At 38.8% G+C, this 144,179-nt stretch overlaps 1 pseudogene; it reads right to left on the bottom strand.

The window, feature by feature from the left end:
• Window positions 1-52,193: 52,193 nt before the first annotated feature.
• LOC118723007 lies at window positions 52,194-119,013 on the bottom strand (annotated as a pseudogene).
• Between the last annotated feature and the right edge of the window lie 25,166 nt (window positions 119,014-144,179).

Below are 144,179 nucleotides of genomic sequence, written 5' to 3'. Positions count from 1 at the left end.
TATGTGTTAATCTACAAATTCTCTTAACATGTTTTTTTGTTTTGTTTGTTGTTGTTTGTGTTTGTGTGTGTGTGTGTGTGTGTGTGTGTGAAATTACTAAAAGTGATGTATTATTTAGTATCTGGCTAATAGGTTGTTGATGGTAGCTTCATCTTTTTTTGAACAACACCACCATATTTAAATTTCTGTAATATTGCCATGGTTTAAATTTCAAGCAGCTAAAAGATGACATGTCTTCTTTAACACGTATTTTCTCTAGAAAAATCAAGTTAGTAACTTTTCTGACTTTGTCAGAGGGCTTTTAAACCATTTCTGGTAGTTGATTAGAGACAGATTAACAAAATTATAAAAATGTGTTCTGTCACCTCCCACACAGTGTGATTTTCGCAGTTACTTTGTCTGCATCTAATAAATAATGGAGTTAAACCAGATTATTCTGCTAGTTACTTCCACATTGGAGTCATATTAGACACTGTAGTGGTCAGGAAACTCAAGGCCTTACCTCTGATAGTTTGACTGGAGCACCATGACTAAAATTGAAGGGAAGGATGGGCTTGAGAGTGAAGTGTTTTACCCAACATACATGGCTTTGCATAAAGAGCACTAGATATAAAATAAGTCTGTAAACCACACAGTTTGTCCATTTTGTAAACTGAAGACTATAGACTTAAGCACTCCAATTCAAGACCTCATGAAAAGTGACCATAAAATGAATTAAATAAACATACTTCTGGAATTATTTTTAAGAATTAGGTAACATAAAGTAAATCATTGCCATTGTTAGACCCTCATAGCAAGGCTGATGGGCTAGGTACAGAAACTCACCAGTGTAGAAAGCCACAGATGCCTAGCAAGGGGCAAAACTAGGAAAACATGAAACCACCCCCATGGTAACCTATCCTCCCCTAGCATATCACTAGTCACGTGGTTTGAATCCCTGATCTTTTCCTCCATAAAGATAGGTTCTAGGCCTCAATTGTATTCCAGCTTTAGGCCCAGAAAAGCAGCAAAACCAGACAAGTAACTCCATGGCTGCCTCAGGACCAGCTGCATTGAATAATGACCCTCTACCCTGGCACCAACCAATCACTGGAGACCATGACCCAGAAAGAGCACACCTGAAAAGCTTATGAATATTCTATTAAGAACCTCCCCCTAGAACTCCCCTCAGATTTCCACCTGCAAGAAAGAGATAAATACAATCAGAACAATGCCTGGGCTATTCCCCTATAGGCACATAGCCCCTAACCTCTAAGAGACCCCATGAAACTTGCAATCATGGAAGCAATGGGAAATGGCAGTTCATCCCAGGCTAACTACCCAAAATTGTCTCCAAGGCCCCCTTTTCTCTGTGTAGCCCTTCCCGTTGGATATCCCATATCCCATCCCTTTACCCTTAAATAAATTCAGTTCTCTTTAATCACCATCTGAAATAGTTAGTCTGCCCACACACTGCAGATTTTAACCTTTCAGTCATGTCCTATGCTTTCACTGAAATAAAATTTTATTTATTTATTTATTTATTGCTTGTTGATATGGTCACATTCTGAAGGTATTTTTTTGGTTGTAAATTGCTAAGAAAACCACTGATATTCCAGAAGTTTAATTTTTTCCCCCTAAATATATCAACTATTGCCCTCAGTTAACCATTCTATGAATTAACTCACTACTCACTCTCACAATAAGACTGGCAAAAAAAATTTCCTAATTTAATTTAACCAAGCCACACTAATATAATTGTCTGATTCTCAAGTCTTTCAGTTAGCAGCAGAAGTTCTTGGTTAAGTCAAAGCTATTATATACATAAGTTGTCATAAATAACAATTCATTGAGAAGAACGTGGGTCATAAAATAAAGAATATAATATAAAAGACAGTTTCAAATATATGTTACTTCATTTCTGTTCAAATAGTCTAGATAGCCTGTTAAGATGCTTCAATTTCCTGTAATAGAGAGTGAAATGAACATTTTTCTACAAAATGTGTCCCTCTTGGTTATTTAATGTAGCAGAACAACAGCAAAATAAAATACCAGCAGAATGTCTGATAATTTTTTATTGAAGACACAGGGAAGTTAGGATGAAATGTAGGAATCTTCCAGGTAACAGTAAAACATATTTACAGCTTTCCAGGCACACCTCAAGATTCACTATTATTTATCAAAAAAACTCTTAAATTTTCAAAAGCCCTAGAAAGACTACTTGGGACTATAAACAAAGGCCATATTGTATTTTGGCTGAAGCTTGTTAAGTGGCTCATGAATAATATGAAATGCATCCTCCCCATAAATCTCCTTGATGCAGGACTACTGTTACCCACCACAAACTTCATTGACATTCATCATAAACTTCGAAGATGGAAAATTTGCAACATGTATCCAAATAACAGCTTTCATGTACCATAGATATGATTTCTTAAAAAGAAAAATACTGCCCCCCCCTCCCTTTTGTCTTCAGTGCAATGAGTTGGGCAGTCTTCTAATATTCTTTGGACTGATCTTTTAGAACAGTAATTTAAGGTAATGAGTTATTGTGAAATATAAATTTTTAGAGGTGAAATAGGCAGATTTAGGACATTTCAAAAATTAAGGGTCCATGGAAAAAACGGTTACAGAGCAGAGGTTACATTTCCATAACACAAGGGAGCCAGGCTCAGTTACATATCCATTGGACAAGGGAGAGGCAATAATTATATTTACATAAGACAAAGAAATGAAGAGTAACAAAAGGTTTATATTCACAAAATAAAGAAGGAGGAAGAAAGCCCAGAGGGAATAGGAGGACAATGAGGGAGAAGGGCCTCATATGTCCCATGTGATATTTAACCTTTGAGCTCAGAAGTTACTATAGTAACCAAATCAGAGGAAATATTGACCAATCAGAGGGAATATCAGGACACAGGAACTGCAGCCTTTATAAATCAGGGAAAAAAGGAACTCAGTGGGACTCTTCTCCCTCCTCACGTGGAGACTGGTGCTGTAAGATTTCTTCCCCTTCCCCACTTGGGAGTCTACTTGTTCTTCAATAAATTTCCACCTTTGCTATACTATCCACCTTTGAATTCATTGTTTGACTCGAATGGACAAAGAACCCGGGAAACCATCTGCCCAGGGGAACACTATGTGTTCCAGCCCAAAAATCCCACATCAATTGGAACTTGCATTTGCAATATCATTTCATTTAAGAGTACCTGAAAAGAACTGAGTTCTGTGAAAACTATTTCAAAGCTTTTAGGCTTTTTATTCTTTCTCTTTTTTTAAAAAGAGAAAACCACAAATAATACCTTTACATGTCTATACAAGTTGGCAACAACTTGTAGGTGTTCTTCCTAAGGAACAACCTATTTTTTACAATCTACTTGTGGCAAAAATAAAAAGAAATGATTGGCAAGTAGCATCTGGTGCATTTCAGAGATGTCTCCTGTGGAGAGAAAGTGGAGGTATAAGGGTAAATCACATATTTAGGGTCCCTCGTGATTAGCAGGATTTAGTGTTATGTTCAGTGTCTGAGTATTGAAGGAATATTCCTTGCCTTTTTTCATTACAGTGTATTTACTATGTAAAACAGTATCATTTTAATAGGAAATGGATTTATTTAATATCTCACAAAGGATACTTGACCCTCACAGTAAGCATAAGCAACTTGGACACTTTCAGTAGGTCAAAGAAGAGAAGAGCCTTTAAAATGTGTCTCATTTACTGTCCTATGATTTAGATTACAGGGAAACACTTTTTTAAAATATATATATATATTTTTCTTGTTGATAATATTGCCAATATCTCCCATCCTCCCTTTATTTCCTTCCTTCCAGTCCCTACATCCCTACCCTAGGCCTTCAACACCCTATTCCCCTTGTCCATGGGCTATGTACCGTATTTTTCGGACCATAAGACACACTTTTTTCCCCCCAGAAGTGGGGGGGAAAAGTCCCTGCGTCTTATGGTCCAAATATAGCCTACACATATACTTTTTAAAAAAAAGTTTTTTTACTTGCCCGGCTCTGTTTGGTCTCTGTGTGCTTGCCCGGCTCTAAAATGGTTCTAAATGCTGCTGTTTACTTTACAGGGTTGATTACATGTGCTTATGACTGTGATGTTGGGTTTTAATGCACATAAAATATTTTAGGACACTATTTGTTTCAGAATCTTTTTTTCTTCATTTCCCTTCTCTAAAAACTGGTGCGTCTTATGGTCCGGTGCATCTTATGATCCGAAAAATATGGTATATCTTATATAATAAAAGCCTAATATGCTAAGTGTCTGGTCATCCATTCAACCAATCAAAGTATAATATGCTAATGATATCCTAAGGGAACTCAACTGCCTGCTATGATGTGCACTGACCACAAGGGGGCAGATGCTACTACTGGTAGGTTAGCTTGCTGATGGGGTCTCACCAATTGGGACCGAGCAAGATATGCCCTGGAGCCCTCCCGTGGTCCCTCCCTGGCTGGCCAACCTCTCACATCCCTCCCAGACTCAATCACAAACCAGTGGGGTCCCTCAGACTGGCCTGTGCCCTCTCACAATCCAAGACCTCTTAGGGGATGTTGGAGAGCTGGTTTCACCCACAGACCAGTCTAAGAGACTTTACTGATGCATGAATTTGTGCATCAGTCCTCTACTCCTATATCCTAAAAGGCTAATATGCAAATTGTCCCCACAGGTGGGAGTTCGACCAAACTGGGAGTTAGATGTGTGCTGACCACCAAGGGATTGCACAGAAAATGGCAGGTGTCACTGACATGGTGCTGGCAGCAGGTGGCAATGGAGGTGCTGCCAGCCCTGATGAACCATACGAGAGCAAAACTGAGGTGGGGTGGTAGAGCAGTAAGCCATTGGTGCCAGGCTAATGTGGGTGCGATTGCCCTACCAGTCACCCCACAGGTTGGCCCTGATTGCTGGCCATGCCTAGTGACCCTGTGTACAATTTTATGCACTGGGCCTCTAATAAGTATATAAGTTTTTTTGCTTATCTCTTCTCATCACCCCACTCCCACATCAAGGTATGACAGTATATGGGTTAGGAAAAACATTTTAATACCTACATAATAATTGTTATGTTGTGTTCTTTCCAGGAACTATAGATAAATGTGCTCTTCAGGTTGTGAATATTAGCATAGGAATGTGACCTTCTGAGTACCTCTTCACAATGAATGTAAATTGAGCTTTGGCTTTTTATTTAGACAGGTACATATTAGCTTCCAGTTGTATATGCAAATAACTTTGTTTAATCCTTCTAGAAGTCAGACAATTTCACTGTTAATGTTCTGTAAACTAACTATAATATTTCAGAGTAAAAAGAAGGCTTCAAAATTTAATATGTTTTTACTGTAATAACTTAAAACAACAATTAAAATATATGCTAAGACCAAGAGCATTAAATTAACCAACAGAAAGTTATTTTATTGTTGGTAAGTATTTCCAGATCTGGGGGATAAGGAGGTTTAAATAGAATTATTTAGGAATATATTTGAATCATGTCAATATTCTCCTTATTGTTACGATTATTGTTATTTATTGTTCACTAAGAGAATTTATGGATGCTAAAATATTATACATTATTTATTGGAATTAGTGGTTGAAAAGAGGACTATATTTAGTTCAACAGGAAATAATTCTCAGTCATTTGCCCTCACACTGACCATAGGTGGTGTTAGTACTTAATTTAAATTACAAATCAATAGTGTTTACATAATTCCATAAGAGAAAAATATATTTTAGAAAATTGAGCATTTTTACTTAATCAAATAATTTATAGAATTATAAATTAAATAGACAAGTAAATTACATAATCATAAATGAAAGAACAGTAATTATACCTTCCAGCTCCCTTCTTCAAAAAAGAAAACTGGTTCAGGGGAAGTCTTCCAAACTTATGCTTTTGGAAATGGAGATCATATTTTACATCATTGGAAAAGTATGTCAAACTTGACATGAAATGTCAGCTGCATTCCAAAATAAAAGACTATTTTGTTGATACAGCTATAGCAGGATATGTTTTTCTTCCTACAGAGCAATTGTTTCTTTATTAAACATAATACAACTGTGGAAGATAATTTTCCCAGGAAACTTAAGGTATATTCAGTGCATATTTGAATATTAACACAACAAAAGGAAACACTTTGCTTATTGCATTTGTCTTCTTAATATTTTTGTGAATGCATGTACAATATATGCATAAATGTAGGTGTGTTCATATACATTGTAACCTTTGTTAAGTTATTTGCCTGGAAGTTGTGAGAATGTCATTAAGAGCACTATAACTGGATAGTGTCTATGTAACATAAATAATAGCTAATAAATTAACACTAAAAAGTTTTTTTGGCCTGACCAACATGGCTCAGTGGTTAAGCGTTGACTTATGAACCAAAAGTTCATGGTTCAATTCCTAGTCAGGGTACATGCCGGCCTTATAAGCTCCATCCCCAGTGTGAGGTGTGCAGGAGGTACAATCAATGATTCTCACTCATCATTAATGTTTCTATCTTTCTCCCTTTCTCCCTTCCTCTCTCTGATGTCAATAAAAAACACATTATTTTTTTTAATGATTTCTTAAAGTAGGGGGTGCCTTTTTTCCCCCTGCAAAGATAAGATAATCAATATTTGGTTTAGTAATAATTAATATCGTTTTTAACATTCGTTTAAAATCTTGCTTGGCGTTGACTTGTATTGACATAACCTTCAAACACGTGGTATCTACAGAACGTGTGAAGTGCAATTAACAAGTTTTGCTTGAAAAAGTTTGTGTTTAGTTTGGTTTTTGTTGCAAAACTAGGGCTAAGAAGTTGGCAGATAAAGAGCATATTCGGCACTGCATGCTTTACGAGTTCCAATTAGGAAGAAAAGCAAGTGAGGCTGCAAAAAACATCTGTAGTGCTCTTGGTCAAGATGCAGTTAGCGCCAGAAAATGCCAGCGTTGGTTTGAGAAATTTCGTGAGGGAAATTTTTCGTTAGATGACAAGAGTGGTCGAGGCCGTGTGTCCAATTTTGATCAAGAAGCTCTTCAAACTCTTTTGGTGCAAAATCCTCAAATTACCCAACAAGAGCTTGCGACAACTTTAAATTGTTCACAAAAAACAATTTCCAATCAATTGCGTGCACTTGGCAAAGTCCAAAAGTTTGGAAAATGGGTTCCTCATGAGTTGACCGACAACAACCATAATCAGAGAGTCACAATTTGCAGTTCTCTCCTCTCTCCTCAAAACAGCAATACAATCATAAAAGCGGACTTTAATACCCCACTGACACCATTGGAATCATATAAGGGGACTTTAATACCCAACTGACATCTTCTAGACAAAAAATCAACAAGACAACAGCAATCGTAAATGACATACTAGATCAGATGGAATTAATTGACATCTTCAGAACATTTTACCGCAAAGCTACATAATATACATTCTTCTCAAGTACACATGGGACACTTTCAAAGACAGAACATATGTTAGGACAAGCTAAATCTCTACAAATTCAAAAATATTGAAATTACTGTATTATCAAGCATCTTCTCAGACCACAATGCCATAAAATTAGAATTTAGCTACAATAGAAATGGTCAAAAACAATCAAACACATGGAGGCTAAGTAACATGCTATTAAACAAAGAATGGGTTACCAATGAGATTAAAGAACTAATAAAAACTTTCTGGAAACAAATGAAAACATAAGAACCACAAATCTATGGGACACAACAAAAGCAGTCCTGAGAGGGAAGTTCCTAGTACTTCAAGAAACAAGAAAAACTGGTAATAAAGTGTCTAATCTTATAACTTAAATAACTAGAAAGAGAGCAACAAGAAAAGCTTAGAGTAAGTATAAGGAAGGAAATAATAAAGATCAGAGTGGAAATAAATGACATTGGGACCAAAATAATAATGATAATAATAATGAGAACAATAATAATAATACAAATGTTCAAAAAAACAAAAAAACAAAAAACAAAACAAAAGATGGTTCTTTGAAAAGATAAACAAAATTGATGAACCTCTAGCTAGACTTACCAGGAAACAAAAAAGAGGATGATTCAAATAAACAAAATCAGAAATGAAATAGATGAAGTAACACTGACCCCCAGAAACAGAGAAACACAAATGTTCATAAAATAATACCATGAGCAACTTTATTCCAACAAATGTCCCAACCTGGATGAAATAGACATATTCCTAGAAAAATACAACCTTCAAAAACTTAATCAGAAAGTCTCAGAAAAACTGAATAAGCAAATGAATACTGATGGAGAAAACAAAACAAAACAAAAAACAAAACTAAAAAAAACTTCCAACAAACAAAAGCCCTGGTCCAGATAGTTTCACATAGGGTTTTACCAAATATTCAAAGAAGAACTAACACCTATCCTCCTCAAACTATTTAAAAAAATTTTAGGAGGAAGGAACACTTCCAAACTCTTTTAACAAAGCCAGCATTATCCTAATTCCAAAACCAGATAAAGACACTACAAAGAAAGAGAACTAAAGGCAAATAACCCTGATGAACATAGATGCTAAAATTTCCATCAAAACTTTAGCAAGTCAGATCCAGCAATATATTAAAAAGATCATACACTATGACAAAATGAGATTTATTCCAGGGATGCAAGGCTGGTATAATATTTGCTAATCAATAAATGTGTTTCAGCACATTAACAGATTGCAAGACAAAAATCACATGATCATATCAATTGATGCAGAAAAAAACATTAGACAAAATCTGAAACCCGGTTTTAGTAAAGACTCTCAGCAAAGTAGGAACAGGGGATTATATCTCAACATCATAAAAGCCTTTTATGACAAACTTACAGTCAACATCATACTTAATAAACAAAAACTAAAAGCATTTCCTCTAAAACAGGAACAAGACAGGTATGCCCTCTTTCACCATCCTTGTTCAACATAATACTAGAAGCTCTAGCCATAGTGTTCAGACAAGAAGAAGAAATAAAATGCATCCAAATTGGAAAGGAGGATGTAAAACTTTCATTATTCACAGAAGCCATGATATTGTACATTAAAAACTTAAAGACTCCATCAAAACAATATCAGATTTAATAAGTGAATTAAAAAATGCAGCAGTATACAAAATTAACACCCTAAAATCCATCAATAATAAACTCTCAGAAAGAAAAACTAAAAAAGGTTCCTATTTAGCATTGCAAAAAAATAAATTTAAGATACTTAAGAATAAAATTAATTAAGGTGGTAAAAGACCTGTACTTGGAAAACTATAAGATGCTGAAAAAAAGAGATAGAGAAAGATATAAACAACTGGAAGTAAATAATATGTTATTGGATTGGTAGAATCAATATCATTAAAGTATCCATACTATTCAAGTAATCCCTATTAAAATACCAAGGGCATATTTCACAGAACTAGAAAAAATACTCCCAAAATTTATGTTACCAAAAACAATCCTGGATAGCCACAGCAAACTTGAGAAAGAAGAACAAAGTTGGAGGAATCATAATACCAGATTTCAAATTACTAGAGACACGGTGCACAAAATTTGTGCACTTAGGAGGGGATTCCTTTAGCTGGGCATGAGCCCTCTCACAATCTGGGAGCAGGCCTAAGTCAACAGTCAGACATCCTTAGTGCACTAGCAGAGGTGGGAAAGTCTCCCACCAGCACTCGCCTGCCATGAGTTCAGCTTCTGGCTGAGTGGTGGTCCCCTGTGGGAATGCACTGACCACCAGGGGCAGCTCCAGCATTGAGCATCTGCCCCCTGGTAGTCAGTGTGCATCATAGTGACCTGTCATTCTGCTATATTAGCTTTTTATTATATAGGATACTACAAAGCCACTGTACTCAAAACAGCCTTATACTGGCACAAAATTAGGCACTTAGATCAATAGAACAGAACAGAGAACCCAGAAATCAATCGAAGCCTTTATACTCAATTAATATTTGACAAAAGTGGCAAAAGCATACAATGGAGCAGAGACAGTCTCTTCAATAAATGCTATTGGGAAAATTAGGCAGATAAATGCAAAAAAAAATGAAAGAAAAAGAAAGAAAAAAAGAAATATAAGTATCACATGATCTCACTCATATGTGGAATCTAATGAACAAAACAAATTTATGAATAAAATAGATTCAGAGACATAGAAGCATGGAACAGATTGTCAAACCTCAGAGATAAAGCAAAGGAGTGTGGGTGGAAAGATATCAACCAATGATCTTGTGTGCATATATGCATAACCCGTGGACACAGACAATGGGCTAAGGGCCTGGGTGGAGGGCACAGGAATAGGCTGAAAGAGGTCAATGGGGGAAAAAGAGGAAACTATGTAATAATTTTGACAATAAAGATTAAAAAAAATAGAAATTAGAAAAAAAGTTTGGATCTACCTGATGCACACTGATGATGGCAGACTTGGAATAAAAATACTAAAGACTATCTGTTAAGGAAAATAATAATCACTAAACCATTTTCCAGATTTAAACACAGTTCTTACCATATCATAGAATAACAAACAATAGTTTTCCCAGTTCAGACTTCAGAGTCAGTTTCTGCTTATACCGTGTTTCCCGAAAATAAAACATCCTCCGAAAAAAAGACCTAGCGCATGGAAAGATAAAACATGCCCTGAAAATAAGACCTAGCGCAACTTTGGGAGAAAAAATTAATATAAAACACTGTCTTATTTTCAGGGAAACAGGTTAACAGAGGAAGATAGGAAAGTCCTCCAAGAAGCCTGGGGACTGGTAGCCCACAATGTGTGGCTGGTTTTGATGAAATTTGGGTTCTATGATGCATAGATGAAAGAGCAAATGTATTTTCTTTTCTTGCAGTGAATTCTAAAATTATGTTCAGCAGGTACAGAAAGAAGATACAAAGACCCCGAATAGCCACAACAATCCTGAGAAAGAAGAATAAAGTAGGAGGGATCTCAATACCAGATTTCAAGCTATATTACAGAGTCACTGTTCTTAAAACAGCCTGGTACTGGCACAAAAACAGACATATAGATCAATGGAATAGAATCAAGAACTCAGATATTAACCCAAATCACTATGCTCAATAAATAATTGGAAAGGAGGCAAGAGCATACACTGGGGTCAAGACAGTCTCTTCAGTAAATGGTGTTGAGAAAATTGGACAGATACATGCAAAAGAATGAAACTAGATCCCCAACTTACACCATATACAAAAATAAACTCAAAATGGATAAAGGACTTAAACATAAGACGGGAAACCATAAAAATACTAGAGGCATCCACAGGCAGCAAAATCTCAGACATATGCCAAAAGAACTTCTTCACTGATACTGCCCCTAGGCAATGGAAGCTAAAGAGAAAATAAACAATTGGGACTACATCAAAATAAAAAGCTTTTTTACAGCAAAAGAAATCATCAACAAACAATAAGAAAGCCCACTATATGGGAGAACAAATTTGCAAATGTTATCACTAGTAAAGGTTTAATCTCCAACATCTAGAGACAGCTTATACAACTTAATAAAAGGAAGATAAATGATCCAATTAAAAAATGGGCAATGGGCCTAAATAGAATCTTTTCAAAAGAAGACATAAGGAAGGCCAAGAGGCACATGAAAACATGCTCAAAGTCACTAATTATCCGAGAGATTCAAATCAAAATGACAATGCGGTACCATCTCATACCTGTCAGAATGGCTATCAACAACAAAACAACAAAGGACAAGTGCTGGTGAGGATGCGGAGAAAAAGGAACCCTCGTGCACTGATGGTGGGAATGCAGACAGGTGCAGCCACTGTGGAGAACAGTATGGAGTTTCCTCAAAAAACTAAAAATGGAACTCCCATTTGACCTAGTAATCCCACTGCTAGGAATATATCCTAAGAAACTGGAAATACCAATCAAAAAAGATATATGTATCCCTATGTTAATAGCAGCACAATTTACAATAGCTAGGATTTGGAAGCAGCCTAGTTGCCTGTCAGCAGATGATTGGATCAAATAACTATGGTACATATACACAATGGAATACTATGATGACATAAAAAGGAATTCTTATCATTTGCAGCAACCTGGATAGAATTGGAGAACATTATACTGAGTGAAATAAGCCAGTCAATGAAAGAAAAACACCACATGATCTCACTCATTTATGGATAATAAGAAACATTATAAACTAATGAACAAAAAGATAGATTGATAGACAGTAAAGCAACAAACAGACTGTCAAATTACAGTGAGGAGGGTAGGGAAATATGGGGGAGATAAGAGATCAACCAAATGACTTGTATGCATGCATATAAGCATAACCAATTGAATCAATACTCTGGGGAGTTTTGAGAATGACGGGCTGGATTGGTAAGATATGTACACATATAATACCTTAAAAAAAATGAAAAGAAAAAAAAAGAAAGAAGATACAACACAGATTTCAAAAGAGTTCTCACGAGGGGAGGACCCAAGATGGCTGCACAGGTAAACACCTGACCACAGCCGCACACAACAATTTCAATGGAATGCAGCTAAAATATAAAATGGACATTGCCCAGAGTTACAGGTAGTCAACTGACTGAAAATTCTACAACAAGAAGGAAAGAGAAAACCAGAAGGAAAATCAGAGGAGTTGAAAAAGCCAAAGGTAGGGAGACATGCTGCGCGTGCACGCGGACTTGGAAAGGACGGAGCCAGAGAGGAGAAGTTTGGGTGCCTGCCTGGCGTTCCAGAGCAGGAAGGAAATAAAAGCCCTGGACTGGGCTGAACCTCAGAACCGGCAGCATTGAGCCCCAGTTCTGGGCCAGACCCTGGGGATCCAGGCTCAAACAGAAGGAGCCTGGGCAATGAGGCGGAATCCCAGGGGAGCTGCGAAAAGCGGAGCCCCCAGAGTCGCACACATTGCACGCAGAGGACAGTCTTCTGACTCCGAGGCTAGACTGGCCTGGTGGGAAGGAGACAAAAGCTCCAGTCTGGGAAGAACGCAATGAGGAGCGGAAGCCGCTGCTGGACACCAGCCAGCTGGGTGTCGGCAAGGAGCAGAGCGACGGGGCCCCCGGGCGGGGGGGGGTACTGCTGGGCCCTCGACCACTGATCGCGGGCCACAGAGCTGAGGCCAGGGGCTGTTTCCTGGGCTGCGCTGACCCTGGCAGCAGGCTGAAGCAGCACAAGAGGCCATGGAGAACAAAGGGGCACCAAAGGCCACCCTGCTGAGCTTCTAGGATGAGGAGGAAGAAATCGAAGAAGTTTTCAATGTGAAGAAATCAAGTTATAGGAAAAGATGGTAAAATTACTTAAGAAAGAATACAAAGAAGATCTTGAGAAATCGAAGACTAAGACAGAACTCAACTCAGCAGCCAACATTGCAACATAAATGTGTTTAAAAAAAAAAAAAAAGGGACAGAATGTTGGAACAGCAGCGGCCAGGCCCAGAGTGGCCAGGCACAAGGCAGTGGCAGTTGGGCCCAGAGCAGCAGCAACCAGGCCCCAGAGCAGCAGCAGCCAGAACCAGAGCAGCAGCAGCCAGGCCCAGAGCAGCCAGACCTGGGGCAGTAGCAGCCAGGCCTGGGGTGGAGGCGGCCAAGCTCAGGGTGGCCAGGGCTGGAGCACCCAGGCCTGGAGTGGCCGAGCCCGGAGCAGCCATGCCCAGAGCAGCTGGGTCGGGAGCAGCCAGGCTCAGAGCAGCAGCAGCCAGGCCGGGAACTGCCGGGCCCAAAGCAGCTGGGCCCAGAGCAGCAGCAACCAAGCCCGGAGCAGCCAGGTGGGGAGTGGCCGGGCCCAGAGCAACCGGGCTCAGAGCAGCCAGGTCAGGAGCAGCCAGGCTCGGAGCAGCATCAACCAAGCCAGGAGCAGCCAGGTCGGGAGCGACAGTGGCCAGACCAGGAGCAGCTGGTTGTGGAGCGGCCCAGAGCAACAGAGGCCAGGCCCAGAGCAGCCAGGCCCGAAACAGCTCGCTCCTCACCTGCCCATGCCCCATGGCTGCCTCTCAGACATGGCTGGAAACTTTTGGGGGAACTTGAGGGTCTGCCAAATCAAGTGATGAAGGCTTAGATCTGGATGTATTGAGTTAGTATAGCGCTGGGGTGTTGATCTGTGAGTGCCTTGTGTGGGGTCTGGATGAGGTTGGTTGACCTATTTGGAAATGTCTTTTGTGTGAAGTGTATCCTTGGGCATGTGGAGGTATTATTGATTTGAGAAAATGCTAAGTAACCGATTTACTACCTGAAAAATTTAAAGTTCTGAAAGTTTAAGGTCTCTTGCCAAAAAGAGGTTTTAAAGCTAACACCTTAATTTTAATGGAGAAAGGGGAGGACAAGCCCTTCCCACCCAGAACAGGTAATCCAATTCCAACCAGCAGCTATCTTTAAACAATGTGTCCATTTACATTTGAAGGCTAAGGGCAAGTTTACATGTAAACAAGTTTGCTTCTCAATTCCCAGGGCAGAAAAAACAAGGTTTAAAATTATTAGATTTTAAAATTTATTCTTAGAAGTGTAAAAGTTTATTAATTAAACAACAACAACAACAACAACAACAACAAAAGGAGATTGAAAAACCTGATGAACAATATTAGCTGTTGATTGTAGTAGAGTCAGAGATACGGGAGGGGAGTGGACTGACAGTTCTTGGGGAAAGGGGGAGTGGTGGATGCTGGAAGAGACTGAACATAAACTTTGCACCTATGGATGAGGACAAAGGGGGATGGGGAGGGAATGGAGGGTGGGGTGGGAACCTGGTGGAGGGGGGAAGAAATGAGGAACCTTTGTAATAATATGAACAATAAAGATTGATTTAAAAAAATATTAAGTAATGAAAAAAAATAAAAATAAATAAAGATTGGATTCCAATAAAGGTCTCATTTCAAAAAAAAAAAGAGTTCTCACAATTTTATGCTAAAACAATTATTTTATCCATTTACCTCACAGCTTTATTTGTAGGAAAGCAAAGAGTATTAAATAAGCATATTAATCTTTATTTTATAGGAAAATATAAACAATTAAAAGACAATCATAAATCATGCTACTTACTCTTCATTAATATATTCATTAAACAAATATTTATTGAATCACTACTATGTGCTAGACACTAGGCCACAGCATATTTTTTACTTTTCTCACTTTACTGATATAGAATTGTAGAATCAGGGTCATTTCTAAGCAATTTGTGAAACAAGCAAATTTTCTATAGACCTTCCTCTTTTCTCTGCCAAGACTCTGCTTCTTCCATTCCTGGACTCATCATTTATTTATTCCACCTTCTAATACTTTACTTTCTCCTATCAATTATAATTTATTTTAAACATTTATTTATGAAGGCCCAAGTCATTGAAATCCAATGCTAATATAAAGCGATAAGAAAATACTAAGAAAATGTATGTATTTGTGTGTGAAGAGATATCACATTTTCCCATTTATAAGATGCTATTTTTTTTTTCTAAAATAGACTGAAAATTGAGGGGTGTAGCTGAATACCTTGTAAAACAGGCTTCCTCAAATCATGAGTCTTATTGTTACTGACATCAGCTGATGGTGTAGTTGGATTTGGATAGTGCTCAGATGCAACAGATACCTGAACATTCTTAGCCCATAAAGATGTCAAAAAATAAAAAAAAAGATAAATATCAGTAAGCGATTGTCTTACTTTGCAAAATTAAAATTGAATGTAATCAGCTATGCAAAAGAGCATGGGACTAGAGCTTCAGAGAGACAATTTGGACCTCCTCCCACTGAGTATATGATCAGACAGTGGAAAAAAAACAGGAAGAAAAACTCCTTATAATGCCCCCAAATGAAGAAGACCTTAAGAGAAAAAACAGCAAAATGTTTAAAATACTGATTTCTTAATTTGGGGTTGGGCAAGTGGGGGGCATCTTATACATGGAGGCATCTTATACATGGCAAAGTATGGTAGTTTGAAGTGAGAATTCTACTTGGAGGTCTGAAAATCAAACAACATTGGCACTATCTTCTTTAACTATAAAATCAAATTTTTACTTTTTTTTTTTAAATAGTTGAGAACAGAAAACATTTATATTATTTGGTCTTTCCATAGGAGATACTCAATGAAACTTGCCTAAATGAGTTAGTAATTTTAATTTATTTATTCTTTAATATTTGAATATTTACTAAGTGTTTATTCCAGAGCTTTGGAATACAAGAATGAACAAATTAGACAATAAAAATTGTTACCCCTGAGAGAAACCAAAATGGCAACATAGGTAAACATCTAAGTTGTTGCCTCACACAACAATTTCAAAACTACAACTAAAAGGCAAAACATCTATAACCCAGAACCATAGAAAAGCTGGCTAAGTGGAAGTTCTACAACTAGAAGGAAAGAGAAATGAGCATTGAAATGTGTACAAGCGCTGAATAGCTGAGGTATGGAGGCACATGGATCAGGCTGGTGGGGGCAATTGGATGTGCTGCTTTTTTTTTCAAACTGAAGGGAGACAAACTCCCAATTACTCTGAAATTCAGTTTCTTGGGAGATGCAGGGGACCCAAACCCCTACAGGAAGAAGCTGGACTGTCGACCATTGAGACGGAAATTGAGGATGACTTTCTTGCAGAGGTGTGCCCAGCAATCATCGTTTACTGTGCTGGGGCTTGGGATGCGGAGACTTGGAAATGCGAAAATGCAGAGAAGGCTGACTAGCAGACATCGCTGATTGCCACGCCTTAGCCTAGTGATGCCCTGAGACTCCACCCCGAACAATATAAAAAGCCACTCAAGTTCCTTGCAGTAGCTTTTACATATAAATGTCCTGCCCTATTGGAGCTTAACAAAACAAACTGCAGCTCCAAGCAGATAACTCCAAAACCTCCAAACCCCAAGAAAAGAGGAAGAAGCTGTAGTTCTGACTGTAGCTCCTGCTGAGTGGCCTCAGACAGTAGCTGACCTGCACCCCATTGGATATCCAGAAGCTAGTGTATCTAGTGGTCTGTGTGAGATGACACCAGATTTCAACTACTCTCATAGGGACACATTCAAGAGGTAGACTCAGTGAGCACCAAAGCCCCACTGAAACAAGTTCTGCCCCATAAATGTATCTCCTGCACAGCAATTCTTCCATTATAGATACAGTGGATCCTCACAGATAATTGGCCTGGAGGTCAATTCCTCCAAGTGACACCAACAACAATCAAGACTTAACTACAACAGGCTGTAAACGCAGTCCAAAAAGGGGTGCACCAAGAGTATTCACCTCACATAACTGGGAGGCCAACCCATTGGACCATATAGGACACCTAGCACAAAAAGCCACCTTACCAACTCAGGGAAGCAGCAAAAATGAGGAGACAAGGAAACAGATCACAAATAAAAGAAATGGAGGAAAACAAATGACTGGATATAGAGTTCAAAACCACGGTTATAAGGTTTTTAAGAATTTCTTAGAAAAGGCCGATAAATTTAGTGAGACTCTTGAGGATATGAAAAAGGACCAACTAGAAATTAAACATACACTGATTGAAATAAATAATATTATACAGAGACCCAACAGCAGACTAGAGGAATGCATGAATCAAGTCAAAGATTTGAAATATATAGAAGCAAAAAACACTCAACTGGAAAAGCAAAAAGAAAAAAAAAAAGAATAAAAAAAGTTGAAAATAGTGTAAGAATCCTCTGGGACTCCTTCAAGGGTACCAACATCAGAATTATAGGGATGCCAGAAGAAGAGAGAAAAAGATATTGAAAACCTATTCAAAGAAATTATGAGAGAAAACTTACCCCACCTGGTGAAATAGACTTACAAGTTCAGGAAGCACACAGAACCACAAACAAAAGGAATCCAAAGAGGACTACACCATGGCACATCATAATTAAAATTCCAGGAGCAAAAGACAAAGAGAGAATATTAAAAGCAGCAAGAAAAAAAGAGTCAGCTGATTTCTCAACAGAAACCATGCAGGCCAGAATGGAGTGACAATAAATATTCAAAGTGATGAATAGCAAGAACCTACAACCAAGATTAATCTGTCCAGCAAAGTAATACCATTCAGAATTGAAGGACAGATAAAGAGCTTCACAGATAAGAAAAAGCTAATGGAGTTCATCACCACCAAACAAGTATTATATGAAATGCTGAAATATAATAAGGTATTCTTTAAGAAGAGGAAGAAGAAGAAGAAAGAAAAGATAAAAATTATGAACAACAAATAGATATATCTATCAACAAGTGAATCTAAAAATCAAGTGAATTAAAAATCTGAGGATCTGAATAAACTGGTGAATATAATAGAATCAGGTGCATAGAATGGGAGGGGATTGATAATTCTCAGGGGTAAGAGATGTGGAGGTGCAGGAAGAGACTAGACAAAATCGTACACCTATGGATGAGGACAGTGGGTGTGGGTATAAAGGTAGAGGGTGGAGTGGGAACCAGGTGGAGGGGAGCTTTGGAAGAAAAAAGGAGAAACAATTTTAATAATCTGAATAATAAAGATTTATTAAATTAAAAAAAATTGTTACCCAAGCTTGGCCATTTTTTCTCAGTGGTTGAGCATCAAATTATGAACCAGGAGATCATGGTTAAATTCCCAATCAGGGCATATGCTGAATTGAGGGCTCTATCCCCAGGGTGGGGCATACAGGAGGCAGCCGATCAATTATTCTTTCTCATCACTGATGTTTCTACCTCTCTCTTCCACTCCCTTCCTCTCTGAAATAAATAAAAATATACTTTAAAAAATATTGCTATCCCCATGGAGGCTATATTCTAGTGGATGTAAGATGACAATAAAAGTAAACCTCATGCAAGCAGTCTACCCTCAACATGCAGCCCTCCCCATCCCAAGAACAGCAGCTGCATGAGCTGCCCTCCCCTGCCCAAGGAGCAGCAGTCCTGTAAGGAACCTGACCCCATCCAAGGAGCAGCAGCCGCATGATCTGCACACATCTGTCCAAGGAGCTGCTGCAAGCATCCCAACCCCAACTGAAAAGCAGCAGCTATGCAAGTATCCCACCCCTGTCTGAGGAACAGCAGCCATGCTAGTAGCCCACCACAAACAGCCAGAGGAGCCATTACTGCTGCAAGCAGCCCCCTCAAGGAGACTCCACCAAAACTGAGGAGCAGCTGTTGTTGCTGTGACTGTCTGAGGATCAGCCACCACTTGAGTAGCCGCTTCTGCCCACCGATCAGCCCCTGCATGACTTGACACCTAGATCCTTTGGTGGGAGCAAAAACGGGGAGAGAAAGAAACCCCCTAAAGGAAATAAAAGGAGGAACCACCAGAAAAAGAGCTAAGTAAAACAGAGGCATGCAATATGTCAGAAAAAGAATTCAAAATAAGGGTCATGCAGTTCATAAACAAGTTAGATGAAAAAATCAACAATTTATGTAAGAATTAAGAGAAAATAAAGAATGATATAGCTATTAAAACAAAAATAACACACTATAGTAAGTTTCAACAGTGGACTAGGAGAAGTGGAAGACTGAATTAGTGAATAAGAAGACAGGGAAGCAAAACACACCCAAACAAAACTTCAATTGGAGATAAAAATTAAAAGACATGGGGAGAGCCTAAGGTAGTTGGGACAACATGAATGAAATAACATATGAATAATATGAGTTCCAGAATGACAGGAAGAGTAACAAGGGTTAGAAAACAAATTTGAAGAAATTATCTCGGGAAACTTCCCTAAATTTGGGAAGAAAAAAACACACAAGCACAAATAGTCCCCAAGGAAATGAACCCAAAATGACCCACAACAAGGCATGTAATAAGTACAATGGCAAACATTTAGGAAAAAGAGATAATCTTAAAAGCTGCAAGATAGGCAGAAAGCTATGTAAAAGGGATCTCCCATTAGATTATCAAATGATTTTCAACAGAAACACATCAGACCAGAAAAAAATGGAAGGAAATATACAAAGTGATGCAAAGCAAGGGACTGAATTCAATAATACTCTATCCAGCAAGGCTATCAAACAATATTGAAGGGGAAACAAAGAACTTCACAGAAAAAAAAAAAAAAAAGCTAAAGGAGTTTACCACTACCAAGAAAGGAATACAAGAAATGCTAAAAGGACTGGTGTAAAAAGAATAAATAAAAAGGGAAGAAGAAACACAGGAACAAAAAATAAAATGGCTACAAACAAATACCTATAAATAATAACTTTAAATATAAAAGGACTAAATGCTCCAATCAAAATACATTAAGGTGCTAAATGGTTAAGTAAACACGACCCATATATATGTTGTCTACAAGAAACCCACCCCCAAAACAAGGGATTCACACAGACTGAAAGTGAAGTGATGGAAAAATATCTTCTAGGCAAACAGAAATGAAAAGAAAAAAAAAAAAAAAAAAAAAGAGCTGGGGTAACAATACTTATATGTGACAAAATACACCCCCCCCAAAAAAAAAGGCCATAATAAGAGATAAAGAAAGGTAATTCAAAATACTAAAGGGATCATTAAAACCAGAGGATATATGCACACAAATACATAAGAAAACTCCTAGAAGATATCAAGGGAGATGTGGACAACAATACAATCATAGTATGGGACTCTAATACCCCAATGACATCACTGGATAAATCCTCTAGACCAGTGGTTCTCAATCTTTTTAATGTCACAACCCTTTAAAACAGTTCCTCATGTTGTGGTGACCCCCAACCATAAAATTATTTGTGCTGCTACTTCATAACTATAATTTTGCTACTGTTCATGAATAGTAATGTAAATATCTGTGTTTTCCAATGGTCTTAGGCTCTATAGCATGGTCTTAGGTTGTGGCATTAGAAAGGTTGAGAACTACTGCTCTAGACAAAAAAAAAAAAAAATCAATAAGTAAACAGCAATCCTAAATGACTCACTAGATCAGATGGACTTAATTGACAGCTTCAGAACATTTCACCCTAGAGCCACAGAATATACATATAGTTCAAGTACACATGGGACATTTGCAAAGATAGACCACATATTGGGTCATAGACAAAGTCTCTTCAAATTGATGAATATTGAAATAATATCAAACATCTTCTCAGACCACTATGGCATAATATTAGCAATAAACTACAATAAAAACAATAAAAAATTCAAACACTTGGAGTCTGAATAACATGCTATTAAACAATGATTGGGTATCCAAAAAGATCAAAGAAAAAATTAAAACATCCTGGAAACAAATGGCAATGAAAAAAATTCCAAATCTTGGGACACAGTAAAAGCTGTGCTGAGAGGGAAGTTTATACTTCCATTGGCCTACCTCAAAAACAAGAAAAATTAGTAATAAATTATCTAACTCTACAACTTAAAGAATTAGAAAGAGAGCAACAATAAAATCCCAGAGTGAGCAGAAAAAAGGAGATAATAAAGATCAGGGCAGAAATAACATAGAGACCAAAATATATAATAATAATAATAATAATAATAATAATACAAAATATCCATGAAGTTAGGAGTTGGTTCTTTTTTTATTTTTTTATTTTATTTTTTATTTATTTATTTTTAGATATTTTATTGATTTTTCCCCCCTCCCTCCCTCCCACACATCCCCTCCCTCCCTAGAGCTTTATGTCCATTGGTTGTACTTATATGCATGTATACAAGTCCTTCAGTTGATCTATTATCTAGGAGTTGGTTCTTTGAAGGATAAAAAGATTGATAATCCTGTAGTCAGGCTCACCAAGAAGCAAAGAGGATCAAAATAAACAAAATCAGAAATTAAAGAGGAGAAATAACAACAGACCCCACAGAAAGACAAAGGATTGTAAAAAAATAAATACTATGAACAACTCTATTTTAACAAACTACACAATTTAGAGGAAATTGAAAAATCATAGAAAAACACAACCTTCCAAAATTCAATGAGAGTCTAAAAATTTTAATAGGCCGATAACTAAGGAGGAAATTTAAGCAGTCATCATAAAGCCTCCAGCAAATAAAAGCCCAGTCCCTTAAGGCTTCACTGGGGAGTTTTATCAAACATTCAAGAAGTATTAAAACCAGTCCTCCTAAAACTATTCAAAAAATCTCAAGAGGAAGGGACACTTCTAAGCTCATTTTATGAATCCACCATTACCTTAATACCAAAACCAGATAAAGAAAATACAAAGAAAGAGAATTACAAGCCAATCTAACTTCATGGACATAGATGCCAAAATCTGCAACAAAATACTAGCAAACTGGATTCAGCATTATCAGAAAGATCATATTCCATGACCAAGTAAGATTTACTCTGGGGATGCAAGGATGGTACAATATCTGCAAATCAATAAACATGATACATCACATAAACAAACTGAGAGATAAAAATCACATAGTCATATCAATTGATGCAGAAAATGCATTTGACAAAAATTCAAAACCCTTTTGATAAAACTCTCAGCAGAGTGAACATAGAAGTATCATACCTCAACGTAATAAAAGCCTTATATGACAAACCTACAGCCAACATTATACTCAATGGGAAAATGCTACTACCATTTACCCTAACAACAGGAACAAAACAGGGATGTCCTCTTTCACCTCCCTTGTTCAATATAGTATTGAAAGTGCTATCCATAGCAATTAGACAAGAAGAAGAAATAAAAGGTATACAAATTGGAAAAGAAAACATAAAACTATCCTTATTTGCATATGACATGATACTGTACATAGAAAACCTTAAAGACCACATGAAAATTATTAGACTTAATAGATGAATTAATCAAAGTAGGAGGATACAAAATTAATGCCGATATATCTATGAGATTTTTATACATCAATAATGAATTTCAGAGAGATTAAAAACACAATCCCATTTACCACTGAACCAAAAAAAAAAAAAAAAAAATTAAGATGCTTTGGAATAAACTTAACTAAGGAGGTAAAATACCTGTACACAGAAAACTACAGTATGCTATAAAAAGTGATAGAAGAAGACATAAAAAGATGCAAGAAAATACCATATTCATGGATTGATAGAATCAATATCATTAAAATGTCCTACTATCCAAGAAATCTATAAATTCAATACAATCCTCATTAAAATACCAAGGACATATTTCAATAAATACAACAAAATCTCCAAACATTCATCTGGAATAAAAAAAAGACCTTGAATAGCTGCAGCAATCCCGAGAGAGAAGAACAAAGTAGGAGGATCTCAATACCATACATCAAGCTATATTACAAAGCCATTGTTCAAACGGCCTGGTACTAGCACAAGAACAGAGATATAGATCAGTGGAATAGAATAGAGAGCCCAGAAGTCAACCCAAACCTCTATGCTCAATTAATGTTTGACAAAGGAAACAAGAGCATACAACAGAGTGAAGACAGTCTTTTCAACAAATGGTGTTGGGAGAATTGGACAGATACATGCAAAAAAAATGAGAGTAGACCACCTACTTACATCATACACAAAAATAAACTCAAAATGGATAAAGAACTTAAATATAAGAGGGGAAACCACAAAAATCTTAGAGGAATCCACAGGCGGTAAAATCTCAGGCATATGCTGAATCAATATCTTCAATGATACAGCTCCTAGGGCAATGAAAATTAAATTGAAAATAAACAAATGTCACTACATCAAAATAAAAAGCTTCTGCACAGAAAAATAAATCATAAACAAAACAAGAATGCCCACTGTATGGGAGAACATATTTGCCAATGTTATCACCAATAAGGGTTTAATCTTCAACATTTATAAATAACTCCTACAATTTAACAAAAGGAAGATAAACAACTCAATCAAAAAATGGGCAACAGATCTAAATAGGTACTTTTTTGAATGAGGACATAAGGAAGGCCAAGAGGCTTATGAAAACATGCTCAAAGTCATTAACCATATGAGAGTTGCAATCAAAATGACCCTGAGATACCATCTCACACCTGCCAGAATGGCTATTATCAATAAAATAAACAAATGACAAGTGCTGGAGAGGATGAGGAGAAAAATGAACCCTTGTCGAAACAGGTTTGGCTCAGTGGATAGAGAGTTGGTCTGCGGACTGAAAGGTCCCAGGTTCGATTCTGGTCAAGGACATGTACATTGGTTGCGCGCACATACCTGGTAGGGGGTGTGCAGGAGGTAGCTAATCGATGACTCTCTCTTATCAATGTTTCTAGCTCTCTATCCCTCTCCCTTCCTCTCTGTAAAAAATCAATAAAATATATATTTTAAAAAAAGAAAAAGAAAAAAAAAGAAAAATGAACCCTCATGCACTGTTGGTGGGCATACAAATGGGTGCAGAAACTGTGAAGAACAATATAGATTTCTCAAAAAAATAAAAATGGAACTCCCATTTGACCCAGTGATCCCAGTTCTAGGAATGTATCCCAAGAAACTAATAAAACCAATGAGAAAGGATATATACATCCCTATGTTCATAACAGCAGAATTTACCATCGCTAAGATTTGGAAACAGCCTAAGTGCTGATCGGCAGAAGAGTGGATAATAAAATGTGGTACATCTACAAATAGAATACTCTGCTGCTGTAAAAAGAAAAGAAGGAACTCCTACCATTTGCTACAGCAAGAATGAAACTGGAGAGCATTATGTAAGTGAAATATGTCAGTAGGAGAAAAATATCACATGCTTTCACTTATTTGTGGAATATAATGAACAGATCCAGAGACACAGAAGCAATAATCTACCATCAAACCTCAGTTTAGAGGGCCCTCTGGGAAGACACATGGACATTCTTTAGATTGTTATTGGCAGGCCAGGGACATTGACGGAGTCATGTCAGTTGCACCCCCACCCTGGTTGTGCGAAGGTGTTGTCAGTTCCTGGCTTGCCTTTGTCTGGGATCCGGAAGAGGGCTTTGAGATGTGGAACCCATCTGGCACCAGAGAGGAAGGAGTGGGTGGGACCTGGGCCCTCCCAGGCTCCTTTGGTCCTGGGTTTTCCGGTGAAACCCCTTTGTGTATTGGAAAATAAATAGATGTACTGCGTGGCTCAGGTGAGTCATCTGTTTCTCCAGCAGAGAGGTCAGCAACCCACCCGGAACCCAGCTTGAACCTATTTCTGCATCAACTCTCTTCATTTCATTATTTCTCAATCCTCGGATGCCTGTACAAAGAACCAATTTCATCTCTCTTTCTGTGCTGGCCATGGAAAAGAGAGATCCCCGCTGCATCAGGCCCCATACCTCAGTGGGAAGGCAGGGGAGAGTGTGGGTATGCAAGAGAGATCAACCAAAGGACTGTGTGGGAACCCCTTTCAAGTCCTTTTTCATGGTGAGAAAGGAAATTTTAATTTAGCATACTGGGAGAGTGGGCATCCATATTGGATGGCCAAGTATCTCTTCCTTCCCCCACATCCTGCTGACTTCAGGGGAAGCATCAGCAATAGATTTGGCCACATATTTTTTTCATGCTTTGTGGATAAAGACAGATCTCAATTTTTTTTTGCTTTCTGAAGTAATAACTAGCACCCAATTTGGCCAAGAATTGCATTTCCCTGGGAGTTCTTTTATAATGTTTAAACAAGGCCTTAAGTAATCTCATTGCGAGAGAGCAGATAGCCTTGCCCTCTCCTGCCACCTTTGGATTTCTCCACATCAGAGGCAGTTTCAGCAGTGGAGTTTCATTTCTTATAGGTTTTAAATTACAAATACAAACTAAGATTTTAATTTGAAAAACAAACCACATTCTTTAAGCATGCAAACCAAAAGTCTATCATAAAATTTACTTTATATTATATTTATAACCCAATTCTTTCCCATTAGCATGGCTGAAAAAGATGTTCCCACCTTACTTATAGATCGAGGCTCTGCAGCTTGATCATGGGTTTTGCTTGCGGTGAATTCCCCTCAACTTTTTCTCAGTGAATTTTTCCACACCTTTTCTCAGTGTATTTTTCCTCTGCCCTAGGCAAAAAATATCATCTCCTCCAGACATCCCATGTTCAAGCGCCAGATTTGGGAACTCCTTTCACATCCTGCGTGGTTCAGGATTCAGGTTCAGGGTCAGGTTCTTGGGGAGGCTGCACACAAATTAAAGAGACTTAGAAAAGAATTAATTTGGGAATACTGGAGGCCAGGCAGGAGCCCAAGAGAGGACTACACCCCACTCTGGCCTTGCTATCCCTTTTTATTAAGACTTTGGGATACACCCATAGCTTTTAGGCAGGAAATTTCAATAACATAAGTTTACATAAGACAAACAAGCGAAGGCTGCTTCAGCTAACAATGTTTCAACTAAACAATGAGTGATTAGCTCTGACCTTTCAGAGCAATTAAGGTTGATGACCAGCCATCTGGGTTTCCTGTCCACATCTTTCTGTTAATGAGACAATGATCAGTTTTGGGCAGGACTATATGCATGCATATAAGCATAATCAATGGACTTAGTCAGACACTAGAGGAATGAGGGCATGAATGGTGGGTGGGGGATGGCAACAATGGACACATATATAATGTCTTAACCAATAAAGGAAAAATAAACCCCATAAATAAGTAAGTTATATGGTTTGTAATCATGTAATTATTCTCAAATGAAATAGTTTAGCAAAAGCAATTTGAGGGTGCTAAGGGATGAAAAACATTACAATTTTAAGTACGATGGCCTGAATAGACTTGATTGAAAATGTGACAGGGAAATACTCAAAAGAAATGAGGAAATTTATCAGTTAGCTATTTGGAAAAGAGTAATATAGACAGAATATATGTAATGGCCTCCATCCGAGAGTATGCAACATGTTCCACGAAGAGCAGAGGCCCATAGACAAGAAACTGAGTGAGCAAAGGAAAGAGAAATAGGTGTTGAGCTCAGAGGGACCATAATATATGGTACCTTGTAAGACATGTAAAAACTTTAGCTTTTACTCTGATTAAAATGGAAATAATTGAAGATCTTTGAGTGACATGATCTGATTTATCATTTTAAGGGATTCCTCTAGCTGCTTGGACAAAAGTGAGAGCAAGAGATCTAGGAGAGGCAAATTTAACAACTGAAGGAATTGTTCTTTCTTTGTTCTGTTTGTTTGAAATGATTTCCTTCAATAGAATCTCCCCATATCAAGTAGCCACCATAGGTAGAAAATTGTTACTTCTTGGTTGGCAAAATTTTGATAAGTGATTCTCATGTACAACCAACTATATATGATAGTCCCTGGACTACACATTTGAAACTCTAAAACTCATCTTCTAGATATGATTTCCAAGTTCATCCCAGCCATTTTCATTTATCCCCAGGTAAATGGAAGGAAAAAGAAATAGTGTATCCAGGGCTAGTACCTTGTGAGCAGTAGTTTCACAGCATACTTCACTTCTTTTCACATTTCACCTGTGGAAAAATACATCTTTTGTTGATATCTAGTCACAGAGGAGGCAGGGAATATAGTTGACTTGGGCATCTATGGAGATATTGTATGTTATGGGGAAAAGCAAATAAAAGTGTATGTCGTATTATTTCACTGTAGCAGAGGGGGAAAGACTTGATACAGGTCCATTCTTTTTTGGCACCTCTCATACAGCCAGTTATAGATAAAACTGAAGTCTAAAAAAGCTAAGAAACTGAAGCACTGGAGTTATAAAAGTTCTGAATCAATTTCTTATCCACTCAGTGTCAAAGCAATATTTGAAGGGAAATCCACTGAGTATGAACATAAGAATTCCCTCAATGGATTGACCCCATCGTTTCTGAAATATAGTGGCAACCATACTTTGGTAAAAAAAAAAAAAAAAAAAAAAAAAAAAGCTATTTACCTTAGCTTTCAGGTGGAGACCTGGAGGCTAAGGCAATTTTCCCTTGCCTGGGACCAGGACCACAGGAGATTGATTCCCACTGACTCAGTAACCTTAAGAGATAGAAACTGTAGATAACCTCTGAGCTTGCTTCTATGTTATTGGCTATCGCAAGATAGGGCCACATTCCAATGTCCAGCAGGATGTGACTAGCAAAGACCCTGCGGGCTGACCCCAGTCTTTAGAATGTAATCTTTAGGATTTAGAATTTAGAACAAAGGAAAATTCCTGTGGTTTGAACCTTTAAAAGGGGTTGTCTTGAAGTGGTGCAGTCCTGTGGAGACCACCTGCGAGTGGTGCTCTGGTGGTTGTCCTAGCCAGATATTTCAATAAATTCTTGCCTGCTTTTTTAATTAATCATCAGCCTCTGGTGGTCTTATTTTGAGGATTTGACCCCACAACAGTTTCAATACTGACATAATTACAAGAAACCTGGGTATGAGAAGGAAATGGAAGAGGCCAACAAGAGAGTGACCTGCTCTAGTGATAACCTTGGCTTACATAATCTCCCCCTTACCTGGATTTCCATCATTGTGAGGTTTTTTTTTTAATGTAGTGGGTTGAAAATAGAGCACAAGGTTCTGTATCTGTTGTTTGGATTGTCTGTTACAAAGAAGGCTAAAGAGTTCATGCACAATCATTAGGTATCATGATAGTAGTAGCAAGGAAATTGGATGCTGGCACAGAGAATGCCACATCAGATAAATAATAGAACTCCCTGCATTTGTTCTGCACACAACAAGCATAACGCGGAAGCAAGTGAATGAGAAAAGAAAGCATAAAAAAGGAAAAATTATTTTTTATTTTGGAATAGCTAGTGTGAGGTACAATTAAGAGAAAACAAATATCACAATCCCAAACTCATAACTGTTTTGTTTAAATCTATGATTGTAACACTTATTTCCTTAACCAGGAAGATTAATTAACTTTCCCAAGGTCACACAGTTTCAGATCAAGAGTGGCAACTTCATCAGACTTTGTTATTTAATTTTGCTTAATTAGATGTTTAATCTAACTTTACTTTGATCTATAAATTATTTACTCAACTAGACATTATTTATGTTGACTGCAAAGAACTCCAAGCATTACTGTTCATAACAATTATTTTTATATAATGTGCTTAAAGAATGTTCTTTAAATAAATGTATAAAATAAATAATGTATAAAGAAGTTCCATTCATCTTCTTACCAACTAGCATCTATCATTTTATTACTCACACTATTTTGAAGAATAGTATATTGAATTGTGGGAACATTTAGAAATGTTTCCCTCAGGTCACTAAGGTTATTTTTGGGGGGATTTAGTTCTCAGTACATATTTTCTCATTGATTCAGAACACTTTAAAAATAACTTCTCTCATCTTCAGTTGGGTGAAAAATGTCTTGATTAGAACTAAAAGCGTTAAATTCTCCTAACATTACTGTGTATAACACCTGCTTGTCATTAATTTTTCTTATTAAATTGTAACAGGTGAGCCAGGCTGGGAGCTTAGTGATTAGCATTACTGAAAAGTGGCAGGCCAATTCCCAGTCTAAATGCCAAAGTACATAGGGTGAAGAAAAGCTAAGTTAAGCTTTAGCATCACAAATGAATATTATGTTATGGTCTATGACACTGGTCATCTCATGTGACGCACAGTGGTGGTGTTTCAGAATACAGTATTTTCTGGTATTTAAGATATAGATTTTTATGGAGAGCTGTTCCAGTCTCAAATGGATTGAGATGGGGGTGGGAAAGGGAGGTTTTTGTCTATTTTTTTCAGGTCATTTAATTATGATGTTCAATATTGCTTTATTATGAAACTGATAAAATGCTGTGGAAACTTCATGTTTATATCAATTAGTACACTAAAATTAAATAACATATTAAATAAAATAAAATTAAATAACAGAACCTATTAACATTAAGTGGGGACTTACTGTACTCCTAATACACAGAAGAGTGCTAGGAACATAGTAAGTGACCAATAAAATCTGTTGGCTTAATGTCCAAATCACATGTGATCACTTCTGTCCATAGAAGAGTCTTGGAAGGTAGGAATGGAGAGGGGCAACATGGTTATTTGCAATATAGTCTAGGACTGAAATTTAAACATGGCCAGGACTTAAAATCTTCCTGAAATCAACACCCCCATTTTGATATCCAGCCTCCTCTAAACCCTTTTGACACCATTTTATCAATCTAGGCCCAGATAATATTCCACATTTATATTGATGCTATTCCAATTTATTCATCAGAATGTGATACTTTTTTGTCTTTTTTTAGTGTGTTCAGAAGTTATGTTGATTGTGGAATGTAGCATTTAACACATTTTATTCTTGGCTTAAGGTTTTGTAGTTTAGCCTTATTTCTCTAGTTTGACCCAGTGCCTATTCTCACCTCTTTACATACCAATAAATCAAGGAAGAAGTCATTAATTAATATCCCTTTATTCTAATAATTGATAAAACTATATTATTCATTGTAGAAATTTATATTTTTTAAATTTTTTTCTTCATTTTGAGGCAGAGAAATATATGTAATAGAATAATAAAAATGTCAGTGCTTTTAAAGCTTAAGACTATCACTTTATTTATTTATTTATTTTTAATTTTTATTTCTTTATTGATTATGGTATCACATAATTGTCCTCATCCCCCCATTCCCAACCCAAACCACTCCCCACGTATGTCCACCCCCTGTTGTCCATGATCACTAGTTAGGCTTAGATACATGCATACAAGTTCTTCAGTTGATCTCTCCCCTTTACTCCCACCCTCCCCAACCTTCCCTCTAAAGTTTGACAGTCTGATTGCTGCTTCTCTGTCTCCAGGTCTGTTTCTGTTCATCACTTTATGTTGTTAATTATTTTCCCTAGATGCATTAGGTCATGTGATATAAGGAATAAAGACCGAAACTGAGACAAGCCATAATGGTTATGCTGAGAGGAAAATGAATCAATCTGTAGTGAGCTCCTTTCTGGGCCAACGGTTCTTTTGAGTCCCAATTTCAAGACTATCACTTTAAACAAAAAGGCAAACAAAATATCTATTATCCTATGTAATAAAAGATTAATATGCAAATTGTCCCCTCTACTGGGAGTTCAACAAGGAGCTCAACTGGGAGTTCAACCAGAGCGTGGGGCTGACTGGCCAACTGCCCATGGCCTCTCCCCTCAGGCAGCCCTGTCCCTGGTCAATCCCCCTGACCCTGATCAGAGGCAGGGCCGGCCGGACTCCACCTGTGCATGAATTTGTACACCATGCCTCTAGTTTTAAAATATTATAAGAGAAAAGAGACAATAGTTTCAAGAAGAAAAAGGGAAATAAAACATTGTCTTGTTTTCTACACTGAGTGGCCAGATTGTTATGACCATCTGACATAGATAGGCAAATTAGCTATAATTTGAAGTTGATAGAGGGTCAGACCTTTATAAATAGGGAAGCAGGTTGTTTACTATGACTGTAGAACTAATTTTTTTCCTGAAAATATGGGTAAACAACACAATTTAACAGCCTTTGAATGTGGGATGATTGTTGGCACTGAGAGCTATGGAGCGAGCATCAGCAAAACAGCTGAATTCATATTCGTTAAATGTTCAAGAGCAGCTGTTGTTAAAGTGTTTAAAGACTGGACTGTCAGCCAAAACTCTGGGTCTGAACATGAACATTGTGGCTTTCAGAGACTAGTCAATGTTAGGACAGAACAGAGAATGGCAAGACTGGTACAAGACAACAGAAGGGCAACAGTGCATCAAATTACTGAAAATCTAAATCAGGAATCCTCTCAAATGATCTCTGAATGCACTACTCACCATACACTGCATCATATGGGATATGAAAGCCGAAGGCCTGTTCAAACACCTTTGCTGATTGATGTTACCGAGATAAAATGTCTCCAACTCACACAGGGACACAAGCATTGGACAGTCGAGCATTGGAAAAAAGTCATATGGTCTGATGAATCACGTTTCCAGTTGCATCATGCAGATGGTGGGGGCAGTGTTATGGTTTGAGGCATGTTTTCCTGGCATGATTTGTGCCCTTTAATTCATGTGGAACAACATCTGAATAGCACAACATATCTAAGTATCATTGCTGATCAAGTTCATCCTATCATGTTGATGGCGTATCCCAATAAAGATGGCTTCTTTCAACAAGACAATGCATCATGCCACACTGCTTGAATTGTGCAGTAGTGGTTTCAAGAACATGAGGGAGACTTTATCTTGCTTAGGTGTCCCTCACAATCACCAGATCTCAATCCAATTGAGTATCTGTAGGACGAAGTTAAAAGAGCCATCAGGCAGCTGGTTCCACAACCATCAAATCTCAGAGAACTGGACAGACCTATTCATCAGGCATGGTGTCAGATTCCTCCCATCACCTTTCAACATCTCGTGGAGTCAATGTCAAGAAGAATTGACACAGTATTGAAGGCAAAAGGTGGCCCATTGAAGTATTGATGGAGTGGTCATAATAATCTGGCCACTCAGTGTATATCCTGTGTTCTTTTTAAGGAAGCCAATCATAGAAAGAGAAAAAGAAAGATAGGGAAACAGGAAGGAAAGCAGGTGGGGAGGGAGAAAGGGAAAGGAAGGGGAGAAGGCAAGAAGAGGTTTAGGGTAAAGCTATTGTGATATTATCAGACTGCTTTGATAATAGGGAAATTTTTAATTTTAATTTAAAATTTTTTTAATTTTTATTTTAAGTATTGATAGAAGAGGTCTGTGAATTTTATTAAGGTAGTTGATACTTTTTTTTTAAAGGAGAAACAAACAATGCTATGCCTATAACAGCAAATCAGCCATTTTAGTAATTGTATCCCTTAGTCTCTTTAAAGGTATAAATTAGAAATCCACACCTGAATGCATATCATCATATTAACCAACGTTATCCCAATAAATTTAACAAAATAGGAAAAAGTAAAGGTGCAAAAAACATACCCTTTTACTCACAACCTAGATGGATGGAATGTCAATTTTTTGTTTTGTTTTTTTCTGTCTCAGTTTCATTTGTACAAATAGCATAGCAGGACACCAGCCCAACACCAACAACTGTCCAGGGGTCACACCAGTTCTGTTATTTCATCAAAGGCCTCTACTCTGGAGCCTCACTGGGGCCTGGGAACCTTTGGATGCCTGAGCCTGTAGAACATTAACTGTAAGATATTTCTTAGCATTCTATTTCCATCAAAATTAACTTAAGAACCTGTAGTAATGCTGGGGATGGAGGGGTGCAATAGGAGCCCAGGCATGGAGGTGCAGGGAGCTGGTGTGCAAGCATAGGCCTGTGCCGATTAATCCTCATCAAGATGACAACTTCCCAGCAACACCAAAACTTTGTGGCAGAGCCCATGGAGGAAAAGCCATTGGAGAGTCTAGTTGGGATTGGTGAAGTCCTGGGCAAGAAGCTGGAGGAAAAGGGCTTTGACAAGGCTTACTTACTATGTGGTCCTTGGTCAGTTTCTGGTGCTAAAGAAAGATGAAGACCTCTTCTAGGAATGGCTAAAGGACACATGTGGCACCAATGCCAAGCAGTCCTGGGATTGCTTTGAGTGACTTTGAGAGATGTGACACCTTCTTGTGATGCTCTCTGGGAGCCCCCAATCCCTAACACCAGCCTTGAGTCGTCAGAGTTTGCAGCTGAGTGGGGGCTGTTCCTCGTCCTCTACAAAGGAAATGATTGCTGTCTACTCACCACTAATGCCCTCCTGGTCTTTGGGGGAAGAGGGTCTCTCCCCTCACCATTTCAACATTTTTGGAATTCTCACTCTTGCCTACATCTCCCTTCTCTTTCCCCTGCCAGTTTCAGGTAAATAATCACCTTTTCTGAGTGGATTTCTGCCCCCTACCCTCACCCCTACTCTCACCTCTGGTCTGTTTAATGACATTTGGTTTCTCTTTTGGAGAAATAGTCACTGTCCTATAAAGTTTTTTAAATCAATAAAGTCAGTGGCCTTCCAAAAAAATTGTAGTAATGCTATATGAAATCTTTTAGATTCAAAGATAAAATATTAAATAGTACTTACCAAATCCCCATGTTTCTGGATAATGGACACCCTTTACATTGACACAATTTCTCTATACTCACCATCTTTGTAGATACCAGGAGTAGAGGGTATAAGTTCTTCAGTAAGAAAGTTATTAGCCATATTTAGAAACATTTGACTTTTAAATTATTAGTCAACAATTTTATATACAAGAACAATTTCTTATATTGAAGTTTTAAACTAGTTACATAGATCAAGTACTTTGCATTATGAAATAAAACATTATATTAAACAAAATTTAGTGTAACTGAAAAGTATTGGTTCTATTCGTTAATATACTTCCTAAGTGACACCATCCTGAATCCCTAACAAAAGTATTAGTATTTGATCCCATAATTTTTCCATTGACAATCCAACCTGTGTTAATCTGAAACTATATCTGGTAATTGGTGATTTAATTTGAACTGGTGATCTAGAATTTTTTTTTAGTTGTACATTCTTTTACTTATAAATGTTGAAGTGTAAACTCCCAAAATATCTATTTTAAAAAATAAAATATATGTACTTTTAAATGTAATAGAATATATACTTCATAAGCCTAAAAAAAAAACCCAAAATCTAAATATAGTGAAATAGAACTTTTGTTTGTCTATTTTCACCTAAAAGAGTTGACTTCCAGAATTTCTGTTACATGTATCCTACTTTAAAAACTGATCTAAATACTATGATATTCATAATATTAATAGTAACTATATATATAGGAAAAAGACACAGGTTAGTAACTTGTGTAAAGAAAATACCACTTACTTCAATGAGGAATGGTGGCAATAGTGACTGGAAAAATAAAGACATAACAGTGGTGTAATGATTAACAATACATAAGCCTAAGATGTCCTAGCATCAAGATTTTTTATCCTGCTTTGATAAAATGATCACAAGCTTCTGTGGGGTGATGTGTGTGTTTTCATATAATGAATTTCCGAAGCTCTCTCAATGTAAAAGTTTAGTTAAAAAAAAAAAAAAAAAAAAGACCGATTCTCTTCTAATGACACTGTGAGAAACACACTGAGTTCCAGCTTCATTTGTCTTCTGTGCCTCTTTAGTGCTTCATGTTGTATCTTAACAACATAATATAAGTATAGCCTTGGCTGAGAATTTCCTCATTTATTCCTCAGAAGTAAGGCTTTAAAAAATGCTTCCATCACATATTTATATACTGAAATACTTAACTAAATCCAGAGACATTCTTTCTTTTTAAGGAAATATGAATTTTGTCCTATTTAAACATGTACCCAGAATTAGTACCATAAATAATCTTGCCTTTTGTCACTAATACACAGATATAAACACACACACACACACACACACACACACACACATTTCAATAGGGATATGATTTTAGAAATTGACTGTAACAATACTTAGGCACTTTAAAATGTTGAATGAATGAATCATATGGATTTCTTTGAAGCCATTAAGTCCACATTATGAATACAGAGCTAGTAGGGAACAATATTTGTACATACATTAGAAAGGCAAAATAAATGTGTTTTTAAAATAAAACTGAAGACTTTTTGTTATCTAAGATTAATAACAAGTAAATATCCCATTACTGACAATTAGGTATACAATTTCCATTTAGAAAAAGAGGCCTGATAGCACATACCAGTGTAAGTGACTATTTAGATACCTCACACTTAATTATCTTCAGAGATAGTACATTACTGATCCAGAGAAGAGAGTTCTGAAACAGGTCAGTCCCCAGCAGGCACCTGGGCATTATGAGGGTACCAGAGTGTCACTCCATCACTAAAAAATGTTCTAGGAATATTTGAACACCAGGGGAGAGAGTTTTCTTAATGTGACAAAAAATGCTTCTTCCTGATCCTCCTCTATCATCATCCCAATAACATGACCACTTGCTATTTTACTTTCTATCTATGTAACCTCATGCACAGCTAGGAAATAATGATTTAGGACTTGAAATTCAAAACATAATGGTGTTCCTTTTTTCATTCCTCATTTTACTCAACACCCCTGCAGAGCTGATGCAAGGACTGAGTTCCCTTTGAAGTCAGCTTGCATCATCTTTGATGGGTTATAAAGCAATAGGAGATACTGACTGCAGTTTCCAGTATCTTGATTCCCATCTCAGATGATGCCGACACATTTGTCATTAAATGCATTCCATGAATAAATCCTTGGAAAAATTGCCAAGCAGTTAAAATTGGCAGGTATAGTCTACACATTTCTACTATTAAAATTATAGAAAAGAAAAAAATATCAACCTGTTTGAAGCATTTTATTTCATATTCTACTTAGGTTATTCTTATTGTGTGTGATTTTATAGAGATTCTTGTTACTTTGTTTACTTTTCCTAAGACTTTTAATACTTTGTTAAAAGTTATGTTAATACTTTGTAAAAAGTTATTTAGATGCCAAAACATATTTGAGAACTTGAATATGGTGTTTTTTGTTTAAATAAAAGTAAAATAGATCAATATCTGTGGATGAACACTGGTAATATTGGCTTTGCAATACACTTTGCTCTCAGCAATAATTGTTTGTCACAGACAAAAGAGGAGAGTAATTTGGAGATAAAAGAAGAGCTAGGCCTTTGTGAAATTCTGTCTGCACTTGTAGGCATCACTACAGATCAGTTAGCTTTGTTTCTCATCTTCTGTGCAGCACATGGAAAAATTGCACTTCTCTGTTCTGTTGATGGTGGTTTTTATTCATGTGACAAGTTCTGGCCAATGAACTATGAACAGAGGGAGTGGGTGAAGCATTGGATTACTTGAACACTCTTCTTGATCCTCTATAGAGATGACCATGGATGTATGTATGCCACAGAACAAAGTGCACTAACTCCACGTTAACAGAGGAACTACAGGTGCCATGGAAAGTGACCAAAGAGACTGCAGTGAATTTGTCTGATCAAAATTTAATTTTTGTTATGTTAAATAATTGAGATTTTAGTGTTACTCATTACAATAGCACACCCTGACCTATCCAGATTGATACACACACACATACACACACACACACACACACACACACACACAAGCTTATATATGTGAACTTTTAAATATATATATTTGATCACATATATATATATATATCTTTAAATTATATAACATTGAATTATATATATGTGTGTATGTATATATATATATATATATATATATATATATATATATATACACACAAACATTTTAAAAAAAACTTAGTGATTATAAAAGACATCAAAAATGTGTTTGTGAAATACAATTGATCCTTTAACAATGTTGCTGTTAAGGACACCAACACCCTCATCACCACCCCCACAGTCAAATATCCACATATAACTTTTGACTACCCAGAAACTTGGTTTTCCCCCAGTATTAGTGGAAAATTGATTCCAGAAACTTAAACAGATACCAAAATCCATGAATGCTCAAGTACCCTATATACAATGACATAGATCAATGCATATAGTTGGTCCTTCACATCCACAAACTCTAAACCACAGATCAAAAAGCAAACAGGCATTTATTGATAACAAACTGTGTATAAGAGAATCTGTTCAAGGGTCAACAGTCCTCCACAATTTTGTCATTCCCATTGAAAATTCTATATAATAAAGAGGTAATATGCAAATTTACCATCACTCCAACACACAAGATGGCTGCCCCCATTTGGTCAAAGATGGCCTCCCCCAGCCAAAACCAGTTTGGCTCAGTGAATAGAGTGTCGGCCTGCGGACTGAAGGGTCCCAGGTTTGATTCTGGTCAGGGGCATGTGCCCTGGTTGTGGGCACATCCTCAGTTAGGGGTGTGCAGGAGGCAGCTGATTGATGTTTCTCTCTCATCGATGTTTCTAACTCTCTATCCCTCTCTCTTCCGCTCTGTAAAAAATCAATAAAATATATAAAAATAAAAAATAAAAGATGGCCACCCCCATGTGGACACAAGATGGCTGCCACAAGATGGCCTGCAGGGGAGGAAAATTGGGGGCAACCAGGCCTGCAGGGAAGCAGTTAGGTGTTAATCAGGCTGGCAGGGGAGTGGTTAGGGGGTGATCAGGCTTTCAGGCAGAAGCCATTAGGGGCAATCAGGCAGGCAGGCAGGTGAGCAGTTAGGAGCCAGTAGTCCTGGATTGTGAGAGAGAGTCCCACTGTGATCAGGCCTAAATGGGCGGTCCCAGATTGGAGAGGGTGCAGGCTGGGCTGAGGGACACCCCCCTGTCATGCACAAATTTTGTGCACCGGGCTTCTAGTACTATCTATAACTCTGCAGCAAAAGCCTCTAAGAGTTCTCTAAACATGTTATACTCTTATTAGGATAACAACATTAATTTATGTTGCCCTTTTATAGTTTGAATTTTCAAAGTCATTATAGTTTTAATTGTTAGGGAAAATTTCTAAGGAGACTAGTTGGTAACAACTTTATAAGAATTTTAAAGAGCATAGTTTATTTTAGAGAATGTCTAGTTACTCTGGGAGCTGGATCATAGGTTATAAGAAGACAGGGGCCTTGACCGGTTTGGTTCAGTGAATAGAGCATTGGCCTGTGGACTGAGGGGGTCCCAGGTTTGATTCCGGTCAAGGACATGTACCTTGGTTGTGGGCACATCCCCAGTGGGGGGTGTTCAGGAAACAACTGATTGATGTTTCTTTTTCGTCGACCATTCTAACTCTCTATCCCTCTCCTTTCCTCTCTGTAAAAAATAAAATAAAATAAAAATCAATAAAATATATATTTTAAAAAAAGAAGCCTGGGAGTAAAGAGAGGGATTGTGGCAGAAAAAAAGTATAGCTATTTTTTTTTCCTGTGTTGTCTTACAACTGTATGTCACAACAAGATATTACATTCCATTAAGTTCTACATCATTTCCACATTTCCATTAAAAACACAATCTAAAGCCTAAGAGGAAAATACTGACTACCAGAAACCTAAGATTCTCAGAGGGATTAGTGAACTGCTGAATTGCAGACAGACATGTTAGTTTTCTTTGAGTCAGTAATTTAAATCTCTCGCTTTATTTTTCCATCTGATTTCCAGTAGGTCACTCTTCAGTCAAATTTAATTTTATGTGGTTGAAGTGGGAGAACCAAAATGAAACTGCATACTATAGTGGGAAAAATTAACCTACTTTTAATAACTCCTTTGAAAGACACTTGGAAGACTTAACTTACTTTTATAGTTGAGTATCTGAAGAATGAATTTTTATAGCCTTGACAAATACTAAATAGCATGCTGTTAAAAATATTAGTCACACGGAGGGTTGTTTGACAGTAATGTCACAGAAAAGCTCTGGTCTATATGATTAGGCAGACTCTGCAACTTAATATCATGGGTCCAAGAATCCACAGAGGCGTGGGAGTGGAAAGCTGCTTCAGGTTTCCTCAGAACATTGGTAGGACTCTGCCAACTGATGCATTCCACCTGCTGTTCCAACCAGCTGAGGGGCCTGTGTCTGTCTTCCTGCTGTCACCTCCCAGCAGAACTAGAGGAGAGTCTGAAAAAAATAAAAAGTCATATTTTCAAGTGAGGAAGACTTTTAAAAAATACATCCAGGAAATGTGAGTTGAGATCTAGACTAGAGGTTGTAAAGAAAATGATCGAAAGAATTTATTTTAAAAGGCAGAGTTGTTTTTCATTTCATTTTGTATTGTTTTTGTTTGTTTGTTTGTTTGTTTTGTTTTGTTTTTAGCCTAACAAATAAGATTAGAAACTGGCTTGATTGAGCCCAACTGTGATTTAAAAAAATAAATATTTTATAGTTAAGTCAAGAATTTTTTCCCTTTTTATTCTTTGACTTTTCTTGCTGGGAAAGGGGCAATCTATACCTAATCAGAGCGAAGCAAGAATCACTGAGCCAGCAGAAGCATCATGCAGGTGAAGGTCAGGCAAACTTTTCCCCCAAGTAATGTTGCTCATCCAACAAATATTGGAGTTTTTCTTTCCTAGATTCTTTTGTGCTTTCCCCTATTACTTGAACAGATCTGAACAAACCAGACATTCTCCATCCAAAAATTCCGTTTAGTTACATTTATTTCAAATCCTTCAAATTTCATGTTTTGATGTTACAGGAACTTGGGATAATACAAAATACATGTGTTAGGCAGGAAGGCAAAGTTATCTAAAAACAAAACACAGAACATCATGATTGTGTTCATTGGTCCTTTGCCATTTAGCATTGGGCTTCATGTCAGTCATATTAATTCAGCCACCTTTTAGTTTCAAGGTTTCTGTCTTCTATATGTCTATAAAACATGATTGCTGTTGATGAAACATTGAGTTACAAATGGCATAATGTTACACTTGGCGACTTGAATAAGGGTCAGGTTAATAAGCGAACTATAAAATAAATACTCAAGGAATGCGTGGCATCCTCAATATATGGATCTTGTAGTTGCCTCTCAGTAAATACCACAGACTGTGACTTCTAGGTCACATGCTATGCCCATTTACTCTCCTAAGTAGATCTGTTGTTTCCCCAAGAGAATCAATCAATATGAAGAAATGGGGAAAATGTCATTTTGCACAAATGAATTTAAGAATTAGTTCATGAGCCCTAGCCGGTTTGGCTCAGTGGATAGAAAGATCTCAGGTTTGATTCTGGTCATGGGTAAATGCCAAGGATGCTTGCTTGATCTCCAGCCAATCAATGATTATTATCATTGATTTTTTTCTTTCTTAAATAAATAAAATAAAATGAAAATTTTTAAAAGTGAATTAGTTAATGATTTAAAAAGTTGTCTTATTTTAAATGTACACATTTTGATTTCCCCTCTCCTCCTTCCCTAAGAATTTAGGTGAGGAAAATGCCACTTTCTGATTGAGGGACACCATTCCTCTCTCAAAGTGGCTTAAAGAATGTTTGTTTATTTATTTATTTATTTATGTATGTATGTATGTATGTATGTATGTATGTATGTATTCATTCATTCATTTATTTATTTATTATGTCTAAAGTTTCACATATGTCTCCTTTTAACCCGATTGATAGCCCTCTCCTGCCATTCTCACCCTGGGCAAGCCCCCACTATCCCAGTGTCTGTGTCTATTGGTTATGTTAACATGCATGCATAAAAGTCCTTTGGTTGCTCTCTAAACCCCCTTCCCTGCCATTTGTCTCTGTATCTATTGTTGTTCATCAAATTATGTTGATCATTATATCCCACATATGAGTGAGATCATGTAATACTTATCTTTGTAATATTTATCTTTCTCCAACTTGCTTATTTTGCTTAACATAATGCTCTCCAGTTCCATTCATGCTGTTGCAAATAGTAAAAGTTCCTTCTTTTTTATATAGCATAGTATTCCATTGTGTAGATGTATCACAGTTTTTAATCCACTCATCTGCTGATGGGCACTTAGGTTGTTTCCAAATCTTAGCTATTGTAAATTGTGCTACTATAAATATAGGGGTGCATATATCCTTTCTGATTGGCATTTCTGGTTTCTTGGGATATAGTCCCAGAAGTGGGATTACTGGGTCAAATGGAACTTCCATTTTTAACTTTTTGAGGAAACTCCATACTGTTCTCCATAGTGGCTGCACCAGTTTGTATTCCCACCAGAAGTGCACAAGGTTTCTTTTTCCCCACATCCTTGCCAGCACTTGTCATTTGTTGATCATAGCCATTCTGACAGATATGAGATGGTTATCTCTCAGATGATTAATGACTTTGAGCATGTTTTCATATGTATGTGAAATATTTCATATTTCAACCTTCTGTGTGTCCTCTTTCAAAAAGTGTCCATTTTTTGTTGGATCTCAAGTAGGTTTTTAAAGCTAAAAATTTCATGACTTTGTGGACATAATGAATATATTATTTGAGAATACAATAATTAATCTCTAAATTCTAGTGTTCCCAGTTCTCCAGAGATGAGTAAACTAGGGTCTCTGCTTTATTCCTGAAAACATTATTTTTTAAATCTTTCTCTATTATTATAGTATGAAATGAAAAACACTGTATAACCCAATGGTTTTTATATCTGAATTAATGTAAAAATAAAGAAGACCACTTTTTTATCCATTTTTATTCATCTCTAATAATAGATCCATAGTATTCTAACATACTGATGGAGTGAATTGAAGGGTAGCACATGGGCACAACTATGGTCAGTAGAAAGACTATACTGCCTCTGCTGAGGAGGTTGATTTAATCTGCCATCTACTTCTGCAAATCCTTCCCATCTGGGGCCTCTTAGTACCACCTTCCTATGTTTGTTGGACCAGCCAGCACTCTCCCAGACTCTAATCACTTAGTACTCTGATATTCACTAAAACATTCTTACTGGCCTCTCTGCCTCATTCTCTCCCCTTGCCACTTCTTATATCTGAAATAGGAGTAAACCATAACTACTATCCTTAAAGTCAATTTTGTTTGCAATTAGCAATAATCACACCTTGGATAAACCTCATTGGCTATGATACAAATCTCTTAAATTCAGCTTTGATTTAAGACCAGAAAAAATGTAAGTTTAATTATCTAAGAAACAGGATAAAAAGAATTAGGAGATTTATCTGATGGATTATTTAACCCTCCATAACCAAGGCAATATCTTCTTTTTGTTGTCCACAGCTGGTAAAAGGTTTACCCATTACTTATTTTCATTCTCACACTGCATTTTTATCCCCCTGAAATAAAACAATGGATTGCAGTGGGAATGGGGAAGGAGGTCAAAGAATACTTCAAATGAGAATAAAGAAGGAGAAAGTGTGGTTTACCTCGCAAGAGAACAAGGTGTTATAAGCTCTGAGAGGATTAACTTTCATATTTAATCATAAGCACTTTATATTCATTATAAAACATCAAAAAATGGTGGTATTTTATAAACAAGTTGGTTCATACTGTCTATCTTGAAAGAAAAATAATTTTAAATATCACCAGTATTTCCTTTATATTGATATATGCTGCCCATTTCAAATCAGTGAACTTTCACAATACATTTGCTGCCCATTCTCCATAGTTCTATTTATCCTCTAATGGAACAATTTCAAACCACATTTAAATTTTTTTTTAATTATTATTTTAAAAATGTGGTGGTAGCCAGTTCTGTCCCAAATACAGCTAAAATAAAAAGTCTTACTTGGTAGTTTTTTATTTGATTCACAAAGCAGTTTTCAGAAGCAAGTAATATATGATTCCCTGTCTGGCACAATAGGCAACAGAACATTGTTTATCTGCTCTGCTGATGTTTGCATGTTCTGTTACATAGCCCTTGTATGCACTGTCTCTTTTAAGGTTTGTAGAAACTTACACATGATGAACACTCTGATAATGCTGCTGTGTGGACCCAACCGGTTTCCATGCGTGGAGGATCAGCTCACAATTACTCAGGCAGTCCATACAAATTTCATGCACTGGCCCTTTAGTAAAACATAACAGGCAATCTATTTCTGGACCATTTAATGTATTTCTTGAGGGTTTTTTTAAGCAAGAGGCAAAAGGACAAGTGATTTTAACCACTTGAGAAGTTCACTGCCAGAAATTTTCTATTACTACAAAGAAATTTTAATATGAATTATTAAAAATTAAGGCAAATGGGGATTTTTTTAGTTGTATAGTTAGGAAATTAAGCCAAACTATATTTAAAAAAAAACAAATTTGTGGAGTGCTGTATATTTTATACTATAATTTACCAGATAGCATATAATTTTTCCAACAATCTTGTGAAGTGCCTATTATCTCCTTTACACAGTTGAGATATGTGAGGCTCAGAAAAGTTTTATGGCCAAAATGCTTTGCACAATGATTTGAAATACTCAGATTAAATATTATAGGATTACAAGATCTGGATTTAGCTAGACTTAATGTGTTGTTCACCCTGTCCCAAACTCAAATTTATTTTGATGAAAACAAAGATTATTTTTAAATACATGGCTATCCTAAGGGCTACTGGAAGACCACTTCTCCAGAAGCTGATCCTTTTAATGAGTATAAAAAATATTAATAACAGAGTTTATTACATAAATAATTAATCCCACAAATAAAAGAAATATAATAGTAGACATGCTAGATAAAACATCTGAAAGATACATTGGGCTTCACGGGACAATGTTTAAGATTTGTCTATAAAATGCCCCACCACACTGAAATTCTTTTTTGATGACATTGCCTTATTTATGCACATTATTCTATGCACCTTATCTCAGACACTCTTTGCTACATCTATCTCCTAGTTTCCATGCTCAACCTCACTCTCGCCATATGTATAGACACACTCTACTAATTTCCTAGTGTGAAAAGAAAATGGTTAGCTCTCTTTTTGAGCCATTTGGTTAATTTCCTAAGTTATTCCTGACCACACATACACTACTTGGTATGATTCAGCTTAATCTCTCAATTCTCCCCACCTGTCTTGAGTTTATTCTATTCTACTTATTTCTGCTTTCCCTTGCTTGTTGTTTTCAATAGAAATATGATAAACAGATACCTAATTTCATATATTAAAATTAATTATCATCATATCAGATATATAGTGTATACTCAATATATAATTATTTATTAAATTGTTGTATGAATAATTTTATGGATCTCAAATTTCAAATATTTCAAACTATAACTAAGTGGTCATTAATATTGAATTTTACCTTTTATCCGTTTTTTTCTGAGCTTCCAAAACTCACTGTCACTTTTAATACACTCAGAATATTAACTATATTTTATTTCTTTGTCTTTATTGAAACAATTTCTTCTGTCAGCTTCCATGACATACTACCTTGTTTTTATTCTAATTACTTTATTTATTCAATATTTATTGAGAATTGACTATGTTTCTCCTATCTTTTCTTATGTTACAAAGATTACATTTTTTTAGCAGGATTCAATAGCTTTATATTCACTTAAAATTGTTCCATATTCTGACAATATATTATTCAGTCTTAGTATCAGTATTAGTTTCCAAAACTATACAATTTTGATGTGTGTGTGTGTGTGTGTGTGTGTGTTCATATGTGTACCACTGGATATACTGTTTTCATGTCAGAATTTATTGAGTCAATAGCTTTTAGGCAGATGATATTTTAAACCAACAGTTATTCTTTTGTTTGTTTAAACTCATAGGAAATATACATGTATGTTTTTCTGTTGTATCACCTGGCTAAAATCCAAGGAAATCCCTACTATTTACATATAGATCAATTCAATGAAATAATAATTGAGTTTTCTTGAGTTTCTGAGGGAAGATTTTAATTTAAAACATTGTAGGAAATAGCTGTTTCTACAGGATATGTATTTATGAAAATGTGTATAATCCTAGAGGTGCCAGCAGCCTTGTTGTGGGTCTGAGAGAGGTACCCGTCTGAGAGAGGAGCTAACCTAAAGAGAAGACCTGAGCGGCAGAGAGAATAGACTGACCTCTGATGTCATATATTGAATTTCTGAACCTAGTTGTGTTTTCAAGCTAATTATTATTAATTATTAATTATTAATCATGTAAACTATCTACTTCTTTTTTAAAAATCAGTTTGAGCTTTTAAATTTCATTTCTTTTGTTTTCACTTGAAGCTAATATAATACAGATAGAATGTTTATTATAAAATTCTAGATATCATAGGAGTGAACTTTAGGCCTTAAATAAATTATCTTCTCTACCTGAAATATTGATCCAGTACTCATATTTATTCTGTAAGAAATACATTTTACTTCTGAAAGGAATACTGATATTTGGATCACCCATATTTTGGAATCTTGGCCCATATTTACAATTCTTTAGACTCTAGTAGTACCAGAGAATTCTATATCATAAAGCTGGGTGAAGAAGAGGTATTTTTAAAAGTTAGTGTTCAAGCCTCAATGATGTTCTCAGGGACATTAATATAAACTATCACAAAAATGTTGAACCTAGATCAAGGATTGCTCTGTACATATAAGTTTATGTAGAAATAGACTTCTATCAATTTCCTCAAGAGTTCCCCTTTAAGGTGGATCAGATAGAATGTTTACCACATGTATTTTATAGTTTCACTGCTAAGTATAATTTTCAGCAAATCATGGTGTCATGTGAAAATTTACACAACAATGTCTTTGTGTGGGAATCTCAAGCAAAATATTGTCTTTATGATGAACTGTTTGAGTATTACTTCCTGTTTAAATGAAGTTCCATGGAGACCATGCATTTTGAGTTTCAGCATTGAGGCCAATGTATAGTATTTTGCTCAGTACTTTTTTTTCTATGCATCTGAGGTCTGCACAAATATTAAGCTTTTATCTTGAAGAATGCTTTTTCAGATCACTGGCAGGAGGACCAGGTCTGCTGTGTTACTGCAGGTGGCTCTATCTAATTCACCAATAGTTATTAAAGGCTCAAATCATGGGATCTTCAATCCTTGCCCCATTTTCCCCTTTCTTTATTTTAAAAGGATTTTCCAAGAATTACTGTACATTTACAAAAAGACCCCATTTATGAAATAATTTGTGAATTCCCATTCTGTACAGTAATGGTCCACATAACTGTATTAAGTCAGTTTCTTTAATAGGGAGAGTGCCTTTTTCGTTTTTGAGAAATCTACCCCTGCTGAGATTTGAACCATGTACCCTTGGATCTAAAAGCATTTGCTTTACTCTTTAGATAAAGTAAAACCTTCTTAAAGGGGAATGGGGAGATCTCTTTGACTTTTTTTGTAATTTTTTTTGTCTCTTCCCTCCATCTTTTATTTTATCTGTCATAGAATCCTTTTTTATCTGATCATATTGGCTTTTAAAAATATGAATATGAATCTCTGCATCTACAGCTTTAATAATGGCAAAGTTGCTTAAGTAAATCATCTGGAAATGTCAGGTCCCACAGTTGAGCTGCAAAATGTTTAATATTCTCCCACCTCTAAGATGCATGAGTCTGTTATTTGTGTCAAGTTAAATATGAAAATATTTTTTCTATGAAAGAAAAATGATAACATAGTAGTCTGAATTTGATATATTTCTTGAAGGTGGCCATTTTTCCAACAATGCTTCTAGAATCTTGTTTCTAAAAACATACTGTGATAATGAAATACAAGTTTAATTTTCTAAACCCTCTCAGAATTTCACTATATATGCACTAGCCAAAGTCTAAAGTCCTGCAATTTGAGATGTAACATTCCAGAAAAACTAGATTGTATTCCAAATGTTTTCCTAAACAAAATAGAATGTAAATATCTCCAATAAGTAATACAGGAGGTGTGATAGGCTTTAATATTGCAGTAACTGAAGTGATTTGTCCTCCTTTGTCATAGCAGAACTTCACTCTAGATTAGAATACATACAGGAAACCAGGGTGTAGTTCCTTAGTTGCCCTTGTTTAATCATTAAACATATCTTAAATGCTCACAATATATCAGTGAATTTGTAGAACATATAATGATTAGTTCATGCATAGAAAAAAATGTTGGTTCAAAGATGACATTGAACATGGCAATTATTCCCACTAGAACCATATATATAACAAAAAGAGTTTGGAGGCAAAATAGATAATTTAACAAGGCATATTTTCTTTTTGTTGCAATGTCAGTCCTAATTTTTTACTCATTAACTCTCTGAGGCCAAACTGGTAACAATCTAGATCTTGATTTGGAAATTTATTGAAGGTCTGAATATGAAAAAATCTTGTTATTTGATAGGATCTATGAAAGACAAGAAAACTTGTATGAATTTTTTCAACAGCAACCCAGACCAAAATCTGTGGAATCACCTTGTATTTGTCTTTGACTGAAGTCATGAGCAACTGCTAGGACTTCAAAGTTAAAAGCTAACCTGAAATCAAGCTAGAAAGTCTTTATATCAGAAAATAATACCAGTTCTATATTAGATTGGAAGACAAATATCTAAAAATACACACTGTTTAATTATCCATAGTTTCTTAGCGTCAGACACAGTTAAATATAACACAAGCATTATTAAATAAACAGAGGGCTAGTGCATGAAACTCATGCATGGGGGGTTGTCCCTCAGCCCAGCCTGCAGCCTCTCCAATCTGGGACCCCAAGAGCGATGTCCAACTGCTTGTTTAGGCCTGATCCCTCTCACAATCCAGGACTAGTAGCTCCCAACTGCTCAACTACCCCTAACCACTTCTGCCTGCCAGACTGATCACCCCCTAACCATTCCCCTTCCAGCCTGATTGATGCCTAACTACAGTCCTGCCAGCCTGATTGCCCCTAACTGCCCTCCCCTGCAGGCCTGGTCACCCTAATTGCCCTCCCCTGCAGGCTTGATTGCCCTCAACTGCTCTCCCTTGCTGGCCTGGTCCCTCACAACTGCCCCCTCCCCTGATGGCCTGATTGCCCCCAACTGCCCTCCCTTACAGACTGGTCCCTTCCAACTGCCCTCCAGTGCTGGCCATCTTGTCATGGCCATCCTCTGTCCACATAGGTCAGTCATCTTGGATGTTGGAGTGGAGGTAAATTTGCATATTACTCTTTTATTAGATAAGATGGAGGCCTGCTGCACGAGTAGGGGCCAGCTGATTTGCCCTGAAGGGTGTCCTGGATCAGGGTGGAGGGTTCCCTTGGGGTGTGGGGTGGCCTAGGCAAGGGCCTGTGGTGGTTTGCAGGCTGGCCATGCCCTCCCAGTGACCCAAGTAGAGGCCCTTGTATCTGGGATTTATTTATCTTCTATAATTGAAACTTTGTAGCTTTGAGCAGAGGTCTGGGCTGGCCAGGGTGTGCAGGAAACTTGGCTTCCTCCATTGCAGGGGAAATCCAAGCCTCCTGCTTGCTCCATGGCTGCAGCCTTTCTTATCTCTTATTATGGCCTTCACTTTGAGGTCTATTTTGTCAGATATAAGTATTGCTACCCCATCTTTTTTATTTTTTCCATTTGCCTGAAAGATATTTTTTTCCATCCATTCACTTTCAGTCAGTGTGAGTCCCTTGTTCTGATTCTGAGTTGGGTAATGTTTTTATATCCATTCAGCAACCTGATGTCTTTTGATTGGAGCATTTAGTCCATTGTATTTGTTTTATTATTCAAAGGTACTTTTTTTAAAGTCATTTTTATTTTTGTGCTTGTGTTCTTTATTATCTTTTTATTTCTTCTTTTTATAGCATTCCCTTTAGCATTTCTTGCATTGCTGGCTTGGTAGTGATAAACTCCCTTAATGTTTTTTTGTCTGCATAGCTCCTGATTTCCCCTTCAATTTTGATTGATAATCCTGCTGGATAGAGTTTTGGATTCAGTCCTTCACTTTGCAATACTTTGTATACCTCTTTCCATTCCCTTATAGCTTGATGTATTTCTGTTGAGAAATCATTTGATAATATGAGGGAGATTCTTTGTAGGTGATTCTCTGTCCGCTCTTGCAGTCTTTAAGATTCTCTATTGTCATGAACATTTGCCATTTTAATTATGACATGTCTTGGTGTGTATCTTTTTGGATTCATCTTACTTAGGACTCTCTTACTTGTGTAACTTTTTTCTTCCCCATATCTGGGAAGTTTTCTGTCATTATTTCTTTAAATGGATTTTCTAATCCTTGCTGCTCTTCTTGTTTTTCTGGCAGCCATATTATATGTATGTTACTTCATTTTGTGTTGTCTTAAAGCTCCCTTAAGCTCTCCCCCTACATTTTAATGTTTTTCTCCTGTTGCTGTTTAGATTGAGCTTGTTTCTCCATCTTATCTTCTAACTCACTAACTCGGTCCTCTGCTTCTTCTAGTCTTGTTGAAACCTTCCATGGTGTTTTTACTGTAGCTATATTTTACTGAAGCTTTTCATTTCTTCCTGATTCTTGTATAGGTTGTTGATTTTTTCATCCATCCGGTGAATGAATTGTACAACCATTACTCTGAATTCTTTTCCTGTCATGTTGCATGCTCCAGTTTCACTAATTTCTTTATTTTGTGACTCCTCATTTTCTTTCCTCTAAGGATTGTGTTGTCTCCCCATTCTGACTATCACCAGAAGGTCCAAACATTGAGTTGCATGGGCCTTGGCTTTGTGCAGTGGGAGCTTTGCACCACCCGAGTGTCACTGAAGAGCTCCAACACTCAGATGTGTGGCTGCATGGGTTGATGGGAACACATCTTTCCCAAAGTCAGCATTACCAGTGCTCAGTGGGGTCTTGTGTGCACACCTAGAATCAAAGATCCCACCTGCACCGTGCTGAAACAGAGACCTCACTGGCATATGCCGACAGTTAGAGCCCCTGAGAGCATGGCAGGAGTCAGAGTTCCTCTCTGCCTGCACCAAGAATTGAGTATCAGAGTCTCTGTTGCTTCATGCAGTCTCATCAGGGTCCCTATGTGTGCATGCACCAAGAATTTGAGTCATTGGCTCTTAGGGTGAATGCACTGGGATTTAGGGATCCCAGGTGCCTGTGATAAGAAACAGAGTCAAGTCACTCTGCCTCCTGCCTAGAGAACCAGGGTCCTGGTCTGCTTGGGGGACAGGGTTGCACAGTAGTACTGTGTTGGCAGGCGGTCCACTCTTGCACGGTGGAAAACAGACTTCCATGTGCGCTTGCCCCAAATCGAAGTCAGGTGGCACTGTCGCCCTGCATGGACTTTGGGTTTGGTCGCTTGATTGCTTTTCGGGGAACAGATTCCCAGTGACCCCACATTCCCAGGCTCAAATTCCTGTAACAGAGATATGGGGAACAGATTCCCAGTGTCCCCACATTCCCAGGCTCAAATTCCTGTAACAGAGATACAGGGAACAGATTCCCAGTGTCCATGTGCTCCCAGGCTGCAATTCCTGTAGTAGCACTGCAGAGGACAAAATCCCAGTGACCATGCGTTCCCAGGCTCAAATTCCTGTAACAGAGCTGCCGGGAACAGATTCCCAGTGTCCATGTGCTCCCAGGTTCATATTTCTGAAACTGTGCTGTGGCTCTTGTGAGGGGCAGGTCTATCAGTTACTATGGCACTGTCCAGGAGCCTGCAAGGAGAGCAATAGGTGCTGTAACTCACATAATTCTGTCACCGGGTTGCCTGGATTTTTGTTGTCTGTGGATCTGCAGCTATGGTCTCAGGTCTCTGTTCCCAGTGACTGCAGGGTCCTAGTTTGCATCTGAGACCAGACTGGGTGTTGCTGAAGCCAGGGTCCTAGTCTCAAGCAGTTCTGTTCTCAAGATGGCGTGGTCTCTGTGCCCACACTGGCTGCCCCACAGTATCCACGTTGAGAGCAGGGCTCTGCTATCTAAGGCTGCCCAGTTTGGCAGCCCCTTGGAAGACCTGCAGAATCTAACTGTCCCTAGCTCATACACATACACACACCACACACATCCACATACTCCTCTATTTCTTCCTAACATTCTCTTCCTCCCTACTTTCCTGCTGGTCACCATCTTCCTTCCCACCATATTTGTTAGGTTGTTTTGTATATGGTTGTGTTTTCATGAAGGTAGCATAGACATCAGGATTATAATTCTTTCCAGGTTGATTTCTCAAATGTGATTCACTGAAGGCAGCATCTTTGTGAAAGGCAGTTAGACAGACAGAAATAGAATAAGTACCATGGGCCAGGGACAGAAGGTCACCAGTGCAGAAAGAACAGAATGTCACCAGGGCAGAAAGCCCCGGATGTCTAGCAAAGGACAATTGTAGGGTGGGACCTCATCCCCAGGGTGGCATTTCACTGGTCATGCAGTGACCTATTCCACCACCATTTTGTCTCTCCTATATGCTTTTGTTTTAAATAAAATTTTAAATTTAAAATCTTTACTGTTGCCGAAACCCTGTTTGGCTCAGTGGTAGAGCGTCGGTCTGTGGACTGAAGGGTCCCAGGTTCAGTTCCGGTCAGGGGCATGTACGTTGGTTGCGGGCACATCCCCGATAGGGGGTGTGCAAGAGGCAGCTGGTTGATGTTTCTCTCTCATCGATGTTTCTAACTATCTCTCTCCCTTCCTCTCTGTAAAAAATCAATAAAATATATTTTTAAAAAATCTTTACTGTTGAAAATATTACATGTCTCTTTCTTTTCCCTATTGACCTCCTCCAGCCCCCCATTAACCACCTGCCCCTGTCACTCATCAGCCCACTGTCTGAGTTCATGGTGTTCTCCAAGTCCCTCTATGTGGATATACTGTATATTCTTAATCTCTGATAAGCCATTCACTGTGAAACAGAGAGATATCTCTCCTCTCTTTTCAGTCAAACCTTAACAATTTAGTCCACTTTGGAAGTTATCCTTTCTGTTTCTACCAGGGAATAGTAGTTGTAAAATAACTCATTATCTATAAGTTAATACTTTAATCCATTCAATAATTCTTTCTTTTTTTAAATTTAATTATAGCAGTGTGTTTAATTCAAGTCCAACCTATTAGGTCAATATTGAGTGAATTTTACAATTCATCTTTTAAAATCTTGAATCAGTAAATCCACTAAATCATTCTTAAGGTACCTGTCCAACCATAATTTTGGCTTTTATTGATAGAAAATATAATTTAAGATGGAAAATAATTATTATGAAGCATATAGAGCTTTCAACCATTTCTTTAGAACCACATCTTAATAACAGTAACTGTTCATTATATTACAAAACAGAAAGGGTTACTTTATTTTGGCATAAGCAGTCCTACAAGTTCCTAACTGCCCTAAATTGTTTCTCTGAATTTCTCCTACATTATTAAGGCCTCAGAGGAGAACACCACCCCACATCCAGATTTAGTAGCAAACAAAGTGTTTCTCAGGCCCTAGGCTTCGCTCTTCTGGTAATGAGCTTCACGCCCACTTGCTAGAAAACTGAGCAGCTTGGGGAGGCTGATTCTTGGACACCTTCAGACCTCCTCAGAGCTATCAGGTTATAGTGAAGAGTATCATCTGTGATCAACAGCATTTCTTCCAAACTAAATCCTAGGTTGGTTTGTACCTCCCCTAGCTGCCATACTTTATCCCATTGCAAGCTTTTGTACTTAGCCAGAAGCTTTGAGGCCAGCAGACAACCTCTCTGATTTTAAAATGGGATGTTTCTGCCTTATTCATTTTCACACAATTGATAACAATCACAAACACTGCTCCACTTGGGAGTTTCATATTAGTTTCCCTCCAAGGACTAAACTCTATCAATTTGGCAGTTCCTTCTTCTACAAAAAATTATAGCCTGGTCCATCCCTCCTCCTTCGGTGAGAGTATAACACTTACTCTTGGTACAGGTTTCTGCAAGTTCCACCTTGGATAGGTTAATTCCGAAACTGTGAGTGTCCCTAAGTCAGCACGACAGACCAAAGCATTGCAGCAGGAGAGGCTAGGACTGAGTGGGTAGATTCTGTCAGCCAAGCAATTCATTCCAGTTTTGGTTTTTAAGATCAAAGTGTTCCTGAATTCCTTTAAATTCACACAGGAAATAGATGTGCCACAGAGGCCTGGTTTTGTCAATTTGAATGTTATTAGCATGAGTCCTGAAGTCCAGTTGCAAGGATTTGGTATGGCCAGTTAGACAGAGTATTTTCAGATATTAACAATCTTGTTTTATACCCAGAGGAAGCACAGATTGTCCACCGTAATTTATATGTTCTTCAAACCTGTCTTTGCAAAAATTAAACTGAACACCAATATCTCTTCTATAATCCTCACATAGGACACCAGCACTGCATTTTGGAGGTGTTTGGCAGCCAAGTGGGACCATGGGACTACTCTTCCATGGCACCAGAAGGAAGAGATGTCTGAATGATGGCTTCTCCAGAGTTTTCCCCCTTGTGGGTCTGTGTAATCATAGGTAGCATCTAGTTTACAGCCCGGCAGACCTCATGGTCAGGATGGTGGCTTCCGAACCGGGCCAACTGAGCATGAGGCTGCCTTCTTCTGCAGGCGGGGACTATTTGCTGGGGAGAGGGTGGTTGTCTCTGGGGTGGCACTGACCCCCACCATGACCTCCCCACATTCTATCTCAGGGACACCAAAAGCAAAGGAACCACATAGCAATGCTGTGACAGTCAACTGCGCTCAGTATCGGGCCTTAGGCTGTGGGTAAGGCAGCAGGTTCAATTTCCTTACCTAATTTTATTTCCAAAGAATGTAGGGAACTTCAAGATGAATAAGGAGAAATAAGACAAGCACAAAATTTTAATGTAATATATAATCTCATTATGTATCATATTAAAATTGGAATATGGAGTGTGATTAAGATACTAAAGAAAACATTGAGGCTTTCCTTATGGAACAGCCCGTGCCCCTTCTTAAGGGTCCTTCTTTTGCCTCTGTAAATTGTTTCCTGAGCTCATTTCTTCAGGCATCTTCAAACTACTGCCCGCGGGCCACATGCGGCCCGCAGAGGAGTCTGATTTGGCCCGCCAGGTTTTTTGGGCAGTGAGCGCAGCCGAGGTGTTACAGTAGGAATTAGTAGTTCATATAGTCCGGCCCTCCAGCTCTCTGAGGGACCGTGATCTGGCCCCCACTTTAAAAAGTTTGAGGACCCCTGTAAGGCTTACTACTCTCTCTTTCTCTCTCTCTCTCTCTCTCTCTCTCTCTCTCTCTCTCTCTCTCTCTCTCTCTTTCCTCATATCTAGCTAGCTATCATCTACCTACCTACCTACCTACAAACCTATCTACAATACATAGTCTGTGAATATTGAGAGAAAAAGAGATTCCTTTTTGGTTGAGAAAGGTGAGGCACTAAGAACTTAGAAGGAATTCCTTTTCATCTCAGCCTTGAAAATATGGTAGAAAATTATAATAAGAGACATGTTATTCCAGATTGAGGGATCAGCATGGATATAGTAAAAACATTGGAGGCATGGATTTAGTAAAATCTTATGAATAAAAACAGCAAAAAACAAACAAAAGAACAACAACAACAAAAAAAACTAAAAAAAAAAAAAACTAAAAAGGAAGGCTTCAGCCAGACTTGGAAGAGTCATAAATGCCAGGATTAGAAGACTTAAACTTTATTCAATTGGGAAAGTGTGTGAGGGATGATATTGGAATTTGTGAGGAAGAAAATTAAGTAATTGAATTTTTATTTTATTTTATTTTTAAAATAAATTTTATTGATTTTATACAGAGAGGAAGGGAGAGAGATAGAGAGTTAGAAACATTGATGAGAGTCATCGATCAGCTGCCTCTTGCACACCCCCTACTGGGGATATGCCCGCAACCAAGGTACATGCCCTTGACTGGAATCGAACCCGGGACTCTTCAGTCCCCAAGCCGACCCTCTATCCATTGAGCCAAGCCGGTCTCTGCTAAGAAATTAAATTTTTAGAATGCTTAAATAAGTAACAGAAAAATAAAATATTGAAAATGAAAAATATAAAGAAAAAGGGGATTTTTACAGTATTATTTAATCAAGCAATGAATTCCTGAATGAATAAGGTGGGAAGAGCTGAGAGTGCAATGAACATGGAAGGCATTTCTTTGTAAGAGTGGATAAGACCTGAACAGTGATTTGACATGGAGATTAGAAAGGAAGAATAGTTAGTATGACTTCAGGGTTTATACTCTGAAGGTATAATTATCCAAAATAGGGAAGAAGATGAAGTTCGAATAACAAATGACATAAAATCAAGTGTTTATGATGTTGATAGCAGAGAACAATCAGGAATTGGAGTAGAGGGAAAGGCTTATTTGAGAGCTTTGAAAGTTGAATAAGAATTTCTAATAAAAATGTGAGCTAGAATGGAAATGTATTATTGAAGGACTCTGCTATTTGCATCTAACGTTTTAAAAAATATTTTATTGAATTTTTACAGAGAGGAAGGGAAAGGGATAAAGTTAGAAACATCCAGGAGAAACATCGATCAGCTGCCTCCTGCACACAACCCACTGGGGATGTGCCTGCAACCAATGTACATGCCTTGACCGGAATTGAACCTGGGACCCTTCAGTCCGCAGGCCAACGCTCTATCCACTGAGCCAAACCGATTTCGGCTGCATCTATCTTTTCTAATGAAAATATATTGTTACAAATTTGTCTGTCCTTTAGACTCTAACCAAGATGATCAAGAATAGAAAGAACCAAGGTTCAAATTTACTTAGAATGATATTTAAGGTGGCTCAGTCTTAGAAGGAAGAGGTGTCTTAAAATTTGGTCTATGTTTTTCTTTTTCAACTTATTTTAATAAAGGAACAGTAGAATTCACTATTGTTGGTGTACAGTTGTAAGAGTATTGAGAACTTCAGAAAGTCATGTGGCTACCAAAAAAGTCAATATATGGAACGTTTCCTTCCACCCTCCCAAAATTTCTCTCACTGTCCCCTTTGTCCCTTATTAGTCAGCCCTGCCCCTGAATCTAACCATTGGCAATAATACATCTGCTTTATTTCCCTATAGTTTTGCCTTTTTCAGAAAGTTGTGTGAGGCACAATTTTAAGATGGCATCTCCACTGGTCATAAAAACTCCTTATGCTACGTAATATGGGAGGACATAATCATGTAAACCCTTTGAAAGCAAAGAATTTCTGGCAACTGATAACAGAAAAGGAAATCAGAGATATGAAGCAGGAAGGAAATTGATTCAAGTACCTCTGCTGCTTGCTGTTGGAGGAGGGTCACCTGAAAGAGCAGAGGGCAATCCCTTACTGACAGGCAGCAGGGAGCCGAACATCTGAACACAACCACAAGGAACTAAAATATGCCAATAACCTGAATGATTTTGGAAGTTGATCTCTAGAATGTCCAGTAGAGCCCATTCCAGATGTCATCATGTTTTATCCTGTGAAATCCTAACTAGAGATCAACTGATCCTGCCCTGGACTTCTGACATACAGATAAGTATAAGTTGCTGATTTTGTGGTAATGTTAGGTAATAATAGAAAACTAATAATCATACACATGAAATCATTGAATATGTGGCTTTAGTGGCAGGCTTTTTTGTTCAATATAATGCACTGAGACTAATTCATACTGTTATCTGGATCATTGAGCAGCATTTCGTTTAAAGAATGGGCCACAGTTTGCTTATGTATTTACGACTTGAAGGTCATTTGGGTTGTTCTAGTTCTTGGATATAAAAGAGGCTGCTCTAATCATTAGTATACAAGATTTGTGTGAAAATAAGTTTTCATTTGTCTTATGTAGCTATCTATGAGTGGAATATATGTGTCACATGATAAATATATGCTAAAATATGTAAGAAGCTGACAAACTTTTCTAAAGAGGATGTATAATTTTTCATTCACATCAGTGATATTTGGGAACCCCAGTAGGTATTGTCAGAGTTATTTTTTACTGCTAATGGGTGCATAGCAGTATATCATTATTGAATTTCATCTTAAATGTATTTATTACCAACTTTAGAGGTTCTGCACAAATTATAGTATCTAAAAATTGTGATATAAACAAGCATTTTTTAGTTTCTGCATTTGGAAAGCATATTTTGAAAATATGCCATTGTTCAAGACCATACATTTTTAGAGAATGATAGTTTTTCACTGAGATACTAAGAAAGCAGATTTGGGCTGAAATGCATTTGTTTAATCAATGTTTACTGATATCACCTATAGGCTTTGTTCCAGGCACCATGCTAGGTGTTTGGAATAAAGATGAGAAATATACCCCACTCTCAAAATCCCCAGGCTCTGGGAGGAAACATACATAGAACATGCAATCAAAATATATAAAAACCCTGGGTCTGTCACATCCACAACAAACAGGGGCTCTGCCAGCTGGAAGTCTGTACTGCAGTCAGCACTAGGTTGCTGTGGCGACACAGAACTGATTGCTAAGGCTGCAAGTTCGGTGACCCAGCATTGATTGCTGAGAGGGCTGTGAATAAGGTCCAGAGAGAGGCCTAAAGAGAGAAGCAGGGTCTGATCAGCACCATATGTGGCAGTTGTTTATCAGCACTTGCCTCTCTCTTTGTCTCTGGGCCTGGTCAGCAGCCATAACTCCATTTCTCTCCAGGCCTCCACTGGGACTGCTGATCAGCCCCACCTTTCTGATCAGGCCCTTTTGACAGGCCCAGAGATATTGACTGGCATGGAAATTGACCAATCAGAACCAAATCTGGGTGAAGAATGAGGAGCCAATGGTTGTCGAGGAGGCAGAGATTTTGATGCGGTGGAATTTCTTATTGCTCTATTAATGGTTTCTTTTGCTGTGAAAAAGCTTTTTATTTTAATGTAGTCCCATTTGTTTATTTTTCTCTTTAGTTGCCATTGCCCTAAGAGTGGTATTAGTGAAGAAATTGCTTTCGCATATGTCTGAGAATTTGTTGCCTGTGTATTCTACTAATATCTTTATAATTTCTTGTCTTAGTTTAAGTCCTTTATCCATTTTGTGGTTATTTTTGTGTATGGTGTAAGTTGGTGGTCTAGTTTTATTTTTATAAATGTATCTGTCAAATTTTCCTAATACTATTTATTGAAGAGACTGTCTTGATTACACAGTATGTCCATGCCTCCTTTGTCAAATATTAATTGAGCATAGTGATTTGGGTCAATATCTAGATTCTTTATTCTATTCCTTTGGTCTATATGTCTCTTCTTGTGACAGTATCAGGCTGTTTTAAGAATATTGGCTTTGAAATACAACTTGATATCTGATATTGAGATCCCACCTAATTTGTTATTCTTTCTCAGATTGCTGTTGCTATTTGGAGTCCTTTTTTATTTTTATTTTTTTATTCCAGATAAATTTTTGGAAAGTTCGTTGTAGGTTTTTGAAATAGGCCATTGGTACTTTAATGGGGACTGCATTGAATCTATAGATTGCTTTAGGTAGGGTGATTTTAGGAATCCATAAACATAATATGTTCTTCCATCTCTGTATGACTTCCTCTACCTCTTTTTTCAGTTTCCTGTAGTTTTTCACCTATAGGATTTTTACCTCCTTAGTTAACTTTATTCCTAGGTCTCTTAAATTTTTTTGGTGTGATGGTAAATGGGATTGCTTTTTTAGTCTCTCATTCAATAAGTTCACTATTGGTGTATAGAAATTGCATAGATTTCTTGGCATTAATTTTGTATCCTGTACATTGCCAAATTCATTTATTAAGTCTAATAATTTTTTGATAGAGACTTTAGGGTTTTCTATGTATAACATCATATCATCTGAAAATAAAGACAATTTTACTTCTTCTTTTCCAATTTGGATACCTTTTATTTCTTCTTCTTGTCTAATAACAATGGCTAGTACTTTCAGTACTATGTCAAACATGAGTAGTGAGAGTGGGCATACCTATCTTGTTCCTGTTCTTAGGAAAAATGGTTTTAGTTTTTGTCCATTGAGTATTATGTTGGCTGTGGGTTTATCATATGTGGCTTTTATTATGTGAGGTATGATTTTTTTATTCCAACTTTGCTGAGAGTTTTTATCCAGATAGAGTGTTGGACTTTGTCAAATGCTTTTTTTGCATCAATTGATATGACTATGTGATTTTTATCTCTCAGTTTGTTTATATAATGTATCATGTTTATTGAATTGTGGATATTGTTCCATTCTTGCCTTTCCTGGGATAAATCCTACTTGATCTTGGTGTATGATCTTTCTGATGTACTGCTGGATCCGATTTGCTAGAATTTTTTTTTAAAGAATTTTGGCATCTACATTCTTGAGGATATTGGCCTGTAATTATCTTTCATTGTGTTGTCTTTATCTGTATTTGGTATTAGGGTGATACTGGCTTCATAGAAGGATCTTAGAAGTATTCCTTCCTCTTGAATTTATTTTGGAATAGTCTGAGGAGGATAAGTTTTAGTTCTTCCTTAAAGTTATCTTGCCCTGGACTTTTGTTTGCTGGATGCATTTTGATGACTGCTTCAATTTCTTCTATAGTTATTGACCTACTGAGATATTTAGATTCTTCATGATTGAATTTTGGAATGTTGTACTTTTCTAGGAATATGTCTATTCCTCTAGGTTGTTTAATTAATTGGAATAGCGTTTTTCATAGTATTTTTTTTAACAATTCTTTGTGTTTATGTGGGTCTATTGTTATTTTGTCTCTTTCATTTCTGATTTTGTTTATTGGGTCCTCTCTTTTCACTTCTTCATGAGCCTTGCTAGAGGTTCATCAATCTTGTTTATCCTTTCAAAGAACCATCTCTTGGTGTCATTGACCTTTTGTATTTTTTTTTGTCTCTTTCATTTATTTCTGTTCTGATTTTTATTATCTCCTTCCTCCTGCTCACTCTGGGCTTTTCTTGCTCTATTTCTATTAAATTGTAGAGTTAGATGATTCGCTATCATTATTTGGGTTGTTTTTTTGTTTGTTTGTTTTTTTTGAGTTAGGTCTGTAAAGCTATAAATTTCTCTCTCAGGACTGTTTTCACTGTGTCCTATAGATTTTGTATTGCTGGGCTTTTATTGTCATTAATTTCCAAGATGTTTTTAATTTCTTCTTTGGTCTTCTTCAGTAACCCAAACATTGTTTAATAGCATGCTATTCAGTTTCCAAATGTTTTAATTTTTTGGATTGTTTTTATTTAATTTATTTCTAATATTATGCCATTGTGGTTTGTAAAGATGCTTGATATGATTTTAATCTTCTTGAATTTGGGGAGACTTTACCTGTGACCCAATATGTGGTCTATTTTTGAAAATGCTCCATGTGCACTTGAGAAGAATGTATATTTCTCGGCTTTTGGGTGAAATGCTTTAAAGATATCAATTAAGTCCATCAGCTCTAGTGTGTCATTTAGGATTGCTGTTTCTTTACTGTTTTTTGTTTGTTTGTTTGTTTGTTTTTTCTAGAGAATTTATCCAGTGATGTTAGTGATGTATTGTATTTAAGTCCCCTACTATGATTGTATTGTTGTCAATCTATCCCTTGATTTCTTCTAAGAGTATTTATTTATTTATTTATTTATTTATTTTAATGTGTTAGGGTGATCTTGTATTGGGTGTATATATGTTTATCGGGGTTATATTGTCTTGTTGTATTGATACCTTTAGTATTATGAAGTGGCCTTCCTTATCTCTTGTTATGGCCTTCACTTTGAGGTCTATTTTGTCAGATATAAGTATTGGTATCCCGGCTTTTTTTTTTTTTTAAATTTCCATTTGCCTTGAAGATATTTTTCCATCCCTTTACTTCCAGTCAGCGTGAGTCCCTTGTTCTGAGGCAGACTCTTATAGACAGCATATATATGGATCATGGTTGTTTTTTGTTTGTTTTTTCCATTCAGCAACCTGATGTTTTTTTATTGAAGCATTTAGTCCATTTAAGCTTAAATTTATTATAGACAGGTACTTGTTCGTAGCTATTTTTATTTTTTGTTCCTATGTTCCTTCTTATCTTTTATTTCTTCTTTTTACAGCATTCACTTTAGCATTTCTTGCATTGATGGCTTGATAGTGATAAACTCCCTTAGCCTTTATTTGTCTGTGAAGCTCCTTACTTCCCCTTCAGTTTTGAATGATAGCCTTGCTGGATAAATTATTCTTGGAACCAGTTCCTTGCTTTGCATCACTTCATAAATTTCCTTTTATTTTATTATGGCCTGATATGTTTCTGTTGAGACATTATTTTATAATCTAATGGGAGATCCCTTTTATAAAACTTTCTGCCTCTCTCTTGCAGCCTTTAAGATCTCTCTTTGTCTTAAACATTTGCCATCTTAATTTTGAAGTTTCTTATTGTGGGTCTTTTTGGGTCCATCTTATTGGTGACTCTCTGTGTTTGTGTGACTTTTCTTCCTCACATCAGGGAAGTTTTCTGACATTATTTCTTCAAATACGTTTCCTAACCCTTGTTCCTCTTCCTGTCATTCTGAATCCCCATTTTTAGCATGTTACTTTATTTCATGTTGTCTCATTGCTCCCTTAGGCTGTCCTCCTGTTTTATTTTTATTTTCCTCCAATTGCAGTTCAGTGTGTATGCGTTTTGCTTCCCTTTCTTTTAATTTATTAACTTGGTCCTCCGCTTCTCCTAGTCTACTGTTAAAACTTTCCATGATGCTTTTTTTATTGTAGCTATATCACTCTTCATTTCTTCTTGATTCTTACATAAGTTGTTAATTTTTTTCATCCATCTAGTTTATGAATTGTATGACCCTTCTTCTGAATTCTTTTTTCTGACATGTTGCACACCTCTGTTTCACTTAGCTGCTTTTCTGTTGGTTCCTTCTTTCTTTTCCTTTGGGGGTTTCTTTGTCTACCCATTGTTATCTCACAGATGGATCTAGATGTTGAGTCGTGCAGAAGCTGCTCCTCAGTTTGGCAGTGGCTCCTCTGATGGCTGCTGTTCATAGCAATGGTGGCTCTTCTTGCTGTTGGGTGGAGGCTGCTCACACAGCTGCTGCTCCTTGGACAAGTGTGGGCTGATCACAAGGCTGCTGCTCCTAGGATGGGGGCAGGCTGCGCATGACTGCTACTCCTTGGAATGGGGCTGGCTGCATGTGGATGCTGCTCCTCAGAAAGAGTGAGCTGCTCGTGAATCTACTGCTCCTTTGACAGGGGCAGGTTGCTCCCAGGGCTGCCACTCCTCATCTGGGGCAAGCTGCTTGTGCAGCTGCTGCTCCTTATATGGAGTCTGGCTGCTCATGTGGCTTCTGATCCTCAGACAGGGGATGGGCTGCTTGCATGACTGCTGATTCTCAGTTGGGAGTGAGCTGCACATACGGCTACTGCTCCTTTGATCATGGCAGTCCACTCACCCAGCTGCGGCTCATCGAACTAGTGTGGGCTGCATGTGGCTGCTGCTTCTCAAACCAGTGCAAGCTGCACAGGGCTGATGTTCCTCAGACGTTAGCTATCTGCTCCTGTGACTGCTGCTTCTCAGACAGGAGTGGGCTGCTCATACAGCTGCTGCTCCACGGATGGGAGCAGACTGCTGCTCCTCAGACCAGGGTGGGCTGATTGCGGATCTGTCACTCCTCAGATGGGGGTGGGCTGCTCACACAACTTCTGCTCCTTGGATGGGGGCAGGCTGCTCATGTGGCTGCTGCTCCTCAGCAGGGCACAGGTTGCGAGCTTTGTGCAGCAGCTGTTCCTTAGATGGGGCGGTCTGCACAGGGCTGCCACTCTTCAGACATGGGTGGGCTGTTTGTGTGGCTGCTGATCCTTGGACAGGGGCAGTCTGCTCACATGATTGCTGCTCCTCAGAAGCGGGGACAGACCACTCACACAGGTGCTGCTCTTTGGACAGGAGTAGACCACATGAGGCTGCTGTTCTTTGGCCAGGGGTGGGCTGTTTGCAAGGCTGCTGCTCCTTGGACAGGATCAGGTTGCTCATGTGTCTGCTTGTGTGGTCTCAGTGCCCTGAGATAAAGCTTGGGCCAGTCAGAGGGTATCATGCTTTGTAACTCACAGGAGCCTGCACCTAGGGTGGCTGGAAATTCGCTGACCATGGGACCACAGCCGAGGTAACACCTGTAGAGTCCCAGGTGTTATCTGAGGACACCCTGAGTGGGGGTGAGGCTGGGCTCCTAATTATAGCAGCTCTCTCCTTCTATAAAGCAAGGCCTCTGAGGAAGAGCTGGCCTCCCAATACTGCTTGCAATGGTAGCAGAGGCTGCCTAGTTAGGCGAGCCCGGATAGCCAAAAACAGGATTTCTTGACAGAATCGTCCTCACTTTGATGTTGCCTTTGTTTTGAAGTTAATCATTCATTTATTTTGTAAATGTTTTTGTGTGTATATATTTGTGTGTGTGCATGTCAATAAAGCAGAGTTAGTTTGGGATGATTAGAAATAAGACTTCATGAGGGCCAACCAGCATGCTTATAAGTGGCCAGTGCTATGATCTTTGAATCTCATATTGCAGAACAAATTCTAAATTCTAACATGAATAGTACTGTATATGCTGAAGATAAAAAGAAACATACAGTTTTTCCATATCCAGGGCCAGAACATATGTGGCAGGATTGTTGGAGTGAAGAACAATTGTGAACAAAATTTTCCAAACAATTTAGGGATTGCACATAATTGGATAAATAGAGGGTTAATTACCCAATCACTCTAAAAATCATTGTGAAGAGCATTCTCACACACAATGCCTGAATTCTAAAGGAAATATTTGGACATTTTGAGTTCGATTTTAAATTTTCAAAGTTTTCACTGAGGTAACATTTGCTTTCGAGGTGTGTAATCTGGGTTCGGCAAGTTGTAATTCAATGGCCTTTGATGTTCACTGCTTGTGTATGAATGGTGCTGAAGATTGCAGTCCAATATTTTCCATGACAATGTGGTGGCAAGCCTATGACATCTTTATCTGTTCTAGTCATCAAAGTGCCCTTACTGCCAGAATGTAACCAAAGATGTTAGAAATGTAAACAAGATGTGACTGGTATACCAGTATCAAAAGCCAGTGCATTTTGGGCGATAGTAAACTGTGTTATAATGTGTCCAATACCCTAAAGCTGCCTAAAGCAGAAATAAGCACTGAATCTAGAGAATGTGACTGATTTGTGCACAGCAACAGATTTTCAAAATATTAGGTGCATTTTCTTTTGTTTAATTTGGGCTTTTTGCAACCTATTAGCTTGAGCTAAGTTTTGTAATAACTACCGAAACACCATATCACAATTTTTGAGAGCTCTGCTTTTGATGGCTTGCAATAAACTATGCAGAATATTCCCACTGGGGGGGAAAGAAGTTGTAAACTGTCACATATATTGCCATTTACATGATTTGGAGCTTGGGGATCTTTTGTTTAGATTTTTTAATTCAGATGATCACAGATTTTTCTGTTTTGAAAACAAGTTGAATGTAAACCAACTCAAAGAAGCACAGAAAGGCAATTTTAACAAACTAATTAATTGATATTAAAAATTCACATGCTCTGAATTTTTCAAGAACACATATTTTATTTTCAGAACCAATCAAAAACAGTTTTATTGATAAACACAGAGTAGAATTCAACTGTCTGTCTGAAGTTCACAGCTAGCCAGTTAGCACTGTGAAAATATATTAACACTTATCCAAAAGAGGTAATTAGAAAGTGTCAAATGAAAACACTAATAAAAATTAGTTTATAAAAATCCAAACAAACAAATCTGTTCTAAAGAAAAGAAAACGATTTTCATTTTGATAAAACTATTAATTTAGAATTTTAAATAATAGAATTAACATTTCTGTTATGTTCAAATCATACAAAATAGTGCAGATGTCGAATTAAAAAATATTTATTGACTTTTTAATTAATTAGTTAATTAATTAATTAAGTTAATTTTGTTAATCCTCATCCAAGGATAATTTTTCCATTGACTTTTTAGAGACAGTGGAAGGGGGGAGGTTGAGAGAGAAAGATCAATGTGAGAGAGACAGATCAATTGGTTGTCTCCCGCATGTCTGCCCCAATGTGGGTCAGGGACCAAATCTGCAACTCAGGTACATGCCCTTGACCAGAAATCAAATCTGATACCCTTTGGTGCCTGGGCTGACACTCTAACCACTGATCCATAACAGCCAGTGCTACTTAATATTTATTTATTTATTTATTTATTTATTTATTTATTTATTTACTAGAGGCCCAGTGCACAAAATTCATGCATGGAGGAGGGTGGATGTCCCTCAGCCCAGCCTGCACCCTCTCCAATCTGAGACCCCTCGAGGGCAGTCGGATATCCCTCTCACAATCCAGGACTGCAGGTTCCCAACTGCTCACCTGACTGCCTTCCTGATTACCCCTAACCGTTTCTGTCTGCAAGCCTGATCACCCCCTAACCACTCCTATGTCATCCTAATTGATATCTAACTGCTCCCCTGCCAGCCTGTTTGCCCCAACTTCCCTCCTCTGTAGGCCTGGTCATCCTTAACTTCCCTCTCCTGCAGGGTTGATCACCTCCAACTACCCTCCCTTGCAGGCCTGATGCTTCCCAACTGACCTCCCCTGTTGGCCATATTGTTGTGGCCATCTTGTGTCCACATGGGGGCAGGATTTTTGACTACTTAGGGACAGCTATCTTAATCTTGTATGTTGAAGTGATTATCAATCTGCAAATTACTTTTTTATTAGATAGGATAGAGGCCTAATACATGGGTGGGGGCCAGCTGGTTTGCCCTGAAAGGTGTCCCAGATCAGGATGGGGTTCCTTTGGGGCATGGAGTGGCCTGAGCGAGGGGCCTATTGTGGTTTGCAAGCCAGCCACGCCCCCTGGTGACCCAAGTGGAGGCCCTTGTATCTGGAACTTATTTACCTTCTATAATTGAAACTTTGTAGCCTAGAGTGAAGCCTAGCCTCCTGCCTGCTCCATGGCCAGCAGCCATTTCTGTTTGGATTTCATTACTTTCTATAATTGAAACTTTATAGCCTTGAGTGGAGGCTTAGGCCAGCAAGGGCAGGCAGAAAGGTTAACTTTTCCTGTTGCCTGGGAAACCCAAGCCTCCTTCCTGCTCTCTGTGGTTGGGTTTATTTGTATACTCGCTCTGATTGGCTGGTGGGTGTGGCTGGTTAGCATGGCTCATGGGTATAGCAGAGTTATGGTTAATTTTCATATTACTCTCTTATTAGGTAGGATTTGAGGCCCAATGCACGAAATCCATGCAAGAGTAGGTCTTCCTTTCTCTGGCTGCTAGCACCAGCTTCCCTCTGGCACCTGGAACCTAGTCTTGCTTCCCTCCAGCCACCCACCAGCACCTGGGACCTGGGCTTCCCTCTGGCAATTGCTTCATCCAGAATGACATCTGGAAGGACATCTGGTCTAATTAGCATATTACCCTTTTATTATTATTATTATAGGCTTTTAGAGAGAACGAGGAAGAGGGGCCAGGGAGAGAGAAACATTGATTTGTTGTTCCACTTATTTATACATTAATTTGTGGACTCTTTTATGTGCCCTATCCTGGGATCAAACCCACAACCTTGACATATCAGGATGACACTAACCAACTGAGCCACCTAGCCAGGGCCCCCAAGCTTTTGTAAATTTTGTTTTTCCTCTAAAAAAAGACATTCTTGAATTTTCTACAAATGCTGACATAGAGAATTAGTTTCAAAGGGAAATCTATGTTTTAAGAACAAATAAACCAGATTAATGCTGTATTTGGTCATTCTGTAAAAGTAAATATAATTATCTATAAATAAATAGTCTAAGACTTATTAACAAAAGTAGAAACATATACCTATGGACATTTTTAAAGACTGTCTAATTAAAAAAAATATTTGTACATATCCTTTATTCCATTTGTGAACATTATATGTTTAAGTAAATGTAAAACATCACTATTAAGTGAGAAACATTTTACTACTCATTAGTTTAATGAGGACCAGAAGTTATTTATTCTCCCCATTTAACCACTCTTCTTCCATTGGCACTATCATCTTTTCTCACCTGGGTTATTGTAGTATCTGTGGAAAAGAACTCTTTTTTTCTTATTGTCAAAGTGCAGCCAGAATGATGCTGTTAAAGTAGAAGTCATCTTATGACACTTCTCTGCAAAATCTCTCAGTCATTTTCCATTTCATTAAAGGTAAAAGCCAAAATCTTTTTGCTGGCACCAAAGACCCTAGATGTCGTGTTCCAATCCTCTACCTTCACTTTGCATCTCTGACTACATCTCCCATCTATTTCCCTCCTTGCTTTTTCTTCAGGATGTTTGCATTGACTCTTCTCTCTGCTTGGAAAGCTCATCACAGCTACCTGTGAGACTCACTTTCTCATTTATCCAGGTTTTGACTCAAATGTCACCTTCTCGTTGAGGACTTTCTTGCTCATTCCAAGATTGTGGCACAATGCACAGATTGTATCTTCCTCGCCTGGTTTGATTTTATTTTTTAACACTTACCACTAATAGACTGTATATTTTACTTTCTAATCTTATTTATTATCAGTCTCTTCCACTAGAATATAAACTTAATTTGACAATGAATTTTCTTGTTTTATTTACTCTGCCTACCTATCTTTTCTAAGAAGTCTACTGTCTCACCAAGCCCCAGCTACGTCTTCTTTATGTTTCTAATTTTCTAGAAAATATGGGGTATTAATAGGCTTTAGGAACAAAGTTCTTTGTATGCCCTCTGCCTTAAGTATTTTTTACTCATCTCCTCATTATTCAAGACTTGCCTTAAATATCAAGTCCACATGGGAGAACTCCCTGACCATATTATCTAAATACCATCTTTATCCTATAACACTACCCAATTGCATTTTCTTCCTAATATATTTTCTATATTACTTTACCAGTTAATTATTTGTCTCCTTCTACCAGGATGTCAGCTCTGGTTCCTCACAATGTCTCCAGAAACTAAAAAAAAAACAAAAAACATTTTTTATGCACTTCTAAAATGTAATAGGTAGATAATAAGTTTAATTGAATGAATAAAAATAGAAAGCCATTAAAATATTTTAACCTATTTATATGAAATTGAAAAAGCAGCTGTCAGAGTAGTCTGGCAGGGAGATTATGTGTATCAAAACTGAAAGTAAAGAGGAATTGAAAGCTGCAAGGTATTTCATAAAAGAAATCAATAGGATCCTATCACTGACAAGACCTGGAGAGCTGCAATGAAATCAAAGGAGAATACATCAAAGGAGAGTACATCTGTAATCATCAGTGAATAAGTCAAAAATAATTTTGGGAAATATTCCAATGGGTAGATGAAATAATTCTTATAATATATTAGGAATTAGCAAAGGTTACTTTATGATTGGGGATCATTCTGTGCACAAATTTGTTTTCCTGTTGTTATCTTGCAATATTATTGTTGCTTTTATTATTGTGCATTTATTTGAAATTTAGGGTCCATAAAGAAGCATGAGCAGCTCTCATAGAGTAAATTAGGCACTTTGAGGAAGTTGTATCTTATCTTTGGGGATATCAGGGTCCTATGGAGTAAACTGCTACCCTCCCACCCTCTACCCCATTTCCACATGTTAACATAGCCTTAAAGAAAAATCTTAACGTCTCTTTCAACTGTGTTTCTCTTTCCTAGCTCCATCTACCAAAATACATTAAAGCCATCACATTTCCCTACATCTGTTTTATCCTGAGCAATTTATCAGAGAATTGACTTAGTCAGTATGTCTCACAACCACTTTTTACTCTTCAAAAGCATTAAAAATTTCAAAGAATTTTTGTTTATGTGGGCTTTCTCTACTAATACTCACTACATTAGAAATAGAACCTGTATGCTTGCAAGAAAATGAAAAATTAAATAATGTTATTAAACAATATTGCTTTGAAAATAGTTTTGACCTCACAGGCTCATTAAGAGTGGCAAGCTCCCCAGATCACATAATAATAACTAATATTTATGTAGATCTAGTCAAACTGCCTTTGCTTCTATGAGGAAAAAGAGAAGTATGTCAGAATTCCCATACACTTTATAGAATAGCTATACAGATTGGATATAGTAATAAAAGTAAAAGTTTTTGCACCAGTATAAATTTTTATACATATGTAAGAACAAATTTTAAAGTTATTAATAACTCAGTAAAAATGAGTTTTGAAGATCTGACAGTTTTTACATTGGCTTTTGAAGTATTCTTCCTTCTGTCTTTGTGAATTATGGATGTTAAATTTTTAAAAATCACATCTAGGGTCATTTTGATTAGCTCAAAGCAGGAAATAGTTTAGCATACTTACCAGTAAAGTCTTATTTTTTTTTGTAGTGCTTTAGTTTACTCTTTATTCTCAGTCTCAAGTTATAAATCATGGAATATAAAAAATGCCAGCTTAGGACTTCTTCATAAAGTACAAGATGGCATCATTAGTGCCAAGTGCAAAATCGAGAGTGCAATAAATTCAATTGCAAATTCTTTAAAGAAAGTTTGAGGCAAGAGGGACTAATATTCCTATGAATTACAAAAGCTAAAACTTGCTTGATGTTTTTAATTTACAATGCTCTAATTTTTTTTAATTTATTGATTAAGGTATTACATATGTCTTTACCCCCCCCCCCCCATTGCCTTTCATACCCCCATTCATGCCCTCACCCCCCTCTTGTCTATGGCCATTGGTTAGGCTTATACTCATGCATACAATTCCTTTGGTTTATCTCTCTCCCTTACCCCCACCCTCCCTTACCTTCCCTCTAAGTTTTGAAGCTCTGATTGATGTTTCTCTATCTCTGGATCTGTTTTTGTTCATCAGTTTATGTTATTAATTATATTCCATAAATGAGTGAGACCATGTGATATTTATCTTTCTCTGACTGGCTTATTTCACTTAGCATTATGCTCTCCAGTTTCATCCATGCTGTTGCAAATGGTAAGAATTCCTTTTTTTTTTTTTTTTAATCATAGCATAGTATTCCATTATGTAGATGTACAACAGTTTTTTAATCCACTCATCTTCATACTCGTGGTATTCTGTGATGTTACAAGTTATTTTCTATATCTCTGTTTTATAGAAGGAAGGAAAAAAAAAACAGGTTTAGGAAGTATATTACTTTTCCATGGCCGCTATACAAATTACCACAGATATAGTGACTTAAGAAAACACAAATTTATAACACAATTTAGTTCTTTAATTAAGAAATCCAAAATGGTTGTCATTGGATTAAAGTCAAGGTATCTTCAGGTCAGCATTCTTCCCTGGAAATGATAGGAAAGAATCTATTTCCCTGTCTTTCCCAGGGTCTAGGCTGCCCACATTCTTTATCTCATACATTTTCCTCCATCTTCAATATCAGTAACACTGAGCTGAGTCCTTCTCAGGATGCCATTTCTCTGGTTCTGTCTTCTCCTTCCCTTTTTACTTTTAAAAGACCCTTTGTACCCAACAGGATAATCCAAGGTAATCTTATTTTAAAGTCATCTGATTAGCAAACAATTTCATTTGCAAACTTAATTTTCCTTTGCCATGTATCATAATATATTTATAAATTTTAAGGATTAGAACATAGATATCTTTGGGGAGAGGGAAATTATTCTGTCTACCATAAGAAAGATAAGCCTTTTGCCAAGTGCATCAAACTAAAAAAGGTGAGATTTAGACTCAAATCTGGTCCTCTGACTCTTGTTCTTCCAAGGTGGGCTGTCCTTCTCTTGTCAGTCTTAACAAAGAATGAGGGCCAGCTAAACACTGCTGGAAGAAGGTTAGAGGTAAAGATGATGGGGCTGTGAAATCAGCACCGCCCATAAGGGAATTTGGGCCTTTATGGAGAGATTGTAAGCTAGTTGTTTGCTGAAACAAACAAACAAAAAAAATGGATTTTTTCTCTTTTTCTTTCTTTGTCTACATTTTATGTTTATCAATATCTATTCTTTATCTTCTCTTTGTTTACTTAAATGATCATTATATGGAAATTACATATAACTTAAATGTTAGGATACACTTTTATTTTAAAATACATTGTTTTAAAACCTGTTGTCTGTTTATGTTTCCTTACTTTTTAATTAAAAAGAAAATCTAAAAAAAATTGTTTTTAAATTTTGTAACCCAATGTCTGTGTTAGACTAATAAACTTCTGTTTGTGATGTATGAAAGGATTTTTATTTTTGCAAATTGTTGATTTTTGATAGAAAAAAACACAAGTATTTGCTTATCTTCTTTATTTTACACAAATATGATATCTTGGAAAAAATAATACATTCATCTAAATCCATGATGTGCAAACTCATTAGTCAACAGAGCCAAATACCAACAGTACAACGATTGAAATTTCTTTTGAGAGCTAAACTTTTTAAGCTTAAACTTCTTCTAATGCCACTTCTTCAAAAACATACTCACCCAGGCTGTTGTATTTTGTGGAAGAGCCACACTCAAGGGGCCAAAGAGCCACATGTGGCTCGTGAGCTGTAGTTTACCGACCACGGATCTAAATCAGTTGGCATGAATCTACTCAGCCAATTAAATATATTGCTAGATATGTTCTGGGAAACAGGAAACATGCTTTGATAAGGGTGAAAAGAGAGAAGAGAGAGGGCCATGACAATAGTGGGTGAGGATCCTGGGAGGCAAGTATTCTTATTGGTGAGTAATTTGAGAAAGATACTTAATCACTATATGCAATGGTTTCCTCATTTATAAAATGGCATTATGATGGCATCTTATTTTAAGTGTTGCAAAAATTAAATGAGTTAATTTATGTAAAATACTTAGAACACTGCTTAGAGTTTTATATATATTGAGTTGAATTATTTTAATGTGCACCTGCTATAATTATTATTATTATTTATATTAAGTGATAACCTGGGACTATAAGAGGATGAAAAAAAAAGGGTTTTAAGAAAAAACACTGTGCCTAATTCATAATTTTTTCTAAAGTTTAGACTGTTTAGACATTTAGACTGGAGATGTCTGCATCTCTTGTTAATAAGAAGGAAATGTTTTCTGCTTTTTTTTTTTTTTGTAAAAGAATATGCCTATAAATATACATATCTCTATCTATCCTAAAGTTAAAGAAAAGAAAAGCTTCTACTTGAACCTGAGACCTCTGTCTAACATTTGATCCTGAAGAGCTCCAACCAGAGGGCCATTCTTACTGCTTTTGTGTCTTCACCACCTCCTCTCTTCTCAATCTCCTACAATTTAGCTTTAAGGAATATCAGTCCTTCATCACCATTAAATCCCCATTAAATCCTTCTCAAAGAAATATGGGCAAAATAGAGGTAAACTATGGCATCCACTAAGATTTAGGTTAAAATCTTTCCAAGTTATTTAATCCAGCTGAGTCTCAATTCACTTTTATCTTTAAAATGGGAATAATCAAGGATGATGAACACTCAACATAGTACCTGTTGCATATTTTTTATTTTTATTTATGTGTATTTTAAAATAATAGCAAAAAGTGTGAAAAATATCATTGTTATTTTGTGTACCAAACTTAATAAATGGTCAAGGATTGTGTAATTTTAAAGGAGCAGATAGAGCCTTGGTAGATGGATCAGTTGTTTGGAGTGTCATGCCATACATCAAAAGATTGTGGATTTGATTCCTGGTCAGAGCACATTCCTACATTGTGAGTTTCATCCCCAGTTGGGGCGCATAGAGGAGGCAATCAATAGTTTCTCTCTCACATTGATGTTTCTTTCTGTCTCTCCCTATTCCTCTTTCTCTAAAATCAATAAAAACATATTCCCATGTGAGAATTAAAGGAAAAAAAGGCCTAAAAATAAAATAAAATAATAAAGGAGCAGGTGGAGAGTTAACTAGACATTGGGTTTGGGTATTGCCACTTGGCAACATCACTTTCTGACAAATAGATACAAAATATCTAACATTATTGGTCTTACTTTACATGTATCAGAAATTTGATGAATAGCTTTGGTAACAATTGTCTTATTAGTATTAAATTTTATTTTTTATTCCTAAAACAATATTACTTGAGCCCTTCTTAAGTTGTGGTTTCAACATTGTTGTTAAAAATTTGAAAAAGTTTGGAAATATGTTTAGATGTGTTAAAAACACATTGAAGAGGAACTAGAATCCACACAATACCTGGTGTTACTCTTAGGAGGGAACACTCAGTCATTTTAGAAAGGTATTACAAATATAAGATTCTTTTAATTCAGACTTTATATAACTGAGAAAAGATAATTTTAAAAAATAAAAGGGGAAAAAGAAAGAATGTGTGACATGACGTGACAAAATAAAAAGTAATAATAATTAAAAAATTTAAAAAAAGTTCAATTGCCCCTAAGCCACATTTTCTGGAGATTTATGCACATCAAAAACACAGCCTTTACATTTATCCATATGAGTAAATTCACATTAAATCATATGCCTTAAATTATGTGAGGCCTTTGGGAAGATACCCTGTCATAATATTAGACCAACCTGCATTTTTAAGTTCAAGTCCCTTTTTAGTCCCTGTGTGTTGGTGGTATGTTTAATAATTTGTTTAAATAAATACTCCTTGTAAATTGTGCATTTATAAACTTATTTTTAAGATAACTCTGATTTGTCCTTCTAAATTAAGGGTGTCGAACTCAATCAGAGAAGGGGCCAAAATCTAAAATCCAGCCTAAATCGCGGGCCGAATGGTTTACTGAACAGTCATAAACTGTCATTGTGATGGAAACGCAGCGGAGTGCAGTGATGACAGCGTGGTGCGGGCCACATTGCAAGGCCTGGCGGGACGGATTTGGCCCGCGGGCCTTGTGTTTGACACATGTGTTCTAAATGAACAAAGAAATGTATCCCGTAGTGAATAAGCACATATTTTCCTTCAGCTCTGTTCTCCTTGTCAAGCTGCAGGAAATTCTTCACCTGTTGTTTTCATGTCTGACTCATGTTAGAGATGCTGGATTGTCAGAGTCCAAAAGTTGTCTGATACTCTTCAGGTATACATATGTGAGAAGCTCAGGTATGACATTTTTGAAGCCAGAGATACTTCTTCTTTTCTAATAGAACAGGCTGGGAATTCTTTGTACCCTCATCAATCAATTTTCCATGCCTTGACCTCTGGGTACTTCCATCAGAGGTAGCAAACTCTGCATAGTGATTCCTGGAGACTTATGGGGATTGGAAAATGTATCCATGACACTGCTCTCCTTTTGATAGTTTTTGTGGTCTTCAGCATTATGGAGGTAGTCTGAGATGTCCTTTGTTCAAGGTCCCCAAAGTTAGCAGGGGTAAAAGCTCTTAGGGGAGCTGAACAGAAACCTACCTGAGGTCCCAGAGCCCATCAGAGTCTGTGCACAGCTAATTTATTCTTTCAGTATATTTATTGATCAAGTCATTGCTCTGCCTAAAATATTTTTTGTCAATACATTTGCAATGAAACAACAACAAACAAAATAAAAGCAAACTATACAAACAAATATTTTGGCCCACAATTTGCTCTTACTTTAAAAATAACCTACTACAGTTCTTGAAAAATTGGAAACAATAAATATTCCAAATGCTATTAACATAACATGTGAAAAAGATTTTCTCAAATTGCTCAGTACATATATTAAGCATATACTTCCTATTCTCAATGCTGTTTAAATAAGTACTACTTGGGGAACTTATATGACTAAGAGCTTTGTTGTCTAAGCTGCTTATTTTTATGAAGGCCATCTCTTTTTCAAGGCTTACTTCAAATACATACCTTCTCCCCTATTTTCCAGCTCCTGATACCAGGATTCTAAACCATATCTATACTAATAAAAGGGTAATATGCTAATTAGACCAGGTTGACCAGACATCTTCCAGATGTCTGACTTCCTTCTGGGCAAAGCCATGATGATGAGGGCCAAGGCAGAGGCAGTTAGAGCAGTCAGGCCAGCAGGGGAGCAAGCAGTTATGGCCAATGTTAGGCTGGTGTCGGGGAGCAAGCATTTAGGGGATGATCATACTAGCAGGGGAAGGCAGTTGGGGGCGATCAGACAGGCAGGCAGGCAGTTAGAGATGGTTAGGGGTGATCATGAAGGCAAGCAAGTAGTTAGGAACCAGCAGGCCTGGATTGTGAGAGGGATGTCCGACTGCCAGTTTAGGCCTTATCCCAGGATCTGGTCAAAACTGGCAGTTGAACATCCCCCAAGAGCTTTCAGAATGAAGATGGTGCAGGGTGGGCTAAGGGACACCCGCTCCAATGCATGAATTTCATGACTGGGGCCTATAATGTATAGACATAAAAATGTAACACAGATTGTTTTATATTTATTTCTATCTTTCAGTTTATCAGATCTATTTGAATCTACAGTTTTTAATTAAAATAATAAAAAGTAAAAAAATATATCTCTACACAATTTATATGTTCATTCTTTGAATTATGTGTTTTCCTTGTAGCAAACAAGAAGGTATTTACCAAACAATACACAGAATAGTTTTTTTTAAAGTGAGTTGGAAAAAAATAACTTAGAATTTTTTTACTATAAAACTTTTAAATATGGGTATATGCTATTCTCGCCTCCTCCCACAACCACATCAAAATTACAACTAAATTATAGAATAGCCACCCCTGAGAAATGTAGATGACAAAAAGGAATATAACCTTATAGGGTGATATGATCATAAATTCCTAACTAAGAAGGTCATGGTTGATAATCATGCCCCAATCCCATAAATTCTCTAGTGAAAATTCTTAAACCAGCCCTGTCCATTGTTCTTGTCATCTAGGTTAACACACCTTTGAAATACCAGAAGTAATATATATCAAAGGGGTATTAAACCTTAAAATAGCACATAATCTTGCTGACTGTCCTATAATGCAATCCCCACCTTGCTTTCTACCAATCTTCCTTTCATCTTTTTATAATGCATGAAAGTGTTAGGTCGCCAAAGGAGAAACACACAAGGACAGAATGGTGAGGAATTATAAATTTATTCAATCATTTACACACCAGGTGGTGGAGCCTGAATGGCTCCAGCACCCCAGTGACAGGAGTCAGAGATTTTTAAAGGACTTTTGGCAGATTTTTTCTGGACAGAGAATTCTCTGTGCAGGTCTGGATTCTAGGCAGTCCAAAGGGGAGAGATAATGGTCTTAGCAAGTGGAATGTGGTCTAAACAACTGGAATGTCCATTGTGAAGTGGCCTAAAGGTCAGTCCCTAGAGGAAAGGGTATCGATTCAATTATTTGATCAGACCTAACATTCCAGCCTTTTAATTTTATGGAATAGGGACAAGGGTCATATCTTCTGTAATTGCTTCCTGCGATGTGGGACATGGAGATCACAGGGTAATGGACTTTGACAATAGTCACCTGGGTAAGGGGTCACAGCGGCATGATTTCCCCAAGAGACTGATTGGTGAAAACTTGAAAACGATCCTATTGAGTGACTTGGGAGGTAAAAGTTGATCCTAAGGCTGTCACAGCATCAATTGTCTGGTTTTGCTGCTTTTCTGGGCATGGAACTGAAATAAAACTGAGGCCTAGATATTATCTTTAGGGAGGAAATGATCAGGGGTCTAAGTTGCCTGACTAGTGTGATATGAAAGAGGAGGGTAGGTTACCCTGAGGGTGAGGTTCTTGTTTTCCCAGTTTTGCCCCTTACTGGGCATCCACAGCTTTCTTGTATGTCCTTAGACAGGGTTTCAAAGTAGTATAACAGTGGTTAAGCTTCCTATGGCAGTTCCAACCCCTGATGTGATGCCCAGGGCTATTAAAAGTGAGATTATCTGGACTCCATATATGATGGGTTACAAGGATAGGTAAAAACTGATCATTGGGGGTTACATTTACTTTGGTGAGAGTTAGATGAGAGTACATGTTCCTGTCCAGATGGTGGGAAGACAGATGTATGTGTTCTCCCCACAAAGGAAGAAGAATCCCTCATCATTGAGATAATCTGAAAGGTACAGAGAGAAGAGATGTACTAAAGGATATGAGATTCCCTTTTCCAGTTCCACACTCCACGCTGAGAGGGTAGTTGCCATGGCATTACCAATAATGGATGACAGATGAGTGGTTGAGATTTTATTGTAGTGAAAGTGGGTGGAATGCTAGAATTGGCTGTTGTCTAAAGGAAAAGAGAAAGGGAAGGAAAGGAGAGTTGAAGCCTGGGGCCTGGATGGTTGGATAAGAAGTAAAACAGACTAAATATAGGAAATAACCATTGGCTTCTGGGGAGACCTGGTAGTCAACCCATTGAGACCAATGGCTGTTTGGTAGTTCTAGGTTAACTGTGATGTTGCAAGCTGATGATGGGAGATGGCCTTTTGTTATATTGCCCTGTGACTTTGTAAAACATAAAGGGGCTTGGATGATTAGCGGGTTGTATAGAGTAGGGGTGTCGAACTCAATCAGAGAAGGGGCCAAAATCTAAAATCCAGCCTAAATCGCGGGCTGAATGGTTTATTGAACAGTCATAAACTGACAATGTTAACCAGAAATGTGAATTTAAAATGAGTGGAACAATCTTTTCCTTAACAGTGCTGTTAACCAACTTACTGTTTTGCTTGATAGCATGTGAGTTGGTTAACAGCACTGTTAACCAACTCACATGCTATCAAGCAAAACAGTAATATTGGTATCAAGCAAAACAGTAATATTGGAATGTACCTAAAATGCTCATTGTTTTGTTTTCTGGCTAGATGTCTGACACCGTTTTCCCCGGATCAATGAGTCAATGTTCGGTTTTATTTCTTGGGCTGTAGCAACCCACAAAACAGCATGGAGGTTGTCGTCGGTAATGCGTGATCTGTGCTTGTTTTTGTTCAGATTCATTATTGAAAACATCTGTTCACAAAGATAGGTGCTCCCGAACATGGACAGAATACGAGCAGCATGAAGTCAGAGCTCTGGCATGGAGTCAGGGGGCAGTAGAGGGTAGAAGTCCTCAATTTCAACATCCTGAAACCTTGATTTCAGGCCACTGTCAGACTGAAGCTCGATTATCTCCATCTGAAGGTGATGGGGCACATTGTTGACATCAACTGTAAAAGGATTGGCAAAGATGTCAAAGCCTGAGTGCTGTGTTCTAAAGTCAGAGAAGCGCCGCTCAAATTCACTTAGTAAACGGCTAACTTTGGTAGCCAGCAGACTGCAAGGAAAAGTACCAGAAATAGTGGTTGAGATACTCAAACAAACGGGAAAGTGGGCAAGATTGTCCTGTTCCAGTTGGGACTTCCATAGTTGAAGTTTACGCTGGAATGCTGTGATCATGTCAGACATCTTCGTGATGACTTGTTTGCGTCCCTGCAGCTTCAGATTCAGTTGGGCGAGATGCTCGCATATGTCACACATCATAGCAAAATCACATAGCCAGGCGGGATCCGACAGTTCAGGCAAGGGCTTTCCTTTACTTTCCATGAAAAGAGCAATTTGTTCTCTGAGCTCAAAAAATCTTTTGAGGACTGCGCTCTTGCTCAGCCATCTTACTTCTGTGTGGTATGGCACGTCTCCATGCTCTGCACCCACCTCCTGTAAAAACTGCTGGAACTGGCGATGATTCAGGCCATGTGCCCGTATAAAGTTAATAGTTTTAATGACTGTGGTCATTATGTCATTCATGTCCAGAACTTTTCCACACATAGCCTCTTGGTGGATAATGCAATGATAAGTAATCAAGGGTGTGTGGCAGTGACTTTTTTGCATTCTTTCCTTCATTAGTCCAACCAAGCCTTTCTTTTCTCCGCACATTGAAGGTGCGCCATCGGTAGTTAGCCCCACCAAATTTTCCCAGGGTAATTTAAAATTATTTATAGATTTCTCTACAGCCTCAAATATATCTCTACCAGTCGTCGTCCCATGCATGGCAGCTACATCCAAAAGTTCCTCAGTGACAGAGAGGTCGGTCTTCGTAGCACGTATAAAGATGGACAGCTGCGCTGTATCAGTGTTGTCTGTGCTTTCATCGATAGCAAGTGAAAAAGCGAGATAACTGCATGCCTGTTCAGCCAGCTGTGATGATAGATTTCCTGAGAGTTCTTGAACTCTATCTGCAATGGTGTTTCTTGACAAACTGACATTTTGAAAACTCTGTATCTGGTCTGGGCATACTTGCTCACACACTTTTAGCATGCATTGCTTCAAAAGGCACCCTCTGAAAAACACCTTGAAGTACGGGCAATTTCTTCAGCTACTATAAAGCTTGCTTTCACTGCAGCATCATTTTTCGCTGTAGCCTTTGTAAACATTTGCTGCTGTGATTGTAGTTTGCCTTTTAGTTCTTTAACAATTTTATGCTTTTCTTCCAAAGTATATTTGCCATACTTAACATTATGTTTGGTGTCAAAATGACGACATATATTGTACTCTTTCATCACCGACACTGTCTCATAACACAATATACACACTGGTTTGCCCTCTCTAAGCACAAACATGTATTCATTTTCCCATTTGTCATTAAATTGTCTGCCTTCACCGTCAACTTTTCTTTTCCTGGACATTTTGGGATCAATATTGGCAGTAAAAGATGTAGTTTATTGGAAATCTGTGTTAGAAGGAAAAAGTTGAAAACTGCACAGGGATAGCTTGATTTGGCAGATGGAGTGGAGAAAAAAAAAGTCAGTCAATAAATGCCTGGCTGGGTACAGATAGCAGATTCTGTTGCGATTTTTATGCCTGCACTTTATGCCAGGAACTGGCAGCTTCTGCTGTGTATTTTTTATGCCCGCACACTCACTCTCTCCTCTGCTCTGCCACCCGCACAAACACATCGGATGCCGGACTATAGGTCACGCCTCCTGAATCTCGCATGACTTGTTATCTATGCGCATGTGTAATAGATAGCAAGTACAGGCGGCCGGCGAGGCGGCAGGCGAGATCACAAGCCTCCTATGTCACTGCGCGTCATTGTGATGGAACGCAGCAGAGTGCAGTGATGACAGCGAGGTGTGGGCCACATGCAAGGCCTGGCGGGCCGGATTTGGCCCTCGGGCCTTGTGTTTGACATGTGTGGTATAGAGTGATAGGACCTATGACTGGGAGGGAGGAAGGAGTTACCTTAGTAAGAAATAGAAATAATAACAGGAAAGAAGAGAGGCTTGATTTGCCTGGGTTGTGGGATAATTACCTAGAAGGTTGTCTGCATTTTTGAAAAAGATAGTACCCTTTTCCTTTTTATAAGCTAGAGTGAATCCCTATACCAACCTGATTCCATCTCTAGATTGGTATAGGGATGGTGGAATAAGTTGAAGAGGAGAAGGAAAGGCAGTTTCAGTGATTCCTGGCTAAGGAAGGAATGGGTAAGGTTAAGTGTTCATTTGAGATGAGTGGAGGTGAGAAAGTTTCTTATGGGTGTAGGAGAGGTGGGCTGGAATAGGATGAGGAGAGCTAATTCACACTTCCAGGGTCAGGATTGTCCCAAGGGAGGAAAGGGTATGTTACTAGAAAGAAGGAAATCTTTTCCAATGGGTAATTGAAGTCCCTTTGTAGAAGGAAGTCTCATGGAAAGGTAAGAATCCTAATGTAAAGGGAGAGAGGGCAATTGCTAGGACCGGGAGGATTTGTATTGGGAGAGGAGGTGGGCTTTCAGGGAAGTCAGGGTTATTAGGGTACACAGGGAGCACCTTTAGGGGTGTTCACTCATTCTTTCTCTTCTGGGATCCAAGCAAGGCAGATTCTGATTGGCCTCATCAGGTGGCTGTAATACTTAGGAGACTCCAACTCATGTGGAGGTGTTCTGGGGATGGGTTTTAATCAGGAAAGGTAGAACCATGGAGTATGTACGATAGGTTAACTGTAATTGGGGCAGTTAAGGGTACCTGATAAGGGACTTGCATTCAGAGATGTAAATTATTGATGGATTTCCTTTAGTAGGAGTAGGGGGGATGTCCCCTATAAAAGTTGAGTGAAGACCTGGATCAGCATGTTCTTCAGTAATTGTATGATGAGATTTATAATAAAATGGGGACATAGTCTCTGAGAGGGGTCTCTGTGGAAGGGAAGTTTCCTAATAAGAATAATAAAAAGGGTCTTTCATACTTGAGTTCAAAGGGACTAAGAAAAGATGGTGCATGGGGGAATTGTCCTGATGTGCATAAAGGTTAGAGGTAGGAGAATAGTTTAAGGTTTTTTAATTTCAAGAGTTAATTCAGTTAGGTGAAACTTAATTAAAAATTTGTCTTTTCTATTTTGTCTGAAGATTGGGGCTGGTAGGGGGATGTAAGTTCCACTGGATGTTCAGAGTGGAGAAGACCTATTGAGTTATTTGAGATATGAAAGCAGGTCAATTTTCTGATTGTAATGAGGTGAGTCAAACATGGGGGAAAGGGATGGCTTCTACCAACCCTGAGACAGTGTCTATAAGGGTTAAGATATATTTGGTTATTTTAATAGGGGGCATGTGATGAAGTCAATCTGCCATTCTTGTCCAGGGATTTGGCTCCTTGTCTGTTGAGCAGGGAAAGAAGGAGGTCTAACCTTTCTTTAATGAGTTACTGATTAACAACTAGAACAGGTTTTGGTAATATCTTGCAATAGGGAGGCTAGGCTAGGACATGTGATGAGGGGTTTTAGGAGTGTAAAAGCAGTCTTATCCTATATGTAGGGAATTGTGAATAGCCTGTAAGATATTGGGGGCCTGTCCCTGGGGAAGGATATATTTTCCCTAAAATTTTAACCATGGATCTTCCTGAGTGAATAGCCACTGAAGTTCCTCTGAAGTGTATTAGGGAGTTATATGGGGTATAGCTACGAGTTGGGAAGATGGAAGCTTCCTCTGAGCCGCTGCCTTAGCCTCCTTGTCTGCTTTGTTATTTCCCTGTATTATGGGATCATTCTTGACTCAGTGATCTTAGCAGTATATGACTTTAAAATATATATACCATTGATTTTTTATAGAGAGGAAGAGAAAGGGATAGAGAGTTAGAAACATCAATGAGAGATAATCATCGATCAGCTGCCTCTTACACACCCAACACTGGGGATGTGCCTGCAACCAAGGTACATGCCCTTGACTGGAATCGAACCTGGGACCTTTCAGTCCGCAGGCTGCTGCTCTATCCACTGAGCCAAGAGGTTTTGGCTGTAGTGTATGACTTTTTTTTTTTTTAATTAAACCAATCTTTATTGTTCATGTTATTACAAAAGTTCCTCCTTTTCCCCCCCTCCACCAGTTTCCCACCCCACCCTCTGCCCTTTCCCCACCCCCCGTTGTCCTCATCCATAGGTGCACAGTTTATGTTCAGTCTCTTCCGGCATCCACCACTCCCCTTTTCCCCAGGGAATTGTCAGTCCACTCTCCTCCCGTATCTCTGATTCTATTATAATCAACAGTTAATATTGTTCATCAGGTTTTTTAATCTCCTTGGTTTTTTTTTTTTAATTAATAAACTTTTATATTTTTAAGAATAAATTTTAAAATCTAATAATTTTAAACCTTGTTTTTTCTGCCCTGGAAACTGAGAAGCAAACTTGTTTACATGTAAACTTGCCCTTGGGCTGTCAACATGCATAGCCATTCAAATGTAAATGAACACATTGTTTAAACATAGCTGCTGGCTGGAATTGGATTACCTGTTCTGGGTGGGAAGGGCATGTCCTCCCCTTTCTCCATTCAAATTAAGGTGTTAGCTTTAAAACCTCTTTTTGGCAAGAGACCTTAAACTTTCAGAACTTTAATTTTTTCAGGTAGCAAATCAATTACTTAGCATTTTCTCAAATCAATAATACCTCCACATTCCCAAGTGTCATAAACCCCAAAGACTACCAGGGAGCCGAATCCGATGCAATTGCAGAAAGCCTGTATTTATTTTGGACTAGTCCGAGCTCAGTTCCACTTACACCAAGGAGGGCATGGGGAGAAAGAGGAAGAACTTAACGTATCAATGGGTTTTATAGGGAGGGTGGTGCCGCTACCTTGGCTGACCTGATTGGTTGGGTTAGGCCTAGGGTCCAGTTACCAGGAGCTGGACCCTCCCCACCCTGCCCTTTCACCCCACCCTGCCCCCTCACCCTGCCCTCCCCTCTCACCAAGGATACACTTCAAACAAAAGACACATCCAAATAGATCAACCAACCTCATCCAGACCCCACATAAGGCACTCACAGATCAACACCCCAGCGCTACAACAACTCAACACATCCAGATCTAAACCTTCATCACTTGATTCAGCAGACCCTCAAGTTCTCCCCAAAGTTTCCAGCCATGTCTGAGAAGCAGCCCTGGGGCATGGGCAGGCAAGGAGCGAGCTGTTCTGGGCCCGGATGCTCCGGGTCTAGCCTCTGTTGCTCCGAGCCCTAGCTGCTCCACCTGGTTGCTCCCCACCTGGCTGCTCCACGCCCAGCTAGGGTCTTCTTTATATTCTTTCTTAAGTAATTTTACTATCTTTTTGCTATAACTTGACTTCTTTACATTGAAAACTTCCTCGGTTTCTTCCTCCTCGTTCTGGAAGCTCAGCAGGCTGGCCTTCAGTGCCCCTTTGTTCTCCGGGGCCTCCTGTGAGGCTTTACCCTGTTGCCGGGGTCGGCACCGGTCAGGAAACAGACCCTGGCCTTGGCTCTGTGGCCCACGATCAGCGGTCAAGGACCCAGGGGCACCCCCCACCCCCCCGGGGGCCCTGTCGCCCAGGTCCTTGCTGGCGCCTGGCGGCTCCCGCTCCTCATCGTGCTCTTCCCAGCCCTGAGCTTCTGTCTCCTTCCTGCCAGGGCAATCCCGAGGCCCAACCAACGGTCCCCTCTCCGTGCACAATGTGCGCTTCGCCAGGGGCTCTGCCTTTTGTCGCTCCCCTGGGTTTCCACCTTACTGCCCAATTTCCCTCTGTATGAGCCTGGGTCCCCAGGGTCTGGCCTAAATCTGGGGCTCAGAGCAGTCGGAACTGGGGCTCAGCACAGTCTGGAGCTTTTGTCTCCTTCCTGCTAGGGCAATCTAGCATCAGTCAACAGTCTGTCCTCTGCGCACAAGGTGCTCAACTCCGGGGGCTCTGCCTTTCACCACTCCCTTGGGATTCTACCTCATTGCCCAGGCTCCTTCTGTTTGAGCCTGGGTCCCCAGGGTCTGGCCTAGAACTGAGGTTCAGTGCTGTCGGGTCTGGGGTTCAGCACAGTCCGGAGCTTTTATCTCCTTCCCGCTAGGGAACGCCAACCAGGCACTCAGCCTCCTCCTCCTCTTCAGCTCCGTCCTCTCCAAGCATGCAGTGTGTCTCCATACCTTAGGCTTTTATAGATCCTCTAATTTTCCTTCTGGTTTTCTCTTTCCTTCTTGAATTTCCAGTCATTCGACTTCTTGTAGCTCTGGCAGTGTCTATTTTATATTTTAGTCGTATTTTATTGAAATTGTTGTGTGTGGCTAGGGTTAGGTGTTTACCTTTACAGCCATCTTGGATCCTCTCTGCAGTATATGCCTTTTAAGAAGGCTGGAAAAGGGGAGAGAGGTTCCTAAATACCAGGTAAGAAAGACCTGTTAAGGCTTTCAATAATAGTATCAAGGACTGTGAATGAGTGGTGGAAATAAATAAATTCTAGGCTCAGATGTAAGGACTTAAGCAACAGGAGAGAGCCTGGGTGGGGCTGCTTTAGCTTTATAAAAGAGAGAGGTCCCTTCGGACGTCAGGGGTGATCAGGTCCTGACTCTTTGGACAACACAAACCTTCTACCCATTCACAAATAAACAGCTTTAGCCAAAAGGTAAACAGCCAGCTTTTACATTTATTACCACACTTTACACACATTTTTTGTTTCAAGAAAATATACATTCAAAAAATACAGGAGACCTTCTGAAATAAAAACTAAAAACAGATTAATTAAAACTTGTCTATAGATCAATGTTTCCGTATTTTATGTTATTTTAAAAAATATTTAGCTGTTTATCCTTTAACCCAGCAATGCTTCAAAGCCTTCAAGTTAATAAAGACTTTGGAAAATTATGTGTAGATATATGAGGATGAAGAAAATGTGGGGAAAGGAGAGAGCAGGCCCAGCAGCTTGTTCACAGGCCTCTAGCAGCTTAAAACTGCCACATTTTTCCTTAGAGATAACATGCTAAGGTTTGGGTGATGATGGGCTCAGCTCCTGAAGTAACCATACTATTAAGTAAGCATTTGCAGTTTTTGTAAAAGAACTTTTCTTTAAGAGGGGGGAGAGTAAGAAGGCGCTAAGGTGAGAGCAGATTTTTTTAGCATTAAAAGTGGATGAGAATGTTGGCCTTGGGATCTAAAAGCTCAGTGAAGGAGGATCACTTCTTCATGTCATGTCAAAGAGGAGCCTTGCAAGAAGACTAAAGTTGTGAACCAAGAGGCGAGAGTACCCAGTGAGTCTGAGAAAGAAGAAAAATTCTTGTTCAGAGGAGGGGACAGTCATGAAGGAGATAAGGTGTTAACCACCCAAGGAATGGCTTGGTCTTGTAGGGTGAGAGAGTAAAACTAAGGTAGGTGACTGGTATGGAACAACTGGGTTTTATGAGGGAATGCATAGTAGCCCTGGCTGGGCACCATGATAGAAAAAGAAAAAAGCGAATGGGGGTATTTAGTAAGATCCAGTGTAGAGGTGAGGTGACTAATGGCTGTGAGATGAATTTGTTGACCCCATAATAGAGACTGAGGAAGGGATAAGGGTCCCAACGAATTTGGGCAAAGCAGAATGAGTGGCCCCAGTGTCAATTAAAAAGGAAATCAGCTTACCTGCCACCACAATTTTTACCTGAGTCTCTGTCCTGGTTATGTAAGTCTTGAGGGCCCTATCAGGGCCTGGGCAGCTTCAGACTTCAGTAGCCAGTCCCAGGAGGTCTGGCTGAGATCTGACCTGGGGGGGGAAAGACTACAGTCTGATTTCCAGTGGCCTTCTCTTCCACACCTTGGCCAGAGACCAGGCAGGGGTCTCTCTCAAGTTTGAGCAGGACTTGACTCAGTGTCTTCCTTGTTGCATTTGAAGCATGGGCCTGGAGGAGTCTTAGCCCTTGACTTAACCCTTGGTAAGAGGACTGGCACTTTGTTTGGGTTTCATGAGAGTGATGGCTAGGAACTAGAAGGCCTCCTTCTGGGCCTCAGCCTTGGCCTGACCTTGCCTTTGTTTTTGGATTTGGGTCTCCTGATTTGGATTATTATTAAAGACCTTAAAGGTCAGTTTAAATAGATCTTTTTGAGGGGGTTGTGGACTTTTTCAAAGTTTGTGACATATGTTGGGGGCTGATTGGGATATAAAATGGATGTTCAGAAGAAAGGCTCCCTCTGGGGAGATGGAGTCTAAGGTGGTAAATTTCTGTAGATCTCTGTGAGGAAGAAGAGAAAGAGAGCTGGGTTTTTGTCAGGGCCTTGAGTGATTTCATTAAGTTTTTCATAATTGACCACAATACCCTCAATTTCTGTTGCCTCCTTTAGGAGTAGAATAGGCTCGGGAATAGAACACTCTGTTGAGGAGGGTGGTTTTTGGGTGGCCCGAGAGCAAGTGTTAGGTGAACAAACGCTGTTTTGGAGCTTGTATTCTTGGGATTTGGGCTTTCAGGGGCTAGAGAGAAGATGGTTGTTGGTTAGAAAGGTCTGGGTTTTGGGAATCTATTGCAGGTGAGGGAGGGAATAAGTAAGGGGGTGGAGGTCGATGGTCTGCTGGGTCAAAAGTAGATTTATAACAGAAGTGTTAGGGGTATGATGTTTTGTGTGAAGGAGAAAGATCTGATGGGTAGAGCAGAACTGAGAGAGGATTGGGACTGAAGGGTGAAAAAGGCCTGGATGTAGGAAATCTCTGACCATTTTTCCATTGCAGTGACAGTTATCTAAATTGCTCAGTGTGTTAAAATTGAAAGTGTTATTTTCAGGCCATTAAGACTTATTATCTAGTTTATGTTGTGGCCAAACAGTATTACAAAATAAAATGAGGTGATTGGGCATGATCTCCCCCACTAGTGTGCAGAGGGAGTGTGATGAAGCCCACAAGAGAGGAAGGGTGAGTAATAGACCACAAGTCCAAAAGTGATGATTTAGGGCGGGCATCCCTGATGCTAAACAAGTCACCATGGAAAATGAGAGATGACCTTCTCGACTGGGCATCCCCAATCAGAAGGACCCAAAGCCAAATGGCTGAGTAGTCTTTTGGCCAAGAGCTAGGATTTTGAGATCAGAGACTTTCACGAAGTCAGTGATAGTGAGTAGGAAGAAGACTCAGGATGAGGGGAATTGTGAAATGTTGGCCAGTGTGAGATAGAGGTTCAGCAATGGAAAATGAGAGATTCCCTATCCAGAGTCCTCCTATGCTGGCTTGCGGGGAGGGGAATTCTGTAAGGGAGGAAGGCCTGATTGAGGCCAGTTATCAAGTCACCTGAGTAGGATTCAGAAGTAAGCTCAAGTTGAGCTGCTGCTGCCTACTGCTCTTCGGGTACCAAACTCCAGTGGAGTTGGCTCCCCATCCCCGTAGAACCCTCCGGGTTTCAGCACCAAATGTTAGGTTGCCAAAAGAGGAATGTACAATAACAAAATGGTAAGGGTTTATGAATTTATTTGATCATCTGCACATCAGGTGACTGAGCCTGAATGGCTCCAGCACCCAGTAACATGAGTGGACTTTTGGCAGGCTTTTTCTGAGCAGAAAACTCTCTGTGAAGATCTGGATTTTGGGAAGGCCAGTAGGGAGAGATAATGGTCTTAGCAAGTGAAATGTGGTCTAAGCATGTGGAATGTCCATTGTGAAGTAGACTAAAGGCCAGTTCCCAGACGAGGGGGTATTGATTCAATTACTTGATCAGACATAACAACAACAAAAAAGCTGCAAAACTTATTCTCTGGAATATCTGACAAAGGTGACCAGAAAGTCTGCACCATTGGAACCCACAGGACAACCTTGCCAAAACTTTAGGAGACATAGCAGATCTACTTAATATATAGAAAGAAACACAGGAAGGCAGCAAAATGAGAAAACAAAAAAACATATCCCAAATAAAACTTCAGAAAAATAACTAAAAAAAAAATGAATGCAAGCAATCTAATGGATGCAGAGTTCAACACACTGGTCATATGGACAGTGAGAAATTACACAGAGATAGTAAGTATACAAAAGAACCAGTCAGAAAAAAAAAATACAATAACTAAAATGAAAACTACATTAGATGGAATCAACAGCAGATTAAATAAAGTAGAGAATCAAATCAGTGATTTGGAAGACAAGATAACAGAAAATACCCAATAAGAATAGCAAAAAAAAAAAAAAAAAAAAAAAAAAAAAAAAAAAAAAGAAGAAAGAAAGAAAATGGGGATAATTTAAAGAACTTCTGTGGAAATATCAAGCACACCAACATTAACAACATAGGTATACCAGAAGAGAAAGATAGAGAAAGAGGTTGAAAACATATTTGAAGAAATAATGACTGAAAACTTCCTTAATCTGGGGAGAAAAAAAAAAAAAAAAAAAGATATTCAAGTCCAGGAAATGATGAGTCCCAAACAAGACAAACCTAAAGAGGCCCATGCCAAGCTACATCATAGTTAAAATGCAAAGATTAAAGACAATGAGAAAATCTTAAAAGTAGCAAGAGAAAGGCAGTTAGTTCTCTATATGGGAGTTCCCACAACACTGTCAATTGATTTCTCACAGAAACTGAATTTCAGAAAGGATTAGTGAGAAATATTCAAAGTGATGAAAGCAAGGACCTACAACCGAGATTACTCTACCCAGAAAGGCTAGCATTTAAAATCTAAAGATAGATAAAGAGCTTCCCAGACAAGAAAAAGGTAAAGTAATTCATCACTCAGTACAGTAGTACAAGACATATTCAAGAGATTTCTTGAAGAGAAAGAAGGAGAAGAAGAAGAAGGAAGGAGAAGAAGAAGAAAACATAAATAATAAAATGGCAATAACTACATAACTATCCATAATTACCTTAAATGTAAATGGAGTAAAAGCTCCAATTAAAATTCATAGGTGGCTGAATGGATAAGAAAACAATACCAATACATGCTCTCTACAAGAGACCCATTTCAGATTGAAAGACATACACAGACATAAATGGAGAAAAATAATCTGGAGTAGCAGTACTTATATCAGACAAAATTTTTTTTTTTAAACAAAGGATATAACAAAAGATAAAGAAGGACATTTTATATACAATAGCCAACATATGGAAAAAACCTATGTGTCCATACAAGAGACAATTAGATAAAGAAGATGTGGTACATAATCTACATCACAAAAGAGTAATATGCAAATCAACCAAATGGCAAAACAATTGGTTGCTATAATGCACACTGACCATCAGGGGGCAGATGCTCAATGCAGGAACTGCCCCCTGGTGGTCAGTGCACTCTCACAGGGGGAGCACTGCTCAGCCAGAAGCCAGGCTCACAACTGGTGAGTGCAGCAGTGGCAGGAGCTTCTCCCACATCAGCAGCAGTGTTAAGAATGTCAAACTGCTGGCTTAAGCCCGCTCCCTGGGGGCCTACGCCATCAGTTGGACATCCCCCAAGGACTTCCAGACTGCAAGAGGCACAAGCCAGGATTAGGGAACCCTCCCAAGTGCACGAATTTCATGCACCATGCCTCTAGTATACAATAAAATATAACTCGATCATAAAACTGAATAAAATTTTAAAGCAATATGAATGGACCTAGAGGGTAACATGCTAAGCGAAATAAGTTAGAGAAAGACAACCACCATATGATTTCACTTATATCATATGTAGAATCTAAGAAAGAAAATAAGTGAACATTCAAAACAAAAACAAACTTATAGATACAGAGAACAAATTGATGGTTGCCAGATTATAGGTATGTTTGGGGGCTGGGTGTAAAAGGTAAAGGAATTAATAAGTACAAATTGGTAGTTACAAAATAGTCACAGGAATCTAAAGAATTGGAAATATTGTCAATAATATTATAATAACTATGTATGATGCCAGGTAAGTACTAGAATTATCAAGGGGATTACAATATAAAGTACATAAATATCTAACCCCCTATGCTATACATCAGAAACTAATATAATGTTGAATGTCAACTGTAATTGAAAAAAGTTTTTAAGTTTTCTACAATAGTTAGAAAATTTTGTTTAATTATTATGAATAATATTTCCATATATAGTAAATCCTAAAGGCATGGATGCCATTTAAACTGAAAGGGTGCTGACAATTGGAATTGTCCCTTATAATAGCTACTAGTGACCCAGTGCATAAAATTTGTGGACAGCGGGAGGGAGTGTCCCTCAGCCCGACCTGCACCTTCTCCAACCTGGGACCATTCAGGGGATGTCCAACTGCCAGTTTAGGCCTGATTGGGCCTAAACCGGCAGTCAGACATCTGTTGGCTCCTAAATTCTCACCTGCCTACCTGCCTGCCTGATTGCTCCTAATCACTCTGCCTGCCAGCCTGATCACCCCCAACTGCCTCCCTGCTGGCCTGCTCACCCCCAACTGCACCTCTATTAGCCTGATCACCCCCACTTCCCCTCCTGCCATCCTGCCCATCCCCAACTGCCCTACCCCCCACAGGCCTGCTCTCCCCCACCTGCTCTCACCACTATACTGCTCGTCCCCAACTGACCCCCACTGATGGCTTGCTTGTCCCCAACTGGCTCCCCCTGCTGGCCTGTTCACCCCAACAGCCTCCTCCCGCAAGCCTGATCACCCCTAATGCCCCCCCTGCACCAGCATGGTCACCTACAACTGCTGTCCCATCCTTTCCTGATCAACCACAACTGCCTTCCCCTCTTGGCCTCTAATCATCTCTACCTTGGCCCTGCCACCATGGCATTGTCCAGAAGAATGTCCGGAAGGTCTCCTGGAAGGTCTCCCAATCTATTAAATAATTAGCACATTAACCTTTTATTAGTATAGATAGAGGCCTGGTGCATGGGTGGGGGCCAGCTGGTTTGCCCAAAAGAGTGTCCTGGATCAGGGTGGGGGCTCCCTTGAGGGACAGGGTGGCCTGGGCAAAGGGCCTGTGGTAGTTTTCAGGCTGGCCACGCCCTCATTGGGGTGGGGGTTTCCACTGGGGTTGTGCCAGTGGGTCTGAGGCTGGAGTAGTTTTCAGGCCTACTGCACATGCATGAATTGAGGGTCCCTGCTAGGAGGGCATGGCCAGCCTGGGTGAAGGGCTGAGGGTCGTTTCCAGGCAGCCAGCCCATGTGACCCAAGCCTCCCACTTGCTCCAGCTTACTCCATGGCTGTCGTCCAGAGGCCCCTTCTCTGGCAGCCAGCCCAGGGGAGACCCAAGCCTCTTACCTTCTCTGGCTGGCTCCATGGCCTCTGCCATCTTTGTACCACCATTTTGCATATTCCCACTTGATTGGCTGTGGGGTGTTGCAGAGTGATGGTCAATTATCATATTTCTCTCTTATCAGTATAGATGATACCTGCTTTCATACAATCCTGACAATTGCCCTTTATCGTGATTTATGTTTTTATTTTTGTTTGTTTTTCTAGAGTAGAATCACAGAAAAAAGACAGTGATTGACAGTTTTGCCTTTCTACTCACTCTATAGGACAAAGTACTTGGTTATAAATTTGGTCCTTTAATGTAACTAAAAAAGATTTCAGAAGAATATCAACTTTATGTCAATTGAACCTGTTGTAGAATTGGCACAAAAGAAGAAACAGTTGAGTATTCGGAGGTATCAGGAAAGTGGCCTTTAATCAAAGCAGCACTGCTGGCTCAGAGGACTTAAAAGATCCAAAGCCTGAGCAACTTATAGAATGAGATTTCTTCTTATATATATTCCTGAGTTTCTTTGTGTCCTAACTACTGGGCTTCTATAGCCCCAGTTAGAATGGGGAATTTAGATTGTGTCTAAATTCCTGGATGGTGCCAGTGACCTCCCTCTAGCTAAACTGTTACATCCTTGGTTAATGGCCCTTGTAAATTAGGAGTATTTAGGTAAATAGCTTTTGCAATATCAGATAATTAATAAAGGGGCAAAGGGACAGTGACTTGATTATAGGCTAATAAGAATGTGTATTAGGGATTCTGATTAACTAGGTACAGATTCAGGTTGCTAGCCCCCTGCATTCTTTCACAAATCAAGAAATATATGCTGGATAAATGAATTTGTTTAGATCCTTCCAATGTGTGAGACATCATTTATAAGTCTTTGTGTTGGTCAGAATACAGTGACATACAAGCATAAGCTTAAAAAGAGCAAAATTGCACCAAGAAAGTACACTGTCCATGTAAATTTAAACTGTGGCCACCAGACACACTACCTGAATAAGTAGCTTGCTTCCCCCTCGCCCCCCCACAAAGGATAAAATATCTACGTTGATTATCAATAGTTTGACAGACACTGCTGGGAGCATTTTATATACCTTACATTAGAGCTGCATCTTCTGCTATAAAATTACCTTTATAGAGCCAGATTCAGTAATATCAAAATTATTTCTGGAATTCTCTAATAACAACTACACCATGGAAATGAAAATCCCATCCTATCTAATAAAGAGGGAGTATGCTAATTGATCCTCACACCATTGTTAATATGGCAGTGCCCACAGCCAATAAGAAGGGAATATGCTAATTGACTGCCGTGCCCTCAAAGATGGTGGCACCCACAACCAGAAGATGGCTACACCCAGTCCCTCAACCCCACCGGGGCACCTGCCTCTAGAGTCCCCCAGTCCCCTCAGCCCCCCAGCCACCCAGAGCTGGCCCAAGGTGCAAGCAAGCCTTGGATGGTGGCTGTCCAGCCACTCAGGGCCACCTGAGGCTCAGGTAACCAGGGCCAGCTGAGGCTTGCACCGCTGGCAGTGGCAGCACCAGAGGTGTGATGGGGGCAGCACCTTCCCCTGATCATCAGGGTGCCTCTCACCCCTGAGGGCTCCTGACTATGAGAGGGGGCAGTCTGGGCTGAGTGACATTCCTCTCCAGTACATGAATTTTCATGCACCGGGCCTCTATATATAAAAAGCCAGCAACCAAAACGATGTAACAACTGGTTGCTATGATGCCCACTGTGGACAGCGAAATGGCTTGATCAGGGGGTGAGGCTGGCCAGCCAAACGCTTTCTTGCTCTTCCCCCTGACCAGCCCTACCCCTGATCAGCCTGCCCTACCACAATAGGCCCACAGCCCTCCCCTGTTCAGCCCTGCTCCTGATCACCTCCTGACCCCAATAGGAGGCAGGGCCAGCTGGCCAACCTCCTGCAGCCTTCCCCCCAGCCACCACCCCTGGTTGCATCCTCTACCCCAATAGGGGGAGGGGCTGGCCAGCCAATCTTCTGCATCTCCTACCCCCATCAGACCCCACCCCTGATGGGCCCCCATCACTCTGATTGGCCCGCAGCCTTTTCCCCTAGCTGCCCCCACCCTTGACCACTCCACACTCCAATAGGGGGCGGGGCCAGTCAGCCAACCACCTATGGCCCCTCCCCAAGACACTGGTTCCTGATTGACATCCCATTTGGGCGTGGGGATGGCCTGCCCACCACCCAAGCCCCCTCCCATGGCTTACCCTGCCCCCAATCAGCCCCCCAACCCCAATCTGAGGTGGGGCCGTCCAGCCAATTGCCTGGAGCCCCTCCCCCCAGCCTACCCGGCCCTGATTTGGTCCCAACCTCCTGTCATCTCCTTCTCCTGACAGGCCCAACCCTAATCCACCCTGACTGGGGCTGGACAGCCAGACCCCACCCATGCACGAATTCATGCACTGGGCTTCTAGTCCCTTAATAAATCCAAAACCAATTTTTTCCATCAGCTTTGGAATGAATCATGTTTTCTTGTTTTGACTCACAGATTAAATAGTTACCTTGTACTTAAAGAGAAGTAATTATCTTAAACACTATAAAAATTACTCAAAGTGTCAAGATGCTTATGCCACAAGAGATGCAAAAGATCTAAGACCCTTGGAAGCACAGATTTACACCTCTTGACCAGTACTTACTCACACTGGACATGTCCTTTGCATACTGAAATAGGTGTAATCTCCTGTCTTTGAAAAGTGCTCTTTCTGGTTCTCTATTTCATTCTTGAGAACCAAATGTGTAAAGCTGAATTTGCTTTACCAAGAATTGAATGTACATATGGTATTATTAAACTTCTAGAGTCCCAGTGCACAAAATTTGTGCACAGCTGGGTCCCTCAGCCCAGTCTGCACCCTCTCCCATCTGGGACCCCTCAGGCGATGTCCAACTGTCGGACATCCCACTTGCAATATGGGACCACTGGCTCCTAACCCCTCTGCCTGCCTGCCTGATGACCCCTAACTTCCTCTGCCTGCCACCTGATCACCCCTACCTTTTCCCCCTGTTGGCCTGATCGCCCCTAACTTGTGCCCCCCTCTCCCCCACCAGCCTGATAACTCCTAAATTGCCTTCTGCTGGCCTGATCGCCCCTGCCCCTAACCGCCTCTGCCTTGCCCCTGGCTGAAGCTGAAGTCTGGCCTCCCTCTGTAGGAGACAACCTGGCCAATTAGGGGAAGGTGCCACCCCCATCACCACACTGCTATTGTTGCTGCTGCTGTTGCTGGGCCACCGCTGCCTAAACCTGGGCCCTCACAGCCACTATGGCTGCCTGAGCCATTACCCACTCCTCCCATGTGGCTGCCTGAGCTGCAGCCCACAGTTCCCACAATGCGTCAAACTGGCTTGGCCCTCCAGAGCAGTGCTGGCCTTAGGCCCTTGCAGCCATTGTGGCTTTGTCCAAATGGAGGTCTGGAAGATGTCTGCTCTAAATTAGCGTATTACCCTTTTATTATTATAGATATCTATAATACTTGCAACAACCATTGCAAAGTAGGGAAATTATTCTCATTGAAAGGTTAAAAAACTAGGGTAGGAGAGGTCAAATTACATGCTGTATATGTGTAGTCAGCAGAACTGAGTGGGAAGGAGCAGTGCCTCCCAGAACAGAACATTGTGTTCCCACTGGAGCTTAGAAGCCCTCCAGCTAGCATTCTAGCTGTAGTACTCTAGCTAGGGCTGCATTGTTTACAAAAGCTACCAGGGGCCTTTCCAATCCTGGAAGCCCTCATCATCAGATATCATGTCCTAAGAAATCTGTTTATCATCTGGAAACACGGCTGAGATATATCTATCTGATCTGCAAAGTAATAGGGTTTTCATCCCTCTAGGTACATGATCTGAAAAACAAAGAAAAAAACCTGAATATTTGATAATTTAGGCTTGGAGATATTATATATTTGAAATAAAACTTTAATATAAAAATCCTAGCCATTAAAATTCTATCTGCTATTAGTTCTTGGGTTATTAGTTATTAGAGTAAGTTACATAAAATTGCTATTTTTATGGGCAAAAAAATATTAATTATAAAATTATAGGTGATTTTTTGAATTCTAACTTAACACCATGACTTTTATGGTGAAGTAGAAAAGGACCTTAAAATAATGTAAAATGTTTTGTGGTCATCTTATGAAATGAAACTTTTGGTGACTTTATTCTTATTAACTTGAGTTTCTTTTTTTTCCCCTTCTCTCTTCATAATAATTGTGAAAATTTAGCGTTGCCTAGTCTTTATTTCCTTTCCTTGTTTTCTTTCTCCTAACTAGGATTTGCTCTCATTTTCTATAAAAGTACCTGAAACATAAGAAATCTTCAATAAATATTTGTTGAGTAAAATAAACTTGATGGTTTGAATTATTAAATGTTTTTTCTATTTGAAGTGTTGCTATAAAACACACATTTCCAATTCCCTTATGTCCCTTTGAAAAAGATAAATTAATTCATTTCATTAGTGATATTGTATTGCCTGTGGCATGACTTGTCAATGTGGCTACAGTAAGCTAGCGATTAGATAATGAATTTATTTATCATAGAACCAATGTTTCCTACCAAATTAAAGTATAAATAATGGCATATCAATAGTTACATTATAAATACTCTTTTAGCATTTGGAAGTTGGTAATAAAAATTTTCTTTGGGCAAAAATAGTAAGTGGGTAAACACTGAATATACCACATATATCACACAACAAGAGTGCATAAGTCTTCTTTGTTTCAGGAAGTTTTTTATTTCTTTCTTGATCTCATTGGTAACCCATTCACTGTTTAATAACATGCTATTTAGCCTCCATGTGTTTGAATGTTTTTGGATGTCTTTATTATAGTTGATTTCTAATTATATTCCACTATGCTCTGAGAAGATGCTTGATATGATTTCAATCTTCTTGAACTTCTAGAGACTTGTTTATTGTCCTAACATGTGCTCTATCTTTGTGAATGTTCCATGTGCGTTTGAGAAAAATCTATGTGCTTCAGCTTTGGGGTGAAATCCATATAAAAGCTTAATATGCTAAGTGTCCAGTTGTCCAGTTGGCTGTTCAACCAATCAAAATGTAATATGCTAATGATATGCTAAGGCCACTCAACTGCTGTGCACAGATCACCAGGGGACAGATGCTCTGACGGGTAGGTTAGCTTGCTGCTGGAGTCTGGATGATTGAGATTGAGCAAGATGGGCTGGTCACACTTTGGAGTCTTCCTGCAGTCCCTCTCAGACCCCAATTGTGCACTGGTGGGGTCCCTAAGCCTGGCCTGTGCCCTCTTGCAGTCCAGGACCCCTTAGGGGATGCTGGAGAGCCAGTTTCAGCCCAATCCCGCAAGCCAGACTGAGGAACCCCACTGGTGCATGAATTTGTGCACCAGGCCTCTAGTGTTCTATAAGTGTCAATTAAATCCATCTGACACAGTGTGTCCTTTAGAGTCTCTGTTTCCTTGTTAATTTTTTGTGTGGAAGATCTATCCAATGAAATCAGTGGGGTGTTAAAGTCCCCTACTATGATTTTATTGTTGTCAATATCCCCCTTAATTTCCTCTAGAAGTTTTTGTTGTTGTTGTTGTTGTTTTATAAATATATACTAGAGACCTGGTGCACAAAATTCTTATATGTGGGTGGTGGGGTCCCCTCGGCCAAACTTGCACCCTCTCCAATCTGGGACCCCTTGGGGGATGTCTGACTGTTGGTTTAGGCCTGATCCCGGGGATCAAGCCTAAACCAGCAGTCGGACAACCCTCTCACAATCCTGGACTGCTGGCTTCTAATCATTCACCTGCCTGCCTACCTGGTCACCCCTAACTCCCACCCTGCTGGCCTCATAACCCTAACTGATGCCCCACTGATGGCCAGGTTGCTCCCAACTTCTCCTCCTTGCTGGCCTAAAAAAAAAAAAAAAAAAAAAAAAAAAAAAAAAAAGGAAGAAAGGAAGGAAAGAAATACAAAGCTGAGTCTAGGGCCAGAGCACTGCATACTACCACCTCACTGCTAATGACCAATCCCCGAAATGCTCACACACTGGATTGGAATTGTTAATGGAAGTCCTAGAACACAGTGAACATTTGTTTCTAGGCAGAATAAAGTGTCCCTCTTTGTGAATCTGTGTCATTTCCATTAGGTGCATTTGAGCTCTAATTAATAAGCCTTTTGCTATTACCCCAGCAGGATTTGATGCTTTATTCCTCAGGCTTTGATTATTTATTTATTTTGGCACTTTATCTATCATACTGAATACTTTCTTGAGATATATTCTGTTGGAAGGTAGACTCTGATCACTGAGGAGACCCCATCTCTAAAAATATGGAGTGAGGTCAAATTAGCAGTTTAAGTTAAAAACCCTGAGGGCTGCATGCCTGCCTCCCAAACATTTTGACTAATATTTATATATTACCTCACACATTCAAAATGTATTTTTAAAATTTCTTATTTAATTATCACTTTTCCTGTGAGTTAGCTGTTATAACACTATTTTACAGATAATAAATTATGGTTTCAAAGAAGTTAAATGGCTGGCCAAAGATCACTCAGCAAGTATCTATAATAATTAAAAGGTAATATGCTAATTAGACCAGAAGTTTTCCAGATGTCATTCTGGATGTTCTTCCTGATGAAGCTGGGGCTGCAGGAAAGCCAGCCCAGGTACTGGGTGCCTGCTGGTGGCCAGAGGAGGGAAGCCCCGGGTCCAAGTGCTGGAGGAAAGCCGGTGCCGGAAGCCAGGGGAAGGAAGGCCTCCTTTTACATGAATTTCTTTGCATTGGACTTCTAGTAGGAAATAAATGCTCATCTGAAGAAAAACCCACCTTCAAGTTCCAGGATCTTCAGACATCTTTTAAAGAAATGTTCAGTGTCACTCCTTTTAAGCTGTATTGGTTTCCTCTAGAGCACATGTGTCAAACACAAGGCCCACGGGCCAAATCCGTCCCGCCAGGCCTTGCAGTGTGGCCCGCACTGCGCTGTCATCACTGCACTCCGCTGCGTTTCCATCACAATGACAGTTTATGACTGTTCAGTAAACCATTTGGCCCGCAATTTAGGCTGGATTTTAGATTTTGGCCCCTTCTCTGATTGAGTTCGACACCCCTACTCTAGAGCAAAAATTTATTTTTATACCCACACTCTACAGTGGCTCTCTATCTGGCATAAATAGAGTTTAATGCATACATTTTTCAGGTTTGATTGAATGTGTTCTTTGGGAAAATTTTTGTTTATTAGTTATTTTATCTTCCTTAAAAAATTAGGCATTTTACATTACACATTTATTTTCAAAGTCCAGGATGAAACGAAAAACAACAAAAAAGCAAAAAAAACACTTAATGAAAAAAATCAGCATTTCTTCTAAAACAAATGCAGTGACATTAAAGCTACAATTACACTTCTCACTGCCCTGGGAGCAGCTATGCCAGGGCCCAAGGCCTCCTGCTGATTGAGTGCATATTTTGAGTTCCCCCTATTGTTTCTGGCAACCCTATTTCTGTGTAGCAATGGGGATATTCAACTTGACATGACTCTTTCTTTCTGTATCAGGGAAGGAGCAAGGTTTTTGTCAGTTTGAATCATGAGCACACATTTGGCAGAACATAGTGGACAGGCCCAGTGGGGGAGGTACCATGTGCATGCCATTCATGCACTGGTCATGTGGGTCTTTCCACCTCCCAAATAACTCAACTGCTTCAAGCTATCTTTATTATTTGGCCAGCTGATTAGTTTCTGACACTAAATATCCACCTTAACCAGCTTCTAAAATTTTGCTTAAAGGCTTCTTCTCCGTACCCATATTTTTCTTAGAGTTGCAGCTTAGAGTATACCCAATTCTTTTATTTTTTTTAATTTTATTTTATTGATTTCTTTACCGAGAAGAAGGGAGAGAGATAGAGAGCTAGAAACATCAATGAGGGAGAAACATCGACCAGCTGCCTCCTGCACACCCGCTACTGGAGATGTGCCCCCAACCAAAGTACATGCCCCTGACAGGAATCGAACCTGGGACCTTTCAGTCCACAGACCGACGCTCTACCACTGAGCCAAACCGGTTTCAGCTATACCCAATTCTTAAGGTATACTGTTTTAAAACACATTTCTAAGGATAAAAATGTCTTTTTTTGGAGTTGACATCAAAGAAATTTTAGAAGTCATCAAAGAAAACTAAAAATCTAGTGTATGTTGCTCTAAAAATAGTTTGTCTTTATTATTATTATTAAAAACTGAGTTTTAAAAGAATGACAAATGGAATTAATTAAAGATTAAATCTGGAGATTGTGATTATGTACTGAAAAAAACAAAAGTTACTTATTATTTCCTTTATTTATTCCTAAAAGTCCACACTTCATTTGTGTTTAAGAAGAAAAAAGGAAAAAACAAACAAACAAACAAACAACTTAATGATTAAGGATCTTAACATACTGAAAAGTAAATTACCTGACTCCATTTTTAATTTTTAAAATTATTTGTATTGTTTAAAGTATTATAAAGATAGTATATAAGTCTCCTTTTTTTTCCCCATTGACCTTCCCTCCCCCCCCCCCCCCCAGTCTGTGCCCATTGGTTATCCTTATATGTATGCACACAAATCCTTCAGTTGATCTCTTACCCACCCAACCCAACTGTCCCCTGCCTTCCCACTATAGTCTGACAGTCTGTTCCATGCTTTTTTGTCTCTGTATTTATTTTTGTTCATCAATTTAAAATGTTCATTATATTCCACTAATGAGTGAGACCATGTGATATTTATCTTTCTCTGACTGGCTTATTTCACTTACCATAATGTTCTCCAGGCCCATCCATGCTATTTATTTCATTAGTATGTCCACTTTTAAAAAGTGTGTATTTACATCCTTTGCCCATTTTTTTATTAGATTATCTTTTTTTTTTTTTTTTTTTTTTTGTTAAGATGTATGAATTCTCTATAAATTTTGAGATTAGGTCTTAATTGGATATAACAGTGGCAAATATGTTCTCCCATGCAGTAGGCTTTATTGTTGCTTTGTTAATGGTTTATTTTGCTGTACATAAGCTTTTTATTTAGATGTAGTCCCATTTGTTTATTTTCTCCTTAGTTTCCATTGCGCTAGGGCATATATCTATAAAGATATTGCTATGACAAATACCTAATATTTTGCTGCCTTTGGATTCTTCTAAGATTTTTATGAATTTCCTATCTTATGTTTAAGTCCTTTATCCATTTTGAGTTTATTTTTCTGTATGGTGTAAAGTGATGGTCTAGTTTCATATATTGCATGTATCTGTATAATTTTCCCAACACCATTTATTGAAGAGACTGTCTTGACTCCATTGTATGCTGTCTCCTTTATAAAATATTAATTGAGCATAATGGCTTGGGTCAATTTCTTCGTTCTCTGTTCTGTTCCATTGGTCTATATGTCTGTTCTTGTGCCAGTTCCAGGCAGTTTTGAGAACAGTGGCTTTGTAATATTGCTTGATGTCTGGTATTATGATCCCTCCATCTTTGCTCTTCTTTCTCAGGCTTGCTGTAGCTATTCGGGGTCTATTTCTGTTCCATATGAATTTTTGGAGAGTTTGTTCTAGGTCTGTGAAATATGCCAGCGTTTTTCAACCGCTGTTCCGCGGCACACTAGTGTGCCGCGAGATGTTGCCTGGTGTGCCGTAGGTGCAGACAAGACAAGAATTTTATAATTTTTCACTATTTTGTTTACTTAATATTTCATAATAAAGTAATTATAAAATACTTTCTTTGTGTTTATTTGATTCCTATTCAAGAGAATTACTTTATATATAGTCAATATAGGCACAGAGTTAAATTTTTTAACATTTTCTAATGGTGGTGTGCCTCGTGATTTTTTTCATGAAACAAGTGTGCCTTTGCCCAAAAAAGGTTGAAAAACACTGAAATATGCCATTGGTATTTTAATGGGGATTGCATTAAATCTATAGATTGCTTTGACTAATATGAACATTTTAATGATGTTGATTCTACCAACCCATGAACATGATATATTCTTCTACTTGTTTATGGTTTCCTCTATCTCTCTTTTCAATGTCCTATAGTTTTTCAAGTACAGGTCGTTTACATCCTTAGTTAAGTATTTCTAGGAATCTTAATTTTTTGTTGCAATGATAGAATTTTGTGGCTAACTATGCAATCAATTTACTAAATGTGTTTGTTTAAAAAAAAACACACAGGTAATTGAGGTAGAAAAAAAAAGTGTTAAATTCAGTCAAAACACTTGTGATTCAATTATCTCTTTCAATAATGTTTGCAGTTGAATCTAAAACTGAAATAATACATGTAACACTTCATAACAAACTCAATTTTTTGTTTAGTTACCTAATACTAACTGAAACTTCTCCAGACTTTTCCATATATTTCTGAATCTTAGTTTGCATTAAAAATTTGTAATAATTATAAAAATACTTTTTTGGAGGACTGCTGACTATCAGGATGTCATTGGTTAATAAGATTATACAGGTTTCAAATATACATTGCTATGATATACGACCTATATATTGCATTATGTGCCTATTCTTATCACTTTTTAATTGCCTTGTTTCAATTACACTCTGCTTGTTCCCTTCATCAGAAATTTATATAATATGAGAAATGTATTATACTAATACTGATTTAGCTGCACTTCTGATATAACTTTTTCTTCTGGGGGTTACTTTATGGATTGCTCTATTAATGCATCACATTATCATTTTCATCATTCTTGGAGAATTATTCTTTGAGAATTTTTAATTTTTTAAATATATTTTATTGATGTTTTACAGAGAGGAAGGGAGAGGGATAGAGATATAGAAACATCAATGAGAGAGAAACATTGATTAGCTGCCTTCTCCACCACCTATTGGAGATGTGCCCTCAACCAAGGTACATGCTCTTGAACGGAATTGAACCTGGGACTCTTCAGTCCCCACACCAACTCTCTATCCACTGAACCAGACCGGTTAGTTGAAGAATTTTTTAATGTGGATGGTAGCTAATGGGGCTCTGTGATGCTATATTTTCTTTTCCTCATTTGCAGTTGTAGCTCTAGTCCTAAAAAATTTTGCCATCTAAAATCACCAATAAAAACCAGCATCAATAATTAGTGATTATTCATAACATTTGGGAAAAACTCAATATATTTGTGAATGCAACTTATCAACTAACATTGGTGCTACAAAGTATTTAGGATAAAGTTGAGTTGGGAGCTGAGCCAATAGATAAGACCCAGAACAGTCAAACAAAGATTAGAGTGCAAAGCAGAAAAATTTAGCAGGATTTTTTCCCCATGAGTCTTCAGGATAGTAAACAGATGTGCAGGGAAATCATTATAAATTACTCAGAGTTGAGGGGTGTTCTTACCTAGTAGATGTATGCCTTCATATTAATCATGACAAGAAAGTATTGCTTAAAACCCACATTGTGCACTAACCCTGGAGTATATAGTCTGAGGATTTGATTATGCTTATTGAGACAGTTTCATCATTTCTGCTTTTGAGAGGAGATTTAGAAAGGACACCCATGGCAGACTCCCTCATGTTGATATCATTGGATGCCAGTGGAAATATGTGGGGTATTCAGGAGCTACCAGCCTACCAGAATTTTAAAGAGGACCCATATAATTGAATAATAATAGTATAGCCTGGGGAGGTAGTGATAGGGAAATGTGGGAAAGGAAATCACAGTTGGAGAAATTGCATTCCCAAATTTAGTTGATAGATTTTCTAAGTATAAGTTAATGCAACACTATTATTAGTTAAAAGTTTGGTTTCTTCTTTTTAACTTATTTGTTCAAAAGTAATATATAGCTGTGTATCTTATAAAAGTGTGAAAATGTTAAAAGAGTTCAAAGATGATCAGATGAACTGTTTATAAGGGAGGCAATAAAGAAAAGTTTAAAAATGAAATATACAATTACCTGTATAAGGCTAGACTTTGAACTAACTGGGCATATTGACATGTATTATGAGGTAGTGATATCATGATTTTCAAATTCTACTACTATAGGGCATAATTTAGTAGACCTCACTAAGTGGACTGGTAGTAAACCAGATCTGTCATCTAGAGGAGGGGAAGGCAAATGCAATTTCATCTAAATAAGCTCATCTATATGTATAAAAGGCTAAATGACTGAATGACCTGAACAACTGGTCGACCAATTGCTATGACATGCACTGACCACCAGGGGAAGACACTCAACATAGGAGCTGGCCTCTGGTGGTCAATGCACTCTCACAGTGAGAGTTATACTCAGTTGACAGACCTGTCCCAATGGCTCACAAGCCTGGCGGCAGCCACTCATTCCTTCAGGAGTCCTGCAGGTACAATTTCTGGAGAATGGGCCAAGCACCAGCAGACCAGCACCATTGGCATGATCCTGACAGTGCTGCTGACCTCCTGGAAGTTGGCCTCTGGCACCTTAGCCACTTTCCCTCCTTAGATGCTCTGCAAAAATAAAATATATAAAAACTGCCACTAGGTGGCTCTCAACAATAAGTGTGAACAACAGTGAGAGAGGTCTGGATCCCAGGCCAGCAAGTGCATGAATTCATGCACTGGGCCTCTAGTATAAAATAAGGAATAACAAATGTGACAAAGAGGCAGTGGCCTGGCCAAGTAAAAATGCTTACAAACATTTTATGTCTGTACTAGAGGCCCAGTGCACAAATTTGTGCATGGGTGAGGTCTGGCCAGCCTGGCCCAATCAGGGCAGATCAGGGCTGGGCCTGTTTGGAAGAGGGGGTGGCAGGAGGTTGGCTGGCTTGGCGGAGGGGCCACAGGTGATTGGCCAGCAGGTCTCATCCCTGATTGGGGTTGGGCCCCAATTGGGGGTGTGTCCAGCCTTGGGGAGGGGCTGTTGGCAGTAGGCTGGTCTCACCCAACTGCCCTGCTCTGCTGGCCTGGTCACCCCTAACTGCCCACAACTGCCCTTCCCTGCAGACCATCTGTTGGCAACCATCTATGTTTTGGAGTGATGATCAATTTGTATATTACTCTTTTATTAGATAGGATAGATTCTTCAGAGGCCAGAAGCCTAAGGGAGGGACCATGGGTGGTTGGCTGGTTGGCCCCACCCCTATAGGAGTGGGGGTGATTAGGGGTGGGGCTGGCCAGGGGGAGGGGCTTCAGGCTGTTTAGTGTGGTGGGGGCCCATCAGGGACAGGGCCAGCTGCAGGGAGGGGCTGTGGGTCTATTGTTGGGTGGGCTGATCAGAGGCAGGGCTGGCTGGGTGTAAGGGGGTGAGGCATTTGGCCGGCCAGCCATGCCCTAGATTGGGGTGGGAGAGTCTGATAGTGGGAAGTACTTATTGAAGTATACTTTTGAGAACAGTAAGTGGGAAGAATGGGAAAAAAAGAGCAGGTTTGAGCAGAGGAATAAGAAAAGCTTCAATGCTGGCCAGGGATCAGCCTCAACAAACTGCATAGAGAGTTCTTGGGTAAATGGGGGAAAAAGGAGACATATGTACCTGATCAGGCTGGTTTGCTGGCCACAGTGGGTGTCATAGCAACTGGTCATTATGGTGTTAGGGTCGCTGGCTTTTTATATGTATAGATTATAAAACTGCTTACTAATGTGAAAATATTATGTGTAAAAGAGTTCCAGATTGCCTTTGATATAAATTAATAATAAAAATGCTATCGGATTAGTTATAACACTAGAGGCCCAGTGCATGAAATTCATGCATGGAGGGAGGGGAGAAAGGGTCCCTCAGCCCAGGCTGTGCCCTCTTGCAATCTGGAACCACTCACTCCTAACTACTCACCTGCCTGCCCACCCACTCCTAACCACTCGCCTGCCAGCCCACTCCTAACTGCTAACCTGCCTGCCTCCACAGTGCATGTCAGAGTGACTGGTTGTTCTGATCATTCTGGTTACCGTATTTTCTGGCGTATAAGATGACCTCCTAATTTTACAGTTAAAACATAGGTTTAGGCCTATATTCGCTGTATAAGACTACCCCCCACTTCAAAGAAAAGACTTACTTTGCCATCAAGATCTATAGGTAATTTTTGTGCAATTTTGGTCTTTTGCCCCCGATTTTCGGTTGACTTTTTTTCTTTTCAAAGTCGTTTTATATGCCAGAAAATACGGTATTTTGCCATTCTGGCCACTGGAGATTACACACACACACACACACACACACACACACACACACGAGGCCCAGTGCATGAAATTCATGCATGGGGGTGTGTGTCCCTCAGCCTACCTTGCATCCTATCCAATCTGGGACATCCCTCTCACAATCTAAGACTGCTGGCTCCCAACAGCTTGCCTGCCTCTGCCTGATTGCCCCTAACTGCTTCTGCTTGCCAGCCTGATCACCCCCTAACTGCACTTCTCTGCCAGTCTGGTTACCTCTATTTGTCCTCCCAGAAGGTCTGGTGGCTCCTAACCGTCCTCCCCTGCAGGCCTGGTTCTCCCAAGCTGGCCTCCCCTATAGGCCTGGTCCCCGCAACTGCTCTCACCTGCAGGCCTGGGTACCCCCAACTGTCTCCTCTGGAGGCCTGGCCCCTCTCAACTGCTCTCTCCTGTTGGACTGATCTCTCCTAACTGCCCTCCTCTGCTGACCCGGTCACCCCTAACTGCCTTCCCTGCTTGCCTGATCACCCACAACTGACCTCCCCTGCAGGCCTGGGTCCCCCCAACTGCCCTCTCTTGCTGGGATCATCTCCCTCAACTGCCCTCCTCTGCCAGCCTGGTCTCACCCAACTGCCCTGCTCTGCTGGCCTGGTCACCCCTAACTGCCCACAACTGCCCTTCCCTGCAGACCATCTGTTGGCAATCATCTGTGTTTTGGAATGATGATCAATTTGCATATTACTCTTTTATTAGATAGGATAGATGCTTCCTGTGTTATTACTTTAACCGACTCTTAAGAAAAATATCTATACAATGTGGTCACTTTCCTTAAATTGCATGCAAGACATATGTGCAATCAGCTAAGACAATGAGTCAACAATTTATCAGAATTCACTACATATCTTGAAAGTAATCTATAATAATAATAAATATGCTAATTAGACTGGACATGTGATTTTTATTTTCTAAAGAAAAGCATCATGTGAGTTCTGATCATGCTTTATTCCTCTATCATGTAAATATGAAAATATGTAAAATTAACAAATGTTATGTTTTAGTCAATAGCACACATGGCTATTTATTAGAGGGAAGAAAATAATATAACTAAGTTAAAGTAATATATCAAATGATGGATCTCTGAGATTTATAAATAATGAAATGACACCTTATTTATTATACAAAATTAAGGAATTTCCCCTTGGGGAAAAGAAAATGTAACAATTTCACCACTGTATTTTAAACAAACAAGTAAAAAATGACTCCTAAAGAGAATAGTACAATTCTCATTATTTCATTGTGCATTGGTAATTAGAAGATATGGAAACAACATGAAAAAAAAAATAATCTCAACACTATAATACAAGATTTGACAAAGGTAAAATTATATTTTGGTTTGAAGCCAACATAGAATTTTAGTGTGATGCTTTACTGAATATTACTTTAAGAGAAACACATATATGGACATTTTAATATCAGTTCAAAAGTACTGAGGTTTTTCAAATCACCCCCCTCTGACCTATTCCAGCCAACTCAGTGACCTATTGATCATTAACTGGGTATAATTCTGGAAATAAATCCTGTAGAGAGATTCTATTGAAGCTGGTGTCAGATTTCATTGCAAGCATGGGAGGACATCTTTAAGCAGGAATGATCATATGGCATTCCTTCAACCATTATAAGTGTTGACTGTTATACCTCCATGCTAAGCTGGCCTATCCACAAGATTTCTTCTTGAGAAAATGTGCTGTATTATTGGTAGAAATAAATGGGACTTTCATTTAGCCCGTACTTAGGGTGAATACCCAGTAATTATACAAAAAGACTTAACATTTGGGTCAGGTATGCCAAATTGAGATTGAATGGTAGGAAGAATCCCAAGATGGTTTACAAGAGTCCTTCCCTTTATGAACATGCCTTGCAAAATCCTATTCCCATTAATGTGGTGAGTCCTGTGAATATCATGGGATATTAGTTCCATGACTCTTTTGTATTACCGTATTTTCAGGCATATAAGACAACTTTTGAAAAGAAAAAAAAGTCAACCAAAAATCTGGGGTCGTCTTATACACCGAGTATATCCCGAAAAACGTCTTGATATGCCGCTAAATGAATTTTCCAACTTGATCCCGCACCAATCACTGCAAGGCTGCTCGGATCGCCTCTCTAACTCAGCCAATCCAAGCAGCCTTTTTATGCATGCAAATTATACATGTTCTGTACCCGAAGCTATACTGTGTTCTAGTAAAAAGCCTGCTCAGATTGGCCAGAGTCAGAGAGGTGGTCTATTATAACCTTTGAACCTTTGCTTGTTGTGATTGGCTCACCGTGGTACATACAGTTGCAGCACAGGAACTTTCTGTGTAGCCAAAGCTGCTGTATCAGGACACATACAGTGAGTTAAAAGGTACCGTAACAGAACATTCTGTGTGTAGCTGAAGCTACAGTACTATATAACCCCAGCCTAAAGATTAGTGGGTGTACAACAAATGGCTGGTAGAAAAGAACCCATCATGGCTCCAGCAAGAAGAAGGAAATCTGAAGCCAGTTTCAAACTGAAAGTTGTAAACTTTGCCAAGGAACACAATAACTGTGCTGCGGCAAGACAATATGGAGTAACAAAAAAGATGGTCCGAGACTGGAAAGCAAACGAAGATGCATTAAAGAGTATGCCAAGGAGTAAGTGTGCATTAATTAGAGGCACCCCTTATTGGCCAGAACTCGAAAAGCATGTAGCAGACATGGTTCTTGAGCATCGTCAAAATGGTTATGTAGTGACACGAAACAAAATACGTATGTTTGCACTTCAGTGGGCCAAATCTAACCCAGATAACAGCAAAGGATTTAAGGCCACTGTATCCTGGAGTACTAGGTTCTTGGAAAGGCACAATCTGGTACTGAGGCAAAAGACCAAAATTGCACAAAAATTACCTGCAGATCTTGACGGCAAAGTCTTTTCCATCAATATGTAATACAACAGTGCAAGAAACATAGCTATGCATTAAGTCAGATCGGAAATATGGATGAAACTCCTATGAATTTCAATATGGTTGGAAATAAAACTGTTAATCCAAAAGGTGAAAAAAAACAGTGTTAATTAAAACAACAGGACATGAGAAGTCCAGTTTTACAGTGGTACTAGCATGTACAGCTGATGGTGCCAAACTAAGACCAATGATTATTTTTAAAAGAAAAACAATGCCGAAAATCAAGTTCCCTGTTGGAGTTTTTGTACATGTGAATGAAAAAGGATGGATGGATGAAGAAGGGGTAAAGCTATGGCTTGATAATGTATGGAGTAGGCGACCAGGTGGACTTTGCAAGAACGTAGCCTACTGTTGTGGGATATGTTCAGGGCTCATTTAACTACCAGCACAAAGAACAGGCTGGCAAGAATAAACACAGATGCGGCAGTTATTCCTGGAGGATTGACATCATTGGTACAGCCACTGGATGTGTGCCTAAACAAGCCATTTAAAGATCGCATTAGAGAACAGTGGAATGAGTGGATGGTTAGCGGCGAAAAGTTATTCACAAAAGGAGGAAACATGCGTGCGTCACAATTGGATGTTTTGTGTAACTTTTTCATAAAAGCCAGAAATGATATTACTGAAGAAACAGTAATCAGGTCTTTCAAGAAGTATGGCAAATCAAATTCTTTGGACGGTATGGAGGATGACTTCTTGTGGCAAGATGAAGGGGAAGCCGAAGCTGAAGCCACACCATCTGATTCGGAATTTGATCCATATGATGACTCTTACAAATGTACCACAAGAGGTCATTGATGAACTTATGATGTCAGAAGAAGAACATGATGAGCATTTTGAAGGATTTTAAGCTCACAATGCTCCTCTGCCTAGAAAAACCTCTTATAATCCCAGTCAGTCACAAACAAGCGTTTTCTGCAAGTTCTTCATGTAATTTTCTTTCCAGATGATGCCATCATTCTTAATGTTCTCTTTTGGATTTCTTGTTTCTCGGTCAAATTCATGGCATTGCCATTTGTGAAGAGACCTTCCATTTATCTTTTCAATGTACGGTATATTACGGTATGTTTGAAAAATGTCATTCATTAAAAATTTAATTAAAAAAAGAACTGGTGTTGCCTCAGAAGTGGGGGGGTAGTCTTATACAGCGAATATAGGCCTAAACCTATGTTTTAGCTGTAAAATTAGGGGGTAGTCTTATATACCAGAAAATACGGTATATAATAAAAATAAAATTTCAGCCCTGGCTGGTGTGCTCAGTGGTTAGAACATTGGTCTTAGCACCAAAGGATCATAAGGGTGCAGGTTCAATTCCAGATCAAGAGCAAATACCTGCATTTCAGGGTCAGTCCTCAGCAACCAATTGATGTGTCTCTCTCACATCGATGTTTCTCTCTCTCTAAACCCCTCTTTTCTCTCTGTAAAGTCAATAAACATATCCTTGGGTGGGGATTAAAACACACACACACACACACACACACACACTACTAAATAAATAAATGATTTCACAAGACTCTCTCCTGTTTGCCTTGAAGAAGCAAATTGCTGTGGTGGGAAGAGGGTCATGTGATAGCCAATGGGCCTCAATACTCACAGCTGAAAATAGCTGAATTCTGATAACAACTAGTGAGCTTGTAAGAGGACTACAAGATTACATGATTGTACCATCAGCCAACAAGTTGATGTAAGTCTTGTGATACCCTAAACAAAGAAACCAGCTAAACCAGGCTCAGACTCCAGATCAACAGAAAGGATAAAATAATAAATAGTTAATGTATGTTGTTCAAATTACTAAGTGTGGGTACAAATGTATTTGTTACACAGCCTATAAAAATACAATAGTCTATCATTCTCTTTGCCAGCTTGTTTGCTTTTACTCCCAGAAAAATCTCTTGCCAAATTGAGATCTGTGCCTTCAATTCTATGTTGAAATAAGTAGTTGCTGGAAAACTCTTATCTTGTAATTTCCCCTAGATCTCTAGTCTATCCTATCTAATAAAAACGTAATATGCAAATTGACTATACCTCTGCTACACCAACAAGCCAACTCCACCAGCCAATCAGGATTGAGTATGCAAATTAACCCAACCAAGATGGCTGTGGCCACAGAGAGCAGGAGGCTTGGGTTTCCCTGGCAATGGAGGAAGCCAAGTTTTCTGCCTTCCCTAGCAGGCCCAGGCCTCCACTCAAGGCTAAAAAGTTTCAATTATATTGGGTCGGCAACTATGTAATTGCGGGTTTTACACATATATGGCTTCAGTTGAATTTTTAGGTTTGCAGACGTAGTACAAATGTAAAACACATTTTGTTATTTGATAGTTGGCTATTCAGCTGTTAATCAGTAAAAAAAAAAATTTTTGATCTGTTTTGTAGTTTTCGTTTGGTGTTCGTTGAAAAATGGAAAATCAAAAGGAACATTTTCGTCATATTTTGCTTTTTTATTTCCACAAGGGAAAAACGCATCGCAAGCTCATAAAAAGTTATGTGCTGTTTATGGTGACGAAGCCTTAAAAGAACGGCAGTGTCAAAATTGGTTTGCCAAATTTCGTTCTGGTGATTTTTCACTCAAAGATGAAAAATGCTCTGGTCGTCCAGTTGAAGTTGATGACGCCCTAATCAAAGCAATAATCAATTCGGACTGTCACAGTACAACACGTGAGATTGCAGAGAAGCTTCATGTATCACATACATGCATTGAAAATCACTTAAAACAACTTGGCTATGTTAAAAAAACTCAATACATGGGTTCCTCACGAACTGAAAGAATCACAGTTAACGCAACGCATTAGCAGCTGCGATTTGCTAAAGAAACGTAATGAAAATGATCAATTTTTAAAACGACTGATAACTGGCGATGAAAAATGGGTTGTTTACAACAATATCAAGCGGAAAAGATCGTGGAGCAGGCCAGGTGAACCAACTCAAACAACATCAAAAGCTGATATTCATCAAAAGTAGGTTTTGTTATCAGTTTGGTGGGATTACAAAGGAATTGTCTACTTTGAACTCTTACCACCCAACCGAACGATCAATTCTGATGTCTACATTGAACAACTAACGAAATTAAACAATGCAGTTGAAGAAAAGTGGCCCGAATTGACAAATCGAAAAGGTGTTGTATTCCATCATGACAATGCAAGGCCACACACATCTTTGGTCACTCGGCAAAAATTAATGGAGCTTGGTTGGGATGTTTTGCCACATCCACCATATAGTCCTGACCTTGCACCATCTGATCACTTTTTGTTTCGATCTTTACAAAACTCCTTGAATGGTAAAAATTTCAATAATGATGATGATGTCAAATCGTACCTGATTCAGTTTTTTGCTAATAAAAACCAGAAGTTTTTTGAATGTGGGATTGTGATGCTGCCTGAAAGATGGCAAAAGGTCATTGATCAAAATGGGCAATACATTACAGAATAAAGTTATTTAGTTCCATGAAAAAATTGTCTTTGATTTTCTTTTAAAAATCCGCAATTACTTAGCTGCCGACCCAATAGAAGATAAATAAATCCCAGATACCAGGGCTTCTGCTTGGGTTGTCTGAGGGCATGGTGGGCCTGAAAACCACCATAGGCCCCTCACCCATGGCACCACATACTCCAAGGAAACCCCAACCCTGATCTGGAACACCCTTCAGGACAAACCAGCCAGCCCCCACCCGTTTACCAGGTCTCTATCTTATCTAAGAATAATATGTAAATTGACTATTACTCCAACACACAAGATGGCTACTCCCATGTAGTCAAAGATGACTGCCCCCATGTGAATACAAGATGGCTCCACAAGATGGCCAGCAGGGGAGGGATGTTGGGAGGGACCAGGCCTGCAAGGGAGGGTAGTTTGGGGCAATCAAGCCTGCAGGGAGGGCAGTTAGGGGTGACCAGGCCTGCAGGGGACGGCAGTTAGGGGCAAACAGGCTGGCAGGGAATTAGTTAGGCATCAATCAGGCTGGCAGGGGAGTGGTTAGAGCACATGTGTCAAACACAAGGCCCACGGGCCAAATCCGTCCCGCCAGGCCTTGCAATGTGGCCCGCACCGCGCTGTCATCACTGCACTCCACTGCGTTTCCATCACAATGACAGTTTATGACTGTTCAGTAAACCATTCGGCCCGCGATTTAGGCTGGATTTTAGATTTTGGCCCCTTCTCTGATTGAGTTCGACACCCCTAGGTTAGAGGATGATCAGGCTGGCAGTCAGAAGCAGTTAGGGGCAATCAGGAAGGCAGGCAGGTGAGCAGTTGGGAGCCAGAAGTCCTGACTAAGGGACCCCCTCTTTCCCGTGCACGAATTTCATGCAGCGGGCCTCTAGTACATCAATAAATCTGGATTATTTTATCTTTTATATGTAAATTTTTAACTTCTATTCTTGTTTTTTTTAAATTATATTTTATTGATTTTTTACAGAGAGGAAGGGAGAGAAATAGAGAGCTAGAAATGTCGATGAGAGAGAAACATCATCAACCAGTTGCCTCTTGCACACCCCCTACTGGGGATGTGCCCGCAACCAATGTACATGCCCTTGACCGGAATCGAACCCGGGACCTTTCAGTTCGCAGACCGACGCTCTACCACTGAGCCAAACCGGTTTCGGCTCTATTCTTGTTTAATGTTCCTATAATACAGTTTTGGGAAACATTTGGCCCACAGACCATATCATTTTGTGTGACCCTGCCAAGGCAACTGCAAATGGGATTCAGAATTCAATAAATCTAGGTGTTTTTTCATAACAACATAATTTTTAAGTTGATAACTTTGTACAGCTTGCGAATGATGTTTTAAATATCCAAATGACCTTTGGCAGAAAAAGGTTCCCCACACTTGCTGTAATACATACTTTTAGTTCTTATGAAATACTTTTCCTGAACACACTATAGTTTTGCTACATATCCTGTGTTGACTTAAGTGGATTCAAGACCCCATGAGGACTTGCCAGTGATATAGAAGCATTAGTCCTGCCCTTATGCTTCATGCTTTTTTGCATATTGTGTATAAGAGAATATCTTTTTTTTTCTGTTATTGCTTTATTTTATTTTATTTTTTTTCCTTAAGGTATTATATGTATACATACCTTACCAATCCCCACCCCACCCCCACTCCCATACATGCCCTCCCTCCCTAAGAGAATATCTTATTTGTTTGGATTTTTGTGTGTTTACTTGATACTGTTTATTGTACCACCTGGATATTGTTGATTCAGTTCACTTTGGGTGTCCATCCTCATTCATGCCTCTTCTTGTCACAAAAATTTCCCAATTTTAACTCTGTAGTTTGTTTCAGAACCAATAGAACCTTGTTGTTGCTTTTTGTTTTCTTTCTTTTTTTTAAATTGTGGTAATAAACATAATACAAAATTTACCGTCTTAACTACTTCTAAGTTGATAGTTAAGTAGTATCAAATATATCTACATTGCTATGCAGCCAACCTCTAAAAGTGTTTTATTTCACAAAACTGAAACTCTATACTCATTAAACAATTTCCTACTTCCCCCTCTACCCACTTAATGTTTATATAAATTTGACTAAAAATATTCACATAAAATATTAAAAAGCATTTGTTTTCTTGTGACTGGCTTATTTTGCTTAGCATAAGGTGCTCAAGGTTTATCCATATATTAGTCAGGGTTCCATATTAGGATTATTCAGTCAGGGTTCCATATTAAAGCCATGTCTATGTTCTACTTGCCTTTGTTTCCTGTTGGACCCATGCCTTATCTGTCTGTATTTCAAGTTGACTTCTCTCACTATCACACAGTCTCAAATTTTGTAGACATAGATGTAGATATTAATATAGATATATAGATATTTTTTCTATAGAAATCATGAGCTGAGATTTTTTTCTGGGGGTTGTGTCTTACCATCTAAAGAATAAGCTATGTGGATGGGTTAGAGCACTGGTCTTGTAAAGAATAAGCTATGTGGACCAGGAAATTTAAGCAAAATTGTGGAAAATTTATTATGGGAGCAGATTCAGATTCCCCACAAGAGGAGTGGGACCCAAGAATAGGCTGCCCATTAAAGCCTTGTAGTCTAGGGGTATATATTTGCTACAAGCCTGCTCTTTGTCTACCTGTGTCATCACCTGATTGATTCCCTCAATTGTTTTTGCCCAGCAATGGACCTGAACTTTCCCTGTTTTTAAGCATTCTTTTTCTGTTGCTACACTGAACTTCCTCTGTTTCTATGTGTTCTTGCATCTTGTTTACTTCAGGCCCTCCCTTAGTTTCCCATGCTTCCTGCTTTGAGTCTAGAATCATTTTATTATTTCTGCTTGCTTGGTTCCTGTGGTTAGGCTGGCTCAAACTGCCATGTCTGCCCCCGCCTATGTTTCCCCAGACTTTGTTTTCCACTGGACCCCTGCCCTATCTGCCTGCATTTCAAGCTAACTACTGTCAAAATATTCCCATATTACCACCCGACACCATAATGAACCCATCTATATTTCAAGTGGCAATAGGTGATGTGAGAGGGAAGGCGAATCAGTGCAATGAAACTAGCAATAGTACAGTGACAATGGTATGGCCAATCAGTTCTGAATTATGCATTTGTTTCATTTCAAGCAACAGGATCTAGCACTAATAAAATCACATTCTAAATCATACAATATAATTATGAAGTACATGAGAGGAAGATGAGCATGCAACAGTCCAATAGAGAAAACACCGCTGCCCCTATCCTTCTCCTCTTCTGTCCCCCCTCAACTTCTCTTCTTCCCGCCTCTCTCTCTCTTTCTCTCTCTCTCTCTCTCTCTCTCTCTCTCTCTCTCTCTCTCTCTCTCTCTCTCTTTCCCTCTCCCTCTCCCTCTCCCTCTCCCTCTCCCTCTCCCTCTCCCTCTCCCTCTCCCTCTCTCGTCTCTCATTGTTTTGTGTGCTTTTTTTAATTGTGAAGTATACTTCTATACAATTTGATCTTCTTCCTTAATTCCCTGATTTGTTTTTGAGTAAACTGTTTAGTCCTTTTTTTTTCTTTTCTTTTTTTTTTTTTTTTTTGCAGTGGGGGGGGTGAGGGAGAGGGATATCATTATGCAGACTATTATAAGAAAAATAAAAAGATTGGCTGTGGAATGGCAAAGCCACTGACTTCCTTCATGTAGTTCTCCAAAGTAGACACCTGAGACTCCCATAATGAGTCCCAGGGCCAAAGAAAATCAAGGGTTCTATTTAATGTAGAGCTTCTGTGAGGGATAGGTACATTAGCACTTAGTGGACACACTGTCTTCATCCCTTAACAGAGAGGTCATTCTCTATAGCTGCTCATCTTCCCTCTGTATAGCTATAATTTCTGTGATCAGGGTTCCATCAGCACATGCTGTGATTACTGCCATGTATGTAGATACTCTCGTTTGAGTTAATGGCATAAATTTAAATTTCAAACTTGTTGATCCACAACTCATCTACACTTATGAATGAGAAATAATTAAACAAAACAAAACACCAAGATATAAAGAGGGGAAAGATAATCTGAATAAAAGAGTTAATTTTGGAAACAGAAGAAAATATTAAAATAGTTATGATTACTATTTTCAAGTAATATATACTTTTAGTTCTTATGAAGTACTTTTTCTGAACATACTACAATTTTGCCACTTAAGTGGGTTCAAGACTCCATGAGGACTTGCCACTGATAATAGGATAGAAACATTAGTCCTGCTCTTATGCTTCATGCCTTTTTGCATATTCTTAAGGAAATTTTAAATACTAACATTATATCCACTAAAATGATTCAACAACATGTAAAATAGACAATACTGAAAAATCTTATGGAAGTTAAACCTAATTCTCTATGACTCACTTTTAATCCTTTTATTATTAAGCTGACTTTCTAAACAAATGTTTCCCATTTCATTGTGATCCCTGGACCAGTAACATTATCAACAAAGTATCAACAAAGAAATAACCCACGGACACAGACAATAGGATGATGAAGGCCTGGGGTGGGGTCTCCACTCCATTAGCTGTGGAGGAACAGGCTAGGTCAATGGGGAGGTGGGAAAAGGGGATATATGTAATACTTTCAACAATATTTTTAAATTCTAATTCTTGAATCCTAACATGAACATAATAAATTAGAAATTGGGTTTGGATTACAAGAATCTATTTTATTGAGCCTTGTTGATAATTCTGTTAGGTGTTGAAGTTTGAAAGCCACTGCTGGACTGCATATCATAATCACCTATGAAACTTTCAAACCTACTGGTTACTGGTTCCTATCCAAGAAATACTGATTTAATAGTATGGGGTGTGACTTGGGTTTTCCGAGTTTTTAAGCTCTCCAGCTGATTATAAAGTGCAGCTAAAGATAAGAATCAATGATTTCTACATATTGAACTCAAAATAATTAGATCCTTTTCCAGATACCCTAAAGGTGAATTCCCATTTCCCAAGACTGAATTCCTAGTTTCAAACACTGTATTCCTAGATCTAAAGAAAAATTCCTAGTTCTAAAGATAAATTCCTATTTCCAAAAACTAAATTCCCAGTGAAAGATGAGACAGAGGGGCCGGAGAACCAGGACACAGGATTTATTAGAGGAGAAGACCCCTGTGGGGCTGCCTTCCAAAGGGAGAAAGAGCCCACATGCAGGGTAAAGGCACCTTTTGAGGAGAGGAAAGGGAAGGGATGGGGCTTAGGATATTTGGCCGGTGCTAATTGGTGGCTTCATATAAGGCACATAATTAGGGACTTAGGAATTGGGGGCTTAGGGTATTTGGCAGTTGCTGAATGGTGTTTCAATGTACAGTCCATATAAGTTCCCTGGTTAAAAGTTCAGGAATGTTTGGACGGCAGGTGGAGTTTATGTCATTCCCATCCATCAGTTGGGGGGAGGGAGGATCTATTATTCCAGGTTTCTGGTAATATTTAAAAAATTCAGAGTTCAGGAAAGGTCAGGGGATGAAGGTCCATCTTCCATAGCTGCTTCCAGCTGGAAGGGGTCGTCATTAAGGGCATCTACCTGGGGTCTCAAGGATTCTGGTGTTAGGTTCTGAATTCAGTGCCAGATAATCTTTCCCACCTTCTGGTTGGTGAATGCCTGCATTTTGTTCTGCAAAAGACTAGTGAAACAGTGTATGAGACAGAGGCCAAAGAGCAAAATTAAAAGAATAAATACCAGTGGGCCTAATAGTGGGGGGAGCCATGGGGTAAGTGAGCAAAAAACAGGTAGTGTTTTCCGTGCTGGATGAGGGGTGCAGCAGCATGATTTTCCCAAGAGACTGGTTGGTGAAGTCTTGAGAGTGATCTTGTTAAGTCATTTGGGAGACAGAAACTGATCCTGAGGCTGCCACAGCATCACTTGTCTGGTTTTGCTGCTTTTCTGGACCTGGAGCTGAAAGACAATCGAGACCTAGATGTTATTTTTAAGGGTGAAAAAAGTAGGGGTCTCAGTTGCCTCACTAGTGATATGAAAGGGGAGAATAGGTTACTCTGGGGGTGAAGTGCTTGCTTTCCCAGTTTTTCCCCTTGCTGGGCATCCACATGTTCATGAGAGCACAGGTTCATGTCCAGCTGATGGGGATGCAGATGTATGTGTTTTCCCCACAGAGGAAGAAAAATCCCTATCATGGAGACAAGCTACAAGGTGTAGGGAGAAGAGGTGGACTAAAGCATATGAGATTCCTTTTTCTAGTTCCATGCTCCAAACTGAGAGGGCAGACACCATGGCACTACCAATAAGGGGTGACAGATGAGTGATTGAGATTGTATTGCAGTTAAAGTGGGAGGGAAAAGGAAGGAAAGGAGTAGTGAAAGCCAGGGACCTGGATGGTTGGATAAGATGTTAGACACTGAATATTCTGGTTTAGCTTAAAGAGTATCCAGCAACCTTGTCCTACCAGGCTTGGAGACTGAAGCCTCATTTTCTTGCTTAGAGTAACTTCAATATTTCTTTCTCTTTCTTTCTTTCTTTCTTTCTTTCTTTCTTTCTTTCTTTCTTTCTTTCTTTTTTAAATAAGTTTTTATTGTTCATATTATTGCAAATGTTCCTTTCCCCCCCCACCATTGCTCTCCTCCACCAGGTTCCCACCCCACCCTCTGCCCTTTCCCCACTCCCCATTGTCTTCATCCATAGGTGCACAGTTTATGTTCAGTCTCTTCCCACATCCCCCTCTCCAGCAAAGCTATCACTCAGAATCAAAGGTCAGATAAAGAGCTTCACTAATAAAAAAAAGCTAAAGGAGTTCATCAACACCAAACCAGAATTATATGAATTGCTGAAGGGGGTTCTTTCAGAAGAGAAAGTAAATAAAGATAAAAATTATGAACAACAAATACGTAACTATCAACAAGTGAATCTAAAAACCAAGGAAATTAAAAAAAAATCTGATGAACAATATTAACTGTTGAATATAATAGAATCAGAGGTATGGAAGGGGAATGAACTGATTATTCTTCCTTTTTTTCTTTCTTTCTTTCTTTCTTTCTTTCTTTCTTTCTTTCTTTCTTTCTTTCTTTCTTTCTTTCTTTCTTTCTTTCTTTCTTTCTTTCTTTCTTCGCCTTCCTTCCTTCCTTCCTTCCTTCCTTCCTTCCTTCCTTCCTTCCTTCCTTCCTTCCTTCCTTCCTTCCTTCCTTCCTTCTTGTTTTCCTTTCTGTCACATGCTCAACCTTCAAGAAACCTTCACAATTTCAATTTAACTTTCAAACCTTCCTTCTATGTCCTTCAAAAATGTATAACCATGCCTCAGACCTTCTATTAAGTATTTCCAAAATGTAGGGGGTGGGGGAGCAGGCTCTGCAGCCTGTTCCCAGGCTAGCCAGGACTCTAGCCACTTCAATCCCAAACTGCCACATTCTTCCTGCAGATAATGATCATAGAGGAGCTAAGGAAATAAGCTGTTTACAGTCCAAGGAATGTCTCATCTCAGCCTGGTGGGGTAAGAGAGTGAAACTGAGGTAGATGACTGATTTGAGACAACTGGGTTTTATGAAGAAATGCACAGTAGCCCTGGCTGGGCACTGAGGTAGAGTGAGACGAGTGAATGGGGGAATTTAGTAAGATGCAGTGTGGACGTGAGGTGGCTAATGGCTGTGAAACTGATCTGTCAATTCCCATAATAGAAACTAAGGAGTGGACAAGGGTCCCCGAGAATTCGGAGAGGGCAGAATAAATGGCTCTAGCATCAGTTAAGAAGGAGATTGGCTTACCTGCCACCACAGTCATTACCTGAAGCTCTGTCCTGGTGATGTAAGTCTGTGGGGCCCTGTCAGGGCCTGGGGAGCTTCTTCTGTGGCCAGTCCCAGGAGGTCTGGGAGCTCCAAACTGGATCCAGAGGGTGGTCATGCTAGACTGGCTGAGGCCAGACCCGGAGGAGCCAGACTACAATCTGATTTACGGTGGCCTTTCCTTCCGCACCTGGGGCAGAGCCAGGTGGGGTTCTCAGGTTTGAGCAGGACTTCGCTCAGTTCCTTCCTTGCTGCATTTGCAGCATGGACCCAGAGGAGGCTTAGCCTCTGACTTAACCATGGTTGAAGGACTGGCACTCGTTTGGGGTTTGAAAGCAGTGGCTAGGAGCTGGAAGACCTTCTACTGGGCCTAAATTAAATAAATAAATAAATAAATTAATTAATTAATTAATTCAAAGATCTAAAGATAAGTTTCTAGTTCTAAAGTAAAGTTCTGTGGATGAAAGGTGCCACATGCTAAACTGACAAACTCAGGGAAGACCTGCATGGTGGTTGTGCAAACTCAAAGACTTAAAATAACCACAAAAGATGGTCTAAACGTTAAATATTTAACTACAACAGGTTATGGTGGGTAGTCATGTCCTGGCTAATATTTTCCCTGACAAAGATCAACTTAGATTTTACTGAGCCCATTTGTCTTTTTTTCTCTAAGATAATGTATTGGTGGAATGTCTGGGTAACTTGTAACTACCCTTTTTTCCAGACCTCTTCAAGGCACAACAAATGGCACCAGAACATTCCCTCATTGTTATTGTTATCAAGTTAATTATGTAAAACTATTCTGTATCCATCTATGTAAAAGTAGTTTACCTGCTTTGCTTTATCCCACCTCTTTAATTTACCACCAATGAATTTCATGTAAATCACCTATGTCCCTTTCCTTTGATTGCAATGTATAAATATGAAGCAGGACTTTTAGGGGGACATAGGCAGGCTTAAGGATTTTTTTTTTTTTAGAATTGGGGTCCATGGAAAAGAACAGCTACAGTCTGGAGAAGGTACATTTTTATAACTCAAGGAAGCCAGGTGCAGTCACATCTCCATAAGACAAGGGGGCAGCAACAGTTGCATTTACATAAGACAAGGGAACTGGAAGTAGCCAAGAAAGGTTTATGTTTACAAAATAAAAAGAAGAAAGCCCTTCATTCAGAAGGAGAAGAAACCCCAAAGTGTATAGGGAAAGAATAAGGAAGGAGGGGGTAGAACCTCAAGTCCCATGGGAGGTTAGACCTTTGAGCCCAGGAGTTACTATAGTAACTAGTTTAAGGAAATAGTGACCAATCAGAGTGGATATCAGGCACCAGGATCTGCAGCTTTTATAAGCCATAGAGAAAGGAACCCAGTGGGATTTTTCCCCCCTCCCTACTTGAGAGGCAATTCTGTGGGATTCTTCTCTCTCCCCATGTGAGAAGAATAGCATATCATCCATAAAAATCTTCTCTGCACTCTTCCATAAACCAGCTGCTTATATAGGGTAAGCCAAGGATTACATAGCAAAGTAGAGATTACATGCACAGGGAAGTAGAAGGCAGAGTGTGACTCCATTGTTTGGGCACCAAAGTTGTTAATCTTTCCATGATAATAGGAAGGTCTTTAAAGAGAATGGACCACATTCAAAGGTTGACTCTCAGGTCCAAGGTTGACTCCCTGGTCCAAAGTTGACTCCAAGGTCCCCAGGGCACACAACTCCCAGACAGGTCAGAATGTCCTTTTTTTAACCAATACAAAGCAATCATGGTTAACAGAGTATGATTAATATTTCCCATAACCATAACTAGTCCCCAATATTCTATGTTTGCCCCTAACATAAAGAAAAATTTCTAGTTCTAGAGATAAATTCATAGCTCTAAAAACGAATTCTAATTTCAAAGACTAAATTTTTATATCTAAAGATAAATTCCTATTTATAACATTAAATTTAAAGTCATAATTTTTAGTTCTAAAGAATGAATTCCTAACTTAAGACTTAATTACTAGATCTAAAGATAATCAGTAGTTCCAAAGACTGAATTTCTAGATCTCAGGATAAATTCCTCATTCTAAAAATAAATTATAAGAATCTGAGAGGAGAACCAAGATGGAGGCACAGGTAAACACCTATACTTGCTGCCTCTCACAACTACATCAAATTCAATAGTAGACTAGAGGATCTCAAAAATCAAATCAAAGATTGAAATATGAAGAAAGAAACTACACCCAACTGAAAAAAACAAAAATAAAAAGGAGTCCAAAAACATGAAGATAGTTTAAAGAGAATCTGGGACAACTTCAAGCATACCAGCATCAGAATTATGGTGGTGCCAGTAGAAAATAGAGAAAATATATTGAAAAAATATATGAAGAAATAATGACAGAAAACTTCCCCTACCTGGTGAAAAAAATAAAATAGACTTACAAGTCAAGGAAGTGCACAGAACCCCAAACAAGAGAAATCCAAAGAAGACCACACCAAGACACATCATAATTAAGATGCCAATGGCAAAAGACAAAGAGAGAATATTAAAAGCAGCAAGAGAAAAACAGTTAGTTACCTACAAATACCCATATGACTGTCAGCTGATTTCTCAATAGAAACTATGCAGTCCAGAAGGGAGTGGCAAGAAATATTCAAAGTGATGAATAGCAAGAACATACAACCAAGATTACTCTACCCAGCAAAGCTATCATTTAGAATTAAAAGTCAGATAAAGAGCTTCACAGATAAGAAAAGCTAAAGGAGTTTATCACCACCAAACCAGTATTATATGAAATGCTGGACTGTATTCTCTAAGAAGGGGAGGAAGAAGGAAAAGGTAAAAATAAAAAATTATCAACAACAAAATGACAACAAATACATATCTATCAACAAGTGAGTCTAAAAATCCAATGGATAAAAAACCTGATGAACAGAACAGATTGGTGATTGTAATAGAATCAGGGGCATGGAAATGGAGCAGACTAACAATTCTCAGAGGGGAAGGGGTTGTGTGGTGTATAGGAAGATATTGGACAAATAGCTTACACCTATGGATGAGGTCAGTGTGGGGAGGAGCCTGTAGTGCGATGGGAACTGGGTGGAGGGGAACTATGGGGGAAAAAAGAAGATCTGTAATAATCTGATCTTAACAATGAAGATCCTATATAATAAAGAGGTAATATGCAAATTGGCCATCACTCCAACACACAAGATGAGTGCCCCCAAGTGGACAAAGGTGGCCACCAGAAGATGGCCAGAAGAGGAGAAAAGTTGTGGGTGATCAGGCCCATCAGGGGAAGGGAGTTGGGAGGGACCCAGGCCTGCAAGGGAGGGCAGTTAAGGAGAACCAGGCTGGCAGGGGAGAACAGTTAGGGGGACCCAGGCCTGCAGGAGAAGGCTGTTGGGGGGGACCAGGCTGTCAGGGAAGAGCAGTTAGGGCTTACCAGGCCAACAGAGGAGGGCAGTTGGGGGTGACTGGGCCAGTAGGGGAGGGAAATTAGGGGCAATCCGACTGGCAGGGGAGTGATTATTGCGTTATCAGGCTGGCAGGCAGAAGCAATTAGGGACAATCAGGCAGGTGAGTGGTTGGGAACCAGCAGTCCTGGATTGTGAAAGAGATGTCCAAATGTCTTCAAGGAGTCCCAGATTGGAGAGTAATCAGGCTGGGTTGAGGGACAACCCCCCACCCTGTGCAGTGCATGAATTTCATGAACCAGGCCTCTAGTTTAAAAATAAATAAATAAATAAATAAATAAACAAATAAATAAATAAATTATAGATCTCAAGTTAATTCTTAGTACTTTTTTATTTTTAACTAGAGGCTGGTGCACAAAATTTGTGCAAGGGAGGGGGCTGGGATGAGGGAGGGGGTTGTAATGGGGTGATAGTGCTCCTCAGCCCAGCCTGCATGCTCTTCAATCTGGGACCTCTCGAGGGATGTATGACTGCCCATAAATGAGCAGTCAGACATCCCTCTCACAATCCAGGACTGCTGGCTCCCAACTGCTCGCCTGCCTGCCTTCCTGATTGTCCTTAACTGCCTCTGCCTGCCAGCCAGATCATCCCCTAACCACTTGCTCTCTCTCTTCTTCTGGGGCCCCCATAATTCTGATGTTGGTTCCTTTGAAATTGTCCCAGAGGTTTCTTACACTATCTTCAACTTTCTGGATTCTCTTGTCTTCTTGCTTCTGTGGAGGAGTGTCCTCTGGCTCTTTGTGTTCCAAATCTTTGACTTGATTCTTGCGATCTTCCATTCTGTTTTTAGGAAGCTATATAATATATATTTTTTTAATTTTAGACAAAGTATTCTTTATTTCTAGTTGATTCCTTTTCATATCCTCATAGGTCTCACTTATTTTATAGGCCTTTTCTAGGAAATTCTTGAAAAACCTTATAAGTATAGTTTTGAACTCTATATCCAGTCACTTCTTGCCCTCCATTTCTTTTGTTTGTGATCTGTTTCCTTGTCTCGGCATTTTCACAGCTTCCCTGAGTTGGTAGGGTGGCTTTGTGGGCTAAGGTGTCTTATATGGTTCAGTGGGTCAGTCTCCCAGTTACCTGAGATGGACAGTCTTGGTGTAGCCCTTTGTGGGCTGTGTTTGCAGTCTTGCTGTTAAGCCTTGCTTGTTGCTGGTATCACTGGGAAGTGTTGATCTCCAAGCCAATTGGCTATGAGGATCAGAAGTGTCTCAGCTAAGAGGGTTTCTGTATTCTGATTGGATTGGCGGAGTCTCAGGGTGGCACAGCCAAGCTTGGTGAATCCTGCAAGATTAGCTGCAGGCGTGCGCACTTCTTTGGTATAGGCGCAGACAGGCTTTGGATTCCTGCCTGTCCCTCCCTAGGAGAGTCCTTTTTGAGGTGAACGAGAAAGCTAGCCACTGGAAGGACTTCTGTGTTCTGCTTGGATGGGGCGGAGGCTCTGGGTGGAGAAGACAAGCTTTATTCAGCCCCTCCCTACTAGGGTCTGGTTTCTCAGTCCTGCAGTAATAGCTGCTGGCTTCACACACTTCTGAGAGATCTCTGTCCACTGCCTGATAGTCTAGCCTCTCCCTGTCTGGGGCCTTCTATCAGAGCAATAGGGTGATTCTGTTTTCCTCCCAAACAAGAAAGCTAGCCGCACATTAGCTGTCCACCCTCTCCGAGCGCAGGGAGTAAGCCAGTAGTGAACCCAGCCCGCCCTCTCCACGCTCCGCAAGCAAGCCAACAGCAAAGTCCGGTGGCTACCTTTTTGCGCACACAGTTCTCTGCACCTTCACAGTTCCTGAGGTTCAGCGTGCCTTCTCTCTCCTTCCCAGGTGGTAGAACCTCCTCTCAGCCAGCAGTCCAGCACTTCAGGGTGATGTTTTCCCTGTTTTCCACTTCTAAATTCAAAATTGTTGTGGTAGGCTGCATTCAGGTGTCTACCCTATGCCACCATCTTGGTTTCATTTCTCAGAATCATTATTAAAAAAAAAAAAACCTTCAGGGAAATAGATTTTGATTGTTTTTAAAATGTTTGTATAAAGAAAGAAAAAAAGAGCTTGAAACTTTGAGAATATGTTTGTTAGCTTCTTTTAGCTATAGCTGCCAAAATCCTAATTCTAGGCACTATTAATTTTGATTAAGGGAATTGTGGGGAAAAAGAAAGTGAGCTGTTCTAGAAAGAGCTAAAGAGAGTATTTCATCAACATTTTCCTACTAACAAATTTAGTCAACTTAATTGATTGTTCTCATGAGTTTTACACAGTGACTGCTTCATTTTCCATATTGTTCTACAAAAAGTTCATGTACAGACTTGGAAATTCTACAGTATTTCTGGAAAAACATCACAATCATTTGATAGAGAAAGAAAATATATTTAATTCAAACCTTGTGTTTTTGAGAGTTTTGGAGAATATTGACTGTAAATGTTGGAATATTTCCCATTCTTTTAGTACCTGACAGTAAAAGATCTCAATTTTGTCATTTAAAGCACATGAGACTCAGAAACTAGTCCATAAATCTCTAATAAAACTTGACTCATGACGACCTTTTATGTCTGCCCTGGTGCTATATGTACTTTTGCTGTATTTATGTGACTTCTCTTCCTGTTTTCCCAAGATAATTTTGTATTGAGTAGGAGGAAAGAATGGAGTTTTTGTTTGGAGCTGAGAGACTAGATTTCTAAATATGTACTTTAACATTGGTACTAACTTGTACTGTACAATTAACATTACGTAGTATTCTAGTCTCTGAATTCTCTATGAATCATCACTAGATACAAGTTAATTCTACGTAAAAAAACAACAACACAAAAACAAAAAACAAAAAATCCAAAGTCTTATTTGAACTGAATATATCACCAGCTGAATATTTGTTGTGTATTATTTCAGAAGTAAAGTTTAATGTTACAAGAAACCACTAATTGTATAATGTGATAGACATCATAGAAAGAAAAATATGAGATGTATTTTTCAAAGTTACATATGTATATACATATGCACGTGAGGGGTGTCTTACTGAATATAGAAAAGTGGGAAGAATGAAGGCTTACCTGGGAGTGACATTTTTCCACATGAGTTTGAGAAGTGGCAAAACACATAGGCATGAAAAAATACATAAATATACATTTAGCCTTCTCCCCACAATATAGGTGAGTCAATTATCTGAAAATAAGGTGTTTGTTTAGATTATGTAGATTTCTCATTTCTGTGAAATTTTAGGATTCAATAAATGAGGCTTTTTTTAAGTTAATTTTAATTTTTTTAAATCCTCTCTCAATAATATGTTTATTGATTTTAGGAAGAGAGGAAGAGACACACCCACACACAGAGAAAAATATCAATGTGAGAGAGAAACATTAATCAATTACCTCTTACAAGTATCCCAACTGGTGATGAAACAGCAACCTAGGGAAGTGTCATGACAGGTTATTCAACCCACAACCTTTTGGTGCATGGTGCACAAAACAACAGTCAAAAAAATTATGCCACCCCAAAAGGGCAGAGTTTTTTTGGTGGTGTTTTTTTGTTTGTTTGTTTGTTTGTTTTATTTTGTTTTTGTTATATTTTTTAAAGCAATGCATACAACAATCAAATATTTTATCTGATGGTAAAGTGTGATAGCTGGAATCTCTATCTTTGTGGTCCTCCTAAGTATGCTCAGATTAAAAAAAAAAAGAAAAAAATTCTGATCCATCTTTTTTTGTTTTGTGTTTTTTTTTATGATTACTTGATAGTTAGCTCTCTTTTTAAATTGTTTATGAGTCATCCACTGAACCATTAGAATTAGTATCATACTTAGAGGTTTAGTAAGGGAAGACAATTGTAGATAAATTTTTACAAAGTAAGAATATGAAAAACTAGGTGATGAAAGTTGTTCAACCTCTTTCAAGGGGCAGCACCAACAGATAAGAACATTTTCTTCCATTTTTCTAATTGGCAATAAATTAGCTTACTTTAAAACATTTTATTACTTAAAATTATTTTGGAGGTATTTATACTGCATGGGAGAATGACTTATCTGTTTATTTTATTCCTAAAAGTCTTGGATACATAGTATCAGTTAAGTAGTTTGTTCATCTTACCTAATAATAGACAAACATATAAATTGACTGTACCTCTGCTATGCCCTCAGCCTATCAGAGTGAATATGCAAATCAACCCAACAAAGATGGTGGGTTACATTGCATATGCAGGCATGGAAAAGCTGGGAAGGGCTGGATGCCTGCTCTGAAAGGGGTGGGGAGGGGGGTGATAGAGGGAGCTACAGGAGTGATGCTCCTGAGAGAAGTGAGGACTTGCTAGCTCCCGGGTGGCCGGGGAGCAGGGAGTGAAGCCAGGGGAAGGAGGCCTATTCTTGCACGAATATCATGCAATGGGTCACTATTGGAAAAATATTATCCTATGGTAGGAGAAGTTTTCAATAATTTTAATTTAGAAAATAAAATAACAGTTGTCAGATGTACTACTTTTAAATTATAATTCTCTACTCCAATGTATAAACTTGGTTGCAGATAATAGAACCTAGTCTAGTTACAGTGGTAGAAGATTAAGAAATTAAAGGCCCTCTGCATGGATTTGTGCACGGTTGGGGTCCCTCGGCCTGGCCTGCTAGAATCAGGGTGAAACCAGCCCTCCAACATCCCATAAGGGGTTCCAGATTGTAAGAGGGTGGTTCTCAGGTGATGTAAGCTGGAATTGGGCTTCCTTCTCTCTGGTTCCAGGTGCATCACCCGAGAACTGCAGCTGCCACATCACTGCAGCTCAGCAGCTCCTGTATTGATCATCTGCCTCCTGGTAGTCAGTGCACATCATAGCTACCAGTTGGATGATAGGGCAGTAACTTAGGCTTTTCTAAATATAGATATTAGACATCAATTGAAAACATCTATTTATAAAGATACATGTACCCCTATATTTATTGCAACATTATTCACAGTGGTCAGGTTATGAAAACAACCAAAGTGTCCTTCAATAGATGATTGGATAAAGTAAATGTGTTACATATACACAACGGAACACTTACTCAGCCATAAGAAAATATGAAATACTGCCATTTGCAACAACACTAAGTGCAATAAGTTAGATGGGAAAAGTAAAAAACCATAAGATTTCAGTCATATGTGGGATATAAACATAAAAAGAAACAAAAAAAACAAATGAACAAATAAGACAAATATGTAAAAACTCATAGTCACAGGTGGTTAAGAAGGTGAAGAAAGAGGAAGAAGAGGGTAAGGGGGGTCAAACACATGAGGATAGGAGATCTGACTTTGGATAGTAAATATACAATGCAATATTCAAATGATGTATTATAGATGTGTACTACTTGAAATCCATATAAGGTTATTAAGCAATGTCACCCCAATAAATATAAAAATATATTATAAATATAATAGGACTTTTGGAAGAGCTGAGGAAATAGATTTTAGGTTCAATTTATGATGATAATTTCAATCCTCACAATGGAGAAATGCTACCGCCCACACCAACATCATAATACTTTTACTGAAATCAGACTTTTTCTGTTGCCAAGTCCAGAATCATACTGATTTCATGACAAGAAAGCTGCCTGAACTCCTGACAATATCAGGGACTCTCCCTCTACCACTCCTCACTTGGTGCCCTGGCCCATTTCTAACAAAACTTGCTTACAAATTAAATATCACACAAGTACATTTGATTAGTAGAAAAACAAACAAAAGACACATGGAATATGAAGGAGAAACATGTAAGTTTAACAAATTCTGCCTTAGAAAGTCCATTATGTGAGGAACAACCAATATGTGAGAATGAAGTTCAGATGCTCGGAATTGGCCACCAGGGACAGATACCCATTCTGTGAACTCTATGAAACACAACTCACTACTGTGCTGTTACCTTTTATGAAGGTTTTCTCTTTTATCATGGTTTCAATTTGGGTTTGGAGAGCCAGGATAAGAAAAACCAGGAAGTTAAGTGGCTGGCCAGTATTAAAACAGTACACAAAAGGTATCCAGACTTTTGTGCCAAAGACAGGTTATGTTATATAGATTTATCTCAGTACATTTTTCAGCGTCCTTGAAATAGCATCATATTCCATTTCAATATGGAAAGCCTAATTTACCAGTTCAGGGCCATTTTAACAAAAATCTTATCATCCAGTTTTCATAATATCTGGATCAAGCCAATGGAAATTCAAAGTTTTTAACTCAGATAGCTTTGGGACCACTGAAATTTCCAGTTTACTTTTAAAGAGTTGGGTACAGAAAGACTAACTTGGCATAGTTATATCAGAATGATCTCCCCATAAAAACAGGATTAATTTTTTTCTAAGTAATGACTACCTAGATATTTTCTCTGAACCCAAGTAGCTTCTTCCATGTGAATATAAATATGGGAGAAATCAGAGTTATATAAGAAAAATATAAGTAATGTGTTGCTGGGATGACCTTGCCCCCAATTGCCCTTCTATGCAGGCCTGATCTTGCCCCCAACTGTCCTCCCCTATCAGTCTGATGGCCTCCAACTGCCCTCCCCTGCTGGCCTGATTTCACCTCCAACTGCCCTCCCTTGCGTGCCTGATCTCATTCCCAACTGCCTTCCTCTGATGGCCTGATCTTGCTCCCAAGTGCTCTCCCTTGCTGGCCTGATCTCATTCCCAACTGCCCTTCACTGCCAGCCTGATGGTATCCAACTGCCCTCCCCTGCTGTCCTGGTCTTTCCCAGCTATCTTCCCCTACCAGCCTGATGATCCCCAACTGCCCTCCCCTGCTGCCTGGTTGACCCCAACTGCCCTCCCCTGCCAGCCTGATCTCGCCTCCAAGTGACCTCCCCTGCCAGCCTGATTTCACCCCCAACTACCCTCCCCAGCTGGCCTGGTTGCCCCCAACTGCCCTCCCCTGCTGGCCTGATCATCCCTAACTGCCGCTGCCTTGGCCCCAACCACAATGGCTTTGTCTGGAAGGAATTTGGACATCCAAATGATGGCCAGTCAACCCAGCCTAGTTAGCATATTACCCTTTTATTAGATTTATAGGTTATGTAAGATAGGATTGCTTAAATGGGGGGAGGAAGCCTTTTTCAGCAGGAGGAGATTCTCTTGGCAGACAAAAATACATAATTCCTATATCTGGATTGATAGCCAGCCATATGCTCTATACTGCCAAACCTGTCATTAAAAAATTGAACCGCTTTCTTACACCTTACACCAAACAGCTGTTGCTCTTAAAACCCCTTCTCAGCCCACATCTTAGGTTCTGCCTTTGTAGTTCACCCAGATTAGGTTCTATTATAATTGATTGATTTCTATGCCAGTCAGTGTCAAAAGCCCTGCCTCCTTAGCAGCCATTGGTTCTTTGCAGTTCACTCAGATTTAGTTCTGACTGGTTGGTTTCTATGCCAGTCAACATCTCAGGGCCTCTGTCCAGGCCTGATCCGCAGCTACTGGCCCTGCCTCTCTCTCTGGGCCTATCTCTGTGCCTGATCCACAGCCTCCATGACAGCTGCTTATCAAGCTTTGCCTCTCTCTCTGGGCCTTTGCAGCAGCTGCTGCAGATCAGGTCCTGCCTCTCTCTTAGGGCATCTCTCCAGGCCTGATCTGCAGCAGCGAGGTCCTTAGGCTCCGAGCCTAGCCCAGGGTGAAGGCTAACAATTTTGCCTCGCTCACCTTGCCCCGCCCATCCTTCACTCACCCACAAGCAACCAGCCTTGCTGTGATAGAAGCCTGTGGGCCTAGGGGGAAGGACTGAGAGTTACTCCATACACTTCCTGGTGACTGGTTGTCCCTCTGATCATTTAGGTCATAACGGCCCCTCACCTTTTATAGTGTAAGACTAGATGCCCCGTGCATGCTAATTCATACTCTGGATGGGTTCCTCTACCCAGCCTGCACCATCTTATAGTTTGGGAGCCCTCAGAGGCAGGAGGCAACCTGGTGATCAGGGGAAGGTGATAACCCCATCAAATCTGTGCTGCTGCCACTGCTGGCAGCACAAGCTTCAACCAGCCCTAGTTACCTGAGCTTCAGGTGGCCCTGGGTGGCTGGGCAGCCAGCATCTGAGGCTTGTCTGCACTTTGGGATGTCCCTGAGTGGCTGGGGGGTTGAGGGGCATGGGGGACTCCAGAAGCAGGCGTGTGGAGCGGCCGGGCCTTCCTGAAGATGGGCCTGGACTTGCCAAGTGCCTGCTGCCCCTGTGGGGCTGAGGGCACTGCCATCTTCGAGGGTGTGGCAGTCAATTAGCACATTCCCTTCTTATTAGATAGTATTCTTTTTTTTTTTTTTCATGTTGTCCTACAGCTTCCTTAATCAGTCCTGTTTTTCTGTTTATTTGTTTTTAGTCCTTTGATTTTTTAATTTTTAATTTTTATTTTGGTTTTCTGGCTGATATTTTCAACTCCTTATTCTAATTAACTGATTCTATCCTCATCTTCCCCTTATCTGCTGTGTATTCCTTCCAATGTGTTCTTTCTTTATATTATGTCATTTTTTTTTTACCCCAAACTGTTCTTTTTTTCATAGTTACTATATATTTTTTCATGCTATTGAGCATCTTTACCATCATTATTCTGAACTCTGTTTCAGATAAAAACATTTTTTTTAATTTCTGCTTCATTTATCTCTTCTTCTGGAGAATTCTCTAGTTCTTTTATTTGGGGATTGTTCCTTTGTCTCTTCATTTTGGCTTTTTGTTTGGGTTTGTGACTATGTATTAGGCAGATCCTCTATACCTCTCAATCACTAGTGCAGGACAGTGTTAAAGGCTGTTTCTGACTAATTAGATTAGGCAAATATTCAAAGCCTGGAGAGATCACCCAGCCTCCAGACTAATGGATTCCTACTTGAATTGTTCCCCAGGCAATTGCCCTCAGGTATGGTGAGAGTTTTTTTTTCTACAGGATGGAGCAGTTGCTTCTGTCTGGAGGCTAATTGTTATTTTTAATCTCTTAAATGGCCTCAGGGCAAGGTGTTTTACAATAAGAAGTATCAACTATCTTACCCCCAGGCAAGGGAATGTCTATGCGAAAAATGTTCTCCTCTGCAGGAGAGAATAACTCAGCCCTGAAAACTTGGGGTGTCTGCTTTCTGGGCTCTATCCCTCAAGTTCCCAGTTTTGGCTTCAGCCCTTACGGCTCCAGTCCGTTTCATCCTCCCTCTGCCAGAGCACAAGGTGGGTGGCTCCACAGGAAGCTTTGTCCATTGGCCCTTTAATAGGGTGCCTTAATTTTCAGTGGTTAGTCACTGGCAGACAGTGTCCCACTGCTTTTCACAACCAGATGTTATGAGGTTACCCTCCTCAGGTGCTCTCTGCTGGGGGTGGAGGGGCAGCTTAGGGATTAGATCCAAGAATTCTCAGTGGCAATCCCTCAGAGCTGAGATATCTCTTCGGAACTTCAGTTGCTATCTGTGGGCACCTTGGTGGAGAGTGGGAATTTTTGCCCATTCCAGAGAGACCCTGAACTGTGCCTCAGAGTTGTCAGTGCTGACATCAGGCCAGGCATTGAGATAGAGTTTCAGGGCCCCTTCCCAGCACAAAGGCCTTCTTTCATAGTTCACTATCAGCTTTCTGAAGAACAGGATGATCCTGTAAATAACATGGTTGTCAATGGCATGATCCTGACGTTACTTAGGAAAAACTGTTTTGTCTTAGGTTACTTGTTCTGCAAGAACAGGATGTGGTTAATGTGCTTAAAAGTGGTCCTGCAAAAAGGGTCGGGCTGCTCTCTGAACTCCCTGAGTGGAGAGAGAGCAGTCACCTGCTGGCTATTAAAAGCGCCCTACATTTTAATTTGGTCTGGACTCTATTGTTTGTTTACTCGCCTTCTCTCCACAACAATCTGGCCAGCTCTTTCTTGCCTCCGCTCTTTTTACCTGTCTCTATGCAGTCTCCACTTTCTGTCCTCAAATGTCAGGGCTCTCTTCTGTGAGTTTTTCCATTGATTAATAAGGAAGTTTTCCTCCCCTGTATTTTAGTTGTAATACAAGTTTGTTCCTGTGAGCATATCAATGCAGCATCCACTTTACTCTGCTGCCATGTTTAATCTCTGAGACTGCTATTTTTTTTGTGTACGTTTGCATTTTTGAATTTTTAAAAAATATTGCTTATGCATAAACTCAATAAAAATAAAATTATTTCTTAAAAGAAAAAATACTTACAAAGCAAGTGTTTTTATGTGACTTGAAAGTCATCAAAATTCTAAGGAATAATTAGACTTTATTATTATGCATATCTGGGTTTTCTGGTGGTGAGTCTTCAATGTTTGGATGAGTAACAAAAAAGACATCCATAATTAACAAAGTCGTATTTTTTATAAAATAATTTCTATTGTCTCTATTTTAGCAAAATCACTAATCATGATATAATTGAGATATTATACATAATTTGTGGGATTCATATAAAGTCAAAATAGCCTTTCTTTGGGCTTTGTAGTTCTTAGTTTTCATTTTGAAAAAAATAATTCACTCTGCTAAATTTTACATATCATATGTTAAAGGTTGAATCATTTCTCCTGAGCTTTATTTGTTAAATTTAACCACTTGAAATTTGCTACCCTATCCTGCAGAATGTGACCTTGTTTGGAAATATGACTGTTGCCAATATCCCTAATCCAATATTACCGTACTGATTTCCTTATAAAAAGGTAAACATTTGCCGAAACCGGTTTGGCTCAATGGATAGAGCTTCGTTAGGCTTGGGGACTGAAGGGACCCCTGTTCGATTCCGGTCAAGGGCATGTACCTTGGTTGCGGGCATATCCCCAGTGGGGGGTGTGCAAGAGGCAGCTGATCGATGACTCTCTCTCATCGATGTTTCTAACTCTCTATCTCTCTCCCTTCCTCTCTGTACAAAATCAATTAAATATATATATATTTTTTAAAAAGTAAACATTTAAGCATGAATGCACATACAGTGCAAATGCCATGTGAAAATGAAGGCAGAAATCAGGATGGTGCATCTACAAGCCAAAGAAGGGCAGAGATTGCCAGCAATCTCCAGGAACTAGCTAGGAGTGCTGGAAATGATTATTCTTCAAGGTCCTCAAAAGGAACCAACCCTGCCTACACCCTGATCTTGGACTTCCAGGTTCCAATTCTGAGGAATAATTTATGTTCTTTAAGTTGTCCAGTTAATAGTGCTTTGTTATAACAGGCCTAACAAACAATACACCATGTTTGAGTTTTGTAGGGGGATAACTTATAACCTGTTATTTATTTATTTATTTATTTATTATTAATTTATTTTAATATTTTTTTTATTGATTTCAGAGAGGAAAGAAGAGGAAGAGAGAGACAGCAATATCAGTGATGAGAAGGAATAATTGATTGGCTGCCTCCTCCAAGTTGGACTGAGCCCACAATTCAGACATATGCCCTTGACCGAAATCGAACCTGGGACCCTTGGTCTGCAGGTGGACACTTTATTCACTGAGCCAAACCAGCTAGGGCTAACCTGTTTTATTTTAATTTTATTTTTTACAGATTGGAGAGAGAGAGAAATATCAATTTGTTTTTCCACTTATTTATGCATTCATTGATTGGTTGCTTCTTGTATGTGTCTTGACTAGATATCCAACATGAAGCCTTGACAATCTAACCAACTGAGCTACCCTGTCAGGGCCTACAAACTGTTTTATTGATTTCTCCAAACTGTTCTACTTATATCATGCTTTCACCATCTCTTAACATCTAAAATTATACAGTTCTATTAAATATGAGAGTGCTGGGATATTTTAAAGACCAAAAATAGCAGTATGCTGCTCAATTCTTTCAAAATGCTTTTCAAATGAGATGAAACCTTTATCTAGTGTGGCCAACAAGTACTTGCTATAGGAATTATATCTTAGTAAATATTTCATTAAAATAAAACTACTCACAATTCTAGAGCTCTATTTCCATTTGGTTGCTAATGCCCAGAATCTATATTTAGCTTCAAGAATGTTACATCTAAACCTACATTTATACAAATATAAGAAGAATGTGAATTGTTTAATACTGTGAAATGTTCCTCAGCCTCTGTGTGCAACTGTTATAAATAATGCAGTGAGTTTGTAAGTAACTCTGGAACCAAGAACAAAAAGAAACAAAAACAAAACAAAACAAAAAAATAACACAAGAAAATAGATGGTTGGCACTATTGAGAAATAAATCATCATTGTGCTAGAAATATTGCACACATAGAATATGGGATAAAAAAAATTTACAAGTTAATTAATTTGCCTTTTTTTCTTCCATAGTATCCCAGCTACAAAAATCCTGCTTGAACTGTGAAGCAACACCCATCTCTTAAGGCACAAACTGCAGCCACTCACGGTAGTCAGATGCATACAGCACAGGCTTGGACCAAAGTTCTCCTGGGGTCTGAGCAGAACTCTCAAAGCAGATGTTTAGTATTGTCATGGCCGTGATGAACACTGAACTCTGTGTGACAGAGGTCTTATATGAATATTAATGAATTTACCTTTGTGGGTTTTTTATTCATAAGGTATAAGAGACTCCAAATTTGGGGCCCAGGACAGGAATTCCTCCTCTGGAGTTTGTGCTGCTAATTAGAGTCTTTCTACTTTCCTTGGGGCTAATTTCTGCCCTCTTTTCAGTCCTTATGTCTTCAACCTGAGTTTGTCATAGTGCCGTTCAGAATTGTCTCATTTGTTACCTTTAGAGATTAAAAAAGCAACATATATCTTCTATTTGTTTGCTACCAAATTTGTTATATCTAGCACATATTTTTCAGAGGCTGTGTTTGAGAAAGAGGGAGGGAAGGAGAGAGAGAGAGGGGGGGGGGAGAGAGAGAGGGAGAAGAGATGTTACAGCCACCTTTATTAAGAATTAATAGATACTTTTTAGTTCTTTTTTATTTATTTTTATATGTTTTTGAGGAAATCAAGAGAAAAATATGCTGTTTTAAACGTTCCTGGTTACTTTCTACTTTTTTTAAAACTATGTTTTTATTGATTTCATAGAGGAAGGAAGTGGGAGAGGAAGAGAGAGAGAGAAATATCATTGATGAGAATCACTGATCATTGGCTACCACCTGCACACCCCTTACTGGGAATCGAGCCCATGGCCTGGAAATGTACCTTGACCGGGAATTGAACCCTGGCCACTTGGTTCCTCAGTCAATGCTCAACCACTGAGTGACCTCAGCCAGGCCTAATTACTTTTTAAATCTAGAAATGTTTATGGCTGAATTTGTAAAATTCATTATATTCTACATAACAAGGCACATTTAAGCACCTTAAAGCTTTGCATAATAAATAAAAGTGTATTTATTTTGTTATATAGCATAAATTATTTGGGGCTCCCATGTTTATTTGTATTTTAGATTATGGTCTAAAGCATTTAAATATTTATAATAAAATGACATTGGAATTAGGACTAGAAAAAGTAACTGGAAATTAAATTGTCTGACAGCTGGTGAGTCTTGTTCAGAAACTGTTCAGCTATTAATGGCACTACTATGACAACACAACAGTGTCACCATGTAAAGAATATTTCTATAGGTTGGGGAGTAATAGTATGCTAGTGACAGATAGACAAAGTAAACTTGTTTCAGTTAGTGTTAGTGCCTTTTATAATCATTGTTATCTGGTCTGATTTCTATCTTCCTTCCTTTTGCTGATAAATGCGCTCTCTATTTAGGTGAGGTTATCAAACTGGGCTCCAATGTAAAAAACTGTATACCTGATAAAATATATTGTATTAGAATTTAATATCAAAACAAATTAATAGTTACTGAATAGAACCCAAAAAGTAAGGATGAATAACATAAGAAAATACAACATATATTTATGTGTAGACCATAGACCTGGAAGTTTAAAGAAAATTCTAAAGAGTATAACTGTAGATGCAACCCATTTCAATATAGAAAAGAGTATAACAGTTCTAAGAAAAAAGGTATTGAGTTCATGGAATTTTCTGGTTGATGAAGTATTACCCTGAATTAATTTTTGTTCCAATACTTATTGCTTAAAAAGCCTTCTATAATACACATTCAGTGCTTCTTCAACTTTAGTAAACAGCATGCAAACATTTTCTGGACATAGAAAATTATGCAACAGGTTTGAGGTATTCTGTATACCAAATAACTTCATACTGTACAGGCATTTGGATAGAGTATAACTTCATAGAGGGATTGTAGATCAAGTGGTTATTATTTTGGATAAACTTCTGCTTATTTGCTGCGATTTGGGAAAAAAAATTGGTAAGAATCTGGTGTAAACCCTTTAAATCTGCATTTGTCTTATAAATGATTTTGCTGTGGAATCTATTTTTTCTTTTGCATAGTGAATAAAACCCCTCTAGATGTTCCTTTCTCTCCTTTAGACAATCATATTTCATCGCTCTACTGAGTCATTCCTTATACTATGCAAACATGCTGTTTTTATCTCTCATTTTTAAATAATTTTAAACTAACTTCCCTGCCAGCTGGCTTTCCAATTCTCTGAAATTTTCCTATGAAACTCCTTCAATAATGGTACATATGTGTTATCTTAAATTCCTCTTTTCCTCTTCTTTATTATATTTCCCAATTATGCTCTTGTATCCACTAAACAACCCAAACTTATCTTTTTCAGATTTTAAGCTCCAGCAAAGCAGAGAGTTTAACATGAATGTTACTAAATTCATCAGTCAAGCTCTCAATCATCTTCTTACTAGATTCCTCATTGGAATTTACCAAATTGATTCATCCCCACTTCTTGGTACATTTTAGTTTCTTGATTTTCAGAATATCACACTTCATTGGTTTTCATCCAACTTCAATTCTCTCTGCTTTTAAATTTTCTTTTGTTCAATTCTTCTCCTCTCTGAACCTCAATATTAGAACATGTTCTATATTCACACTTATTCTCTTAATGGCTTTCTCCAGATTCAGGACTCTTAACATTATTTGTAGATTAAGAGCAGCCAAATTTATATCTCTAGTTAAGACCACTCTTCTGAACCCTAGGTGTGTGTATCCAACCACATGCTCTGCATCAGTACTTGGTGATTTAATAGATAGCTCAACCTAAACATTCACCTTGGAGGCTTCTGGCCTTCCTACAAAAATATAGTCTACTTACAGCTTCAAGAGGCAGTGATGCTTTTCCCTTCCTTCCTCCCTCCCTCCCTCCCTCCCTCCCTCCCTCCCTCCCTCCCTCCCTCCCTCCCTCCCTCCCTCCCTCTCTCTCTCTCTTTCTTTCTTTCTTTCTTTCTTTCTTTCTTTCTTTCTTTCTTTCTTTCTTTCTTTCTTTCTTTCTTTTGTGTGTATGTGTGTTGTTTTTTCAAAATTTGACCCTCCCTTTAATATATATATATAATTGATTTCAGAGAGGGAGAGAGCGAGAGATAAAAACATCAATGATGAGAGAGAATCATTGGTCAGCTGCCTCCTGCACATCCCCTACTGGGAATTGAGCCTGAAACCTGGGCATGTGTCCTGCCTTGGAATTGAACCATGACCTCCTGGTTTGTAGGTCAACACTCAACAACTGAGCCACACTGTCTGGGCAATACTTTTCTTTATGTTGCTAAAGTGACTAAATATCCCAATTTGCTGGAAACAGGGAGTTCTTAGCAAACTGGAATAAGTTGATCAGTCTAACAGTTGCTTAAACCAAAAACATTAAGGCTATCTTTGATTCATTCTCTCACATTGCATATCCAATATATTAGAAAATCCTGTTAGTTCTACCTGTAACTACCACTTTGCCAAACCCCCATCAGCTCTCACCTAGATTACTGAAACAGCCCCCAGTTGGTCTTCATACTTGCCCCTGTTCTTCTATAATGCATTCTCAACATAGTTGTCAGTGTAGTCTTTTTAAAATATAAGCCATATCATGACATTCCTTATTTCTCCATTTCTGTAATATCTTCCCATTTCAGAGTAGAAGCCAAAATCTATACAATGGCATAAAAAAACCTGCATGATCTAATTCTAATTCTTGCTCTATAAGCCCACACCTCAGTTTATCCTTTACTTCAACTACTACAATTCTTTACTGTGTCCATTGTGCTCTAACCACATTAAATTTCTTGTTGTTCCTCTTTGCTGTACACAGGGTACTGTTTTAGGGCTTTTGCACTTTCTGTTTGGAGTCAGACGGGCTACCGTTGCGCGACGAGGTTGACCTGCACTTTCTGTTTGGAACACTCCCCAAGTATCTCCATGATAACTCTTTCACTTGCTTCAAGTTTTGCCTCAAATGTCACCCTCTTTATGAAGGTCATGCTGTTAAAAGTTATACTCTCATCTATTCTAATCTTTCTTCTGTGCTCTATTTTTCCCATGATGTTTTTAATCTTTTCATATTCTATGTAATTTACATGTTTAGTATATTCACTTTTCATTGTCTCTCTACCCATGCTAAACAGGAAGCAGAGATTTTAAAGAATATTTCTCAACTGGTAAGTACTATTACAGGAAGCACTCAATAATCATTTATTAAATGAAAAAATGTATTTATTTAACTTCACCTCAGTAAGTACCTTATAAATTTATTCTACATCTCTAGCTTCATTCCAAATGCTTACAGAAGATTCCAAAGAGAAATGGGATGTTATCCTAGAATTTTAGAATCTTACCATCTATTTAGAGTTGAGATATGATATATCTTTATGAGGGTGAATAAATATGACAGCATATGGTAATAGCTACAAGCCTTGTAAGCATAAAAAATGTGAGTATTTTTGTCTGAAAAATAAATTTATTATAGGAGTTATCTAGAGACCTTTTCAATTTGCAAGTCTTAATATTTTATACATTTTCAAATTGTGAATGCAAAGGAATTATAGAATACAGGTATATGTGGCCAAATTACTAGAATGACCACTAACAATTGACAGGTGTGTTGGGGGAGAACCTGAGAAGCAAAAATATTATAGCATAGTCTACAAACCAAGGAGGAAAATAATATATGTAATAAATATTTCCAAGAGGGAAAAATAGCTTACTTTAAGCTGAAACCTGAGTGGAGAGATCTGAGAACAACAGGATACACTGGGCAAAGTTCTCATAGCCTCCAAGGTGAATGAAGGTGCAAGAAAACCTGTGTGTGAACCTGGAAAAATAGTAGAGTGCTGGAGAGTCTAGGCCTTGAGAATTAGTATTCAGTAGTCCCCTCCCAAACCTACTCTGATTTTCAGTACAGATACTCAGAAAACTAGACAAATCAAATATTCATGATGACAGGAGTAGAATGAAATAGAACAGAAATAACTTGGAGAAATAGAGGTCAAAGTATCAGAGTGGGTGGCAGTAGAAAAGAGAAAAACCGTTTTTAAAATGTATCTTAAAATATAATATAATAAGATGAAAGCACCATTCAGGTAGGTGAGGCCTGTAAAGCTGGTGGGGTATGTATAGGGCTGGAGGCCAAAAAAATTTCCATAATAGACTTAAATCTATACAGATAGACATTTTTTAAAAGCCCTTTTGGTAACAAAGAAAGAGCAAAACTTTAAGGCATATACCTTAGTCCAATTGGGCTGCTATAAGAAACCTTATACTGGGCAGCACAAATTGGTTTCTCACAGTTTTGTTTTTGTTTTATGTATTTTTATTATTGATAGTATTACAGATGTCTTACATTTCCCCCCATTTTACCCACTCCTCCCAGCCCCTACTCACTCCCAAGTTTTCACCACCCTATTGCCTGTGTCTATGGGCTATGCCTATAAGTATATGTTTTTTGGTTTATCTGTTCTCATTCCCTCATCGCCACATTGAGGTATGTTAGTCTGTTCCATGCCTTCATGCTTCATTTCTTATTTTGTAGGTCAATACATTTTGTTCATTAGATTCTACAAATAAGTAAGATCATGTGATATTTGTCTTTCTAAAATTGGTTTATTTCACTTAATATTTTCTAAGTTCCATCCATACTGTCCTAAAGGGTAAGAGACCCTTCTTTTTCACAGCTGCATAGTATTCCATTGTGTAAATGTCCCACAGCTTTTTTTTTTTTTTTAATCCATTTATCTATTAATGGGCACTTGGGCTGTTTTTAAATCTTAGCTATTATAAATAACACTGCTATGAACATAGGGGTACATATATTCTTTCTGATTTGTATTTTGGGGTGTTTAGAATATATTCTGGGAATTGGAATCTCTGGATCAAATAGGACTTCCATTTTTAATTATTATTATTATTTTTTGGAAACTCCATAATGTTTTCCATAGTGGTTGCACCAATACACATTCCCACCAACAATGAACTAATGTTCCCTTTCCCCCACATCCTCTCCAGAACTTGTTATTTGTTGATTTTTTTTAATGATAGTCATTCTGACCTATGAGGTGATATCTCATTGTGGTTTTACTTTGCATCTCTCTTATGATTTAGTGACTTTGAGCTTTTTTTCATGTTTCTCTTGGCCATTTGTATGTCCTCGTTAGAGAAATGTCTATTCAGGTATTCTGCCCATTTTTTAATTGAATTGTTGTCTTCTTTTTGTTAAGTTGTATGAGTACCTTATATATTTTGGATATTAATCTGTTATCAGATGTATCATTGGCAAATGTCCTACCATAGAGTGGGTTCCCTTTTACTATTGATGGTTTCTATGCTGTGCATAAGGATTTTATTTTTATGTAGTCCCTTTTGTTTGTTTTCTCCTTAGTTTCCTTTGCCCTAGAGATGTACCAGCAAAAGTTCTGCTAAGTAAGATAACTGAAATGTACTACCTATATATTCCTCTAATATTTTTATGGTTCCGTACCTTACATTTAAGTATTTTATCCATCTTAAGTATGGTGTAAGTTGGTGGTCTAGTTTCATCGTTTTGCATGTGTCTGTTCAGTTTTCCTAATACCATTAATTGAAGAGACTGTCTTTACTCTATTTGGATATTCTTGCCTCCTTTGTCAAATATTAGTTGACCATAAAGGTGTGAGTCAATTTCTGGGATCTCTGTGCTGATATGTTTTTTTCTTGTGCCAATATGAGGTTGTTTTGTTTATAATGGCTTTGTAATATAGTTTGATATCTGGTATTGTTATCCTTCCAACTTTGTTCTTCTTTCTCAAGATTGCTGCAGCTATCTTGGGTCTTTTATGGTTCCTTATAAATTTTTGGAGTATTTTTTCTAATTCTGTGAAATTTCCCATTGGTATTTTAAAAGGGATTTTATTTAATCTATAGATTGCTCTGGGTAGTATAGACTTTTAATGATGTTAATTCTTCCAATCCATGAACATGGTATGCCATATATAAAATATATATCTAGATAGATAGATAGATTATATATATTAGAGGCCCAGTGAATGAAATTCATGCATGGATAGGGTCACTTGTCCTAGCTGGAAATCAGGGCCAATTTGTGGGGTGACCAACCGAGCAATTGAGGAGCCCCTGCTGGCACCCACCTTGGCTGGCCTGGGGCCTGCAGGCTGGGGGCAGCTCCTGCATTGAACATCCCCCCCCTGGTGGTCACTGCACATCATAGCGACCAGTTGTTCCACCCTTCATTTTACTGTTCTGTCAATATGCATATTAGGTTTTTATTACATAGGATACTCAAATATATATCTATATCCTCTATTTCTTTTTGCAATGTCCTACAGTTTTTAAAATACAGGTTTTTACCACTTTGGTTAAGTTTATTGCTAGGTGTTTTATTTTTGTTGTTGTTATTGCAATGGTAAATGACATTGCTTTTTTAGTATCTATTTCTGAGAGTTTATTATTGGTGTATAAAAATGTCATTGATTTCTAGATGTTGATTTTGTATCCTGCTATCTTGCTAGATTCACTTATTAAGTCTAGTAGTTTCCTGATGGAAGTCTTTAGGATCTTCTATGTACAATATCATGTCATCTGTGAATAATGAAAGTTTTACTTCTTTCCAATTTGGATGTCTTTCAACTCTTCTTCTTGTCTGATGCTGTAGCTAGGACTTCCAGTACTACATTGATTAAGAATGGTGAAAGCAGCTGAAACTGGTTTGGCTCAATGGATAGAGCTTCGGCTTGGGGACTGAAGGGACCCGGGTTCGGTTCAGGTCAAGAGCATGTACCTTGGTTGCGGGCATATCCCCAGTAGGGGGTGTGCAGGAGGCAGCTGATCGATGACTTTCTCTCATCGATGTTTCTAACTCTCTATCTCTCTTCCTTCCTCTCTGTACAAAAATCAATAAAATATATTTTAAAATAAAAGAATGGTGAAAGCATACATACTTGTTTGTTCCTAACAGAAGCACTTAGATTTTTCCCATTGTGTAATATGTTTGATATAGTTTTGTCATATAGGGCCTTCATTATGTTGAGATATGATCCCTCTATTCCCACTTTACTGAGAATTTTTATCAAAAAAGGGTGCTGGATTTTGTCAAATGTTCTTTTTGTATCTAGTGAAATGAATATGTGATTTTAAATCTTAAATTGATTTATGTAATATATCACATTTATTGATTTGTGATATTATACCAGACTACATCCCCAGAATAAATCCCACTTGATCAGGGTGTATGATATTTTTAATATATTTCTGGATATAATTTGCTAATATTTTGTTAATGATTTTAACATTTGTGTTCACGAGGGATATCGGGTTGTATTTTTCTTTCTTTGTAATGTCTTTATCTGGTTTTGAATTTAGAATAATGTGGGCCTCATAAAAAGAGCTTGGAAGTGTTCTGTCCTCTTGAATTTTTTGGAATGGTTCAAGGAGGATGGGTGTTAGTTCCTCTTTGAATGTTTGCTAAAATTTGCCTATAAATCCATCTTGTCCACGACTTTTGTTTTCTGGTAGTTTTTAAATTAGTGTTTCAATTTTATCAGTTATTAGCTTACTCAGGTTTTCTTATTCTTTCTTATTGAGTTTTGAAAGATTGTATTTCTAAGGATTTGTCCATTTTGCCCAGGTTATCCACTTCGTTGACATATATTTATTCATAGTATGAGCTTGCAATCCTGTGTATTTCTATGGTGTTCATTGTTATATCACCTCTTTCGTTTCTTTTTCTTTTTAATTAATTTATTTTAAATTCCTTTATTGATTATGGTATCACATAATTGTCCTCATCCCCCCATTCCCATCCCAAACCCCTCCCCACGTATCTTCCCTCTCCTCCCCCCATTGTACATGACCACTGATTAGGCTTATATGCATGCACACTAGTCCTTTGGTTGATCTCTCCCTGTTTCCTTCACCCTTCCCTACCTTCCCTCTAAGGTTTGACAGTCTGATCGCTGCTTCTCTGTCTCTGGGTCTGTTTCTGTTCATCAATTTATGTTGTTCATTATTTCCCCTAGATGCGTTAAATCATGTGATACAAAGAATTCCCTTATAAGAACCAAAACTGAGACAAGTCATAATGGTTATGCTGAGAGGCAAATGAATCAGTCTGTAGTGAGTTTCTTTCTGGGCCAACAGTTCTTTTGAGTTTCAATTTTAATGTTATACAGTTCCTTATGTGTATATGTCAGCCATGGTATTTCAGATCTGGTTGATGGACAACTGGTAGTGATGCAGCTCTGACTATCTCTGGTTTGGTACTGGGCATCCTTTAGCAATGCACAGCTGCTTTCTGCTAGTATGGCAAGGCGTTGTCAGCGTCTTCCATCTCGGGACTGTTTCTCTTCTTGTCTTCATGGCTGGAGTCTTCTTTCATTTCGCATTTTATTTATTTGAATCCACTCTGTTTCTTCATGAGTCTGGCTAGGGGCTCATTAATATTCTTTATCTTTCCAAAGGACTAGCTCTCCTTTGAAAAAACGTTCATTGATATTTTGTTTTTATTTGCTTTTTTTGTTAGTCTCTATGTCATTTATATATTTCCCCTCTGATCTTTGTTATTTCCTTCTTTATATTTCCTCTGGGATTTTCTTGCTGTTCTCTTTCTAATTCATCTAGTTGTAGGGTTAGAGAATTTATCAGTGTTTTT

The sequence above is a fragment of the Pipistrellus kuhlii genome, unplaced genomic scaffold (assembly GCF_014108245.1).
Source record: "Pipistrellus kuhlii isolate mPipKuh1 unplaced genomic scaffold, mPipKuh1.p scaffold_m20_p_2, whole genome shotgun sequence".
Lineage (NCBI taxonomy): Eukaryota > Metazoa > Chordata > Mammalia > Chiroptera > Vespertilionidae > Pipistrellus > Pipistrellus kuhlii.
The sequence above is the reverse complement of the archived record's forward strand: the minus strand, read 5'-3'. Positions and strand labels throughout refer to the sequence as shown.